General features: G+C 38.8%; 1 protein-coding gene across 1 annotated transcript; it reads right to left on the reverse strand.

Annotated features, from left to right (window-relative positions):
* Positions 1 to 30,710: 30,710 nt before the first annotated feature.
* On the reverse strand, positions 30,711 to 110,636 carry SHC3 (SHC adaptor protein 3). The gene is made up of 12 exons (XM_075211126.1): positions 109,365 to 110,636; positions 100,009 to 100,079; positions 64,570 to 64,633; positions 57,421 to 57,540; positions 51,692 to 51,745; positions 42,630 to 42,681; positions 42,421 to 42,547; positions 41,121 to 41,277; positions 36,857 to 36,953; positions 35,167 to 35,361; positions 33,653 to 33,939; positions 30,711 to 31,780 (listed from the first exon to the last, which is right to left on the reverse strand). The coding sequence occupies exons 1-12, from the start codon at positions 109,878 to 109,880 to the stop codon at positions 31,652 to 31,654; spliced, it is 1,869 nt and encodes a 622-aa protein (XP_075067227.1). The 5' UTR covers positions 109,881 to 110,636; the 3' UTR covers positions 30,711 to 31,651.
* Between the last annotated feature and the right edge of the window lie 33,543 nt (positions 110,637 to 144,179).

Here is a 144,179-nt window from a genome sequence, read left to right on the forward strand (position 1 = left end):
TTTGGTATCCTCTGACAGGTGGTTATCAGGCGATGGTTCGGTCATGGAGGATTTTATGTTTGAATGCTATCAGGAACGCCTTAGTAAAGCATCTATGTCATCTACAATAGCAGGTATCTCTTTTATGGCAAAGGTACGGGGGCTCATTGATCCTACGAAGTCATTCCTGGTTAGAAATGCATTGAAAGGTTGGTCTAGATTACACCCTATACCCAGGGACCACAGGCATCCTATAGATGCGTTTTTGTTGGCCCGGTTGATAGTAGTTTTGCCAGATATTATTGTTAATGTTTTTGAGGCTTCTCTTTTTAGCGCGGCGTTCTCCATGGCTTTTCAAGGGGGACTGAGAGTAGGGGAGTTGGTTGCGCAGTCCAAGAACCAATTAGGGTTGGCCATTTTAGCAAAAAATGTCATCTTAAATCCTGATACTGTTCAAATTAAGATTGCCCGATCTAAAACAGACCAGTTGGGTGTTGGGCATTGGTTAACGCTGGCAAGGCAGCAAGATGGTATCATTTGTCCGGTTCGGCTTTGCCACGTGTTAGCAGGAGCACGCCCGCAGCAAGCAGAAGTTTGGTTAGTTCACAGGGATAGTTCCCCGGTTACCAAGTTTCAATTTCATGCCATCAAGTGCAAAGATTTGGAGGTCCTGGGGTTACCCTCAGCTGAATTTGGTACTCACTCCTTTTGTATTGGCGCAGCAACAGCGGCAGTGGCAGGCGGGGCATCAATAGCAGCTATTCAGACTTTAGGGAGATGGAAATCCAGTAGTTATAAGCGATATATTAGGCCTGATGTTTAACCAATGTTGTTTTGCTTCCTTTTTACGCAGCTCTTCTTTTCTTCGCTTTCTCTTCTTGGGTGGTAGACCCAGGGGCTAGCTGCTGGCCGCTTTTTGTGGGTGCGTGAAGGGCTTTTTCCCACTGGGTTTTCACCTTCACCTGGGTCGCCGCCTTTTTACGCTCTATTTAATGTTGGAAGTAAAATCACCCCTTTGTCATGTCAGTTACTATTTGGATTTCTACATTGTGTTGGTAGTTATCAGTTTTCATTAAGTTTTAGGATTTTTATGTCATGCTAATATGTGTTTATGGTTTTTTGTGGTATTGACAAGTCGTTAATTTCTTTTAGGGGGGGATACCAGAAAAATCTCCGTTTGGTTTTTGGGACACTCCTATATCTACTGGGCGAGTAGACACGCTTTTGTTCGGAAGTGTCTGTGGTTTCCGGTTTATGCGGAAGTAATATGGATAGACCGGCGGGGTATGAGATGGACGGAGTTCATGTCGGTACTGTCAGGAGAGATTGCTGAACGTGGTGTCCCTGATATTCTTGTGGTCCACTTGGGTGGTAATGACGTCATTCAAATTAAATCTTTGGACCTTATTATAAAAATCCGTATGACATTTTGTCGATCTCTGTCAAATGGCCATCCATCAACCTGTGCTGGTCATATATTGTTCCCCGGAGAAGTTGGAGGTCTGATTTGCCCCCCATGACTATTGCATCGGTAGTCAGAAAAGTTAACCAGGTGGCCAATAAGATTTTCCGTGAGTCTGGGGGTTTTTCCATTTCCCATCCATTACTCAAGGCTGAATTTGTACATTTGTTTAGAGATGATGGGGTCCATTTGTCCGATGTTGGTATTATCTTTTTTATTGACCAGCTATTTTGGAAGCTCAGAGTTGTTTTTAGGGCTGTAGTTGGCGGGCCGCATTTATAGTCATCCCTGCGGCATGGGTGGGAGAGCAGTGCAGTCGGTAAGTTTGCATATGGTGCTTGGGTTATCTCGTCATAGGTCACTACTCCCCCTTTTGGATTGTGTTGTCATCACGTGTGTTGGGTCCAGTGAATGGGCCAGTATGTTGAATATTTTACTGCCGGTTATAAGGGGGGTGTAGTCTTGCCGTTGGACAGATATTTTGCACCGGCCAATAGATAAGGTATGATCCTGGGTTGGTAGTACAATGGTCTGACCTTTCCACCGTTATTGGTTTTGTGTTTGCTGACTGCCCTGCTCTCGTCCGCCTTTCAGCCCCTTTAGTTTAATATTAGCCATTTAATAAATAATATTTATTCCAACGTTAATCTGGTGTCCGTGTCTTTATTGATTTTGCTATGGTATTATGGTAAACACTAAGAACTTCCACACTGTGCATTTTAACACTTGCACCGTATATATTTCACATTCAAATATATTATTTGAGGAATCTCAGAACATGTTTCACTCTCTCTTTTATAACAATCTATTGCTTCACTTTCCCCATTTTACACTACCACAGAAACAGCATCCTGTTTACTTTTTAAAAATACACATTGGGAGGAAACATATTTGCACTTTCACTGTCAGTGTCAAACTTGAGACAAACTTCTCAACTTCCTAAAATCAAACTTTCATGCTAACTTCATACCTAGCTCACCCCAGCTCTCAAAAACTGTATTCATCTGACCTCTGGCATCTCATTCCTTACATGCATACCAACTCTCGCATTTTATACAAATAATCACACATTATTTATCCATTCTTCCTGCATCTTCTATTTCATTGTCATTCTATAACCATTCTTCGTGAAAAACACACCCATTCTCTCTTTCATCCAATCCCACCACTCAAGCACACTGTCTCTTTCCCCTCTTCCACCTTTTATAGGATTCAAAGAACTTTTTTATCTTCCCTGAGTACTGGGTTTGGGAAATACTATCATAGTATATTTAATTTCCATAGACCCTCCCATACATGCTCAGTATATTACACCCCATCCAGGGGCGCACGCAGGATTTTTAAGGGGGGGTTTCCATCCCGAAAAAAAAATATAGCGAGAGCTGCTGTGCATGCGCAGCATCTCCATTTCAGCAGCACTGCATAGTACAATACAGCACCGCCGCGGACGCTTTTTTGACAGCGCCGCGGCTGCTGTGTTGGGGCACTGTTTAGCCCCCGATCTTCGCGGAGGGGAGGGGTTTCTGGAGAACCAGAAATTACCCCTGCGTGCGCCCGTGCAATCCTTCACTTCCCATAATCGTGATCTAAATATGGCAGACTTATTTGCTTATAACTTACACACATTGGACCTGATTCATTAAGGAAAGTAAAGCAAAAAAAAAAATGAGTTACTTTGCACCTTGGTAAAACCATGTTGCATTGGAGGGGAAGGTAAATTTATAGGGACAAATTTATAGTTGGGTAATGCATGTCCTAGATCAACTATAAATGTCAGTGTAAAAATAAAGCTATCAAGTATTCGTGTGCTATATGAAAAGGAAGCCAGTATTTAGCTTATGTGCAAAATAATAAACTAATTTGCACCCCTTGCATTGTAACATGGTTTTGCCAAGGTTCAAAGTTACTCATGTTTTTGCTTTACTTTGCTTTATTTTCCTTAATAAATCAGTCCCATGATCTCTATCATGACAAATGCAGAACCCGAGTGGGATGGGATCAATTTTGTATCAGATTTAGATATTTCCTTACATTACATTATCTCATCTTTACGTGAAAAATCAACAATTATTTTTTTTATTTTTTTTAAATTCCAGGACATCAATCTTACACTCTTTTACATCCTTTGTCAAACACAAAATTCAACCAAAAATCACTAGCAGTATTCTTACAGGCAAAAAAAACTTCCATCCTTTCAAACAAATCCTTCTGCTCACCCTTTGCAGCCAGAGCATAGACGTTAAAAATGCTGACCCACTATAGCAGTGTTTCTCAACTCCAGTCCTCAGGACCCCTAACAGTGCATGCTTTCCAGGTGACAAGGGAAATAATTATACCACCTGTGGATCTCTTAGAATGTGTCAGTCAGTAATGAATACACCTCTGCTTAAGCAAGTAGATATGGAAAACCTGCACTGTTAGGGAGCCCAGAGGACTGGAGTTAAGAAACACTGCTCTATAGTTTACTATCACCATCTTTCTACCTCAGTTACTGTTTAGGACTCAATTCAAACAAGTATTCTTCACTAACAAACACATACCATCACTTTCATTCTTACAATATCCTGACAACATACACCCTCTTTGAACACACTCTTCCTTTTCTGTTGACACAGCAAACTACACCCTGCATGCAATGATATCCCTGTCTACTTTCCAATATCCTCTAAAATGGCCTCTATCCTGGCTTTTGATTTTTTTTTACCCCTCAATGGGCTATATATAAATTCCTCAATTGGTTCAATTGGTGGGAGACGGTCAGAGCTACTGTTAAATAGCGGGTCCCAGATGTTAATTTGGTGAACCCAGGCCCTACCAGAGGAGGGGGGAGGATTAGGAGGGAAATGTCCCTGGGCCTCCGACTGACAGGGGGCCTCAAAATTTTCTGACTTACTGTTTTTGTGTTTACATTTATTTTGTTTTTCTATATATTTATCCATTAGATAGTAGAAGGAGCAATGTAAAGCATATTGTTAACTGTATTGTACTGTTATACCATGTACTGTCTTGGTGTTGGCCCCCTGTACAGTGCTGAGGAACTCATATGGTGCCCTATAAATAAAGGATAACAACAATATTAATAATGTACCCAACAGCAAAGTGCTGTTATTCAAGGTACTCCTATCATACGAATGATATATATATTTTTTCCCCCGATATTCCCCTTATATATGTACATACCACTGAACCTTGTTCTATACTGAATTTGTAATGAAATACTACATTGCATCTGAGTGCTATATTATTGTGCTGTCTTTTTAACTATCAATCAGAATCATGTCGCATGAACACTTCACATCCATGAGATTTTCATTTCATTTAGACCCATTTTATAGCACATAAAAAATTAATTTAAATTAAAACAAATTTGCTTAAAACACTTATCCTTTCACACCAACGTGTGTGTGTGGTAGTGTTGCACTGCATTATTCAGATGGTAGCATGTTTCGTTATTGAGCTGTTGCCCAGCACACTAAATATTGTATGCCAATTACGTACTTGCTCACTGCTCCATGACAACACTGTCCACTGTTGTACTACAGCGCTTACTGGAGCCTCGCCTCAACCAGACAGAGGAGGTTTTCAGGATTATTTATTTTCCACTGAGTTGTGCATAGCCTTTAATTAACAAAAGAGGACATGTCTCACAGGTATCTTCTTTAACCCCTTCATGGCTAGGTAATTTACACCTTAATACCCGGAAACATTTTTGTGTTTTGTGCTGTGGTGGTTTCCCAGTAATAACTTTTTTATTTCAACATATGCTAATGTTATATTGTTATTCCTTTTTAGCAGCTATAGGTCTTTCATTTTCTAGCATATCGGTTTCATTATATTTTTAATGCATGGGCATTAGGAAATAATAAGGAAAATAGGAAAAAAAATCACGAAAAAAAAATACACTTGACTTATTTCCTTAAGGTTTCAGGGAATTTTAGGTTCAAGAACAATGGTATTGTAATAGTTTTAAACTTTTTTAACTTTTTGTCTTCTCAATGAGGGGAGACTTTGAAAACGCAATTGAAATCTCCCCTATTTTTAGCGCTAATAGATCCAATGCAAACATTGAAGGTTGCAAATAATAATTTTTAAATCATTTCATTTTATTATAGATCCATTTTGCATAGATGTATTAGTAATGCTTTGCATGAAAATTGTCCTACAGTGGGAAGTAACCTGCACCTATATAGCAAAGGGAGAATCATCCCCATGTCCTCTATAGCTAATGCCAGGGACTACACATATTGTAATACTAAATTATAATGTAATGTAATGCAGAGCTGAAAATAATCTGTGCTGCCATATAGTTCTCATCACTTAAAAGACATTTCCCAGGAGCCCTTCCCTCTTACATGAGAGTGGGGCAGATTATATTAGAATAAGTATAATGAAAAATAAATACACCTATATATTATGTTAACAGACTTACAGAAGAGGTCAGCATTTTTCTGGAACAGGGTTTTATTAAAGGGGCCAATACACTCAGAGAGGCAAGAAGAAATAAATGATCTCCATTAACCATTAGCAATATATTAAATAAAACTAGGACATTTTCAATGATATAATGCTACTTTAAAATGCACTCTTTTACATATGTTTGTTTCATATATTACAAAACATATTAAGTTGACCAACTCTTGCCAAAGTCTTCCCTATCTGGCCATTCCTTACACTTAACTAAACATGAATTCAATCAGAATCATTGTTCAGAAATGGATTTACATCTGCAAAGTAACCATTACCATAAAGTCATTACACATATTCCATATTTGTATTAAAGGTAATTGCAAGAAAGAAAGGATTTTTGAGAACAGTCACTCATCTTAGAGCAAATATTCTTGAAAAAGGGCAATGATACTATTAGTTAACCTAAAGAAATCTAATCTAAGGATAGTAGAGAATGTTTATTAAAATATATTTAAAGGGGACAAGGGCTGGCTGGGTTGGAGGGCAGGGGGGAATCTGCCTCCTGGGCGGTTCCTATAGTAGGCTACTTTGGGCTGGGTCACTGGACTACCTGCATTTTTTTCCTTTAAAATGTTGCTAATATTGTAGATACTTTTAGATAATCTGGTAACAGCAAGGCCACCTATAGTTTGGGACGCTTTTAAGGCTTTCCTAAGGGGGACATTAATTGCTGGCATAGCTGAAATTAAAAAGTCATCCAGACAAAAAGAACAGATATTAGAGAAAAAGTGTAAATCCTTAGAAGCACAATACATTGCGGACAAAACTGAGGTTGCAAGGGGAACATGGCAGTTGGCCCAGAGAGAGTGGGTAGAGTATGTATTTGAGAAATCCAAACGTAAATTTCTGTTTTCTAAGCATGTACGATATGCAGAGGACGATAGAAATGGTAGCTTCCTGGCTTATCTGACAAGGGCGGAGAGGGCAGATGCAGCAGTACCGGTTATCTGTGATGACAGTGGGGTTAAGAGGTATCTGATGCCTGATATTGTTGAGGTATTTCATAAATATTACACTAATACATATAAGTCACAGGTCAGATATGACATGGATACGTTACAGCGGTATTTGAATGGTATCTCCCTTCCTGTCCTCTCCGATGATAGTAGGGAGTTTTTGGACTCACCCTTTACTCTTGAAGAGATTGATATAGCTAATATGTCATTCCCTAATGGTAAAGCCCCTGGAGTAGATAGAATCCCAATTGAATTATATAAAAAACACCGGCCCTTTTTTGTGTCTAGGTTGTTGGATACATTCAGCGAGCTGGGTGAGACTGGCGCTCTTTCCCCTTCAATGGCAGAGGCAATAGTGGTGGTGCTACCTAAGTCATGGAAAGATTTGTTGTACCCTGAGTCCTACCGCCCGATTTCACTTTTGTCAAATGATGTTAAGATTCTAGCAAAATTACTGGCTTTGAGGTTAAGTAGAGTGGTGCTGGAATTAATTCATCCGGATCAGACGGGATTTATGCCGGGCAAGTCCACGTCTATCAATCTTAGAAGGCTGTATACTCTCCTGCAGGTGCGGTCACCCTCTTCTGAGAGCGAAGTTGTGGTGTCCTTGGACGCAGCCAAGGCGTTTGACTCGGTGGAGTGGCCATACCTGTGGGAGGTACTGTCCCGATTTGGAGTGGGCCCGGAATTTATAAAATGGGTTAAACTTTTGTATTCACATCCAGTGGCGTGGGTCTGTGTCAATGGGCATCTTTCTCAACAATTTCAATTAGAGCGGGGTAATAGACAGGGATGCCCGTTGTCTCCGGCCCTGTTTGCATTAGCAATAGAGCCGCTGGCCTGTAAGATCCGGCATGATAGAGAAATTGTGGGACTTAGATCAGAGCACAGAGAGGATAAGGTGGCATTATATGCAGATGATATGCTGCTGTTCCTTTCAGATCACGACACTTCCCTAAAACATTTGCTGCGGGTGGTTGATGGATTTGGTTTTTTTTCCGGCCTAAAAATTAATTGGGATAAATCTAGCGTGTTTCCTCTGGGATGGGAATGTCCCGTGACAATGCTAGAAGGCTTACAGTTAAAATGGGCATCGAAATTCAAATACTTGGGAATATGGATCTCTAATACCCCCGCTGAATATGTAGAACTTAATTTGCGGCCCCAGATCAAATACATTAAAGAAAAAACTCATGTATGGAAGAAGCTCCCACTTTCTGTCTCCGGTAGCATAAATTTAATTAAGATGATGGTGCAGCCAAAGTTTTCGTATATACTCCAGCAGTCACCTGTATATATTCCACCCTCCATTTTCCGATGCATTGATAGCTATTTGATTTCATTGGTTTGGGGAGGGGGAAGGGCTAAGGTCAAGCTCAGCTCGCTGTATAGATCCAGATCTGGTGGATTTGCACTTCCTAACTTGAAACTATATTATTTTGCCTCTCAGTTGGTCCACCTTAGGGCATGGGTTTCGGACTCCGATTACCATGAGCTACATTGGGTGTTGGTACACCAATTTAATTCTAATCACACTCCCTTACAGTCACTGCTGGCGGGGCGGCTTGGTATGCGGGCTCCTCCGCTCCTGATTCAGGCAGTTAAGATTTGGACAATCTGTAATAAAATAATGAAACAAACTGACATTGATCCATGTACTCCTATCTGGGGGGCAAAGAAATTTGAGAAGTTGAATACAGTGAAGAGGGCCAGGGAGTGGTCTCGGTTGGGTGTGGTGTCGGTAGGTCAACTTTATGACACAAATGTACTTAAATCCTTCGAACAGTTGGTTGGGGAATTCTCTGTACCCAGAACAATGTTTTATTCTTACCTTCAATTACGACACGCCCTAAACACAATTTAAAGGGGAGACATTGGTGTTTGGAGTGGATCCACTGAGGAAACAATTAGAGGCCTTGGGTTAAAGGTAATTGCAAGAAAGAAAGGATTTTTGAGAACAGTCACTCATCTTAGAGCAAATATTCTTGAAAAAGGGCAATGATACTATTAGTTAACCTAAAGAAATCTAATCTAAGGATAGTAGAGAATGTTTATTAAAATATATTTAAAGGGGACAAGGGCTGGCTGAGTTGGAGGGCAGGGGGGAATCTGCCTCCTGGGCGGTTCCTATAGTAGGCTACTTTGGGCTGGGTCATTGGACTACCTGCATTTTTTTCCTTTAAAATGTTGCTAATATTGTAGATACTTTTAGATAATCTGGTAACAGCAAGGCCACCTATAGTTTGGGACGCTTTTAAGGCTTTCCTAAGGGGGACATTAATTGCTGGCATAGCTGAAATTAAAAAGTCATCCAGACAAAAAGAACAGATATTAGAGAAAAAGTGTAAATCCTTAGAAGCACTGTATTTGTTGAAATTTTAATAATGTTTAATGTCTTTTCAATTTATAAATTGTGTCTTTCTTGCCTGTCTACTCCTCATTCAAACTATCCCTCTCAGAAATCTATCCCTTGTGCTCAATCCTGCTCCTTTCTCATATTCTTCATTCACTTTCACTCTCTCTTACAGTTTCTCTATCTCCCTTGTCCACTCTTCCTCTCCTGCCTTTCCCTACTGTCTCCTACTTTTCTTTCTTCCCCATCTGTTTCTCTTTCTGCCCTCCTTTAGCGTTCCACATTTCCCCCTTTTAGAAGCCCCCCTCTCTATGACAGCCCAACTTCAACTAATTCATCGGATGCTGTCCATTCTGTTTTCTGATTGGCTGGTGGCATGGGAGTGACAGAAAGTTTGCTTTAGTCATGTGCCCAGCAGGTACATGTGCAGAAAGGCCCAATACAAACCTCTAGCAATTGCTTCTCTGAACAGTCTCTCCAATATTGCCAGCATTATTGGAGTTTGTGTTTTAATTAGTTTCACCATGTGGATCGTGATCCCTACATCCTCCCCTCCACATTATCCAGTCTCCACTGGAGACTACTCATTGTAAAAATTAATGGAATATGTGTAAAATCATAAAAACATTATTATAAAAGAGAATACAAAGATTACACAAGTAACGATGTAGACCGATTTATCTAACAAATGTACGCAGTAAGTAGCGGAGCATACCTATGTATATAGCGTGTGTACCAATTCCCCCCATCCCTCATCTTTCAGTGAGGGATGGGGGGAAGGCTAGTTTGAACATATACAAGAAAACAAAATTAACCAATACATGGATCTCAGGAGCACTGACCACTAGTGTTGAAGCCACAATTCACGTAAAGATGTCAGCACAGATCTCCGCAATGAGCTCATACAAACTACAACTTCACATTAGAAACAAAATATTTTCAACATCACAGTTCTATAAAGTTCAAAGTCTCCTCCACCCTATTAATAATACAAATGGATTCATATTTTATCTATTGACAACCCTTTAATGAACACAGTAATATCACAATAATCGATATTAAAAATATTCAGAGGGAGTGAGTGATATCACCTCCCTCATTAAGTCCTATCAGTAAAAAAGTATTAAGAGTAAAACTCCAACATGTTTCCCGTTGGGCTAGTTGTGTTAATTGGTCTCCTCTCGTCTTATCTAGTTGGACATGTTGAATTGTTTTAAATGTAAGAAATATTAGATCATTGTGAAATTTAGAGAAATGTCTCGGAATATTGTGATTGTCTACATTATGAATAATGTTCCTCAAGTGCTCAAAGATATTCACTTTCATGGTCCTTCTTTGTCTTACCCACATATTTCATTCCCCACCCACATTCTACTAAATAAATAACATGTGATATTGCAATTCATAGTGCAGTTGATATTTCTATATTTAGTTGAAGCAGAATTCAAAAAGGTTCTATTATCGTTGTGTACAAAGTTGCACACTTTACCATGACCAAAGGGAAAAAAGTCTTTTGACAATGCTAGCCAATTATGTTGAGTAATACTCGTATCTTTAAAAAAAAACTATGGGATAGAAAAGCTTTTAATGTTTTAGGCCTTCTAAAGATGGTGAGTGATTTGAAATGTAAGTATGATGATAGCAATGGAGTTACCCATAATAGTGGCCAGAGGTTCTCTTGAATCTTACTGATTTTTTTGCCTGCTATATTAAAGGTAGCAATAAAGGGACATGTGATTTTATCTTTCACTTGATTCTTTTCATTCCTTTTATAATTCAGTAATTATAATCTATCCACATCCCTTACTTTCCTTAAACTAGTAAATAACTTTTTAGGATAAACGCGCTCCTCAAAACATTTGAAAAGTATGGCTGATTGTTCATAGAAGCGCTCAACCTTCTCACAATTTTGCCTCAGCCTCATAAATTGGGAAGTGGGAATATTATCTTTCCACTTATAATGACAACTAGAATGATCAATATAACTATTACTGTAAACCTTCTCAATGAAAGTATAAGTATTGATAATATCATTGGTCCTAAAATGTTCTGTATCCAGGACCAAATCAAGGAATTCAATTTTATCCCAGCTATTTTAGACGTAAATTGTAGCACATATTCATTTATATTGGTGTCTATAGTTCTGAAATTCTGTCTGTGTACCCTTCCAAATAATCAGTATAACATATTTTAAAAAGGACAATCTTGTCCATATACACCTGGTTTGCATATATAATATTACTGTCCCAATTGCCCATATAATGAGTGAAGTAACTTGGTGCGAAAGGACTGTCCATAGCAGTCCCCTGGTATGGTAGAACTGATTAAGGAAAGTGAAATAGTTATAATCTACAATAAATGTAGTTCATTCCACAATCAATTCTTATAAACCAATGTCTAAACAGGGTCATCATGCAAAAATAGTTTGACTACCCCTATTCCTTTAATATGAGAACTAGCCATATATAAAGACTGGATGTCTATCATGCAGCAGCAGTAACGCATATCCCACTGGACTTTCCTAATCATTTGTAAAACATGGGAACTGTATTTCATTCAAATATTCTTTAGCAACCATGTTATTTTCAGTTGCTAACATGGGGGAGATATATGGCATGAGATTATACAAATATGAGTAATAGCAGTGAAATGTTTTTGCTATGTCCTTAAAGCCCGTGTTGCCAGGGCCGTAACTAGGGCTGTGCGATAGGGGCGACCGCCCAGGGCTCAACGCTGAAGGAGGGCGCACTTTAGAAATATTTTAGGTTCATTTGGTTTAAAACTGGGGGCTAGGGGGGCAGCATTTGTCTTTCTCGCCCCGGGTGCTAGATTTCTAAGTTACGGCTGCGTGTTGCCCCTGTCATACTTTACGGTATGTATATTTGTCTGGGATCGCTGTTTATGTAAGGCCCTAGCAAGGAGCCTCCCTGGTTTATTCCCGCACCAGGAGAACTTACATTTACATTTTCTGAATGCAAATTTCGTTCTGTCATCTAGGAGTTTGTTTAAAGCTATTCTAGCAGCCTCAAGCTCTGCATAGGTATCCACAGAGAAGGAACTTTTGTGTCTGGTCTCCAATGAATTAGTCTTAGAGAGAAGGAAGTCCTTAAGAACTTCCTTTTGTTTTTTTGAGGAATGTACCCAGCTGTTTGCACTTTGATGCATTTATGAGCCTCCAAAAGTGTAATCTTAGAGGTCTCTCCATTACCATTTAAAGCTCCATATTCATTTAGAGATTCTGTTAGTTGAGATTTGCAATACTGGTCTTGTAATAATTGTTTGTTAAGTCTCCAGGTCAAACACCTGTGAGGAGGCTCGGCCAAAGCCAAAGTGAAGTGTATAGGAGTTTTGTGAGATCCCACAATTTGCCCTATTTGTGAATCCATGAGGATATCCAGTGTATATGATCAATAAAAAGTAATCAATTCTGGAATAACTAGAGTGTGGAGTAAAGTAATAGATGTAGACTCTTCCGTTATGATGTAAGAGATGTCATGAGTCAATCAACTGGTGCTCATGGAAAATATATCTCATTCTCCTGGCTTCTTGCAGAGGCAGTCTGTTTTCCGTACCCAATGTGTCAATTTCAGGATCCATAGGGTACTGCGATTTTTAAATAAAAATTGCTCCCCCCATTACTTGGGGAGGGGGATCCCTTCTGACCCTGATCTTTGAATATTTTTTTTACGACCAATGATATTATCAATACTAATACTTTCATTAATAAGGTTGAGAGTAATAGTTATATTGATTATTCCAGTTGTCATTATAATAAGTAGAAAGATAATATTTCCACTTTCCAAATTATGAGGATTAGGGGAAACTGTGAGAAGGTTAAGCGATTCAAGGAACAATAAGCAATACCTTTCAAACGTTTTGAGGACCGTGGTTATCCTGAAAAAGTATTATCCACTAGTTTAATAAAGTAAGGGAATTGGATGACAGATGAGAACCACTCACTGAATAATCTTCTAAAAGCGGTAGACACTTTTGGAAAGTCTCAAGATCAATTGCGATAAATCTAGTATTTTTCCTGTTCATGGCACCACCCCTGATGGGATGATCCCGCGACACTCCCTGCAGTGGATGCTGCATTATAAGTATCTGTGATTCTGGATCTCACCTATATAATCAGAATTCGTTTCTCTAAATGTTGATCCCATATTTTAAGCTCAAGTCCCAGTCATGGGGGAGTTTTCCTCTTACCATGTTGTGGAAGATCTATTCATAATGCTTGTGCAACCTAAATATCTTTACATATGCAACATTCCTCTGTACCTCTTCCCAGCAAAGTATGTCAATCTATCAATCAATATGTGTTGTACTTTATTTGGGTGGTAAAATGGCCATAATTAAATTGAGTACCTTTTGAAGTTCCAAAGCATCTGGCAGTTTGGCCCTTCCTATTCTCACAAATATAACGCTTTTGATCTTTCTGAATACTGTTGGCAAATGTCACAGCAGCACTGTGGATTCACTTCATACCAAAAAACAAGGCTGTTTTAGGATCCACTAAACTACCATATCAGTTCAGCTGTGGGACCCACAGAGCTCAATTGTCATTGCTGTTTCAACACCTGTTCAACTTCTCACTGAGCTCAATTGTGATTGCTGTTACCATCTCTGTTTGGATGCTGGACCCTCTGCACCCAACGGTCAGCATCCTCCTGGACCTCGTCATGTCAGAGCAGCAGAAACTCCTTACTCCATTAACCACACGGTGGCTTAGTAGTTAGCACTTCTGCCTCACAGTACTGAGGTCATGAGTTCGATTCCTGACCATGATCTTATCTGTGTGGAGTTTGTATGTTTTCCCTTTGAGGGGGTTTCCTCTGGGTGCTCCAGGTTTCTTCCCACATTCCAAAAACATACTAGTAGGTTATTTAGCTGCTATTACAATTGACAGTAGTCTGCCTGTGTGTTTATTTTAGGGAATTTAGACTGTATGCTCCAGTGGGGCAGGGACTGATGTGAGTGAGTTCTCTCTGTATAGCGCTGCAGAATTAGTGGCGTTTTATAAATTGCTGCTAATGCTGATGATTATTTACCCCAGCCAGGGGGAGGTAAGGAATCCTTCACCTCTTCTATTGCCCTGCACAATTTGGATCAATTGTTCCTTTCCACTTTCTCATTACCTACCCTAGCTAATACACATTCATTCACATCTCTCCATCATGCACCTACTCAATTTACAGCCTCTCCTATTCACTGTAACTATATTTCTCTCCAAACTACTCTTCTTTCTCCACCATCCTATTCCTCTCTCCCCAATTATTTCCCCCTCACTTCTTCCCTCCTCACAAGTCTGCATGCCTGAACTGTTTTGTCTTCTGTACCCACCACACTCACCAGCCTACATAAATAGAAATAAAGCTCACACCCACAAATTCTCCTCACAAGTCCTCTTCCTTACCCTGCTCCTTCTCATGGCTGGTGGTGACATCTCACCAAACCCTGGATCCTGTACAATCCCCATTCTCTACTTGCACTTCTTGCTCCATTCCAATCCTTTCCATACACCCCATATTTGCAATCCCACCAACCTAATCCACATATCTCCACTACCCTCTCTTCCCTTCTCCTGTGCACTATGGAATGTCAGAACTGCTTGTAACAAACTTACATCCATGATCTATTCATTTCTAAATCCCGCAACCTCCTTGTTATTACAAAAACTTGACTCACCTTCTCTGTCATTACAACCCCTGCAGCTCTCTCCTATGGGGGACTCTCCTTCAGCCACACTCCCAGACCCGGAAACAGACAAGGTGGTGGGTAGGCATTCTACGTTCTCCAAGTTACACCTTTCAAGTCATATCCTCTGAACCCTCCCTCTCATTCTCTTCCTTTGAAGTCCACACTATACATCTATTTTATCCTCTCAACCCTCATTTTGCTGTCATTTATCGCCCCCCCCGGGTCCAGTTTCCCGATTCCTTGACAATTTTGCAGCCTGGCTCACTTATTTCCTATCCTTTGACTTGCCTACTCTCATACTAGGTGATTTCAACATTCCCATTGATAATCCCACTGTCTCTTCTGCAACTAAACTTCTTTCACTTACTTCCTCCTTTGGTCTCTCCCAATGGACCTCATATCTCACCCACCGTGATGGTCACTCCCTTGACCTTGTCTTCTCCCGCTACTACTCCATCTCTAGTTTCTCCAATTTACCCTTCCACTCTTTGACCACAACCTCCTTTCTTTCAGCCTCACCTTATCTCATGCCCTCCCCTCTGCACCCAAATCCACATAATGAAACCTCTTAGACACTTTTTTTTACTAAAACAGCTATTTTCTCCAGTAAATGCATTGTCCTGTCCTAATCAGGCTGCCTCTTTCTATAACAAAACATTCACTTCAGCCCTAGACAATGCAGCTCCAGCTACTATATTATAGTCTCCGATGATCCAATACCCAACAATGGCACACCAAACAGACCCGCTACTTGCAAAAGGGCTCTCGCACTGCAGAGTGCCACTGGAGGAAACCTCATTCCTACACTGATTTCCTCCACTATAAATTCATCTTTTTATTTTACAGCACTGCCACTGCAATTTCAACTGCCAAAAAAAACATTCTTCAAATCTCTAATATCCACCCAGTCTTCTAACCCACGTTTATTGTACATCTCTTCGCTTAAGGCACTAATTCCCTTATTCGGACTCCAATATCACCTCTACACTGATGACACCAAAATCTATATCTCCTCCCCAACCTCTCTCCTTCTGTACTATCTCGTGTAACCAACTGCCTTTCTGCTCTCACCACTAGGATGTCTCAACGCTACCTGAAGCTCAACATGTCCAAAACAGAGCTTATTAACTTCCCTCCTGCCACAGTCACCACCTGCCTTCAAATCTCCCTCACTGTCAATAACACCACAATTATCCTCAGTCTCCCAAGCTCACTGTCTTGGTGTCACAATTTATTCTGCCCTCTGACTTATTCTTCACATTCAGACTCTCTCCCAGTCCTGTCGACTCCACCTTAAAAACATTGCCAGAATATGCCCTTTTCTTACTCAACATGCTACCAAAACTCTTATCCATTCTCTCATCATCTCCCATCTGGCATACCTGACACCCATATATCAATCCATCCTAAATGCTGCTACAATACTTATCTACCTCTCTTACCGCTCCCCATTTGCTGCACCACTTTGCAAATCCATACACTGGCTTCCTGTGTCCTCCAGAATCAAATTTAAATTACTCACCCTTACCTACAAAGCACTCAACAACACTACCCCTGCCTACATCTCAAATCTCATATCAAAATACTCTCCCTCCCTCCCTCTTGGATCTACCTCTGACCTACGCCTTGTCTCACCTCTGGTAACCACCTCTCACTCCCACCTACAAGACCTCTTCCATGCTGCTCCCCACTCATGGAATTTCCTACCATGCTCAATCAGATTTTCCCACAGCCTTCAAATTTTTAGAAGTTCTTTGAAAACCCATCTCTTTTTTAGAGGTGACCTTATCCCCGATAACACTATTCACATTAATGCACCCTCACAACTGTCCCAATCTCCACTCTGAGACACATTTGCTCCTCTTGTTTCAGCTGTGCCCTCTTCCACTTAGAATGTAAGCTCTCATACCCTTTGTTTTCATGTCTGCATTTATTTTGTCTACCTTGTATGTCCCTATTTTATGTATGTACTGTTTTCCCTACTGTATGGTGAGCGTAGCACTGTGGCACCTTAAAAATCTAGGATAATAATATTATCTGGCAGCACACTTAATTGACCGAATGAGGGCTCCAAGGAACTGTGCATTGGTGGAGTTCCTTGGAGAGCAGATGAGGATACTTCAGATACTTCTGGCAGGCAGGAATAGGTGGGAAGTAACCCCTATTATTAAGCAGGTGATCAAGGTATGGGGGGGGGCGGGGAGGGGTATTATCCTGATACACCCCTCTGGCATAATGGTAAACTCCATGAACTGCAGAGATTGCCTACAGCTAATATTTGGAGTGGGTATTGTGTATCTGCGTGGGTCATATCTATTGTAATGGTATTTTGAAATCATTCGACCAGCGGAGACAGGAATTTAGTTTCCCCAATTCTGCCTTCTATCATTACATGCAGCTGAGGCATGCTATTGATTCCCAATTTGGTGAATCCCCTCTGTAACTCGCTGTCTACGCAATTAAAAATATATTGTTTACAATGGGTAGAAGAAGAGTTGTTTCTATACTTTATTCTGAACTTAATTTTCATTTTGACCTTAATGGGCTGCTCTTTCTTAAATCCAAATGGGAGGTTTAAATAGGTCTGCTCTCTGATGAGTATTGGGCTCAGGTGCTTAAAAATCTTAGAGATACACATATTGCATTCTATTCTAATATACATTTATATGTACACCATAGGGTATACCACACTCCGGTTTCTCTATTTAAATTGGATGGCAGATGTGATACCAACTGCCCAAAATGTGGTTCCAGTGATTTGCATTTGGGCACATGTTGTGGGATTGTGTATCAGTGCAGCGATTCTAGACAGCAGTGTGGAAATGTGTGTGTGCCACTGTGTCTGGTGCCCATCTCCTTGACCCTAAGATATGTCTGTTTGGCAGCTCATTGGAAGACAACATGACCAATGTACTATATAAGTATATATTTATTCTTGTGATGCTAACGAAAGTCATCATAGTGCACACATGGCTTTGCTACTTACGCTCCTGATTTTCAGAAATGGAGAGTTCCCGTTAATGACACTATGGACCATGAACACTACATGTACCCAAGTAGGAACACTAAAATAAGTATCACCAGATTTGGTCCCTTTGGTATAACTCAAGGTACAGAATAGGTTCTGATGACCCGGAAGTTTGTCATTCTCCTAAGCTGTAATTAATGTGTGCCTCTTTTTGTGGACCCCTGGTTGGTCTAGATCTGCGCACTTTGCCAAAGCATGATTCCAATCCTCCAGCAACTTAGAATCATTATTCACAGACAAAGCCTTAAGGAGCCTTAAAAATGTCAGAATAATTTGATTGTCTAAGTACTTTTGCAGGTTTACCCATCAAGCCAATGCATCATCACAGACTTAAGTAAACTACCTAATCTATAGTGATTATTAAAAAGATATTTCTGTTCTCGATTAGCATTGGCATTGTTGGGTTTCTTTTCATAATTAATATACGTTTGTCTTATCCTAAATCTCTCTTTAAAGCAAGTAAAGCCATTCATGATAGCAGCCACGGACAGCAAAATCAATATCTGAAAAAAAAATTCAATATCTATTTCCCCTAAAATGACGCTTATAGCAGGTTATAATGATAACACAAGCAGCTAGCAGCTGTGGAACAGAAGTTGCTGGACTTTACCAAATATGTAATGGCCTATCTTTGAAAATAGATAATAAATATTGCACATTATTTTACTCATATAGATCCTTGACAAAGATCAGGTCCCTAGGGGTAGAAACGCGTTGGTCTACTTGAGGGGACATTAGCCAGACTCCTATCGGACCCTAGATGAAGACTCAGCAATCCTGAAGATTTCATGCTCCCAGGAATATGCCATCTTATACTGCTTTAACATGGCCTTTTTCCATATATTTCTGATTGGCGCAATCGGTATAATACTAATTGGACAATGTTTCAAATACTCTTTGAGTATATAATTTATATGTGAGTGCATATTAATTACTGCCATTTTAACTTTTAATAAAATAATATTACACTGGGATAATTGTCCTGCTTGTCCCATTTTTTTACCTCCTGGAATGTTTCTGAGAATTCTCAGGTCACTTACCCCACTGGAAGTCTCTTTTTCAGGTTGCCCATAGTTGGAATAGTTGTTGTTTGCTATAAAGCCATGATTTTCCACTAAGTGGTGAACAAATTACTCCAGCGTGGCAGCAGCCAGGTGTTGCCACCAATATATTCCAATATATAATGTTATCTAAGGGTGTGATATCCCATATCATACAAAGAAATATCCAATGGTTAAACCAATAAATTCACCAAGAAAAATTTAAAAGAATAGTATTTACATATTTGTATATGTTATTGTCCCTTCTATGTTAATTCTTATGTCCTTTATATGTCCACAAAACACCTCAGTCATTTGTAATATTCATACAAAGTGTTTCCCTTTGCGCCAACACACCGTTTGTCCTTTGTTATATCATACTAGAAATGTTTTCTCGGGTGGACTATTTGCTGATGGTAATTCCATTTACATTATTACTTACTTATTACTTATTATAAGGCTGTTATTATTAGTATATAATCAGGGGTTGAACTGAAAATTTAGAAGTGGCGGTATGGAAAATGTAAATGAATGGGATTTGATAGTTTTACAATGAAGGCACTAGGTAAAGTGGCGGTACGGTATACCATCGTATACCAGCCTATTTCAAGCACTATACATAATAATTGCTTTATAATAAGTTTGAAATAATAATCTTGCACTGCTATTATTACATTTAGAATTAACATTAGTTAGACCACACACATGAATCATAGTTACAAATATACATTTTAACAGCTTCTAGAACTGCTTAAACAAGTAAATTAAAAAGCAATAAGCTCCCTTCAATTTGCTATTCTCTACTTTTATGCTATGTAACCCTTATGATAACTGAATTTATTGAATATGTATATATTTTACATTTAGACCTTGTTTATGGGTAACTATTATGAATGGTAAAAGGGATGCAACTAGTAAACTCTAAAGACATTACTTTTTCATTTCTTTCTCTTGGTTCATTGGTTGTTTGAATGCGTAAAAGTTGTGAAAAAGTTTATAAAAGATTGTAACCATTCAATAAAAAAAATTTGACATAGAAGTATATTCTTTCAAAATGAACTAAAAAAGTAAACCAGTACAATATTTCAGATTTTCTCCCAGATGGGATTTACCATTAGCATATTTTATTAAAGATAATTATTTAACAGTGCCCATAGCGTTCATTTTCAAATTCAAATGCAATAAATACATTGGTACAGAAAGCATACAGGAAACCTAAAGAAACTATCTTTGATCTGACCAAGTGTTTTGTTCCAATATCCGCTCCACTAGATAAAATGTTGGACTGATTTCAAGTGATAACAGTAAAATGTTTTGTTGCATTAGAATATAAACAGGAAGCTCTCCAATAACAATATTAAAAAGAGCACAGGTTTCATCTGGATATTAAGACCCTAGGCCCATTTTTGCTATAATGTGTCTTTCCTTTTATTTGAAAGTTCATTTTACAATTAAGATCATCTGGACAATTTTATTACAAGAACCACCAGAATATAGCTATTACAGCCTGTCAAACAAATTGTACAACATACATTTTTCCTACTTCTTCATGTGCCCATTTGGAAAGAATACCAAAGACAACTTAACACGCATCATTTATTTGAAATTAATGTCACAATCAAAATCATTTGTCGGGTGGTCTTTTCAAATATATATATTATTTCAAAGCTATATTGACTTGAATGATAGATGATAAAAAGTTTGGTAACGCCATGACTGCCAAACCAATCAAATTGTTAACTTTTACAAAATTTGTTCAAATTTTTTAAGGCTGTTGTCTGCCTTACCAAATACATTGCTTTTAATTGTGTTGTTGATCCAAAGTTAAACTCCTAATACCTCACAAAGCAGGGGCCTTCTATACATTTACAATAAAGAACTCTTGTACTCAAGAAGAAAAACACTCCAAATTATGTATACTGAAAAATATATAGTAAATAATAATTATATATGAATGCAGTTGTCTGTTGTAAGATTGAAGAATAAACAAAGACTGCATTACAGGATTTATTGAACATATTTTTCACATTAATTTCACTTTTGTACTACAAATTCAAAGGAATACAATATTTACAACTCTAGAGCAGCAATAGATGAACCACTATATATAACTACTATATGAACCACTATCTATATACAAAGTAGTATATATAAAGTAGTATATATATATATATATATATATATATATATATATATATATAGAAACACACAGTGTCCGGAGTGGGCCGATATATGCTGGTATGATATACTGGCACTTCTTCTGGTCACATGCTCTATTCAATGCTTGTGGAGCATATGATCATAAGATTAATAGACACTGCTCCCTTATCTGTCCACAGTGTAGGAGAACCACTTACTTTTATCACACTTGTATGTGATGATCAGTGTGCTCTGGAGTGGTGGCCATTTTCTTGTAGTACATGTCTTTTTCCTGGTAGATAAATACATCAGTGAATCTAATAGTAATAAACTATGTCCAGGACTAATTGAAAGGTCAGAATTGCCTATTTGCTTCTTTATGCTGATAATTACAATATTATTTATGCTTGACTCTAATATTTAATTGATATGTTTATTTTCTTTTAATTCCAAAATATAGACCATGGACAGTGTTATCCGTTTTGCTGTTAGTTATGTGGTGTAGATTAAGCTAGCATGGAGTAAGATGATGTAGTGGGTGTAATGCCACTTATTCTTGATATCGACACAGATAGTTTGACAGCAGTTAAAATCACTATTTCATTCACATCAATTGTACTTACCAGCACCCCTAAATTTTCAAGTGTATGTGTATTGGAGATTGTGGATGAGTCTCCATAAAAAACAGCTTTATATAAAATGCCATGAAAACCTGCTGCATCTGAAATTGCTCTTATTCATAAAAGTGCCCAGTTCATTGAAGAAGAAGTAGGAACATAAGCAGGATGACAAAATACAACTCCCTGGCTTTTGACAAATGTTATATGTCTTATGTTCAAAAACCCTTTTATCGTAACATAAAAAGAATGTGAATACCATATGATTAACACAACTTGAATGAAAAAAGTTTTGGTTTCAAGCTGGACCACATCATGCTTCGAAGTACAATATACCAACATAACACACAAAGTCCCTAATCACCAAACAACCAAAAAGCATGTGGAACATGACTTCTGCAATTAAGTTTGTATTTACTAATAAATCAATTCAAATGTAAGCTTAGGAAAATATTTAATTGTTTTAAAGGGAAACCATCACCTTAATCAATAGCTAATTAACCCTGTGATATCGTCCAATGATATTTATATGGCTACGATTTTAAACTACCGAAACCACTGTCTGAAGTTTGGCCTGCGCCTTCTTATGTCTTTGAACAGTTTATCTGAAATCTTAGGACTTGCTTGGATTGAAATGTTCAGTGAAATATATGCCAAATCTAGTTTCCAGTACTGTGTGCAAAAACATATCTAAAAATGAATGGCAATGAGCCTGTAATCTCAGATAAGTGCTAAAATTGCTGCAAGCGATATTGTGAGCTGTGCAAAAGAGAAATGTTGGCAGATTCAATTTGAACTGTAACACAAAGGATAGCTACAGTTTTAAATAATATATGTTTCAAAACTAATATATGTGTTTTCATTTTATTACTGTGACCTTAAAAATACATTTTGCAGGGTGTCTGTGAAATCCAGTAGGTGGATTTTTATATTTTAGGCTTTTAAAATGCAGTCTCAGAGGTCTATTTATTAAGGTCTGCTGATAGGGCTGATAACCTATAGCCATTATTTATTATTCAAATATTGCTAAGGCAGCTGAACGATACTGAGATAAGAGCTAACTCTGCTTATCGGGTCGGGTCTCAGGGGATATGCGCATAAGCAGTGCACATGAAAGACATTGACCTTCAGTTCCACTAATTAAAAAAATAATAATAAAAAAATAATTGAAACAAAAAGAAATTAAATATTCAAGAAAAAAAAAAATATTGGCCATTCATTTAGTTAATTTTCTGGCATTACCGCTATGCTGAGATGTCGATAACAGAGGAAAGATTGCGGTGGTACTTTTACGACCATGATCCTTGTTAAATAGGCATCTCCATGCTTTGCATGTGGAATCTATCGCTTGTGATTCCAGACGAATCTTATCTGCAGACAGGGGCTACCTGTTAGTGAGGGAAGGACAGATTACATCAGAACGCTTTATGCAATGACTGTGGCATTTGTCATTGCAAAATAGCAGCACTATTCAATAGCTGTCTCTCATCTGTGACATCATCACCAAGCTATCTGTTTCCAATGGCTAGTGTTGGAATCAGAATCACAGGCCAGGCATTGCTTGACCTTCCAAAATAAAGCTTACTGGTACCATGTTGCATAGGCAAACATGTACATTTTGTGGCTAATATATGTAATATAAGCAACCTGATTGAGAGCAGAGTTAGCCTTTAATCACATCCCTATATCATTAAATTTCCTGCAGTGGCACAAAGCATGCCTCCTGATCCAGTTTACCCAAAACCATTTTCTCAAAAGTTAATGGAGACAAAACCCTCCCCAATATAACATGCACCTTGGAGGAGCCCCCATCCCAGTCACCTGAAGCCAAGAGCCAACTTACGCTACTTCTTGCTCAAATAAGCTCTATTAAAGAACTATAGTAAAGAGAATTGAATGGATTGGGTCATCCAGCAGCATGGTTCATGGCGCTAGCTCTCAGCTTTAGGTTACAGGGGTGGTTATGGGTGAGGGGCTACATCCATATTTTTTATATGGATAACATATGATATTAAGGAAGGGTTTACAGAAACCGTAGGTGAAGAATTCACAATTCTTCTGATTTATCCTTGCAAAAAGGTACAATATAACTGGATTCATTAATTTTTTTCAGCATATGATTATTGAAATAATATCACAATAAACTAGATTTAATTTCTTGTTGGGTCAATAGCATATTAATTGTTTAGACTTAGTAGCCCTTCATACAGTATGACTCATTTGACTATATTTATTACCAGTCATGCTTACATTTTTACAGGTGAAAATTGTATAATTGATTACTTTTATTACAAAGATCCTCACACAGTGCCACGTAATGATGGAAGACCTTGCTTGGAAACATATGAAAATACAGAATGTGCTAATGGCGTATACATTTAGGGGCTGATGTGAGCACCTCTGCCACCCTCCATTTTTCATGAGTTTAGCATGTAGTGAACTCAGGAGAAGGACATTCAGACAGTCATGTGAGTAAGAGCAAGTTGGCCTTTGAGGATCATTGAAGCTTAACAATTAAACTTTAATCATGTATATATGGTGCTTTTAGTGATATTACATTACTACTAAGACTATTATTGCATTTGGTATCCTTAGTTATTTAATAAAATATTATTTCCAAGATATCCTTCAAAGTCCTAAAAAGTAATATGAAGAATAGGATTGTAATTATAAATACATTCATAGTCTTTATAACATATTAATTACAATATCATATATGTTGATTACTTTACTTTTCAGGACACATATATTTTTACGCACTGATATTGATACATGATACAGAAGGTAGGCGACACATACAGAGCATGCAGTTCCAAGCTGGAAATATTAAAAGAAGACTAATATCTTAGTGTAAAAGGGATGGCAAAAATATGATATGTTTCAAAATTCTCCATTTGAACAATATTCACAAATAAATATTAAATAGTCAAATGAGTAAATCAGCCCAAGTTTTTTATCCAGTGGACTTAATAAATAAACCCGATTTTTTTCAATTTAACATGCCATACACAAATGACATTACATTTATTAAACCGCAAAAGACAAATACTTAAGAGGTAATGCCCAGTACAGAACATTGCATATCAATCTAACTTGTTAGGAAAGGTCTGCACTCATTGCTGGACTGCATTCATTGAAACCAGAATGACATTTTCTGCTGTACAGATTTCTGTTCAACCCTTGAAACATTCCAGTAAGTTTAATACAGCACATATTTTTTTTAGATCCAATATATTAGGCTCACTAAACCCCAAAATTTAACTTGCTTTAAACGCGATTGCACTTGATCAAACTGAAGTCATCTTTCTTTTCATTTTTCCAATTCTTATGGTAGACTGAACTTATGATACTAAATCACCTACAGAAGTCCATCTGATCTTACCTTAAACCAAATTTCCCTTGCAAAGAAAACATAAAGGACTACCATGATATTCCACAATAATTTGGTCTTTTTGGGCATGGTAATCCCAAAATCATAGAACAAATTGGTAAGATCTCATGCTCTAGCTGTGAAAATAGCAAAAAGGATAGACAGTAACAATAAAACCATTTTTGCACAAAATTAGACACCAATATAAAAGATTCTTTCCGATAGGTCAACCTTTCGGGTCCCTTTATTGAGATGTGCTATACATGTGTACATTCAAATCTTATTGTTATACACAAATGTTTCCTCCAAAAGATGCCATGTAAAAAACATAATCGCTACCGTGGTCATGACTCATAGTCAAGATACCAGAGATCGACAAAAACCAACATGAGGGATTTCACTTTTCCACTTCAGGGTGTGAAAATGGGAACCCATGTAAGGTACAAAAATCTGCCATTCTTTAACACTAACCACTCTTTATTATTTAATACTTATGATGAAAGGTTCACAGTTAAGGAATCCACCTCTGGGTTTGGCGAGATGGTTTGAGCGGTGACCTTTGTTTTCCACTAAGAAATTCTCTTTTGCCGTGTTGATGTGGACATTTGAGAGTTAGAAGAAATTGATAACATAAGGTTAGGTGAATATTTTCATGATATCAAGTCATATCAATTTGCATGAACCCAAGTAAGCAGATGACTGTCTTGTTGTTTGACTCTGTCGTTTCCCTTTAAAACGTTTTGATTTTTTGTGTCTTGCACCTAATCATTTTTTCAAAAAATATCTGTAGAACCCTATAATATTATAGGATTACATTATGCATTTTTTATTTTTTTTAAAACACAATGTGCATTGATGTCATTGGCTGATGTAAATCATGTGATTACAATGTTTATATTTTTTTCCTCACAGCTGTATCATTTATCACCATCTCCCGTGATGCTTGCGTTGGTCGTGGATGCATGTCACCATGTTGGTTTTTGCCATTTTCCTGTGCCGTGGTCGTGACTGTATTGTAATGCAGGAGAGTGGTGACACATTTTTGATGCATGCATCACATTACGTCTTTTGGCGGGAACATTTGTGTGTAAATAGGAGATTTGAATATACATATGTATGGCACTGCCTTGATAAAGGACCCTCCATTTGGCAGAAAGCATTGACTTATGGGATATCTGCCGTGTGCAATAAATGCAAGATAACAATCTTTTGTTTTGACGTCTGCTTTGAGCGAAAAATTGTTTAAATTATGTGGTTACGCCTTTCTATCCTTTTATACTAATTTGATTATTGATTAGTGTGGCCACTCTTTTAATTTTGCATTTTATAATTTCAAATTGGGTGCAGCAGCAGCTTTGGCTGAACTACATGTTCATTGCTGTCTACATGCTGGAAACTGTGGCTCATTACCAACTGGATTTTCAAGATGGCCAATCTTTGGTTCAGAAAGATCTGAGGCATTGATACCAACCTGTTCTCTGGCAATGCCATAAAAGGGTATTATTAGTGGTTGAAGTGGGCAGATATAGGACAGAATGTCATTCCTGTCATTTCCCCCCACTGCTCACCTAATGCACTTGCCGATCAATTGTCACAAACAACTTTGTCGCTGATATAGCTTAGTAATAGAGACACGCTGTAAGATAAACGTTAGTTTACCTGAAACTGTTCTGGGGAAAGGTTATTTGGGAACCTTGCAGCAAAGTAAAGGAATCCTGGAGTTTTCCTGTTTATTTCTTCTAGTTTACTCAATGCCATTCTCAACACCCATCTCATGACACAAACAGGTTGGCCATACAGTAAATATTGTACTACTTTAATGATAGAGTCAGATCTCTATTCCCTGTGTGTGTATGTATTTTTCCATTTTGGGAGAGATATGGGGCACAGACAGGGGTAGGCTGGGCTGGGTGGCAGAGGAAGCATATGCCTGGGCTAGATCACCTGCATTTGTTTTCCTTTAAAATGTCCCTTATAGGCTGCTCAGTCAAGTCTTGCCCTCCGGGCTAAAATTTGCCAGGTGGCCCCGGCCATCCAGTTACATTTTACATAACCCCACTTCTAAATTTCCACTTCGACCACTGTATTATTATATAATCAACATGTTTTAGAATTTTGTTTACAATCTTAATGTAAAATGGTCAACATTTGAACAATGCATAGCTGTATATTTTATTTAGTGTTTTAACCCAATATCCTGCATTTTTATTTATGATTAAGAGGTTTAACTAAATTAATCTGCAATTTTTTGTTCAACTATTACTTATTTTGCACAACATATGAAAATGTATTTGCCTGACAATTTGATGCTGAATACGTGTAACTCTATTTTATATTATGTATGTAATAAAATTATCTTAATCCACAACATGTCTACTTAGCTGTCCATAGAGTTTGGTGTAGTATCAGTTCATAATGGATAATCACTAGATCAAGCACTCCTAAATAATTTCATTGTTCCTCATAAATTTATTTATCTTAAAATAACTCATAATAGGTGTAGCTTGTTAAGGGCATTAACTTACAATGTTATCGACCACTAAGGTATTTGTTTTCACTAATCTATCTGAAGTAGACTGATTGATGATTGGTTGGTACAAGTGCACAAATTTGTATACTTCTGCCCTGGAAAAGTGTGGAGATGTGGCTTGACAGTGTTAGTAATACATGCTAAAATCACATTATACTATTTATACACAATATATAAGTATAATAAAGTGTCCTATACACAAGAGAGAATAGCGTCTTGACAGTTATTAAATGTGTGTCTCATTAGAATATAACATTTAATTAAATAAAATAGGAAATACAAAATGAATTTTACAAATTAATAATATAAATCTCAGTTGTTTCCCTAAAAGCAAATTGAAATCTTCTTTCCTGCAGTACTCCGAACAGAACAGATGGCCACGACTTGGTATAATATATTTGTGATGCTAATGATTTTCGTTCTATCAGCTAAAGGGGTCAATACCCAATCAGCCATTCAGAAATGGCTAGATAGTGTTACTAATGTTTATCATCATCATTGCCTGAATTTTGCACCAGCCCACAAGCAGCCACAAGGGATACGTCTCCTACAAGGAGACATTCACTTCTAATTGTGTCATCTTTTTGTGATCATGCCCTTACTGTACTTGACCTATTCTGGTACACACCTGAAAGTCTCTGCCTGTCCCTGTACCAACGCTCCGGGGCAAAGGAGAGTGATACGACATGATATGCAAAAATATATATACGCATCTATGCATATGCACTTTTGGTGCACATGCAGAGTACAGAAATGCATGTCTTGCCCCCAAAAAATTGGAGGTGATTTTTTTTACTATCAAATCACTCTCACTGAGACAATATATATGTTTTAAAAACAATATTTTGCACAATGCCACTTTTAATTATAGATCACCTTTAAGCAGTTCTAAATAACCTGGCGGAGCAATTAATAATTATGAAAGAGAACAATCAGATGCTACAATAAATTTGGTCTGACCAGAGGAAAGGGTATATATACCCTATTTATTGGTAGCGATTATTCTCACTTCAGCTTTCAGTAAAGCTTGAAGCATATATTTTTGTTGCAAAAAAAAATATATTATTTTGGTTCTGGCATCATCATTGGCACTAGGAGCACTTCAGCCACTATATCAAGCTGGCACATTGAGCACCAGGTTGCCAGATTATTTTGTGCCTGTTCACTGGTGTCTAGCATTATGCTTGATCCTGATGAATTTCTGTGTACCCGACCTTTGGATTGTTTCTGACCATGAGAATTGGCTCTTCCTAAAGAACCTTTGCCAGCATCTATGTCCTTAACCCTGTGTGTGCTGAACAAAGCTACCTTGCCTGCAATAACCATTAAGACTGGGACTGTGTTCTAACTAAATTTCTTGATATTATCCTAATTTCTTGGCTTACCAGACCTTTGGCTTCTGACCTGACCATGATTATTGATAACCAACCCCTGAGCATTAACAATAGTCTCTGTTTTCTGCATTATCCAGTATATCTCATTGAAGGGGGTGATCCTGCTATTTTGGTTCTAATTTCCAAACACTAACTACAATATAGACTGTCACAACTAATATAACTTTGACTACAGTTGCCACTGTCTGGAAGATATATTTTTGTTAGTGCATTACAGTTACCTTTAACCCTTGCACAGCCACCAGCCACTATAATCCATTTCCTAAAGCACTAGCTGCAGAGTCTATTTGCAGCATTAATTACAGGCATTAACTAATTATGTTTCTCCTCCCTTTTTTAAGGCAGAACAGAGAAAAGACAGTAGCTTCACTATAGTTCATTGATCTTTATAGATACATACCAGTGCAGTGCACATGCCCACCTTTCCAAGGAGGATGACTGTACCAGGACAAGGGAATGTATAATATGAAACATTGGGTTGCCAACATGCCAGTATATTGCCAACCAGTCCAGTAAAAATGTAACTGTTATTAGTAGAGAGATAGAAAGGATATAAAGGATGGCATTGTTTCAGAAATTATGGCAAACATAGAAACACATACTATTAGCGATATGCATTTTGAAAAGCAATCATTTTGTAACAAACCACCTGAAACATGGAAATACCATTATTTTTCCAGAAGAAACTTATCAAATATACTTAAATAATTAGAAAATTCCCAACCATATCACAAAACCAGCAATGGGATATACTTGGCCGCAAAGTTCTCCAGGACTGAATGTGTGTATGTGATCGGCTAACATCCTACCCTGGAACAACCTGCTCGGTCAGGTACATCTCACTGCTGTAAGGTCGGGATAAATGTTGCAAAGGAGCTTGGGATATCCTACTCCTATGAAAGAGTATTTTTGAAAACTGACACATTGGGTAAAGCAGTATCCCACAGAAACCAATCAGATTCTAGATGTCACTGTTTTAGTGCACTTTAGAAAATAAAAGAAAACATCTGATTGGCTGCTATGAATTACAGCATGCTCTCCCCTTACAACATCCCTTTAAAATGTAAATCACAACTATATTTATAATTGTATAGAAATATTTTTGATTTCACAGATGATAAAGTTTAAAGTGTAAATGGAAAAGGCTACTTATCTGACATAAATTATTATATTGTTCAATAATTCCTTATTTATGTCAGAGTGATATAAGTTATGATCTATTGTCCAAACACAGCAACTGCTCTACAGTTTGTTTTTTTTTGCATGTAAAACGCATGTACGATGTACAGTAGGCTTATTAAGCACATGAATATTGGATCACTGAATACACCCCACTGAAATTCACTTGTGATAAGCCCCAGTATTATTTTAGAACACAATGAAACAAAAATGTTGAGTGTCAGTATTCAAAATATGATATAATAGAACACTATTATGATGCCAAGCCAAGATCTCTTACAATTCAAGCGCTTTTATCTCATGCACCAACATTAGAACATGAAATATATTGTACAGGAAGAAATCAGTTGTATATTCTTCAGTACATAGTGCTACAATTCAAAGGCAGCCAATGCTACATACTAATAATGCATTATAAATATGAAAAAATATCTATATTTTACACTCATGTCATCATTGTAACACACATATAAAACTGTTTAGAAATGTGTACAAGAAGTTGTAGAAAAAAATACTGATTTAATAGGCAGGGACATAAATATGCCATCAAATATAATATATATTTTGTTACATAACGGCAGTACACCTGAAATACAATAAACTAGACACCACATTATCTCAAGTGATGCCTTAGAAGATACCAAGATTTTATACATCTTTTTTTTTTTCTTTTCTTTTTTTTAGATAAAATGCATTTTGAATAAGTTGGCACCACTGCACCAGCTCATTCAGTGCAAACTTAGTTTGAAATTTGTAGTACAATGGGATATCAATATCCCTCACTCTAGAACACGTATAGGCAACCTGTGGCTCACTATCTACAAAAATTAAGAGAGCCGTAGGTTGCCTAAGAGTGTTCTAGATGAACTCTCAAGTTATATTCAGAAACCTACAAAAAAAACAAATCACAGATTTTGTTATGCTAGACTATGTAACAGTACATATTGGATGGTGTGTTCAAGCAATCACAGCCACCAGCATAAATAAACTCATCTCTTGCTGGAGGGGTCTCAAAAGATTTTCAAGACCTTTCAGAACTAAACACTATTTGAGTAAACTCCACCTTCTCTTCGTATTGTGCTTATTAGATAAAACTGTGATCAGATAGTGCAGCATTATACTTATTAAATCAGAATGCTGCAATCAATGTCTAGCTACAGTAGAACATACCAGTCTTGTTCTATTCCCATAGTCTCCAAAAATATAAATATATTTATATCTATATATACATATTTCAGTGTATATATACACACATTGTATATTCACATTAAGGGATCAAACAATTTTATAAAAATCATGGTTCAAGAAGTGTCGATTATTGTACATGCTCAGCACATTGATTTGACCCATAAGATCTGTATTCCTATTGCACTGACTCCTGATACTCTAAATGCGTGGTCTCCGTTCAGACACATTGGCATGCTAGAAATGACAATAGTATCAAGACCTATACTCCACAGGCTGCTTCAGACATAGCTCACTTCCGGAGGACACAATGGGCAAATGGTTCTCCAGGTGGTGGTTGATGAGATGGTCGATGCTATCAAATACACGATCTTTGGTTCTAACCTATGAAAAGAGATTTGAAAAGCAAACACAGAAATATCGTTAACTTATACACATATGTCTTCATCTGGCATTTTGTATCAATCTGTTATTACTGCATCCTGTGTACTGCAAGAGAGCTTGGGTATTATTATTATTATTATTATTATTACTATTAGTAGCAGTAGTAGTAGTATCCTTTATTTCTTTAAATATATATATATATATATATATATATATATATGTGTGTGTGTGGGGAGTGATGTGGGAAGCGGAGTTCATTTTCGGACTGTTTTCTTTTATCACTGTAATTCGAGGCCCTTTTAAACGCTAGAGGCCCACTCATGAAGTGTATCAAACTGTCCATCGCTGATTTTTGGGCACATTAATAGTAATATTTTTATGTACAATAAGCACTTCAGATTTTTGAATAACAGTACTTATATTTGCTCTGTAGCTGACTGCTATCCACTTTCTGCTAAAAGAGGTTACAAGAAGTGAAAATATATTCTCTCCACGGTCAAAACTTTATCTCAAATATCTTCCATTCCTAAAGGTCTGAATTTTTTACATATGTATCAGGGGTTTGGGGTACTGAGGCCAGAGCACCTAGGATTCCCTTGGGGGCTCAGACCTGGCATTTTATGGCTGTGGCCCCGTCTGTCCTACCAATGGCTCTGTCGGAGCTGGAATATATACAGGGGAATGTGACTGCTTGAACCAATAGCTTCCTAATGGTCCATGTAGTACCTTTTGCCTAGGCTGCGGGCGCACCATGGGAAATACCTCTAAACGGCCTGGGTTATTAGTAGCTCTGTTACATAACCCAAATTGTATCTTAGATTTAGTGGTTCTTTAAATGTGAAATGGCCTAAAATATCGTTGCACTTGCAACTTTGAAATTGAACTGAAGACTATGGGCTAGATTTACTAAGCTGCGGGTTTGAAAAAGTGGGGATGTTGCCTATAGCAACCAATCAGATTCTAGCTTTCATTTATTTAGTACCTTCTACAAAATGACAGCTATAATCTGATTGGTTGCCATAGGCAACATCCCCACTTTTTCAAACCCGCAGCTTAGTAAATCTAGCCCTATATCCCCAGTTAATAATTGACTTCCTAAAATGGCATTCAAAAGCAAAGCATTACATAAAATATCCATTCTACAATACATTTATTTTTATTTTTTTTATTATTTTTTTAGAAACAAATTTGTTGAAGTTAAATATGTTAGAATAAACTTGTACCTAGGAATGTATAAGTACTAATTGCATGTAAATAATTTATAGGATCCTGATCCTTCAATGAATGAACAAAATAAAATTATAGAGGTATGGAGGGACATTTTATCAAATTTTCAGAAAGTTTACAAAATTAGAAAAAAATATGTAAATTGTGCTGTTCGATGACAATGGGACAAACATAGACATGACCACTGAGTGCTTCCTCCTACAGTCACTGCTACACAAAATAGAGAAAGACAGGATTCATGTTCTAGATGTATTTTAGTAGATTTTAGACATAGTGTTCCAATTTATTTAATCATATAGCAGTGAAGGTACTCAATATAAATGATTTAAATATTGATTATGATTGCTGCAATGGCAGCAAGGAAATACTTTAGTACCTAATTTTAAGGTCAGGGTTACAATTAGGGTTAGTATTAGAGTTAGGGCCTAACCCTAACCCTAATACTAACCCTAACCTTAAAATTAGATAATAAAGTATTTTGTTAGTGTCATTGTCACTTTAAATACATACAAATGCAAGTCGCTATGCTAAGTGACGTAAATAGAAAGTGACAGCATTCCCAGCATGCAGTATATAGCACAAGCAAGTCGTGTGTGTGTGTGTGTGTGTGTAATATAATATATAATATAGTGGACTGGTACTTACGGTTCCTTCAGGATCTACTAAAAGGAGATGTTTTGCCTGTCCATGGTGCATACCAGTTAGCACATATGAACCAGGATTATTGATGCTTTTTCTTACAAGGAAATCTCCATCCTTTTTTAGTAATTTCTCTGCTTCTTTCCTGCACATTTCTCCCACAAACCAGGCTTCTGATTTCAGTTCTTCATTTATGGTTAAGATTGCTGCCCTGGATAACAATGGACTAGAGCAATCAACAGAGGCATCTTTATGTAGAATCGGTTGGTTCTTCAGTGCATCTTCAAATGGTTCTGTAGGAAGTTTACAGTTAATTTGAACCAATGTACTACCAATGTAACCACATGTATATATGCATAAGATGAATGAAGTTAAGTAAAAAATGTCTGAAGTTTAAGACATACCAAGCAACATTCCCATCTATTCACAGAACAGTCTAGATTTCCACTGAGAGGAAAATGGGTGGAGCCATGGACTATGATTAGTTAAATGTTTATGTTTATAGAAATCATATCTGATGTTGCTTAAAATTCAGCCAGGTGGGTATCGGAAATAAGGGAGTACATTGCTCAATCACTGGGACTTAATGAACTTTGCAGATTATGTGGGTTGAGAAACAATTTAATTATGTTCTCAGCGAGCTCTAGAAGAAGATAAGGTAAACATAGAACCATTTCTGTCCAGATATTGTAGCACCAGAATGCTGCAGTAGAAGTATAGAGATGGGACATAAACACCCTGAGAGGGTGTTACTTTGGGAGGAGGCTGAGCAGGGATCCAGTTTCTGTTGGACTGATCTTTTCATCATCAGTTTAGCTGGTCAGCCAAGCCTTGAGACACAGGGCTAATCCCTGCTTCTAGAGAGAACTAAAGACATGGCATCTACCTACTGTATGCCATTGGGGACTGCTTGGCTGCTAAAATCCACTATACCTCCCTAATTCTGCGGAACTGTGATGCTGACATTATAGTGGCTATTGCTGGTGCTTCCAGTGCAAACTTTGGGGTAAACACAGTATATTGGAGCTGATGTTAATCTGTGAATTTTCAATAAAACCCACCATTATTTCATCTCTTTGATGTTGTGCCTGAGTAATTTGGTAACCCACTAGAAGTTAGCTACCCTGGAATCTTCACACCGTTGGCTGGCTGGGTCTTTTTACATTTCATGTACCCCAACATTCTAAGATGTTGGGGTACATGAAAGTTCAGGTACAGCACCTGAACTTAAGACACCAGCAGTCAAATGTAGTGAAAGTTAACAGTAGCGCGCACAGTATTGCATTGGTATAAAATTATAGCCCTATTAAATCATAGATCCCTGTCTTAAGTGCCCCAGGCTCCCCAGAGCCTTAATCCAGCATTTATAGCTTCAATTGCACTGTGGAGCAGATGTTTTGTGTATTGTAAATAGCCTCCTCAGTGTTATTAATTTGACATTATTAAAATGTTTGCAACAATTAATTATATAATTATTCACAGAAGACTGAGTTTAACTTTCAGAGTAAAAAAATACTTACTCATGTCAAAAAGATCTTTTCTAGGGCTGACATCTCTGCAGCTATCCACAGATCCACATAACATACCATCTAGACTCCTATGAAGCGCTAATAGTGTTTTCTTATTGATGTGCTGGGTATTGACATAGGTAGGTGCATTGCTTGTTTGATTTGCTGATGACTTTCCTTCTGGAACACTGTATATGTCTAAAGAAGCTATGAAAAAAGAGAGAGGTATTGCTAGGATTACACTTCAGTAGCTTGAAAGAAAATCTGGGGGTAAATGTATCAAGCTGAGAGTTTTCCAGCGGGTTTGAAAAATAAAGATGTTGCCTATAGCAACCAATCAGATTCTAGCTGACATTTTGTAGAATGCACTAAGTAAATGACAGCTAGAATCTGATTGGTTTTTCAAACCCGCTGGAAAACTCTCAGCTTGAAACATTTACCCCTGATGTGTCACACTTCTATGCATAATGCTAGAGACTGTTTTATTGTAAAGATCCTCTTTCTCAAGCCTAATAAATTAAGCAATATTTCAAATTGCTACTAAGCCTGAAGTGTATATTGCTTTATATGAAACATGTATGTGTTATAATCGAAAATATATATAAAATGATTCAGGAATTCAGAAAGAAAGATATTTGAAAAGACATCCCAACAATGAAAATAGCTTAAGAAGGGCATTTTATATTTGTTACAGAATATACCTTTCCGATACAGCTCCTCATAAAACACAGCCTACTATATGATACTACAAGCATTTTAAATCTAAGGCCAAAATAAAAAAAGAAAGAGTTTATCCATGCATAGCTAAACTTTTCCACCTGTAATATATCTGGCAGGAGTCATACATATATCATTTGACTATGTTTAGAATCTTGGATGGTAACTGTAACTGTACTTCATCTCCAGGAACAGGTAAATTATGGGTTAAAGTTAATTTAAGGGCCTGGATTTGTACTTAAATTTATGGTGGCGGGTTGGAGAGTTATGGAATATAAAGTTGGGGTGGGTTGGCAGAATAGGGGGCACTCTTGGGTTAATGTGTGGTGGACTTGGTGACACAGAAGCAAATTTTAGGTTAATGTAGGTGTGGTTCAGAAACACATGGTGGATAATGTGTGGGAGAGTTAGTCCTAGGATAACACTGGGGTTAAGTCAGGGTCACAGGAAATATGTTACAGCTAATCTTGAGTCGGCTGAGGGAATACGGAGGACATTTGGAGACTTGGGGGTAAATGTATCAAGCTGAGAGTTTTCCGGCGGGTTTGAAAAATCAGATTCTTGCTATCATTTATTTAGTACATTCTACAAAATGATAGCTAGAATCTGATTGGATGCTATAGGCAACATCTCCACTTTTCAAACCCACCTGAAAACTCTCAGCTTGATACATTTACCCCTTGGTTTTTGTGTATAGTTGGGGAATTAAAAGCTCTGCCTTAAACAACAAAAACATCATCACCATTCAGGCAATAACAATGCAACATCTATCACTGTCCTCAATATTAAATAGATAAACAGATCTGTCCAGGTTACAATGTGTATCTAACTGCTACTGTGTAAGGATCCTTTCACAATAATGACAAGAGACGTTCTTGAAGCTCAATAATTAGACATGCATGCTTTACAGTAACAGAAATATAAAATATAGGTGAATACAACTCTAAACCCACTATCAAGATAGTAGATTTGTAACATTTCTTACCTTGTCTTTTTATAACTTGCTGAAAGGTTTCATTAGACGTTTCAACCAGATGACGACCTTGGTAATATGTTTGTTCTATTCCAGCAGAGGTCATACACTAATTTATAAACAAAATAGTTCCTGTGAGTTTCTTGCATGTCTTCCATTAGCAAAAAAGGCTGTATATGTTTTGTTTTGTATTTTGTACCAAAGATTACAGATTACATTACAAACTGCTAACCGAGCGTATCGCTCACAATATAATGTTGGGCTAAAAACACCAATGAGCAATAACTGTCTCTCTTATCGAACAAATGGAACAATATACATTTAAGTTACAATATCTATAAAGCTAGTAAATTATATAATATGCAGTATCTCAAGCAGACTTTCATGCAGAATTTTAATAGAAAATTGAGTAATAAATGCAATACAATTTTACATTCCTAGATTTTACACTTTCTGGAAATTACACTTTTTTCCCAGTCCCTTCATTCCTTAATGTATTTCAGTAGGCCCTTCTACTGGCTATAGCTGTGTGCTGGGGGACTTTTCTCTGTGTTTGTTAACCCCACCCTTTCAAGCACCTGCTATGAACCTATAAATTGATTGAGCAACTTCCACTTCTGTATTTGTCTAAGAGGCATGTTGGTGTCAGTAGCTGAGGGGAGTGCTGGCGCTGTATTGCTATTTGGAGGCTTCTGGGGTACCTCTTGGTAACTTAGCTCTCAATTTAAAAACACATATGTATGGCCCAAATATATGGGACTCTCGCTGTTTAGAGTTAGGACCACCCTATTAGCAAAAGCGCCATGGAGTAGCGAGTGGCTTTAACATACATTTGCAAATGTGTGCAAGTGAGACTTTTACATTTTTGTTTACAGTAGAAATGGCAGCTCCTTTGCTGGCTATAGCCATGCGCTGGGGGACTTTTCTCTGTGTTTGTTCCTTTTAGGACAACCCCACCTTTTCAAGCACCTGCTATGAGCCTATAAATCCTATAAATTGATTGAGCAACTTCCACTTCTGGATACAGATACAGTATTTCTTAATTCATATTACTGTGCAGTACTTATTTTGTTGTGTGTTAATGCATTCATTATTCAGTTTAAATAATGGACTGGGTATGTTTGCTCAGATGAGGCCGATGCAAGGATTCCTTTTGACAGTTTTTTTCACAGTACAAATGACATTTTCATACAAAGACTATATTAAGGCTAATTTACAAATTGATTAAAGTAGCAATTCTATGAAACAATAAGGTGTGTTTTTTTTAACATACATTACTGTGGCAGTTTATAAGATGAAGGTTGAAATGTATGATTTTTCCTTGGTTTGTTTCTTCAGGCTGCTATTAACCATTTATAATCCTGTACATTGTCATAGACTATTATGGCAACTACAGTCACATGATGTAGTGAACAGTGATGCTTTGGAATGGCTGTATGACTATCTTTGACTGTTCTATATAATGTGATTTTCTCCCCTTGCTTCTCCCCCTTTGCCTTCACTTAACATGCTGAGAGCTGTGAGTCTGTGTCTGTGTAACAGGCAGCCATATTTTGTAACCTCTAGAGAGATTTTGAAATGGAGATAATGATTTGTAGAAGGACAGATATGGAGAATGAGCAGATACATGTTTATAAAGGTACTTAAGCCACTAGTTATACTACCGTTTGAATACTGGGTACAGTTTTGGGCACCTCCCTCTAATATAGACAAACTCAAGAGGGTTCTGAGATGAACAACCTCACTAACATAGGAAATGGAAGGAGAACATTGTAAGACAGGTTAGAAAAGCTTGTTTTGTTGACCATAGAAAGAGGAACACTAGAGGTGACCTAATTAATATGTATAAATGTATTCAATGTCAATACAAAGCTTTGTTTAATGAACTTTTCTATCAACCATACATAGGACAAGGGGTTATCAGTTGCGAATGGAAGAAAGATGATTTCACCATCAGCATAGGAAAAAGGTTCTCTACTGTAAGGGTGGTTATGCTGTTATATTATTTACCAAGTGAGGTGATGATGGCAAATTCGCAAACATAATTTAAAAATATATTGGATGCCTCACCTTATGATAAATTGAATTTGTAGCTATAATTATTAGAGGACATCATGGGGATTATTTATCCGATTGTCATTTTTGGGGTCGGAATTAACTTTATTCCTACTGTGAGGCTAAATTAGCAACTATTACACTGGGAGTTCCGCTTTTCCTTTCTTTGGATCAATGGGCAGCATGGTGGCTTAGTGGTTAGCATTTCTGCCTCACAGCACTGGGATCATGAGTTCAATTCCCGACCATGGCCTTATCTGTGTGGAGTTTGTATGTTCTCCCCATGTTTGTGGGGTTTCCTCCGGGTGCTCCGGTTTCCTCCCACAATCAAAAAACATACTAGTAGGTTAATTGGCTGCTATCAATACTGACCCTAGTCTGTCTGTGTATGTGTGTTATGGAATTTAGACTGTAAGCTCCAATGGGGCAGGGACTGATGTGAGTGAATTCTCTGTATATTGCTGCGGAACTAATGGCGCTATATAAATAGCTGATGATGAATGCAATGAGAATTTATGAACCAGTGTCTTTTTCAACCTTATTAACTATGTATCTGTGTAACGTGCCTGTATGTATTTCCACATATGAACCTTAACGTACATTTAAAAAATACAATCAACCATTAACGTCAATTGCAAATCACATTATCTCCTTTTTTCTTGTTTTGCTCTGTGTTTTACATGTTTTAGACATGATTTTACCTTTTTAGGATACTACAACACTTTTCTCTAGTCCATTGAAAAATATAAAATGACATTTTGACTCTAATTATAATCCTACCTGTTAATTATTTGTTCATGTTGGGGCTGTGTATTGAGCTATCAGCTGATAGTACTTAATTGATTAAAGTCACAGCTATACAGGGTGGGGTATAAAGATCTCCGATATTTCGAGGGGACACTGGACACTGAGGTGAGCTGTAGTGGGGGTAAAGAGGTGGGGTACATTTAATTCAGTAGGTTAGGCTCTGCCATTTTTAGTACCCATCATGAATTGGACTGGTGAACATCGGGGCTTTGTTGTTCAAGCATATTATGAAAACAACCGTTCTGTGATAACCACGCAGAGAGCGTTCCGTACACGCTTCGCGCTAGGTCGAAATGCATCTGTACCAGATCAGAAAACAATTTAGCTATGGATTTCTAATCTTTGGGAAACTGCATCCACACTGAAAAGAAAATCACCTGGCAGACCTAGGACCATTAGAATGCCAGAAAATGTGGAAGCAGTGAGAGCATCCATTCAGCAATCACTAGACGTTCTGCTCATAAGCATGCCATGGTACTGGGGATATCAAGTCGGAGTTTGAGGAGAATTTTATATGCCGATTTAAAATGACATCCTTACAAACATCAAACATAGTCATCGATCTCTTGAGGATTTGAAGGAAAGAATCAGACAGAAAATCAAAGCCATTTCACCTGATATGACCCGGAGAGTGATGGAGAAGTTCCGGGAACATCTTCAGCAATGTATTGCCAACGATGGCCACCATTTGTCTGATATGAATTTTAAAACCCATTAAAGCAAAACTGTTGTTTATGTACTTTTTAGAAATATATACAATATTTTTGTTCATTTTTTATACCCTTTCGAAATGTGGGAGATCTTTATGCCCCACCCTGTATTCGATGAAGTTGTGGCCGTCTATTCACATTACTTAAGTGACATTTCAAGTGTTACTACTGCAGGAAAAAAGATTCCTATTTAATTTTTAAAGGGGAAAACAACAGATGTATTTACTATTTTTATTTGACTACATTTTATATGGAACATGTGACTTTCACATTTATTAACATTGTCAAGACAATATTCTTTTGCATATGACACTTCATTATATTATTATATTGTATAGAAATAGGGTAACACAGTCAAGCTACATCTCCGGGTTATTTTTATGCCATTTCTATGCTATCATGAGGTGTATCATGGGGTGTATGTACTGACACGTATGCACGACGCAAATGGTACTATTTGTTAGCTGATCGATGGGCTTAATATATGCATGTAAACACACTTTACTGCCCTCTATATTCTGCAGATGCATCCACTTTTAAATGAACCCCATTATGTCTTGTGATAATTGTTTACTTTTAGAGGTTACTTGACTAGACAGTGGAAAATTATCCAGAAAGTTGTTTGGTAGCCAATCACAATTGTGTGCCGTGAAAAGGAACTTCCAATCACATCTCAAATTATTTAATGAGCATAAATTTTATACCTGAGTATTGTCTCCTTGATTTGGATGCTGAGTTTTTAATCTCTCGTCAATAATTCCTCCTGGAGGTGGAATTTTATTTGGAATACTGTTGTAATATTGAGGTTCTGTCACAGTGCCATCCTCTTCTGGCCATAAAGGGTCATCTAGACTTTGCATTCTTAAAAATAAACGCAGACAAGCTAAGAGGTTAGAATGTATGAATATCTCTGGACCATGGCAGCCTATATTATCTACTATCTAGCAGGTCCATCTGCTCATCTACTTGCAAGATGAACACATAACGACCATTCCATATGTGTGGATTACATTGCTTTATACAAGACCCCTTTTTTTTATTATTATTATTCATTTCACTAAATTGCAAGCAAATTTGACTGTTTAAATGAGTGCAGCATTTGGCTGCTGTCAAATAACCTTTGCATTTAATTCAAAAAAGAATAATCAGTTTTTGTAATCACTTTTGTTTATAAATTAAAAGTTTACTTGTTAATGTTGTTGCATTTATTTACCTGCACATTAAGGACACATTGGTTTGCAACATAACTTTGTTGTGCATGGTGAGTTAAACTAAAATAAAGAATCATAGTTATTCAATTTTCCAGTTATTTAGCAAAATGTTTATTTGAAGGTTCAAACAGTCAAGGTTCAAGCGTGGAAAGCCCCAAAATCAATGACCGAGTAAAACCTTAGAGATCATTTAAGTAGAAATATTAGTGTTAATTTGATTTAAAAACAGTAATTCACTAATTTATCCTAGTACCTTAAACATTCGCTAGGGTATGGGATAATGTAAATATTGTAAACTCAAAAGAAATCACTGTGGAGTTCTGTGACCTTATAAAAGCTTTTATATACTGTTGTCACAGTAGTCCACAGTCACCTCTAATATCAGTAACAATTTACATTAAGGAGAGTATTATTCCCTATAATGCACAGATATCCTAATGAACAGGGAAAGCATCAGATCTCACCAGTTATAAGCAGGAACTCTGTTGATGTTAGCGAAGTTATAACAAATAATTAATATCAGTGCTACTAGCATTAATATTGGTGTTCCCGTAATAGTCCCTTATATGTAAGTTAGTACCATGTATAAAGGAAAGTGTCAAATTTGATTTTGTCAGTGATCCAATAATTTACAAATAACACAATTTAAATGTGATAATTATAGTGTTTGATGCTCAATATGCCAACAGAATCACTGGATATAGAGCCAGTAGATCCCCCTATGTACCGGAAAGATGTCAGAGTCATGTAAAACATTAATATGTTATATAACACGAATGAGACAAAAACTTGCCTGTCAGGAAATGCTTGTAGCTTAGAAGGACACTGCAAATATTGTTTGAAGCGAAGTTCAAATGCCTGGCCTATCGTGCTGATGACATCTTGAGCAAGCCCATCATTGCATTCCAGTATATGACAAGCTGGGTACAGAAAATAGAGATTAATAGATATACACATATGTAGTATTATTTTACTTGCAAGACTGCTGTTATTGAGCCTTACCTCGACGATTAACTGGATCTTTTGCCACATACGCCACATAGTCTGTTGCATCCTGGTGGATAAATAAAGAAACAAAGTTAATCTTTTACCCAAATAAATGTTCATGTTTCATTTGTTAAACATAAAATTATCTTAATGGAAAAATCAAATGTAAGAAAGCATTACTGCACTTTATCCCAGTTTGTAGTATTAATGTCATCAGTAGAATGCTCAGGACTAATATTGTCTGGTGTTGTTGCCCCCGCCATCCACCTGACACTGAGACTGATTTCTCTGCAATTACATTTTCTCACCCTGAAGGGAGGTGTATACTTTCTCCTGCCACTGTCCGCTTTCACTACTTTGATGACCCAATTTCCAATTTCGTACTGCCTTTGACTGTTTTTGCGGTGCCACCCTTCTTCCCAATTACCAATGTGCTCTATTGTGCCACACTCCACTACGCCCCATTTCTAGAAAATATGTAGAAATAAATGTTTTCTACCATAAACCACCACAATACACTTCCTCCCCAAAACAGACATACAGATACATAGTATATAAATAGTAAATGTAATAAAAATAAGGTATGGCATTACAAACCACTGATGGGAATTTAAGAAAGCATTACAGGAAAAATAAGATAAGTTTAGGAAATAAAATGTAGCTTTCCGCTGCTTCAATTCTGATCACCAGAGGGCACGAGCTAGAAGGGCAAATCCAGACTGGCAGAAGCAGGGTGAGAGCTGGTGATCTTCATCCTCCAAAACACTATATCCCTCCCCACATAATTCACCATCTAAGACAATATTGTTTTGTAATGTGTAATGTCTAACTTTGTAAAGAACAGTACATGGCTTCTTTACATACCTTCTTCATTTATTGTCCTGGAGATACAATTTGTTATTAAGCTGCCACAATAAAAATCTAAACCTACTGCTCTGCCCAAATGCTCTCTATAAGGTCACATTTCCAAAATGATTATATGGCTTGCCAAATTAAACAGACTTGATGGTTCATTACTCAGGCCAAGCGAGTGGATCACATGGGGGTCTAATAGGGATGTTGGGAGATGACCACGCACACAAACAGATAGTGGTGATCTCCTGACCAAGTTTGTGGACATGTTCAAAACATACTATGCAAGTTTATCTAACCCCTTCCCCCATGGGGGCGAGCCAAAATAATGCCATTTGTGGTGAATCAAGTCATTGAGACCCCCCCATACCACCCCCTTCACTAGGAACTGGGCAAGGTACAGGAGGATAGCCTGCTTTCCTGGGAGTTCTGGAGAACTATCCAAAATTTGGCAAGTATGGCCCAAAAATACAATTAACTTCGATCAACTCAATGCCGGACATCACAGTCATAATGGTGCCAAAATAGCATCAACATTGGCTAATCGATGGCAATATCACTGATTTGTGCCCAGATTTTTTCTCTTTTCCTGACCATGAACTCAGCAAGCAAGCTCTTGGGCTAAGTTGATGGTCAGCATATATACCTCCAAGAATAGCCCTTGCATGCTAACTTTTCAAGGTCAGTTGCTTTGGTAAACATTAATCATTAAACATTATTGAAGACTTGAATATTATTTCTCAAGATAAACATAAAAATATGAAATTAGATTTTAGACCTTATGGAGATCAGGATGCTGGTACATCCCAAAGCTATGTTTATAAAACTAGATACTATAGACTGGGTTGAGAATATTTTATGATTTCAGGGAGGAGAAGAGAAATCTAGAACATCTCAAGAGTCTATCCTTGTAAAGAAGCCTGTATGACTATCTGCCAATTAATTTGGGAGCTAGACACACACAAGTTATTTTTTTTATCCCATTAGCATAAAAATAAAAGTGTCTATAAAAATAACCGTTGCTTCAATGTTTCCCACCTTTCCAAGTAAGCGTAGTGTTATGGTACTGTATGTCACCTAACTGTTGATCCAAGAAGTAATAGTCCCAGTGCCTCTATTGGGAAAGCGGAAGGGCATTTACTATTAAGATACAAAAAATAAAAAAATGACAAATTAACTGAAAGGAGTAAAACAATTTCTAATAACAAAACTGTTCAAGATTGAAACCACAGCTGACATAAAAGCAGTGGTAAACACCAGCAGGTGGATCTGCTCATTTGATCTAAAAGATGTCTACCTGCGCATATCGGTAAATATTTTACTTAAGAAGTCTTTGCTTTGTCATAAGAGCAGACCATTTCCAGCTTACAGCTTTGCAATTTGGCCTTTCATCTTCTCCACAATTGTTCACCAAGGTTTTAGTGATTCTGAGCCCATAAATTCACAAACAAAAAATATTAACCTCTCAACTCCTCAAATATATTTTAATTGCGACAAACAAATGTGACTTACGGCTTGCTTCCACAGAATGAACATTTTAATTTCTTAGAAAACATGGTTAGATTTTCAGTTTCAATAAAAGTCAGCTTCAGCCATCTAGGCAATTGCTTTTCATTGTGGCACTGTTCAATACAATAGTAGATCAAGTGTCTCTACTCAAGGAAAACATATCGTACGTGAGAGAGAATGAGCCTTTGATATTAGAGCTTCCAGAGATGCAGCTATAGATTTTGTGTCATTGCAAGAAAAGCTAGAAAACTATTGTACCAATTGTAAAATGCTTTAGGTGGAATCTCAGGATCCACAATAGAAGTTCCTTTCCCAATGGGATCATTCTTCTCGCAACTGGAAACAGAGGATTGTATTATCACTCTCTATAGGAGAACTGGTTTTGAATGGATGATATGTCAAGTGGATTTAAAATAAGAGTTGTCCCTTACAAGAATCCATCTGAGAAGATCATTTCACAAGTCCTTGCAACACAGGATGGGGAGAACTTTCATAAACTATACTATTCAGTGCCAATGGAACAATCAAGAGATCATTGATGCAGTTCTCTATTCATGTGGAGGAAGCTCAGATCAAAATTGTACAGATAACAAAGTAATAGCATAAGTTCTTCAGAAAGTTTCAGAAACCCTAAATTTGTCAGCAGTAACTGTGGTGTATACCCAGGTTGTCACAATGGAACATTAGTCTTCTGGAGTGTGAGCAGTTAAACATACACAAATGTGAACTGAATCATTTCGATTTCAGATGTCTAGTTCAGAAGTGGATGATGCCAAGTGTGAATTTAATGGAACCACCCAAAATTTGAAAGGTGAGAAAAAAAAATCAGTGATTTAATATATGGAGGAAATGGAAAGAATGACTCAACTCATAAATGGAACTTCCAGTATGCTGCATCTTTCCTCCAATTCAGGTTTCCTCACAGCCTGGATAGGCTCGCTGGCTGTGGTTTCTATTGTTGAAGCAGATAGTGATAGGCAAGGAGTGGACACTGCTATTGCAGCAGAATCTTCTGGTACAAGGATCAATAGAACACCATAATCTTCAAGTAATGAATTTAGAGCAGTAAGACTGGGTGGAGCATATTATTGTACCAATGTATTTCAAAGGATATAGCCCATACTCTTTTAAGAGTGAAAAAAGATTACTAAGTTTCTTTAACTGGGCAAGAGATAAAAAGGTGAAAGTTCGGTCTCCTTCAGTCTTGGTCATTCTTTATTTTCCACTAGTCACTCTACAAATGCATTTTAAATGAAGGGCTCTGAAGAGTCAAGTTTTATCCCTTCCATCACTGAAAGGGATAAATATCCATTAGTCATAGGATTGCTAACAACAGTATCTAAAATAAAACCCAAATATAAGTCTTCTATTCTTATACATTTGGTTGGCTTGTTGGTTGGTTGCTCTTTAAGTAATCTTTTGAGCATTAATTGGAACTAGAAATTCGAGAGTTATCTGTGAAGATGATTTTGCTAGTGGTGCTAAAGATGATTTTGCTAGTGGTGTAAGTGAAGATCAAGCTCTGTCAGCTGTACCTCCTTATGGTGGAGAATAATGCTCCACCATAATAAAGTGGTTCTGAACAGAACACTGCATCGCTGCACCCCATAGCAAAATGTGCAGCTCCAGTCTCCTTGGCTCCCACACTGCTCCAGAAGAGCAGGGTTTACCTCTGAACATGCAACGTAGCAGTTGAAATGCCTTTAGTGGGGTACTTATGCCAATGGTTCTGAGAAAAGTGCAAAATTCATTAAGTATTTCTGCCATTTCATGTAAATGAAGAAATTATCTTGCCAATATTCTATACTGACCTAATTTTAGAACAAGAGAGATCTTGGAATTGTTTGGATCTTTAAAGATGTCTTTCACAGTATATCAAAACAATAGAGTCCTTCAAGTAGGGGATTGGAAAATTCCTTGTCATGCATATGGAATACTAAAACTATTTCTAAAGCATATTGTTCTCAAGACAAACATTTACCTGCAGGGATTAAGGCACACTCTGTGAAGAGAGTGGTTAGTTCATGGACAGCTTATTTTTTTTTTATAGACAATTCCATTTGTAAGGCATTAGTCTGGCATTCTTTTATAATTCTTTCCTCACTCACAGGTATCTTGACGTGAGAGCAAAGAATGAAGTTCAATCTGGGGCTAGAGTACAACAGGCTATCCATAATGCTAAACAGATGTTGACTGTATTCATATAATGTCCATCCACCTTAGTCGTTGTTCTAACTACTAGACCAAGATGTTTTATATTCAACAGGATGACAAAGAAAATGTTCTGCAGAACTTCCCATCATCATTTTTTCCTGACCATCGCCACCACTCTGTTGGTTGTCATTTAGATGAGATTTGAGAATACTGATAGAGTTAGATTGAAGTATGACTATAGAAGGAGGTATTTAAACATTTCTGAAAGAGAAGAGCTTCTGTGCTAATGCGTGGAGAAGATAAAACCTGTAATATTTAATGCTGATCCAAATGCGGAGCAATTAAAAATTAAAGAAAATTCTGCACAGCATTTCGTTTATTGCCTAAAATTTTGACCACACACTACAAAATAGTACAGTAGATTAAAAAAAGCAAAGAACATATTTTACGTGTGTTTGTGCAACATACCATCAAATAAATGGACAATAAATTTGACTGCTTAGCATTACAACTGCACTTGAAACATTTATCACTGGTCATTCAATTATTTTTCCTGGATCACTAAAATATGTCCCCATGAAAGTCCAGGTAACTTTCTATTAAACTTAATGGGACTTTTCACTTCTTTAGCATTATATATTAACATAGTTGATGAGGTTGAAAAAAGACACCAGTCCATCAAGTTCAACCTATTTTGGATCTCCTGCGATCCTGCACTTATATTTGAAATTAATCCAGAGTAAGCAACCGCCAATCTGTTTCAATTTTGAAAATCCCCCCAGACTCAATATTGCAGTCCTATTTTTACCCTATATCCACTACTATCCTTCATTTTAAATTACCGGTCGTATCTCTGGATACACCTTTCCGCTAAAAATTTGTCTAACCCTTTCTTAAACATATCTATTGAATCTGCCATCACAACCTTCCCTGGCAATGAATTCCATATCTTGACTGCCCTTACGTAAAGAACCCCTTCCTTTGCTGGTTGTGAAATTTCCTCTCCTCTAACCTTAGGGGATGACCACGTGTCCTGTGTATGGTCCTTGGGGTAAAAAGGTCCCATGAAAGCTCTCTGTATTGACCCCTAATGTATTTGTACATAGTAATCATATCTCCCCTTAGACGCCTCTTTTCTAAAGTAAACATGCCTAAACTGGCTAACCTTTCCTCATAACTTAATGACTCCATACCCTTTATCAATTTTGTCGCCCTTCTCTGAACCCTTTCTAGTTCCAAATTATCTTTTTTATAGAGTGGTGCCCAAAACTGTACTGCATATTCAAGATGAGGTCTTACCAACGATTTATACAGTGGCAAAATTACACTATCTTCCCTGCATCTATGCCCCTTTTTATGCATGCCAATACTTTGTTTGCCCTTGCAGCTGCTGCTTGACATTGAGCACTATTGCTAAGTCTACTGTCTACGAGCACTCCCAAATCCTTTTCCATTATAGATTCTCCTAAATTAATTCCATTTAATTTATAGATTGCGTTTCTTGTTTTTGATCCCTGAATGCATAACCTTACATTTATCTTTATTAAACCTCATATTCCATTTGGCCGCCCAATCCTCCAGTTTATTTAAGTCCCTCTGTAGAGAAGCTACATCTTGCTCTGATTTTTTTGCCTTACAGAGTTTAGTGTCATCTGCAAAAATAGAAACTTTACTCTCTAAACCATCAACAAGGTCATTAATAAATATATTAAAAAGGAGTGGTCCCAGCACGGAACCTTGAGGTACTCCACTTAAGACTTTTGACCGATTAGAAAATGTTCCATTTATCACAACTCTCTGTTCCCTATTCTCTAACCAGTTTTCGATCCAAGTACAAATTTTGATTCCTAGACCCAGTTCCCTTATTTTGTAAACCAACCTCTTGTGTGGCACTGTATCAAAGGCCTTTGCAAAATCTAAGTAGACCACATCTACTGTCCTGCCCTGGTCTAAGTTCCCACTAACTTCCTCGTAGAAACTAATTAGATTAGTTTGACATGACCTATCCCTCACAAATCCATGTTGATTCCCACTAATAATTTTATTGCGTACCAAGTAATCCTGAATGCTGTCCCTTAAAATACCTTCCAGTAGTTTCCCCACTATTGATGTCAGTCTTACAGGTCTATAATTCTCTGGTTGTGATCTCGTCCCCTTTTTAAACAACGGCACCACATCTGCTATTCGCCAATCCCTTGGTACTGAGCCTGATGAGATTGAATCTCTAAAAATTAAGAATAGCGGTGTAGCTATTTCCGAGTTTAACTCCATAAGGACCCTTGGGTGTATGCCATCTGGACCTGGAGCTTTATTTATCTTAATATTCTTCAGTCGCCTTTGGACTTCTTCCTCTGACAACCAAGTATTAATTAATGGCATGGTTTCATTTCCATTTTTATGTATTAGTCCTGCCATTTGTTCCTCTCTGGTAAGTACTGAAGAAAAGAACGTGTTTAATATCTCTGCTTTTTCCTTAGTATCATTTATCAATTCACCCATCTCACTTCTTAGGGGTCCTATATTATCTTTTTTAATCCTTTTGCCATTTATATACTTAAAAAACTTTTTGGGGTTTGTCTTACTTTCTTTTGCAACGTGCCTTTCATTTTCTAATTTAGCCAATCTAATTTCCTTTTTGCATGTTTTATTACATTCCTTGTACCTATGGAAGGACTCCTCTGACCCTTCAGACTTAAACAATTTAAATGCACGCTTCTTCCTTTGCATTTCTTCCCTTAACTTTTTATTTAGTCACATTGGTTTAGACTTAATTCTTTTACATTTATTTCCCATAGGAATGAATTTATACGTGTATGCTTCCAACAACATTTTAAAGACAGCCCACATTTCTTCCGTATTTTTTCCTTCAAAGGCTTTGTCCCAGTCTATGCTCTTTATAGACTCCTTTAGCATATTAAAATTTGCCTTTTTAAAGTTTAAAGTCCTAGTTGATCCCTTATACTGTTGTTTCTGGAAACTAATTTCAAATGAGACCATATTATGATCACTGTTTCCCAAGTGCTCCTTTACTTGAATATTTGATATTACGTCTACATTGTTGGTTATTACTAGGTCCAGTATAGTCCGGTTTCTAGTTGGTTCCTCTACTATTTGGGACATGTAATGGTCTTTTAGCGTGCTCAGAAACCTATTTCCCCTAGCTGTACCGCAGGTCTCAGTACTCCAATCAATGTCCGGATAATTAAAATCCCCCATAATTAAAATTTGACCTAGTTGTGTAGCCTTTTCAATTTGCTGTAGATGTTGGGCTTCCTCAATCGTACTAATATCTGGCGGTTTATAGCATATCCCTATCAGCAACTTCTCTGAACTTTTTCCTCCGCTGGATATTTCCACCCACAATGCCTCTATATTATCACCAATATTTTCGTATATAACTTCCTGAATACTTGGTTTTAATTCTGGCTTAATATAAAGACATACTCCTCCACCCCTTTTATTTACCCTATCCCTCCTGAAGAGAGAATAGCCTTCCAAGTTGACTGCCCAGTCATGTGTATCATCCCACCAGGTCTCAGTAATACCTATAATATCATACTGCTCATTCATTGCTACTAGTTCTAACTCCCCTATTTTACCTGTCAGGCTTCTTGCATTTGCAAGCATACACTTAAGACTATTGCCTCCCTTAGGTATTTCATTTTGCTTTAAAAAGGGCCGCTCCTTATCGGCTATGCTTCCCTTTCCCCCCTCTCCACCCCCTTGACTCTTGTTAAATTCCTCCTTACTACTCTCAATGTCTATCCCATAAATACTTGCTTGCCCCTCCCCCCCGGAGCCTAGTTTAAAATCTCCTCCAACCTTCTAACCATCCTCTCCCCTAGCACTGCAGCCCCCTCCTCATTCAGGTGCAATCCATCACGACAATAAAGATGGCAACTGACCGAGAAATCAGCCCAGTGCTCTAAGAATCCAAAATCCTCCTTCCTACACCAATCTTTTAGCCACGCATTAACCTCCCTAATCTCCCGCTGCCTCCCTGGACTAGCGCGTGGCACAGGTAGTATTTACGAAAATACTACCTTGGATGTCCTTGTCTTAAGTTTGCGACCTATGTCCCTGAAATCATTCTTTAGGCACCCCTTCTTCCTCTAACTCGGTCATTGGTGCCAACATGCACCAAAACCGCTGGGTCATTCCCAGCCCCTCCCAACAATCTGTCCACCCGATCCGCAATATGCCGAGCCCGAGCACCCGGGAGACAACACACTGTTCGGCATGCATGGTCCCGGTAACAGATGGCCCTATCTACCTTCCTAATAATTGAATCCCCTACCACCACAATCTGCCTGGGTCCCTGAGTAACTTTGGTCCCCTCTGTGCTGGAGAGACCATTCCCCTGGTTGCTAGATATTATACTCCAGAATACAGTACATCAGTACATCTGTATACACAATATAGGCATAGCTGTGGTTGCTATGATAACTTTGAACATATTAATACAGTAAATTAACTGAAAAAGTCAGTAACAGAGAAAGTGACATATGATATACATTTCAAATAAATTTGTAAATTAAATTGGTAAATCACTAAGTACTTACCGGGTCACCACCAGATGCAAAGGAAATGGACTGCATGTGATGGTTTGCTATGATCTGAATTTGGATTAAAGAAAGTAAAAACACACAATTAATGTCATTTAATTGTTTAATGCCGATCTGTCCTCAGACACCTGAAATAGTGAATGTTATTTATGAAGCACTCTCAATGCACTGCGCAAAATGCTTTTGCTTTAATACCGGTGCACCAAGAAGAAAATCAATTTGCACGCCTACTCTCTGCTCTCGGAAGACAAACTACAAGTGCACCTAAGTGTGCATAGAGACAGAAAAATCTGAAACAGTGCACTGTAGAAAAGTGTCAACATTACAAAAAAAGTAAAACCTTCTACTGCTTTAGAACCACTGCTTTAATTAAATAAATGTTTCTGTTTCTCTCATAAAATTCCACTTGGTGTAGAATCATTATGGATTAAATGAAACATTAGTGAGGGGACATCAGGGCTCTTTGTATTACATGTGGCACCATTGTGTGTTTAAAGCACCTAGAAATGTACTTCTTTGCCATATAACAATTCATTTAGTCAGTCATTGCATCCTCTGCTCCTTCTCAATAGCTGCATCTTGATCCGCAAACCTTAGTGCTCTGGCAAAAATCTCTGTGATTTTGCGCAGGTTAATAAATGACTAGCACTGCGTGTTTTCCAGATAGCCTCTGAAGAGCATGTATATTATTTAGTGACAGTCTCGCCCTATAGATAATTTCTATCTGCTACTTTTTATGGATCCTATCAATATGAAAGGAGAGCTGGAAGACGTGCTGTGGCGATCAGTTAGGACAGATTTGAGAGCTACTGGCTTAACAGAAACAGAAAAGATTATTTAGACTTATATGATTTATATTTTGCAGCATCATAAACCAGGTGCAAGCTTTGGATTTGATGATAAAAAGGGTTGTATCTTTGCTCTGGACACTTCTAGGTGCTAGATTTAAAGTTCAATGTATCTTACGGTACATACAAATCAAAATACAAACATGGAAGCCCTAGTGTCCCAAACAATCTTTGCTAAAATGTAAGCAGGGTATCTTTATGTTCAACTCTAAACCAGGCGTGACATATTCATAATTAAAAATGTGGCGTTTTGCACCATCAAAACTCTTTTTTTCATAATCTAGAGATAAAGGAAATGTAATTGGCACTTAATCAAAATGTAAGAAATTTTAACAAAGATGAATTTGTGATATTCAAAAAAATATATATGGCAACAGGCAAAGGAGGATGCTAAAGACTCGGTTGTGGTAAATTAAGTGTTCCAAGATTTTTATAATTTGTTACACAGGTACAAAACACTATTCCAGCACAGCACTGGTTTTTTTGACAAAAAGTAGGTAGTTCATAGAGTATATGAGGTCACTAGTGACTTTAGATTAGAAATGGGCAACTACATATAGTGGACAAAAAAAAGGAAATACCAGTATAAACCACCTAATAGGATGCTGTGCACCATGGGATGTTTCCATGGTGACACTGAATCTACCAATGACTGGATTCATGCAGGAAAGATGCAGCACCGTTCTTCCACAAGAAAGTCACTCAACTAATATCTAGGTGATAATGGTAGGAACAGTGTCACTGAAATTGTTCCAGAATATCCAATAAAGGCTTTATTGGGTTCAGATTTGGTGTCTAAGAAGGCCGTGACATATGATAACATTACATATTCTCTGTGGATTGGGGCATTGTCATCCTGAAGGACACCAGTCCTGTATGCAGAGAAATGCTGCAACTTTGGGTGTTTATTCAGTACTATTGAGTATTGACCTTGCCTTCTAAGGGAATGACGCATTTAAATGATACCTGGAAAATGTGTCCAACATTACAGAACCCCCAGAACCCATCACTGTTGTACACAAGCATTCAGGGCTGTAGATTTTTTAGCTTGGCGCCACACGTGCTCACCACCTTTTGTCGAGAACACGGCGAAGGATAATTCATCTGACCAAATCACTTTCCTACACTGCTCAGTAGTTCATTGCTCTCTACACCACTTAACTCGCATTATTAGATGTGATGAGTAGGTTATGCACTGCAACCATAATAAGATATCATGCATAATGTAGTTCTCATCTGACTGTTAAACTGCCTGCTCCCACATGTTGTTAAACTTTGCAGTCAATTGATCTTCAGTTGCTTGCCTGTTTTGCCTTGCACTTGAATTAATGTACAGATATCACAGTCATGGAGTATGCTGGAGTATGCTCTTCCACCCACTGTTGGCCTTTGATATTGTTTTTCACTTTGAGTTCCATGTTGACATAAGCTTAGACACAGTAGTTCAAGAAATATTAGCAAGATGAGCTTTCTTGGTCACTGTAACCAAAGCATGCCAACAATTAGCCCCCTTTCAAAGTCCCTGAAATGCTAGTCAATAATGCTAGTCAATAATACAGACAACCATGGCTGTCCAGTATTTTTATGCATGAGGCTGACCATGATGAGATGTTATATGCTTAATATTTACTTAAATCACAACTGTATTGAAAGCCCTTGCTTTCAAAATGTTTGGTTTCCCACATTTACCCTCATGATTCCATTTTTTGCCCATTACCTGTACAATGGGCAAGTAATTTTAACTCCATTACTTCATCGTATGATCACTATATGACCAGTGCTCCAGCTAACTGTGTTAATATTGTATTACCACTGTCCATAACAGGAATAAAAACCCAACATAGGGAACTGCAAATGTTTGATATCCTGGATGCACTGTAAAACAATGCCAGCGGCAAGCACAGGATTTTCATACGTGGGATGTGTATTATAAAATCATTATAAGGGGTCTATTTATAATTATGTGTAAAGCCTAAACTCTGGTGAACAAAAAAGTTTTTGCCAGAGAAAGGCTCATTCAATCCAAACCAAGTTAAAAAATGTGTGGTTTTCTATAGGAGTGTTTTGCTATTACAGCTAATATGGTGTATATATATTCTAATTCCAAGCTTCTGTATATGATGTAACTAGCTGCAATTATGAAGCAGTCCTTAAAATAATTCTAGTTGATATTCACATATAACATATGGGGGATTATGAAAATGATTTATATTCAAATCTCTGTCCCTTTGTAATACACATGGTTGGATTTATATGGTGTGTGAAGTGGGAGCTCCTGTTTGGTGCATCTGAATGTGAAGGAATTACTAGTAACAACAATAATTACTTATATGAAGTTGGGTTAACTAGGTGTTCATAACTTTCACATCATTATCCCTTTCATGCATTTAAGTCCAGAGTTTCCAAAAAGAGATTTGTATTGTCAGAAAATGAGTGAATTGGAATAATGAACTCCCAATCAGTGCTGAGTGACTGTATGGTTTCTTTGGAGTTTTATAGTTATATAAAAATAGATTTGTATAATAGTTTGTGTATTTTTCAAAAATAACTGATTGAATTTTTATTTTGATATTTTGTATGTTTAAAGAGATTCATATCTGCTTCTAATTATGGAGTGGGAGATTCCTTTGTTTCCTCTTTCTAATAATAAATTGTCTCGTATAGGGGTATACAAAGTTATCACAATGAAGTAGATATTATATAAAATTAAATCTATATGTGTTTTAATGTAGAATTAGCTTATTTTGATTGTGATTGTTTCAGTTATCCAATAATTAATGAATTAGGACCTCATTTAGAGTCGGACGCAAAGTCCTTTTTAGGCACATCCAACAAAAAAACACTACCATGCATGTGCAGAAAGCACCAAAACCGCCTGCATCTTGGACACTTGTTCCTAAAACAGACTTTGCGTCCAACTCTAAATGAGGCCCTTAGTGTTTAAATCCCAAGATGTTTAAATATAGGGGCTTTGTGCTCAATAAACATCTATAAAGAATTCACCTTGGTAATGAAACATGTTGGATGATTGAAGAGAGAGATTTATGGACTGTGAATCTTTACTATATATCGATTTTAAAGGCTTTATTACCATAGCTGCACCAGACTGCAAAGAGATTAGTGGGTGGCCACCTACTTTTATTCTTTATGAGATCATACAGACAGTGCACCACACTGTTTTCAACAGATCATTAACTTTGCCCCTACCACATAGCCAATAGTGTTTTTCTTATTATGTAGCATATTACCACTGTATTGGGCTGTTGGATCATGCTGTTATAGATCCAGACCCCCTGTGATATTCTTGAACCACTGTCTGTTCCTAAATATAGATCATATTTTAGATTTTATGTGGTCAGATGATATGTTATATTTATAGCAGTAAGGTAATGGTTTCTCAACCTGTATATAAGAAGTATCGGTTGCCCCCACTTCCCCCATTGTCTAGGGTAGACCATGAACAAACCTAGAATGATGACCATTTTTAAAGTACCCACCCTGACAACAATGTCCAGTTCAGACTTATCAGTCTGTACAATCAGACTGATCCTTTGGATGCTAGTGTTCCGGAGTACCACGGGATATAGGTATACTCCTATACTCTATGAGCATCATTGTTTCTCAGTGACATGGGGTATAAAGCATATTCCATTATCCCACAGCCTGTGTATCTCCTATGCTTTCCTCCTCCGCTTCTGTTTTCCTGAAATCAGTATCCCTCTCTCTTCTGTATCTCTCTGACACCACTGTCCAAGGTACTGAAATACTATAAGCCATTTAAAGAAAATGATGAGAACACTTAGCGCCGCTGCAAAAGTTATCTCTGGAGTGAAATGTTTTCACCACAGCTGTCATGGCAAGACAAGTTTCAGAAATAGAGACGAAACTACAATTTTTATTGCTGTTTGTTACAGTGTTTAATTGTTTAAATAGTGTGGGCATCCAATTTAATACTAGATGAAAGCCGCATAAGTAGCTGATATTAAGATTAAGTTTTACCATCTGTAATTGTTTAAATCTGATCACATGTGCAGTTATTCTGTACATTTACTCAATTTGGGTGTGTATGTGTCTGTGTGGCACCAAAATAAGAGCAAAGCCTAAAAATTTCTAAATGAAATCCAGCCAACAGAATACAACTATCTGCTTATGTGTGTAGTCATTTGCACTGTTTTTCACAGACACCTCCACACTACAATAAAACAAATAGCAACCAATCAGATATTTTATTTTGTTGTCTAGCTTGCACTTGATTTATTAAAGCTAGTTACTGATTGGTTGAGACGGATTAGTCCTCGCTTGCACAGTGAGTGCTATAATAGATTTTGAGGTCGTTGAAGAGTTTATTCATACAGAGTTATAATTTAAACCAAAAAGATGGACACTTCTGAAAGAGACAGCGGTTATGTAGGCCAATAACAGGAACGGCCAAAAGGCAGGCAAGTTGTGTGCTATTGTATTTGAATGCACCAGCAACATCTCAATGAAGGAAATAATTCAGCACATGTATTTGTTGTAAGCATAACTAAAGCATACTACTAACCTTTTGGATCTTTCAAATCGGGACACAGTCCAAAAGGGGGCGAAATCAAAATGGCCATGATGGGGACATGGCTGTGTCACAATGGGGTGTGCCTACCATTTCTGAAGTGCATGGCCAGCCCTAGCCCCCTTCCCCTAATATAAAGACAGGTAAGCTGTGCACGCTGACTCACCGTCACTTTACAAAACATTGTATGCTGCAGGGTAGAACAGGAAAGCCCATGTGCCAGTCATATACAGATCAGGTCACAGGGTAGTTTCATGTATCCTCATCATCATATTCCATAGGTTCAACATAAAATGAGTGAGTAGTAAAACATGGTAACATGATCATACCTGTTTTGAATCTGGCGTCATCATGTTCAGGCTGGTTGTAGATATGTTCAGCGTTATACACATTCCTGCAAACTGGAGGTTGCTCTTTCCCAGAATGCTGGAGAGGATTTTATTTGCTGGCTGTACAATCAGGAACAAGATAAACTGAGCATAATGCAATGTATCATATGAAGTAATGTTAGCCATGCTGCAAAACATGGATTTATATTATCACAGTTCTAATAGTCATTATAGATGTTAGAAACACAATACAGAAGGCTAGCAGAGAAACAGCTTTGGAGGATTGTATCTGGTCCAAAGCACAGCAAGGAATGAAGCGTGTAAACAGCAGTCCTAAGGACCGGCTGATTGTGAAGAAATCCTCGGTTGTGATACTCTAACCTGGGTAGGGTTTGTAATAAGGTATAAAGAAATGATCTATTGGACCTATTGTAATAACTTTTGTTTCCATCTGTTAGCATTCCTCAGCTGGGTCCATTCTGTTTCTGTTCTTTGTTTCATTTTATATGTTTCTTTTATATAACAATGTACTGTAATCCCCTGTCACTGTGTGTGAGCATGGGTGTAAATGACCATGGGGTTCCCATACATGCAGGTTTTTCAACAAAGTCTCTTTACAGGTGTTGGGACACAGGTGTGGTAACTTAGGGTGCACTGCAAACAAATGTCTCAATGATTTGGCCACCAGACCATCTTTTTAATAATAAACTCTTTTATTTAAACTGCCATCTACCTCCAGCACAATTCTTGTTTGCAATGGAATAAACAAAATATATAACACATTTCTCACACCAGCACAGTTCTTAATTGATTGCATCGCATACATTTCCCCACTAACTCCTCCTGCACACACTCTTAAATATGTCTCCAGATGTTATTAAGACAGTTCACATTTGAAACTAATAGTTGCCTATCACTTGTAGGTTACATCTCCTCATTCCTCTTGCTCAAGTACTTCAGCACTAGCAATATAGTTGTTTTGCATCAATATCACAGTACATTATATACAGGTCATCCTGGTTATTGTGGTTCACTCATCCACTTGCAGATTGCATGGTTGCCTCTCTGGTGTCCTCTCTGCTCCTCTGGGTCACATCCACAACTGCTGGCTTTTTAGCACTCCCCTGGCCATGCATGAGGACTCTATATATAATAATGGCCTGAAGTCAGAATTACTTGGCTCCACACTGTTAGAAGCAGTGACCTCCCTTCTCTATTGGGGTGTCCCTCTTTTTTTCTCACTGGCTCAAGTTTTATGTGGGGACTCCTTCCCCTTTCAACTATGTGTCCATGCTGTCTGCATGTAGCGACCCCCCCTAATATGGGGTATCGCCCTTTATTCAGTGCTTAATTAAACTTGCCCCATATGGAAACCGCCACGCACCCACTCCCGGTCAATACTGGGGAATTCTGGGACCTCCTCCTGCTGCCACATCCTTTGACCAGTCACAGGATAGCCAAAGTCTTTTAGAGACTCAGGTCTCCACGTGACACCTCGCAGTGGCACTGATGCAACTTTGTAACTTCAAGGACTCATCCCCTAAGTGAGGCCCGAGTCTTGATACCTAGCTTGACTCCCGGCGACCTGGGACTTAGTATATGTGGGGGCTAGCGTATGTACAGTGGAGCCCAGTATGGTATTTCAGTTCCATTGTAATTATTCTAATTCTCAAGAACTATTCCCTTCACATTTCCAGAATGTGGGACTCCAGGGGGTAAATGTATCAAGCTGAGAGTTTTCCAGTAGGTTTGAAAAACCAATCAGATTCTAGCTATCATTTAGTGCATTCTACAAAATGATAGCTAGAATCTGATTGGTTGCTATAGGCAACATCTCCACTTTCAAACCCACCGGAAAACTCTCAGCTTGATACATTTACCCCAGGACTCCAGACTGAATGGACACGTATTGTCCCACCTCACCCATTGGACGCCACAGCAGTTATATGGGCTGCAATGGCAGTTGCTACACCCCTGGCTGCATCCACTGTACACAAACACCAGGTAAACTTTCATTCATCGCAAAGATCTCACATGAGTGTCTAAATTTAAGGTTGAAAATGTCATTTTTCAAGCTAAAATTTAAATATTTTGGTCATTGAAAAGCCAATAATTCTACTTGATGTGTACCCTTGGAACTTAAATCAATCTGACTTAATTAAGGAGTATTTTTCTTATTGTGATATCCAGTAATTAGCTTACACTTATCTGTGAAAACAATAAATCCTAGAATTGGGGACTGATATGAGTAAGAACAGTGTGATTTTATAATGCCATTATTGTCTGTGAAGGAAAGAGCAGCATTCTAATATGATGATATAGAATTTCAGATAGCGCAATATGAAAATGATTGGGGGATGCTGTTCCACTGTCAAGCCAAAGTCATTGCTCTGTTAAGTTGACAGCAGAATGGCTTTGGTGTGGAAGGAGAACAGTGTTCTCTAATCACTTTATGTAATATATCATCACTTTAGAATCCTGTGGTTTCTTGGTCATTGAACTGCAGTGTTCTAAAATCTCGGTTTGACCTTTCCCGATGGCAGCAATCTAAGTCAGGCAGGATGCTGTCTTGTGTTCATAAACATTAAAAATGCTACACTGGGTAACATTTGTGAAGATAAAAAAGGTGGTATGATGACTGATAGAAACCAATAAGATGTACTTTTTCTAGTAGTGCTTAGAACATGAAAAGAAATGCCTCTTTGGTTTTACAAATACACAATGTTTAGGAAAAGAAGTGAAAATAACAAAATCTTACAATACCCTGGTAGCATAGTGTAGAAGCACTAATACTTTGTGGAAGCACCTATTGCTTTTATTGTAGCAGTGAATCTTTTTAAATAAGTCTCTCAACTTTGCACATCTGGACTTTGACATTGAATCACACTCTTCCACTTTAAAAATGTCAAATTGTGAGGGGATCTCCTGTGCACAGCAATCTTTAGGTCATTCCACAGATTTTCAATAGGGGCTCTGACTAGGCCATTCCAAGACTTTGATCTTCCGTTTTAGAAACGATTCCTTGGTTGACTTGGATGTGTGCTTTTGATCGTTATTATGTTGGAAAGTGAAATTCCTCTTCATCTTCAGCTTTCTGATAGAGGCCAGCAGGTTTCATGCCAAAATATATAAATATTTGGAGCTATTCTTAATCATTACTAGAGCCCCTGTCCCATGCTTCACGGTATGCACGGTGTTCTTTGGGTGATGATCTGTGTTGTCTTTGTGCCAAACATATCTTTTAGAACTAAGGCAAAAAAGTTCAGCCTTGGTTTTACCAGTACAGAAAACATTTACACACATGGATTTGGGTGATTGAATATTTTGGGTTTTTGCAAAATTCAGACTTGCTTGGATGGATTTTTTTTTTGTGAGTAATGGCTTCCATCTTCCCAACCTACTTTATAGCCCAGACATATACAGAATACAGGAGATTGCTGTCACATGTAGGAAGTAACCAGTCCCTGACAAAATTTTCTGATGCTCCTTTAATGTTGCCGTGGGCCTGGTAGGCTCCTTTAGTTATACCCTTGTCCTGTCATCAACTTTGTTTGTCCTGTTCTTGACCCAGTCGTCACATTTCCTCCACTTATTGTCTTCACAGCGTTCCATGGTACATGTAATGCTTTTGAAATTACTTAATACCCTTCTCCCCATAGATGTTTTGAAAACTGCTTATGGACCATGGATATCCCAGTAGGATGCAACCATGAAAACTGCAAGGAAATCCTAAAGGAACAGCTGATTTGGGGTTAATCACAATCATTTTCATGGCTGACAGGTGTATGCTAATGACCTTTGAATATGATTTTGAATGTGATTTGTTAACTGTAAACACAGCTACAACCCCATTATGAAAGGGTATGCACACTTATGCAACCATGGTATTGTAGGTTTTTTGAGTACAATTCTTTTTCCTAAAAAATGTCTATTTGTTTTTCACTTAAATTGTTTGTGTGCAAGGCCGCATTGAGGGTTGAAAAAGGTCTGTCGTGATTTATGTTGTCTTCAGGCTTTACATCACAAACTCCTTCCATTTTAATAAGGGTGTGTAGACATTTAACCCATGGTATGGCCTGACTGATAGATTAAAGGTCCTGTACACAAAGCTAATCTCATGCATTTTGTTACACAATTTACAAATAAAAAATATATATATAAAAACAGCTTCTTAGACTCATCTGAATGATTCAGTAATCTGCTATTTTTACCTGCATCTTCACACAGAAGTAAGAATGTGATATTATCACACCACCAGCAAATATATTCTCATCACCTCACATTTGCATAGTATGAGTCATGCATCTCAGTTTAAATCATGCCAGGCTTCATCAGCTTTGCGAGTAACACAAGCCTTACCAGATGGCCTTCGTTCTATACATCGTTCCAGATAGTTCTATGCCAAAAATATTTTAATATCACTACCTGTGTGTAAAGGAAAATTGCATATTTGCACAGTTTGCACTGCAGCATATGCTGACACTTTCCACTCACAGAGGTATTTGTAAATATTCCTGTCCTTCATTTCTGTGCTTATACAATCCATTACGTTTTTCCCGAGCTGTTATCCTTGCATGACATACTAAAAGATTGACATTTACCTGTAGCCAGCTCAATAGATTAAACACCCATTATAATAAAGTATTACTTACTCAAAAATCAACGGTATCCATGTACTATCTATAAAATGGAGCAAATGTATCTTGGTTAAAAATATTATGCCACCCTTAGAAACCCCTCACATTTGCTCTCATTTTTAAGTTGTACTAGAAAAAAAAATGTAATCTAATTTTTGAGAAATGTGGGCATCCTCTTTATAAACATTAATATATCCATGTGTTTGTAATAAAGTTACCACCACAGCATTACAGCCAGTAGGACACTCCACTGGGAAACTCTGGTAAGCCAGAAGCATTAGTCAGGAGTCCTCAACCTTTTTACTCATATAAGAAAAGCAGTGGCTCAATAACACTGATTCATCATCCAAAACCCCAGTGATAGTGGGCTGATCCATACTATATGCCAGTGTTGGCTAACTTGTGACACTCCAGGTGTTGTGAAACTACAAGTCCCAGCATGCTTTGCTAATATATAGCAGCTTATTGCTGGAAGGGTATGCTGGGACTTGTAGTTTCACAACACCTGGAGTGTCACAGGTTAGCCAACACTGCTATATGCCATCACGTAAAGACAGAGTAGGGCAGAGAGTGGCACATATTAACTTTATTATTATTAGCTTTCATTTATAAAGCACCAGCATACACCACAGTGCTTTACAATTTGGAATAAGGGCTGTAATAAAATAAAACTGTGTATTATCAAACAGACAAAGAGCTATCAGGGCCACAGGATGCAATCTTAAGGGTGAAAGATTGTATATTCTTCCAGGAAGATTGGAAAGGGAAAAGGTGAATAGTGAGGCTGTATGATCCAGTCACACTGCTATGCTGGCTTGGGGGGGTTGGGCACCATTTGACGATGGCGGTAATATCGACATCAGTTAAACCTGCAAAAAAATTCGATCTCAAGAATGCCTAAAAAAAGAAAATAATGACTTACAATAAAAATAACAGTGTAAATAGCCAATATCCTTACGCTACATACCAATTGCTGTAAATTCCAGCAGTTTAATTTGACGTCACTGTCATTATTTTCTTTTTTTAGGCATTCTTGAAATCTGAATTTTTTTGTAGGTTTAATTGATGTCGGTATAGTGGTAGTCATTAATATGACTACCACCGGTTTGGGGTTAGAGGGATTTTGGAGAAAAATTAGTCTAGTCTTAGCATTCAAAATATATTGCAGACCAGTCACAAAGGAGTTGCTATAGTCAATTTGGAGATTGTGAGTGCATGAATTAAGGTTTTGCAGTGTCTTGTATGAGATATGTACATGTTCTGGAGATGTTTCTAAGGTGAATGTAACTCTTTGTTTCCCACGTCAAGTGGACGTGGGAAACAAAGAAAAGTTCTGAGTAAAGAATGACAGGGTAAGGTTTATTGTTGCCAACAGGAATAGAGACTTCATAGTGAAGTGGGCAGGATGGTAGCGAATCGCATTATTTTGGCCCTGCCCCACAACAAAAAAACATTTTCAACGCGGGGGCAAAATGACACGATTGACCGTGTCACGCCCCATCCCACCATACGCCCTGCCTGAGATCTCCTGGACTTTAATAATTAAAGTTGGCAAGTATGCTCTAGGGACTTAAGCCACGTGTCAGCCCTGCGTCTTCATGTTATAGAGGGACCAGCCAAGCATGGAATAGCGTGGTGCAAGTTACCGCTATTGTAGAGGGACCATACGTTCGATGTCCCCCTGCTTTAGTGGTAATCAGCCCAGACTATAGTACCAGTGTTGGTTACAATTTTGGGTGGGGGTGGTATATAGGATTTTTAATTTATTAATTATTTTATTACAGTAAAGATATGCCAGTCATCATCATTATTATCAAGTCATCATTAAGTTAATGATGACTGGCATATCTTTATTCCGATTGCATCTATATGCTCTGAATGTATTTTGATGCAGCTACATCTTGATTCTCTATAAGAAGATGCAATTCAAAACGCAAATGTTGAGTCTGCAATTTTGCAGTCGTACGTTTAAATCTACATTCAGGCTGCAAAGTTGTTGTCATCTCTATATCAGGCCCTATTTATTTATTTATTAGAAGCAGGAGAATCTACAAGATTCACAAGAGAATTCAGCTGGTCTCCCCTATTTCCAGCAATATTGGTTGGCTGTGCATGGCTATAAAGGCTCTAATCTAAATCATGACTATCTCCAAATATTCAGAGTCGCCACTTGAAATATGAAAATTAGAATATCTTATCCAGAAAAACAAAATCCTCTTCTCATGCGCAGTATCAGCTGTATTACTATGAATATCCTGCACTTAGACAGTGCAAGTTTTGCTCCTATTGAAAAACAACTCCATATTGTCATACTGATCTATGCACATGTTAATTAAAACAGGCACAACAGTACAAAGGACTTGTATTTTTCTAAATCTCTAAATGACCACAAGGGTCAACTTTCTGACCTGCTCCCTCTCGCACAGCATAGTATAATGTCCTTAACATGCTTAATAAATTCAAAATATTGCCCAACAAATTTGTAAATCAAAAGACTACTAGATAAAAATACCTTTCTTTTCTTGAAGACCCCTTTGGTGCCAGGGACAGCTTCACACACCCGGCTGAAAGCTTCTCTGCAATAAAACACAAATGCGTTGTCTTGACAAAGATGTTTTTTTTTAGATAACAGACTACTAATATTACACTTACATATTAAATGTTAAATTTGTTTAGAAGAACAAAGTATGCACAATGACGAGAGAATAGGCGCGTGTTCCTGCATAACACTGACATATATTCTAATATAATTTCAATCTAACACTTAAAAATAGAGAAAGAGAATAATATAAAACACAACACAAACATATACTTGTATATACCAATAGTACAGAGAACTCACTCGCATCAGTCCCTGCCCAAATAGAACTAACAGTCTAAATTCCCTAACACACACACAGACAGACTAGGGACAATTTTTGACAGCAGCCAATTAACCTACTAGTAGGTTTTTTGGATTGTGGAAGAAAACCGAAATGCCCGGAAGAAACACACGCAAGCACAGGGAGAACATAAAAACTCCACACAGATAAGGCCATGGTTGGGAATTGAACTCATGACCCCAGTGCTATGAGGCAGAAGTGCTAACCACTAAGCCACCATGCTGCCCAAATACTATGTATTTTTGAACAGATCAATCCAACAATCAATAGTGAGGGGTGGTTAACCACATAATTGTGTTGCTCGCACAGGTATTTACAATTCCTCAGTGTGTTTCGCCGACCACATCTTCATACTAAATCCAACAATTAAGGCTTATCCACTCGTGATTTTTCTCTCTTGACATACAACACAGAACTGCTGCAGACATATGGGGCAGCATAGAGAATTATTTATCCCTGCTGTAGTGTTTTAATGCCTACAAACATACACTTTCTCATTTATGCCAAAAGGTTCCCATTTTTGTTTTATTTTCTCCAAACATTCTTCTTCTGTATCACCCAGTATTTGATTTCAAATGAGCATTAATGTGTTTTTATTTTTTCCATTCAAAGAAATGGTTTTCCCCTTGGTATTGTATATATACTACTCCTGTTCAGTCTAGAGGTCTTATGAACACTAACATTATACAATATAATGGATACCAAAAAATCCTTAGCTGTTATTCTGGAGTTCTTTGTATCCTGTATACAGTATATAATACTGTATTTCTTGATCTAGTAGGGGTTTTTAATGGAGCACACTCCTGAGAAGTAGAACACTGGTAAGAATTTCTCCATCTGATTATAATCAGGGGAGAAAGCCTGCAGCAATGGGTTTTTAGCCCTTTCCTATCAAATGAGCATTAATAATCCTTTACTGTGGCCCCTGGAAATCTCTTTTGATAATGGGTTATGATTCACTAATGAAAATCTGTCCTGTAAAGTGCAGAGTATCTTGGCAACAAAGGGAAGGGCCCATTAAACTCACATCTGATTGTTGTCTCTTTAAAGTGACTTAAATCCCCTTTAATAGTTCTCATATTTCTACCAAAAAAAGAAAGTGAAAGCTGAATAAAGGTTTAAAAATAAAATGTCTGTATAATAGATACTACATATATTATTAGGATTTGAGTAGAACAGATCACAGTTTGGATTAGATCATTCTATTTGGTTCACAGGTCTTCTTTCGTCACTACAATAATATTTGGGAACAACTTCTAGTACAAGTGAGTTGCTTGGTGATACACAGGTTAAAGCAATTTATATTAAAATCACCAGTGCAGATAAGGAAAATATACAACCAAAGTCAGACTTGTTACACATGAGTTGTATACCGGACTGACCTGTAAAGTTAACAGACTTTCCACTGTAGGCCGTAAACCTAAGTTGGTCCAAGTAGCATGTTTAACACAAGAAAACTTAGGCACTATGGGGGTGTTTTGGAGTTAGGCGCATAAGATGCCTATCCGTGTATAAGCAAATATGTATCTGTACACTTTGGTTTACACATCTGTATTTTGAGTTACACACATTTTATGATATGTGCAACCTTAAACCTTAAATCTAGTGTGTGAATACTTTCAGAACAAATATATGGTATTCATCATAATCAAAGTAGGCACAGAAATTACATTTGGTAAAGAACACTTTTCAGAGATAAGTAATTCAAAATAAGTTGCATCTTAAAGGAGCTTATCTTATCTTATATGTGAACACCCTTATGTACCACATCAGCACATGAACGCCCCTGATCCGAAGCTCAAGGATCTGCAAGTGTCAGATAAATACCTCTCAAAATACCTTTCAGTTTGTGTGCATGGGAATTGTGACAGATTAAATACGAAGAGAAAAACTATGCTGGACAAATGGACTTCCGTTCAACTCTCAATGAACTCCCACAAAATGATGTCTCTCTGATGTCTTAAAACCACTTATCACATAACTCTATATTATTGTATTGCCCCTCCATACACTATAGAGTACAAAAGAATATTAACAGAATATTCATTTCAAGTCTAGTATGGAATTTAATTAAGTTTAAGTTATTTTCTACATAGGGGCCCTTTAAAAAGATATTAACAATTTAAAATATATCCAAGAAGCACACATAAGAACACATGATTATAGTAAATGTAGAGTATTCATAGCAAAATAAAGGTACCTAACTCCAAGAAAGTAAGATCTATTAAAATCTATGAAATTAAAATGGGTCAAAATGAGAATGTATGGTTTCAAGAAGCTGGGACATACAGTACACTCCTATGCAGATTTACAGTCACATCACCAGCAAACTGATCACTATGTTGTGTATAATATGTTGATGTTTGATACCATTTATATATAGCTCTTTGAAATATATCAGAGCTGCAATAAATGTATTGCTATAATATTATTAGTTATATTTGGATGATGAGTTAAGGAAAGCTACAAGTACAATGTATGTCATTGTTTTAAAATATGAGTATACAAAGACAAGATAGTATTTTAGTAGTATATATCTACATAACCCACAACACTATGCTACTTTGAATACATCATTATCTGAAATACTACACCAGTCATCAATCTTCATAATCCCGTTTTCACACCTTCTTCATCTTGGAAATATCCACTACATGTGCCCATAAACAAAGTGTTTTGAAAAAATAAACCACTTCTTGCTTAATATTTAATCTCATTCCATCCAGTTCCCTTTTCATTTAAGGTTTTAGAAACAACTGGACAATAATCAAAACATGTTTTGTCATGCTCCACTGTACATTATGTTGAATGTTTTGTCACAATACATTTGAGTTGATGAGAGAGGAAGTATTGCTGATATTGTCAAGGACAAATGAGAATCCAGCCTGACAATCCCACTCTGTACAATTATCAGAAATATTTTCCTCTCTTATGGGCTAATGGAGTGAATGAGGCTAACAAGCGTTCTGAAGAACATCACTCTGTAAATGGCTAGTAAAAGAGATAAAAGGATCATAACACACTTCACATCTGATATCACAGCAAAGAGCTATTTGTAATAAAGCAGCATAATACATGCAATAAACATCAGTGACAACAGAACTAAGACAAAATCATGTTTTGATTACTTTCCAAATGTTTTATCAAAACTTATTGGGGGAGATTCAATAAGCCGCGAGTTGACTTTCACCCATAATGTAAAAAAATGTGAAATGTGATAAACATTTTGAGCAAGAAGTGATTTGAAATAATTTATTTGAAATACTAATACTATCATAACACTCTGATTATCAACAAGGGCAAATGGAATTGATGAATGGGGAGTACGCAACATATAGTACAGTGATGTACTGAAAGTAGCCTGTTGATGTATTTTTTGTAGATACCTACTGAAGTACTGTGTGGGGGCAAATGACAAGCCATAAATTATAGTCCTATATAAAAGCGAACAAAGGTGGTCAAAGACTAAAACACGCTGTTTTGTATTGGTTTTAAGGAATTGAGGCGACCAAATTGGACAAGATCCAGCCATTTGGCCAAGTGTCAGATAGGAAGTATCCATTCCGGCCTGTTAGTGCATTTGGAAGGTGACACCACACAAGCTGATAACAAATTTATCCTCATGTCCAATGATGATCCGATCAATTTGGATTGGACTATTATAAGGCATAAAGGTAATTTTGAGACCACATACACTGTGATATAGGGTGGGCATAGTTCAATATGTGTCATAGATGCTGACGTCACAGTAGACATTACATCACTGAGGAGGGGATAAAGCTTACATTCCTGTCCAAATACAGCCACAAAGCCCAGCAGATTCAATGATATTCTGCACTCTCAGAAGTAAGAAGGGGTACTTATGCTGCACCTTAATTTGATAATCTTTAATCATTTCAGAAATATTATTTGTCTTAGTAATGGATAAATGAAAAGATTAAGTAAAATAGGCATAGCCCTGCAGACAGATGGAAGATAAATATCAATAACATTCCAAAGTGGTGTCAAGAACAACAATGTGATTAATATCAGAAAAATTATTCAGGTGTTGAATACTTAGAAAAGTCATGCAAGTGAAAATTGGAATAAAGAAGGACAGCAATGAGGAAATAGAAAGATATGAACAAGGGAGTTACGTTTTTAATAAAGCAGGTTTTAATAGGATTCCATTGAAAACCTAAAAAATAACAGTTTCCAGAATGGAAAAGATTGTCACCTTGACGATGAGAAAAGAGACAAGGGTGTTTAGCATAATGAAAATAACCCAATAGGTCACGTTTTAGATGCATTTTACTTAGACTAAGTGAGGCTGTTCTCTGCCCCGTTTTTTGTGCCATTTTCTTTAAAAAAAAAAAAATGTAGTCCAAGCTTGTTCTTTGTTTTCTCTCACGCTGCCACACCATAGTCCATAAACACTGTCCTAAAAATGAAAGTTAACAAAAAATAATTAAGAAACAGTACATAAACACAAATGCAAAAATGATAAGCATCAATGAGTCATTGTTGACAAACATCAATAAATGAGCTGTAGGCAGAAATTGTTCATGTAAGAAATCTTTCCTTTTCCATATTTTTTCAGTATCTTTAACATTACTAGAGGCATATCTAGTGGTATAACTAGCAATAGTCCTGAAAAGTTCCCAGAGTCTAGAATCTTCACCCAATATAGGTCCTGGTTTAACTTTTTTTTTTTAAAAAATCTCTATTTTCACACGATGTACAAAAACAATGTTGTAGAAAATATTCAGTAAAACGAAAAAAGAAAAACAGTATTACAGAAACATTAGTTCCACAATATTACTTGTAAAATGAGTTAAACACATCAAAGTGGGTTTAATCTTGTAAGGGAAAAAAGGCTAGGAAAAAATTTTGGAAGAAAGGGAAAAGGAGAAGTGTTGATGGGGGGAGAACGGGGGGGCCAAGAGTTCTCAGTTACCTGTTAACCGGGATAGGGGGTTTATGTAGTCTATACCATGGGGTACATGTCTCGTGGAATTTTGGGAGTGAGTCTTTAAGGAATGCTGTGATATATTTCATGGATGAAATGTGCCATAATCTGTTTATCAGTTCGGGTCTGGTAGGGGGAAGAGTTTTATTCCAAGCTCGAGCTATTAATAGTATACAAGTTTGACAAATTTGACTAGACGGCCAGATGGCCTGTTAATTTGCTTATGGAGGGAACAGTTGTTGAGTAAAAATATTGCGGGGTCCCTGGGAAAAAGAAACAACTGTGAGTTGGCGAAGAAGGGTCAGTGCAATATTCCATAGTGATTGGATAATGTGGCAGTCCCACCAAATGTGCATATGAGTACCCTGTCCACCACAGCCTTGCCAGCACCTGTCTGATGTGGTTGGGAAAATGCGATGGAGCTTGGTTGGGACCAAGTACCATCTTAAGTATACTTTATAAGCTGTTTCCCTGACACTCGCATTGATGGATAGCTTAGCTACTTGCTTTCGAATTGCCGACCATCTCTCGCTGTCCAGAACCAGCCCAAGGTCTTTCTCCCATGCCTCCTAGTGTGGGTCCAGGGGGGGCAAGTCCAGCTTGAGATGGAAACAATATAGGATTGATATATTTCCTCTACATCCCACTGCGTAAATGCAGTTGCGCTCTAAGGGCAATCATTGTCTGAGTTTTTTAGTATCTGTTTGTGAGTAAATAAAACTACGGATTTGTAGATATTACATTCTACATTGCTTGGGGGGGACTGGGGATGTTTCCATATTGGGGTTAGTGGAGAGGGATAAGGGGCCAATTTGAAGAGATTATTCACAAAGTCCCATATAGAAAGAGTGAATCGGATTATGGGGCATTCATATGCTGAGGTAGGTCTGTTACTCCCGGACAGCGATGGAAGGTGCACTGGGGCCTCCGGGATCATGGCGCTCTCAATATCCACCCATTTTTTCAAGCCTAGATTAGTATGCCAAGAAATCATGTGATGTAGTTGGGTGAATACACCACATAGCAATAATTAGAAAGAAAAGGTAGACCAAGTCCTCCTTCGTCCGCAGGCTTCACTAGGGTGGCGCGTCTGAGGTAGGGCCTCTTGCCTTCCCATATAAATTTGTTACATGCTGTCTGTAGTGCCGCCAGAGTGGAGGGAGGAACCTGGACCGGTAAAGTCTGAAATAAATACAGCAGGCGTGGTAGAATGTTCATCTTTACTGCATTAATCCACCCAGTCCAAAAAATATATAGGGACTGCCATTTGTTTAGATCTTGACCAATACGGTCAATCAGGGAGGAGTAATTAAATCGATACAGGTTGGAATCATGTCTTGCCATGCCTAGGTAGAGATTTACCTGAGGGCACCATTGAAATTTGAATGACTCCTCCAGACATGCTCTACATTTGGCTGATATAAAGAACGCCATGGCCTGGGATTTGGTGTTGTTGATCTTATATCTGGACAAACGTCCATAGCAAGTTAGTTCAGAGAGAAGACTGGGGAGAGATATGCAGGGGTTGGACAGGGCCAAAAGTATATAATCCGCAAACAATTTGTTGTAATAAAAACATTGTTCTTCTTTAACAGATTTATACATAGCAGTCCTCAAGACAAAACATATTCCCCAACTGCACAGTTCTAAGTGAACTATCGTGAACATACAAACTATGTATGGTGCTCCGGCTTTCTTCTACAGTCCAAAAACATACTGGTAGGTTAATTGGCAGCTGGCAGAAATGGGCGTGTGTGTGTGTGTGTGTGTGTGTGTGTGCTTGCATTCATATGCTTGTGGGGACATTGATCTGTTTACACACCAACACTGAGGGGACCTGAGTCGTAGTGGGGATACAATTTGAGGTCCCCACAAAGCTTCTCAAGGCTAATCAATGCAGGGGAGTTTGCTGATATGCTCAGCATAAAAATCTGGTATGTCCCCACAAATCACATTTGTCGGGTGCATGTGAGGATTTCTCCCCTCCTTGTACACCAAGCGGGTAAAGACACAGTCGAATACGTCTGCTGCTGAAGGTAAAGCGGGGACAGTGAAGCATGACAGAGGTAACTCCAACTATAGCCCAGAGAGCAATGGAGACGAGTATGCCCCTGACACTTCGGAGGAGATCGGTTCAGACACCAGCGGTGATGCCTCGTTGCCCACCAGTGCAGCAGAGTGCAGGTACCCAGAAATGAGTTCTATGTACGACTATTCTCGACTTTCTGCTAGCCTAGTTAAACACAGAGGGTCAGAGAGACAACACGGTGTCTGTCTAAACGCTATGCAGAAACAGTGATGACTCTAGTGTGTATAACAAAAAGCTGCCTGTACTGTGAGAAGCCCCTCTTAAAAATTGCCCAGCACATGGAGCATGTTCACCGCAATGAGACTGAAGTTCCCCAAGCACTCGAAAGAATGGAGCATGCAATTGGCACATCCTCGCAATAGGGGCAACTTTGCACACAATGCTAAGGCAATGAGGGCAGGCCATTGCGTTCTGGTCCCGTGCAAACTTCCAAACAAGGAGATGGATGTTGAAGGCTTCATGCACTGTGTAGCCTGCCAGGGCTTGTTTGCAAGGAAATACCTGTGGTGACACATGAGATGTAAGCTAAACCGAAGAGGCAAGAAGCTCACACCTGGCAAGAACAGTCCGGTCACTGTGCACCTTTGCTCAGCCTGTTCCATTTGACATCAGTGATGGCTTTTGGAAGCTCTTGAGTGATATGAACCAGGATGAAGTCTTACTCGCAGTCAAAAATTATAGATGCAACTCATCCTGGGTCAAATATAAATTATCCTCCTCTATCTCACCTCTGACTCCTCTCTGGAACAACCCACACTTCCCTCCTGGCAATTCTACACAGCAATTTAAACATTAGATGAAGGCAGGAATATGGGTGGTCTCGGACCTGGCAGTCAATCAAACTTGGGCTTCTATGTCGGAGCTTCACGACAGTTTTGAACCGTTTTGCCCGCTTTTATTTTAGAACTTCCAGGTCCGACACTACGCCATGTCTTTGCCTCCCCAGGATGTTCTCCAGACCCTTACTTCCTTTGAGTATGTGTCTACATTCCCCTCTTGCTAACGGGATGATCTCCCGGATCTATAATTGGCTCATAGAATCTACTTTTGATACCCCAGGCCAACATGAGCGGGAATGGGAAAATGACCTGGGACCTCCTCCAGATGATTCATGCTGGGAAGAGATCAGGGAGGGAATTGCCAAGAGCTCGATCTCTACATTAATTAAGGAAAAAGCCTATAAAGTGTACTATATTTGGTACTATACTCCTGACAAGCTGTCTCAAATGTTCCCCACGGTCACTCCGAGTTGCTGGTGGGAATGTGGCCAGAGAGGTACAATGCTACATATATGGTGGACCTGTCCTCGTATAGTTCCTTTCTGGAATATGGTTCTTACACTTATAAACTCTGTGACAGAACAACAGATAAATAAAGACCCCTGGTCATCCCTTCTCTCTCACCCTATACCTGATGAGAGCATGCCTTCTAACAAGCTTATCTCCCATATCTTGGCAGCTGCTAAATCCCTAATAGCAAAGCATTGGAAAGACCCTAGGGCTCCCTCTATGCAGGAATTACGATCCTACATATGGCATGTCGCAAGCATGGAGAGTATAACGTTCTACCTTCATGATAAATCATATAATTTCGATAAGGTGTGGGCCCTGTGGTACTCAATAGAAAGCCACAGCTGTCTATCCAGTACGGCTCCCCCTCCTGCAGTTGGAATATAGCTATTGGGCCGCCTCTGGGTCCCCTAGGTTGGATACCGTGCGCTGCTGGTGAGTAACGTATGTCTGTTATTTTTCGCCAATTTAAATGCGTGGTTTAGCTTTTCCTAGTAGTGTTCCATATTTACTTATTAGCAATATTGTTAATAGTATTTGTGCCTTTCTACCTCCCATCCCTCCACCCTCTTCCCCCCCCCCTTGCCCCCCCCATGCCCCACCACTATAAATGTATAAAACACAGAGGAGACACCTCATATATTAATACTTTTATGTTCAATTTGTTGACTGTATTTTTCCTGTTGTTTCCTCTTTAAATAAAGAGTTTTTTTAAAAACAAATGATAGATGCATCATGCAGATGGGGCAGCATCTGTTCAACCGGGTGAGATCAGATATTGGCCGGCACGAGTACATCCATCAGAAGTTTAGAGAAATGGGCTGGCTACTGCTACAGGCCAGAAGAACTACCCCTTTGGAAAGGATGTAAGACTTTACTGTTCCATCAAACTTTCTGCACGTAGTAGACGCTGTGAAGCTGGTAGCTGGCTATGACAAGGAGACAGGTACATTTAAGACTCACTCGCTGGCACTAAAGATCGGGCACGGCCTGCAAAAGATAGCGAGCATTGTGGAGTGCCGAGTCATGATGGAGGGTTGCACTGCTGCGGTTGAAAACACACAAAATTTCAGGAAGCTATATGAGGCGAGATGGAACAAGTTGATCTCATCGGCTGCCTTGAAAACTCTTAAGGAGTCCAAGTGGAACATGCCTCAGCTCTTAACTTTCACGGAAGTTGTGAAAAAGATGCACTTGTACCTCGATGAGAAGCAGCAAGCCTACGGAAGTAGGCTATCCACTGAGCCAACGGTTAAACACTGGGCAGTCACCCTGGCAAAGGTGATCTTGTTCAATCGAAGAAGGGAAGGGGAAGTTTCAAAAATGTTGCTGACTATCTTCTCCTAAACAGATACCCCAGATCTCCATGAATATGTGTCCCCAGTGTTTTCCAAGGTTGAGAGGAAGCTCTGAAGGCACTTTATTCACATTGAAATCTGAGGAAAACGAGGGAGAAAAGTCCCCATCCTGCTGACACCAGCCATGCAAGCTGCAATGGAACTTCTCACAGAAAATCGTGACAAATGTGGAGTGGATAGCCAAAATGTCTACATGTTCGCCAGACCAGCTGCCTTGTCACAATTCAGAGGCTCCGATTGCATATGAGTGTTTGCCCGAGAGTGTGGGGCTAAGCATCCCCACACGCTGTCTTCCACAAAGCCTCGAAAACACATTGCCACTCTCTCGAATGTCCTCACCCTAAGCAACACAGAACTGGATCAGTTGTCAGACTTTCTTGGGCACGACATCAAGGTGCACCGGCAGTATTACCGCACCCCAGAAGGTACCCTCCAACTCACCAAGATCAGCAAACTGTTAATGGCTCTTGAGAGTGGCAGACTGGCCGAATTCAAAGGCAAGAATTTGGATGAGATGCACATTGACCCGGACGGTAAGTGGAAAATCTGGTGTCTGATGTATGCTTTTGACTTTTACCTTGGTCATTTACATATCTGTTTCTTTTCAGAACTGATCCAGCTACAGAGCAAAATGTCTGATGATGAACAATCCCCCGTGACAAAGGGACAAGTGGCCAAGCATTTAGTCAACACTTCCATGACAGAAGAGAGGTGGTGTTTGGACGTGGCAACACGGGACCAGTGCCCAGCCATGGCTTCCACAGGTAGGTGTAGCACACAGCTTTGCTAGGCATGAGAACTTTGCCATAATGGACGACTCTACTTCCTTTCAGGTTGAAAAGAAGTGCGGAGGAAATTCTGGGACAGAGAGGAGGTCCAGGCTGTGGAGAAACACCTGATGAGGTTTATACAGACATGCCGGGTGCCCGGAAAGCGAGACTGTGTTGCGTGCCTCATGGCTGAACCATTCATACTCAAAGATCAGAACTGGTTGGGGGTGAAACAGCTTTAAAGAGGGATCAAACTTGTTGAAATGATGCAAAGTGATTGAACAGGACTGTAGCCTCTATGGCTAGGTGTCAGTGTAAGTGGGCATGCGGATGTCCTGAGACGGCCAGAATACACAAAACTTTCCCTACCATTGTTATTATTTGTTAATTTATGTAAACGGGAATGCGAATGTCCTCAGACAGTCAAAACACATGACACTTTTCCCATCTTGCAGTCCATGTCAGTACTTTATGCAAAGTCAAAGTGTAAATCTCATGTGGTAACAAACCGCTCCTACACATACCCCTATGATTGTTCTGTTGAGAGGGCATTAGGATAGGAGTGTCCCTACCCGCCATGTTCCAGACATGGGTCCTCACGATGCAATAAAAACAAGTGTGTGTGGGTGTGTATGTGGGTGTGTGGTTGCCTGGTAGAGAGTTTATGCTGTAAGCCTCTATACAGCATTATATGATGGCGCTATATAAATAAACAATAATAAAACCCTGTTAAGTGCCCATACTGGTGCACTTGTACTTTCCTGGTATGATTACATCTTCAGCAAATTCATCCTGCTTGCTTAAGTGTTTTTCTGACCTCCGCTTCTAAATCCAATGTACTTCAAAGCTAAATCCCTATCTCTGCCTCTCTCATTTTCATTTCCTTTGATGTCATGATTGATTCAGTTTATGATCAGAGAGAGACTCAGTCAAGTCTCTAAACACAAGACAATAGCAAACTGATCTCTTCCTCTTTTTCAATTAGCAATTGAATGACAAAGGCAACTACTGAACAACAAGTAATGACTACTGTGTTGTACATATCTACTACAGATGTCTTGGAACACATATAGAAATTTAAACAGCGTACTAATAAAAATGAACCCTGGAAAGTCTACTATTAAGAATTGTTTTACTTTAGCATAGTTTTGTGGAGGCTCTACTCTATGCAGGCAACATTTTGCTCCTGAATAATTCAGGAAAAGTTGAAATTGACATTTAGAAAACCGAAGCAAACGTATGTACAAGTCCATTCAGCTTCCATCACTTTTCATACTCATCAGCACCATAGCACATTTAACATGCTTTGAGAATGTGCATTACATTTTTAAAATAGTACCTGTGCGTACAAGGCATTTGTTGTTCATTTTTACTTCTGGCTTGCAGTGGGACCTGTTAGTGTGGTCTCCCAATGATTGCAAACCTGGAACCATTGGGATCAGCTTCCAACCACATGTGCTAACATTCCTGAGAATTATCTAATACATTTTGATCAGATCATTATCAGATATTCTCATTTTAGGGCTGTGATGCCAAGCCAATTGATAACTACTAAAGCATAAGGGACCTTTAGGCTTTTCTAAATTTGGTGCTTGTCCTATGTTCATGATACGATAAGCTGTAGCCTCATTAAGCTGTATGGTGAAAACTGCATTACCATAATTTGGAATACAGATTACTCTATGGGTAATACATGAAAAGTCATATATGAAGCACCCAATGACCACTGTGCAGTGCAAAACCAGGTTTGAACCCACCATGTGCCTCGCTTTGCACCAGTGCAAATAGATTTCTACCGAGGCCCTTGGATTTGCAAAGCAGGATGGCTGTGTTAGAATATTTGCAGGGAAGGAGACGTTTGCACAGGCAGAGGGAAAGCGTTAGGCAGAGTGAGGACCTTCCTTGCAAAGTACAGAGTAGATTATCAGTGCACTTTATATGGAGCAGTGCTGATACACTATTTCCTTTGGCGAATGAGATTATTAAATTAAATAAAGGGGTAGACCATGGGACCTGTTTTGGCTCCAAGCTGCAATTTAATAAAATAAAATTGCCACAAGTAATGAAAAATGTCCTAATGTCCCCTCAATGGTAATTTAAGCCCTAAATTAGGCTAAAATTAGCAGTACTTTAAAAGAAAAACAGAAAGTTTATATTTATGAAAGGAATAACTACTACCCTAACAGCTCCAAAAACAAACAAAAAACTGTGGAATTAACTATATTTGTTACAATGGCATAAAATACCTTTCCAAATCTACATTGTTTTTACTTAGCAGGTCCTATCAATACACGTGTATTATTGAGTCACATTTTGTGTTTGAGGTCATTTCACGTATCTGAAAAGGTGCTCTTTGTAAATGATATAACTAGACAATTGATAAAGCAAATGCACTACATAAATGCATAAAACACATAATAAAATTGTAAAATCTCAATGAAAGTGACACCCACCTGTTTTTTCTTTGTCATCTCCCTCATTTACTTGCTTTTATTAAAGTCATACATGATTCTGCAAAATCAATAAAGAGAAACCATCTAGAGATTAATGCTAAATACACTGCAGGAGAATATAATAGTAAACATTCAATATACACGTGCAGTATGAAAACACAGTTTCCATGCAGTGTACATTATGTCAAGTGTTGCATATGATATTTGCTCAAGGAAATACATCTGTGATGTCAAGAAAAGGACAGAGGACAAAGACTGCATGCATATTGTGACATTAATTACCTTTCCTCGTCTTCACACACAGCTACGTTTTTATTGACCCTTAAGAAATTTGACTTCGCTGCAGGTATTCTGTATATCTATTGATCTTGATGTGGGAACTTCAGTCGTTTTAATGCTTTGCTTGTTCTGCTTTGCATAGAATCCACATTTTGAAGATACAATGTCACCATAGTTAGGAACCTTTCTAAATACAGAATAAGTGACATTTACATTTCTCTGCGTAGCTGCTCCAGTAGCTTGGAGGAATTCATCAATGATGCATATATTTTTCATAAGCAGTTTCATAAAGGTTGTCCAAATTGGAATTCATGTTCGATATAACCAGGTAGTCATATTTAAACTGTTCCAGCTTCAGCAATTTGTAGTTTTTGAACTATAAATTCCAGCGTCCTGCCAGTGAGAGGCATGATAGGTATTGTAGGAGCTATAGTTAGTCTGGATGTGCTTTTTACCACCTATGGCTTATGCTGGCCAAACATGTCGCTAAGTCGGAGTACAGAGTGACTGGCCAACTGGCCAAATGACTTGGAGATGTCTGCACACACAGTCTGACAGCAGCCATATACCGAATATATTTTTCCAATGATCCAATCAATTTAGTTGAAATCATCTAGGCAATTATTTGATTGGTGCACATTTTTATGATATTGGGTCTATTGCCCAAATATTTCATTACCATTTGTAAATATGACCTTTAAGAGAAATTTTTTTATTATAATGATTAAGATTTATTCACCAGTTTATGTGTTTTTTTTACATTCAATGAATGGATGTATGGGGTATTTTTTATGTGTTTTATTTGTGTTCTTACCACTTTAAATTTAACATGCTATTACGACTGCTTTAGCTTGACTAAATGATCCTATTTGCATTTGCTTAATTATGGCAAATGCCTTTGAGCATAGCTGCTGTTTCTGATTTATTTCCAGACATTAGAAGATATCAAAGCCAGACATCCTTCGTCTTGCAACCAGATATCAAAGGTTAGAAGTAAAGCTCCAGATCGTAGTGAAACAATAAACTTGCAATAATAGTCAATCGGACAGTCAATAACATGTCAATAAAAGTATTGTCCCTGCAAATACTATATTAAATGTGTCATGCCATTATCTGTTGATGCCCAGACCAGAGTTATTGGCAGTATATATGGTACACAATTCTTTTCCCATCTATGACTATTTAGCATGTAGCTCACTTTATATTTGTCCTTTATAGCAAAAATATGTACATACTGAAAAAGACAGAAAGAGAGAGAGAGAAAGGAAAGAAGACTTCCATTGCTTACACCTATTAATATCATACTTATACGGTATATACAAAATCGTTTAAGGAGGGAATATTAATTATAAGTTGTCTGTTAATGAAATAATCAAGGTAAAAAGCAAGAACAATGGACACTACAGCAGCCTATACAATCATGAGATCTACTGTACACCAGCACATAGCTTGTTCTTACCATAGAAAAAAGTCTGATTATCTGCCAGAGTGGACAAATGCTTCTTTTGACACATATGTGATAGATTTGTCAATTGGTTGCTTAAAGTTGCCATATGTAAGGCACATCATGACTGGACTATAAAGTGTGCACGCACAAATACCTCTTTGGTTATTAATCACAGGATAACCAGTTTAAGGCCAGTTGAAAGCGATGAAATAAATAGTACACTATCGGAGTACATCAGATTGTACTGTAAAAGATCACTTATCAAATTCCAAATGAATAATCCACTGAGATATGTTATTTATTATATACCACACTGAGGTCAATTACTCAATATTGCTCTCCATACATTTCATTATTTTATTTGGGTTTGTTTTTTATTTTTGCTTTATTCATTGACAGTGTCTTACTTTAGTGATACTTCTGGCTACATGACATACTGCAGCCTTATGATCGCAAATGCCAATTTTTTTTGTTACTTTGGATCTTATAGCATAATCATTTTTCATGACAAGATCATTTGTTTTTAACATTCTCCAATGTTTAGCATTGTTTTTATTTATGTACATTGGCATAATAAAATACACAGTATTTTGATCTATGTGTGATGTTTTGTGGTTGTGTCCTTATAAGTGGTTTATATGTATATATATAATTTTACTAATACTACATATGAACACAAACAGAACTGTCAATATAAGAAGCATCATTATTTTTTTTTTAAACTAAATACATTCAATGTTTTAATGTAATTAAATGTTGTTATTTCTATAATAAAAATGCATTCACAGCCTTTTTGTCACGATCTGCCTGCAGCATACTGCTTTGCATGGCAGCTCCTAACCTGGACTATCAGACTTTACTATTTTGTGTTCATTTTGTGTCTTAGCAGCAGTACCTCTGCTCATCAGAGGTGCTGCTATTGTGCCTGTTGTGCTCCTAGTACCTTAGGAGTTAACACTGTTCACTAATTATTCTATGCACCTGGGTGTGTCTCATTCCCCTTATATATACCTGTCACTCCCAGCACACATTGCTGGTTATTGATGTCATATCCTGTGGTTACTCCCTGTGATTCTTCCTCCTGCATTGTTCCTGTGATTCTACTGCATTAGGATCTCATCATTCATTCTGCTGATCTGTTTCATATGTGAACCTGGGACTTACCTGTGCATTTCCCTGTATATGCTGCCTGGAATCTTCCCTCACCTTCCATTTACCTGCAACTGCTGAATATCTGGTATTTCTGCAAACTTATGATTTCATCACCTGCTTATATTTGGCAGCAATAAACATTGTTTGTTTCTTCACCTATTCATGGCTCTTTAGCTATATTTCTACGTTGTATCGTGACAGTATAACCAGCCCAAAAAACAGCTTAGGAGTCAGGTGAAAGTTTTTTATTCTGGGACCTTTTTGTTCTGCAAATTCATTTTTCGTTTACTTTTGGACCATGTCTGCTTTACCAGCTTTTGAATTGCCACAGCTACAGGCTTTACAAATGGACATAATCCTGTTACGCTCCCAGCTGGCTAAATTTTCCATTTTGCTTATGGACCCACTCAGGAGACTGTCAGATTCTGTCTCTCCTAATTCAGAAGCTGCTGATCTGTCTCAATCCACCTTCTCTGCTGATGAACCTCTGCAAATAGCACCTCTTAAAAGTGCTTCTACACATTTGCTGTTTTCTAAGAACTATGGGGTAACCAATTCCCAGTTCACAGGTGGTCCACGCCCCCATCTGACCGAAGAGGAGCGACAACGCAGAATAACAAACAAGTTGTGTCTCTACTGTGCCAGCAATGCACATTTCTTGCTGGACTGTCCTATCCGTAGACCACGTCAGCTTACGGAACCATCTCCTGTTGTTTCCTCTCTGCATTCCAAATCTGTTTATGCTCCACCATTCCTGTTCTCTGGGAAGAGACCCAATCTGCCAGCTCTAGCCGCCTGTCCTGAGGCGCCAACTCCCTCTGTCTCCTGTTGCGAGGTGCCAGCCTCTGTCTCCTGTTGCGAGGTGCCAGCCTCTGTCTCCTGTTGCGAGGTGCCAGCCTCTGTCTCCTGTGCCGAGGTGCCAGCCTCTGTCTCCTGTGCCGAGGTGCCAGCCTCTGTCTCCTGTGCCGAGGTGCCAGCCTCTGTCTCCTGTGCCGAGGTGCCAGCCTCTGTCTCCTGTGCCGAGGTGCCATCATCTGCCTCTTGTCCCGAGTTTCCTGCCACTGTGTCCGGTCCCGAGTCTCCTGCCACTGTGTCCGGTCCCGAGTCTCCTGCCACTGCGTCCGGTCCCGAGTCTTCAGCCGCTGCCTCCGGTCCCGAGTCTTCGGCCGCTGCCTCCGGTCCCGAGTCTTCGGCCGCTGCCTCCGGTCCCGAGTCTTCGGCCGCTGCCTCCGGTCCCGAGTCTTCGGCCGCTGCCTCCGGTCCCGAGTCTTCGGCCGCTGCCTCCGGTCCCGAGTCTTCGGCCGCTGCCTCCGGTCCCGAGTCTTCGGCCGCTGCCTCCGGTCCCGAGTCTTCGGCCGCTGCCTCCGGTCCCGAGTCTTCGGCCGCTGCCTCCGGTCCCGAGTCTTCGGCCGCTGCCTCCAGTCCCGAGTCTTCGGCCGCTGCCTCCAGTCCCGAGTCTTCGGCCGCTGCCTCCAGTCCCGAGTCTTCGGCCGCTGCCTCCAGTCCCGAGTCTTCGGCCGCTGCCTCCAGTCCCGAGTCTTCGGCCGCTCCCTCTGTTCCTGAGCTACAGCCTGCTCCAGAGGGGGCGCTGCCCTTAAAGACTTCTCCAGAGGGGGCGCTGCCCTTAAAGACTTCTCCAGAGGGGGCGCTGCCCTTAAAGACTTCTCCAGAGGGGGCGCTGCCCTTAAAGACTTCTCCAGAGGGGGCGCTGCCCTTAAAGACTTCTCCAGAGGGGGCGCTGCCCTTAAAGACTTCTCCAGAGGGGGCGCTGCCCTTAAAGATTTCTCCAGAGGGGGCGCTGCCCTTAAAGACTTCTCCAGAGGGGGCGCTGCCCTTAAAGACTTCTCCAGAGGGGGCGCTGCCCTTAAAGACTTCTCCAGAGGGGGCGCTGCCCTTAAAGACTTCTCCAGAGGGGGCGCTGCCCTTACAGTCCTCTCCACAGGGGGTGCTGCCCTTAATGTCTTCTCCAGAGGGGGCGCTGCCCTTAATGTCTTCTCCAGAGGGGGCGCTGCCCTTAGTCTTCTCCAGAGGGGGCGCTGCCCTTAGTCTTCTCCAGAGGGGGCGCTGCCCTTAGTCTTCTCCAGAGGGGGCGCTGCCCTTACAGTCTGCTCCAGAGGGGGTCCTGTCCCTCCAGTCTGCTCCAGAAGAGTTGCCTGTCCATGCGGTTCAGCCCGAGTTGCCTGTCCATGCGGTTTAGCCCGAGTTGCCTGTCCATGCGGTTTAGCCCGAGTTGCCTGTCCATGCGGTTCAGCCCGAGTTGCCTGTCCATGCGGTTCAGCCCGAGTTGCCTGTCCATGCGGTTCAGCCCGAGTTGCCTGTCCATGCGGTTCAGCCCGAGTTGCCTGTCCATGCGGTTCAGCCCGAGTTGCCTGTCCATGCGGTTCAGCCCGAGTTGCCTGTCCATGCGGTTCAGCCCGAGTTGCCTGTCCATGCGGTTCAGCCCGAGTTGCCTGTCCATGCGGTTCAGCCCGAGTTGCCTGTCCATGCGGTTCAGCCCGAGTTGCCTGTCCATGCGGTTCAGCCCGAGTTACCACTTGGTGCCGTCTGCTCTGAGGCTTCTCACAGCGCTGTCTGCTCTGAGGCTTCTCACAGCGCTGTCTGCTCTGAGGCTTCTCACAGCGCTGTCTGCTCTGAGGCTTCTCACAGCGCTGTCTGCTCTGAGGCTTCTCACAGCGCTGTCTGCTCTGAGGCTTCTCACAGCGCTGTCTGCTCTGAGGCTTCTCACAGCGCTGTCTGCTCTGAGGCTTCTCACAGCGCTGTCTGCTCTGAGGCTTCTCACAGCGCTGTCTGCTCTGAGGCTTCTCACAGCGCTGTCTGCTCTGAGGCTTCTCACAGCGCTGTCTGCTCTGAGGCTTCTCACAGCGCTGTCTGCTCCGAGGCTTCTCACAGCTCTGTCCCCTATGAGTCTGCCGCCCAGTCCGGGCCTGCCGCCAAGTCTGTCGCCCAGTCCGGGCCTGCCGCCAAGTCTGCCGCCCAGTCCGGGCCTGCCGCCAAGTCTGCCGCCCAGTCCGGGCCTGCCCCCAGGTCTGCCGCCCAGTCCGGGCCTGCCCCCAGGCCTGCCGCCCAGTCCGGGCCTGCCCCCAGGCCTGCCGCCCAGTCCGGGCCTGCCCCCAGGCCTGCCGCCCAGTCCGGGCCTGCCGCCCAGTCCGGGTCTGCTGCCAAGTCGTCTGCCAAGTCAGAACCATCTGTTGCTGAGGGTGCTAAGTCTGAGCCGTTGCCTTTCTTTGAGGGGCACATTTCCCAACTTTGTTCCCTTGTGAAATTTGCTGCCTCTTATATGCCCTCCATACCAGAGCTTGTTAACAACCCTAAGGGACGGGTACTGTTCCTTATTTCGTATTTTAAAGGAGAAGCTTTGGAATGGGCAAATCCATTTATTGAAACCCTAGATCCCATCCTATTTGACTTACAATGGTTTGTTGAGGAAGTAATCAAAAAGTTTTCTCCAACCCCTGCAGTGCCATCCTGTGGGTCACCTGTGCTTTCAGCAACACTACCCTGCACTACAGTCCGAGAACTACCCTTGTGCTCCACCCAGTTGGCGCAGGTTCCAACTCTAAGGAAGTCCCGTAAGAGAGGAGGACGTAAAAAAAGAGGTGGTTCTGCAGTGCTTGAACTGGCAGCTGGCATGGCCTCCTTTGCCCTTTTACCCATGGACGAGGACTTTTCTGCCGGGCCCCCAATTCTGGACTATGATTCCGATGAACTCAGACATTTCTGGTAATTGGGCATCTGGAATCCGCCCTTAAGGGAGGGGGTACTGTCACGATCTGCCTGCAGCATACTGCTTTGCATGGCAGCTCCTAACCTGGACTATCAGACTTTACTATTTTGTGTTCATTTTGTGTCTTAGCAGCAGTACCTCTGCTCATCAGAGGTGCTGCTATTGTGCCTGTTGTGCTCCTAGTACCTTAGGAGTTAACACTGTTCACTAATTATTCTATGCACCTGGGTGTGTCTCATTCCCCTTATATATACCTGTCACTCCCAGCACACATTGCTGGTTATTGAGGTCATATCCTGTGGTTACTCCCTGTGATTCTTCCTCCTGCATTGTTCCTGTGATTCTACTGCATTAGGATCTCATCATTCATTCTGCTGATCTGTTTCATATGTGAACCTGGGACTTACCTGTGCATTTCCCTGTATATGCTGCCTGGAATCTTCCCTCACCTTCCATTTACCTGCAACTGCTGAATATCTGGTATTTCTGCAAACTTATGATTTCATCACCTGCTTATATTTGCCAGCAATAAACATTGTTTGTTTCTTCACCTATTCATGGCTCTTTAGCTGTATTTCTACGTTGTATCGTGACACTTTTCTCTGGCATGTTGAAAGTACCTCTGATACCATAACTGTGTTACTATGGATTTTGATGTTAATAAAGAAGTTTAGTCTTTGAGTAAAAGTCTCCATTGAGCAATGTACTAACCAAGATGATAACATAAAAGAACATCATAGTAAACAACAAATGTAAGCAAATCCATTCAATTGTTGTAAACTTTATATTAACCTTATACAGCATATTAAACATTTATGTTTCATTTCAACTCTTTTAATTAATGACATTCAGTGTACCTAGCTCTTAGGGGCAGATTTAACTTGGCGCGGGGTGACGCAATGTCTCTCCGGAACAGTCCATGGAGACACATCGAGTTTTTACAGAAATCTCCACTCATTTTCCCTCACGTCCCATAGAGGTGCGCAGAAAAATGAGTAGTGATTTCTTACTATAATACGCGCATCTGAACATTGAGGCAATGTTCAGCGGCACCTTGCACTAAATTGATTCTGCCCCTTTATGTCACATAGATACAATATAATTAACTGTATACAACTGTTTTAATTTTCTTTGGTGTCTTTCTTTTTGGTTTGGAAATTTTAAAAAGTATAATATGCAATAAGTATAAAAAACTATTATTTTGTATGATCAAGGATAATTTGACATCTTGGGAGCTTCTGTCTTCTTTGGATGACCTTATATCACTCTGTAACAGAGTGGACATCCAATTCATGGGGCGGACACAGCGACAGGTACAATCTTGTCGTTCCAGCATCAGACTGGCTCCTCGCTTCCCAGTGCCAGTTCTCCCATCGAGGGAACCCATGCAATCGGGTCATTCACGGCTCTCTCCAAGGGACTCTCTACTTGTATTGTGCTGAGCTGGGCAAAGCTAAGTTGGTTCCAAAGAGGCCATGCTAGGCTCTTCTATTTACTCTCACCAATGCCAGCTTTACCTTTGTGACTACAGTCATCTTGCACCATCCCAAAAGTAAAATATGGTTATTTTTTCTGCCTTTTTGAATTCAGATGCAAATTTATCAAAATTATATACATACGAAATTCGCACTTCCTCCTCCGACACTGGAGCATCATCATCACTTATTTATATAGTGCCACTAATTCCTTTCTTTGACAATCATGGGATTTTAACAAGGTTGCTGATGGCACTATTTTGTATTGAACCATGCATTAGCACTTCAAGTGGGTTCTTTGCACAAAAAAGCCATCGCCTTCTTTGTCATTCCTAAGGCCGTTAACCCAGTAATGTTGGGTTTCCCCTGGTTACACTCTCCGATACTTGACTAGAATACTGCTAAATTAATGTTCTGTGGTCCTAGTTGTCACCTTCAGTGCCTTCAGAAAGTTGGCCTTCATTTCTGACAACCTTTGTCCCCCATGAATTTAGAGCATTTTCTACATCCTTTGCTGACATCTTTAGTAAGCAGAAGTGAGTATGAATTGTCTCCTCGATAAGAATGATTGAGCTATTGATTTTCTCCCATATAGAATTCCTCCTCATGGATGCATCAATCCACTTTCTTTGCTGGAAACATAATCTATGTCAGACTATATTTGTGAGAATCTGGACCGGAAATTTTGTTCGAAAATCTTCTTCACCAGCATGGTCAGGATTCTCCTTCTGTGTTGATTACCGTGGGTTGAATGCTAGCACGATTAAAAATAGGTATCTTTTACCCCTTTATTTCTGATTTATTTAATCAGATCTTGCTAACCCCTATGGGGCATACAACCTTATCTGCATCAGCCAGGGTGCTGGGTAGAAGAAGGCTTTGAACACTTGGGAAGGTGATTATGAATACTTGGTAATGCCTTGTGGTTTAAGCAATGCACCTGCTGTTTTCCACAATTTTTCATGATATTGCCTATCAATCTGTCATTGTGTATTAGACAACATTCTTATCTTTTCTCAGGACATCAAGACTCACAAGGAGTATGTAGAATAGGTTCTTATATGTCTCAGGTCCCACTGATTGTTCAGTAAGCTAAAAAAAAGTATGTCTTTGAATAACGTTGACTAACTTTTCTGGAATACATTGCGACAGGTTCAGTCTTCAGATGGATTTTGACAAGATAAAAGCTAATAGAGACTGGTCTCAATTTTTTTGAAACAGGCTTTCTCTTCGGCTCCTATTTTTAAAGAGTTTGACCCTTCTTCTTTGATGTAGACTCTTCATTCTTTGGGGTAGGGGCTGTATTATCTCAACTTGGAAGTTCCATCATTGCGGTTTCTACTATTGTAAGCTCCTACCTGGAGAGAGGCACTGTGGCATTGGTGTCAAGGAACTTCTTGCCATCAAACTGGCCCTAGAAGAATGGAGACACTCTCTTGAGAACGCAATCGTCCCGGTGACAATCTAAATCAATCATAAAAATCTGCTATATCTGCTAACTTCCCAATGTTTAAATCCTCTGACCGAGGACTAAAAAAGCAAGACAGATGCTGTCTCTTAGTCTTTTGACTATGCTGACATTGAATTTTCTATGGAAGACAAACTCATTTAGGGTGGTTGTTGTCCACCCATAATAGTGGGTGGGAAGGTACTGTCAAATGCTGGCAGCACAGTCCATAACGTCACTCACTAGAAATGGCACCTGGCAATCCTACCTGTCTTTTGATGCTACATTTGTTCTGTTTTGACACTACATTTGTTCTGCTTCTTCCTGTTTATAGTTTATGGTCAGCTGGTCACTGGCATTGTAGGGTAGGAGACTCAAACAGTTTAGGCTATTTAAACATGACTCTGAGCACTGTTCAGTGCCAGAGTATCAGGTCTCCATCTCCAGCGTCCACCTTGCTGTCTCCATTTATTACTTTACTTCTGTTAGTATCTGCTCCTGGTTCAGACTTTCATTTGAAATTCCGTCCTCAACTCCACCAGTCTGTCATGCCAAAGGGCAGCACAGAGAACCGCCACATATGGAATAACGGCAGTGAAACCCAAACCTCTTTGTGGTGGTTCCTGAGGAAGACTTAGGTGCTAATTAAAATCCGTACCTCTGTCCTGCCAGCAACAATCTTGGCCGAGATAAGGAATCCATTATTTTCCGTTTGGGCCGTGACAGCACCTGATCGGATTGCAATGTAAAACATGCAGTATATATTTTTCATATGTGTACTTTCTGTCATACTATCAGGATCATCCCCATATTTGTTGCAAACACTTTTGCATCACAAGAATTGCAGACAAAAGTATTTGCACTTTATAAACAACTTGAAATTTCAAATTAAATTTTTATCAACATATGAAAAGAAAATATTTAGAATGGTAAAATAGTTATAACATTATAAACTGTATACTTCACTTAGTTAATCCCTTCAGCTTCATAGTAAATCCAAGCCAAACAGTTTCACAAAAACATATAAATGTGATCTCTATAGCACAATTAGCTGTTTTTACAATCTTAATAGCCTGGGGTGAATAAAATAAGTGATGTTAAAAAAATGGTCAGCTTTGAGTTTATTCATATTTTACATGTGTGTTTAGTGTAAAAATATCAGTTTTCCTATGTAAGAGAAAAGACATTCAAAAAGACATTGTTAAATATTTTGGGAGGTTTTAGTAGCCAAGCTTTGTGACAAAAAAAATCAGTTTGCGCCACATCATCGCCGTGATACATTAAAATGAAGTTGCATAAACATATGAAAAGAAAATATTCATGAGACAATGGTGGCTCATTCCTCCTTTATTAAACTGCATCTTCCCCTTGGTAAATGGCTTCAGCTGTTTAGTAAGCCTGTAATTCTCCATGGTAACAGGCATTCCTGTACTGATAGCAGTGCCGTGGAAAATGCTATGGCACACAGAAATAAACCACCAGATTTATCCGTACATCTGAAAAGACCACAACTCAGTGTAGTACAGGTATGGAGCTATAAGAACATGTTTATAGAAAATCTTCCAAGTAAATATTTGCGGTATGATACATAGAGAGGTGAAGGTTAATATTAAAATTAGTTTATTGTGTGTATTCTTGGTGTGTTTAGTGCAGGGGTAGGCAACCTGCGGCTCTCCAGGTGTTGTGAAACTACAAGTCCCAGCAAGCTTTGCCAGTAGATAACCAGCAGATAGGTGGCAAGGCATGCTGGGATTTGTAGTTTCACAGCACCTTGAGAGCCGCAGGTTGCTTACCCCTGGTTTAGTGGATAAATACACTTCAAAAAGTAGATTCTACTAAACATATTGGAGCTGATTTAGAGCATAGTTGCCCTACTCTCCCGGAACATCCGGGAGACTCCCGAATTTTTGGGAGTTCTCCCGGACTTCCGAGAGAGCAGGCAAAAATCCTGGATCCAGCTGTCGCCGTTGTTTTAGATGGTGGGGGCGGGGCTAAATGCTGCATCATAGCCCCACCCCCTGCTGCGATTGGCTAAAATTACCTAAGATTGACAGGGGCGGAGCCTGACGGAGCACCACACGACCCCCTCCCGGACAGCTGCCTTCAAAAGTAGGTAAGTATGATTTAGAGTTCCTAATCCAGCTCTAAAGTGTACAAATAGAGCTGTATGTATCTGTGACAGTGAGCTTAGGTTTAGGAGCTCCAGCATTGTCTGTCCTCCTGTGGAGTAATCTTGTGTAGTTTGTTTGCTTGCTGTCGGTAACAGACACAGCTATGCAGCATTGGGAGTGTAGACCATCCTCTGCCACTACAAACTCCATTTTGTGCTACCTTCTCTGCAGCTCTTAGCTCTGTACAGCCTATACAAGATTCCAACACAAGTCAATACAAACAGGCAGCTTGGTGAAATGTCACAGGCAAGAGACAGATACCATTCATTGATGCTATTGGATGCACTTGTTCAATGGAACAATGGAGCTCTAGCTGCTTCGTTGCACAAATAGTTTTGCAGGCTGCCCTTCCATCTAAAACGTAATTTTAAAAAGAAAACATATAAATCCAGAAACTTACTATTGGGATTTAGATATGCCTTACAAAATGTACTTTGGGGTTACAAACCTAAAACAAAGACGCCTTTCATGAACAAATATTAGCTGTATGACAGATATTATTTTTAACACACTCTGGTAAATATCATCATGACCATTTATTTATATAGCGCCACTGATTCCGCAGCGCTGTACAGAGAACTCATTCACATCAGTCCCTGCCCCATTGGAGCTTGCAGTCTAAGTTCCCTAACACACACACACAGACAGACACAGACTAGGGTCAATTTTGATAGCAGCCAATTAACCCACCAGTATGTTTTTGGAGTGTGGGAGGAAACCGGAGCACCCGGAGGAAACCCACACAAACACGGGGAGAATATACAAACTCCACACAGATAAGGCTGTGAGTACTGAGGCAGAACAGTGCATTGTCAGGCCACATACCAAAATTTGGTAGGGGCACAGTAATACTGTGCACCGCTCAGAAAAGGCCTCCGCAGAATGCGGAGCAGGGCAGGTGCCTTAACGTGGAGTAGGATTCATGTGATTGCATTCAATGAGTTCAACATGTCCTTGGGTTACTTTCTGCTGCTGGAGTTAACAATATTTTCTTTACTTTGTGATATATCTTGCTCCATTCACACATATAGCCTGGGTACAAAGGTTAAGAACCCCAGAAATAGCCCATGTGGCTTTGAACTCAGCTGTTCACAACTATAGGTTTTCTACCCAAAAAAATTATACGTGTTGCTTAAAATATGACTGTCATTGTATTACATAAGCTGATGTGTGGATGGAGAAAACTAATACAGCTTGCATGTTTCACATCGCTCCATCTGATGCTTTTGTAAGCAGATGGTGACTGAGATGACTAACACCAGCAGTCATATTTGCAGTACTGTATACATTTAAATCAGTTTATATTATTATAAGATATTTGTACTGATACTGTCAGCTTTCTACTTAACATCCATCTGACTTTCAAACTATTTTTGACACATAGCTCATATCTATAAACTAAATGATTTCATTAAAAAAAACATTGTTTCTTTTTTCAACTAAAGAGCAGATTCATGTGTCTATGCTGATGCTTTACCCATTAATCAGCTTGACCAATCTGCTGGAGTTGCATGCTCATTGCTCTGTAACCACAGCCAATCAAATTGCAGTATGTGGTGTTCAGAAAAGTAATGTCTGCTGGTTCATTGGCATCACCATGTATACCAAGAGATGGAGATGTGTTTTTAACAAAAAGTACCTCTATATCAGACTCAAAAATTGAATCTCGGTCTATTCTACTCTTGTGTAAAACCAATGTATAATGTAAATTAATAAACTAATATTAAATCATATATTTTTGGGGCACATACCTATCATCCTTTGTCATATTATCAGAAAAATAATGTGTTTAAAGAACCGCTAAATCCAAAAATAAAAATGTTAAACTGACATTCCACGGCAGTTCTCCTAAAAAGTATTACCTTTATACTCCATTACACACAGCTGTAACTACTCCCAAAGACAAGACCCTAATGGCTTCTTATGCGGGTCAGAAACCTTTAAGCTACTTTGACAACAGAGGCCCTACCCCTATATACTAAATGCAGAATTCTGCAGTGCACATCAAAATGGGGATGAGGCACAAGAGTTTTAAAACATTTTTTTTGTTGTATTTTGAGTTCTAATTGCTGATTGGAGGTGTAGGTATATTTATCCTGCCTTGAGCCATAAACCATGTGAAAATGGCTTTTCCCGCTTGGTTTAGGCATTTTTAAGTTAATTAGATATCTAACAAAAGGCTAGGCTAAGTTTTGCATAAAACCGCAGTCCACATGATTTTCAATGGGGACTGTAGTCTGGGGCAAGTTAACAAGCTCCACAAAGCTTTGGTGCATATGCACAGTATGAAAATGGACTTACGTTGAACATTAAATGAGGCCCTATATATATATAAAGCTGTACCTTTCAGTTAGAGTTACATTAACCATTTCTCTTCTTGAGAAAAATGTGTTAACCCAAAAAATCGTTTAAACATGAAACACAATCAGTTTAAAACATACTTACCCACTTTTGAACACTCCCTAAGGGGAGGTCAGGAGACTAGTTCAGAAGGGGATGTGGTGAAGCCGAAATTCACAGCATTGCATAGCAGGGGCATGATGACGTGAATAATGTCACTAAGCCCCACCTCCACCAAGACCCGGGACAGTGCCTAAACTTCGAAGAGGCCTCCCTGAACTTTATGCTCAATATACTACTCCCCCCGCCAAATAAACCATTAAACATATTTACACATAAGCATAAGTATTCAAAGGCCATGCTGGTTAGTCATCTATTCATCCCCACATTTAAAATTTATGTTAGTTTTCATTTTATTTAATTTGTTGCACATAACGAATAGGGGAAATTAAGAAACATAATGTTTTTTTTTATTTATGACAACAGAACTTAATGCCAATGTAAAGTTTAGTTCAAGTGAGGGAGAAATGATGCCGAAACTGATGTATATCAAAATCTTTAACATTTTCTTGGCCCTGCTGGTAAAAAAAAACACAAAAAAAACAAATTTCCAGTAATCAAAGGTTAAATAAAAGATAATATCTTACTGGCTCCCTATGTTTTGATTGAAATTGCATATTCTTGCTTAGTCTACTAAATACAAATTTACTTAGAGCCTTCTCAATCAGGAATCTACCAAGCAATGCTCAATCTAGGGCAGGCTTGGTTAACCTGTGGCACTCCAGGGGGTAAATGTATGAATCTCCGGATTCTTCATCTCCGGCGTGTTCAGCCTCTTCAGCGATTAAATTTAAAGCGGCGCTGCATTGTAAAGGGAAACTTCCCTTTACAATGCAGCGCCGCTTTAAAGTTTCCCTTTACAATGCAGCGTCGCTTTAAATTTAAGCGCTGAAGAGGCTGAACACGCCGGAGATGAAGAATCCGGAGATTCATACATTTACCCCCAGGTGTTGTAAAACTACAAGCCTCAGCATGCTTTGCCAATATATAGCAGATTATTGATGGAAGGGTATGCTGGGACTTGTAGTTTCACAACACCTGGAGTGCCACAGGTTAGCCAAGCCTGTTCTAGGGTGTAAGCAGTGTGCATTTTCTTGGCCCCCAAATGCATAACCTTACATTTATTCACATTTAACCTCATCTTCAATGTTGGATCTTCCAGAATGCATAGGTCCCACATTAATTTGTGACATTTACGAACACAGTAGGCTTAATTTACAAAATGTAAAACAGTCCAAGTGTGGCACAAAAAACTTTTTGGCGGTGTTGTACCACTCGATTTGCACAAACAGGCCTAGATTTCCGCCAAAGCGGAACAAGATGGCTGTGTTTACGGAGGACAAAGGGGTGGAGTTAGGCATAGTGTGAGTATGTCATGCAAAGTACAGAATTGATGCGGAATAGTGCAAGAAAGGAATGGCAGCATTATCATATGGTTGGTTTTCCTCCCAATGGGTATTTTGTGTTATGTCTGACAGTTATTTTCAAAGTAATGAGCAGAATACTTTAAAATATTGTGTATTATATTCTTTTAAGGATGTTCCAAAAGTTTGAGAAGATCCAGAAAAATTAGTGAAGGTCATCTGTGAAGTGCAGAACAGCCGCAGTGCATCACAAAATATTCTTTTGTAGTGTCATGTGCCTCAATTTATGCCCATGTGCCTAGATTTCCACCAACCATAAATGACTACAAAGTAAGTTTTCACTGGTTCTGACTGAGCTGGTGGAAATCAAGGAATCGTTGCATTTTGCACCTTTCATTTGCACTTCAACGAAGTAGGACATTTTCTCCAATGTAAAACAATTTTCAAATGCAGTCTAATAAAGACATTAGCGTGTACCAATGACAGTCCTGAGGTCCTCTCACTCCCATCATTGTTTTAAGCTATAAATGAGCTAAACAAAGCAGTATTTCAGGAAAAGAACAAAAACCATTTTATTTTATGTAAGGAATTATTCTGTGAGGTTTTACTTTTGCACAGTGAGCTTCATCATATTTTTTCCCTCCATCCATCTAGGATCATTTCTAGTTGTAGGAGGCATTCCCCGAGAGTAAAGATTAGGGGCTAGATTTACTAAGCTGCGGGTTTGAAAAAGTGGGGATGTTGCCTATAGCAACCAATCAGATTCTAGCTTTCATTTACTTAGTACCTTCTACAAAATGACAGCTAGAATCTGATTGGTTGCTATAGGCAACAGCCCCACTTATTCAAACCCGCAGCTTAGTAAATCTAGCCCTAGGAGTCACCATGGTGTGCTTTGGACAGTCCATCTAAGAGCACCAGTGCAAATCTAATGTATTTTCCATAATAAGGTCCAGAGATTTTTTTAAACCATGTTAATGTTAATTAAACATTAGTCCTAATATAGGACAGCTTTAGTACTGTATTGCTTTGGTACAGGTACAGAATGAACCATTGATAACTAATCTCTGTACTGCATACACAGGCCTTTTAATTAATAAGCCCCCTTCTCCAGCGATAAGGATGATATTGGCGCAATTTTAAAAAATACTCAGTCGGCTCTAACTGGCCTGGACCGGTAAGAGTTAAACAAACTCTAAGACAATCCGTGTGGTTATGCACATGTGTGTGCCATCAGAAAACTTAAGTCAGAAATTAAGAAACATAATGTTTTTTTTTATTTATGACAACAGAACTTAATGCCAATGTAAAGTTTAGTTCAAGTGAGGGAGAAATGATGCCGAAACTGATGTATATCAAAATCTTTAACATTTTCTTGGCCCTGCTGGTAAAAAAAAACACAAAAAAAACAAATTTCCAGTAATCAAAGGTTAAATAAAAGATAATATCTTACTGGCTCCCTATGTTTTGATTGAAATTGCATATTCTTGCTTAGTCTACTAAATACAAATTTACTTAGAGCCTTCTCAATCAGGAATCTACCAAGCAATGCTCAATCTAGGGCAGGCTTGGTTAACCTGTGGCAGAAAGGTCATGGCCTGTCAAAAAAGGGAGTTGACTAATGGGATTGGGCATTGCATGGGTGGTTTGGGCAGATTGTTTTTTGCCTAATTTTTGTTTTCCAAATGGAAATGTTGTGAGCTGTAACTAAATTGTAAAGTGCAGCTAACCTTAAATAAATACACTAAGATGTAAGTACCTAGCTGTGAAGGAGCTCCGGCGTCTGTGCACGTCGCCACGCAATGATGTCATTGCATGGGGTAGAACTTACGACATGGCATAAGATATAACCATAATGTCTGCTTGTTGCTGACTGCATCATGTGCACGCTTGCTGGTGTGTACACATTGTCGACTATACTCTGCGCATGCGGCAGCTGGCACAATATGAGCTGCAGATAGCGACACATCTGCACATGAGTGATTAATCACTCCTGGCAACATGCTGTGAAGATTATTCACCACCATCTAAGTACAGATGCAGGCTGGAAGAATGAGGCTATATGAGCCCAGAGCCATCTCCATTCAGCTCCCTCTGCCGATGCCCTACAGAAATCACTTAGCTGCCTCCAGGACGCTTTTACAATGTTTCCCTGTGGACTATGAATACTACAGGTACTTTTAACTCTGCCATATCCATAACATATATAATATATAATAATGTCTAACCATAACTCTGCAATACTTTTTGAACCAGTGGTGGAAGAGGAAATTTAGAAGTGGTGGTATGAAAAATGTAATGGGAATGTACATGAATGGACTTAGATCATTTTACAATGAAGGCAGTGGGAGATGTGGTGGCATACTCCCGTATACATCCCCACTTAAACCACTGGTTTGTTTGTATTTGAAAATTTGTTTATTGAGTTTTTTAGGGATACAAAATATAAAAGGGAAGGAAGGAAAGGGTGTACATAGTCCAATTGGAACCAATAGTAATCTGATAATAAATATATTTGTATATAAATATCATGTAAGCATTATTCACAAATAAACATACATATAAATCCTAAACAATATAATTAAGAGGAGATATGAGGTCCTTTGGGTGAGGGTCCTAAGAGCTGAGGAGTAAAAGTAGGTAATTGAAGGAAATGAGAAAGGAGGGAGGAGGGCAGGGGACTTTTAGTAGAGGATAGTAGGGGGATGGAAACTGGAAAGTGTATGAAAGCGTTAGGAATGTGGCTTATTCTATAGGTCTGTTGTGAAATAGGAGGTCCAGGCATTCCAGGTGGAGGAGAATTGGAGGGGACGGTTATGAATAATACTGGTGATATGTTCCATTTTATGTGTTTGCCAGATTTTCGGAATGAGTGTTTGAATAGTGGGTGGGTCTGTCTTCTTCCAATTAAGGGTGATTAGGCATCTCGCCACTACAAGAATGTGTCCAATCAACTTTTGTGTGTGTTTCGGGGTATCAGGGACTGTGCATGGGAGAAGGTAATAGAAAATATTGTCAGGGAGTCGGATGTGATTAATTTTTTCAATCAGATGACGTACCGCCTTCCAAAAATGTACTATTTTGGGGCAAGTCCACCAAATGTGGGCCAGGGTACCTTCTCCTCCACATCCTCTCCAGCATGAGATAGAATCATTAGGGTAGATGGTTCCTGAGTCTTATGGGTACTAGGTACCATCTGAACAGGAGTTTGTATGAGTTTTCTTTTAGTTGTGCACAAATGGAAATTTTAACTACAGCTTCACGGACTTGGGTCCAATCCTCCAAGCCAAGAAACTCTCCCATATCCCCCTTCCATCTTAGCTCATGTCTCTCTTTAGTAGGTTGACTATGCTTAATAAAGAGTCAATAGAATGTTTAAATTAAGCCTCTGGAGGGGGACCTACCAAAACAAAAGGATTCGAGTACGAAAGGGAGATGAGTGTTTTTCCATTTTATTTTGTCGTGATAAACATGGCGAATCTGTAGATATTGGTAAAAAGCTGATGTTGGTATCTCAAAGTGATCTTGGAGAGTAGAGAACCTTAAGAAAAGGTTTTTAATGTTATGAGATTTCCATTCCTTAAACTTATTGGGGTCCAGTCCAGGAGTAAATTCTGGGTTGTTTCGAAAGAGGGGTCATGCAAGATGGGTCAGATATCAGATCAAGAGTTTGAGTACAAAGGTTCCATGTTGATAGCGTGAAACGTAGTGTTGGAGGGAGTAGGGAAGATGGGGGTCGGTGAGAGTGAGTTAATATCGCCTGTGTGAGGTGAGCGGCTAGATAATATTTATGGAGACAGGGAAGGCCTAGGCCTCTGTCTCTTAAATGTCTGTATAGAACTTTTAGGTGGACTCTATGGGGCATATTCAATTAGGTTTCCGGTTCGCGGTAACGCGTCAGAACGGGTCACGAAGTCAATCAACGGTACCGCAATAATGTGGATTTTCGTGCGCACCCCATAGGGCTGTGTAGGAAACTCCGCATTATTGAGGTACCGCGGACCGGAAACCTAATTGAATATGCCCCTAGGTCTCTTGGATGCCCAAACAATTTTAGTAATATTGCTTTGTAGATCTTTGAGAACCGTGGTGGGAAGTCTAATTGGGAGGCTTTGGAAAAAGTAGAGGAGTCTGGGGAGCAGGTTAATTTTTACTGCTGCTATTCTACCAATCCAAAGAATATTTTAAGAAACACCATGAACGTAAATCTTTTTTGAAGGCATCTATCAATGGGGGAAATTTTGCTTGGTACAGTCGGTCATAGTGTTTAGTAAGATAAATTCCAAGGTATTTAAATTTTTTAAAAGTTAATCAATGGTTTTAACCTTAAATCTGCAATGCAAAACTGTCTATGTTTACATTAACCCTACCTAATCTGTATTGTAGGCTGTCCTGAAATCTATCTCGCAGTCTTCCTACTCTTTCTCTCTCTCTCTACTTCACTCCTTCTTGCTTACAGACCTAACTCTAACTATACACTCCTCACTCAAGCTTCCTATATAATTACACACACTTATGCACGCTTGTACAAGCTCTTTCTCTCTTTTTCTCAAACACATACGCAACCATGTTCACACATACTCACATTCCTCTCCACTCATACACACTCATTCGTGCTTGTTTTCTCTTCCTTTCTCAACACATACATATATACACACATATACAGAGAGAAAAAACTGATATCACACATACGCAAACACACATTATTATGTATCTTTATACATGCACATCCATACACATAGATACATACACTCTACTGCCCCCTATATTTCCAATCTCCTCCCCATCCACACTCCCGCCCGGGCCCTGCGTTCGGCCAATGACCTCTCCTCCACTCTAATCACATCATCCCACTCCAGAATTCAAGACTTCTCCCGAGCTGCCCCCCTGCACTGGAATGACCTCCCATGCTCCATCTGTTTGTCCCCTAACTTGTGCTCCTTCAAACGGGCACTCAAAACTCATCTCTTCCTCAAAGCCTACCACCCTTCCCCTTAACCCTCTTTCCATGCTCACTCTCATCTCCTGGCTCCTCCTCTGAAGAGGGTGTGCTTGCTCCCCTCCTCTGACTCCCTTTGTGCTGGTCGTCTGTTTGCCCTCCCTTTAGGATGTAAGCTCTTAAGAGCAGGGCCCTTCTCCCTCCTGTCTCTCTACCGTCTCTTCTGCTCCAACTTCAATATTTTTGCTTTCCCTGGAGCATCTGAAGTCTTGGTATTACTCATTTATTGTTCTGTACTGTTATTCCCTGTACTGTCCATTGTTTGTACTGTGTTCGGCGCTGCGGAAACCCTGTGGCGCCTTATAAATAAATAATAATAATAAATAATAATAATACACTAAAGTTTCCCTGTAGTTAAATGTATACACACAAAGGATTGATAAAATACGCAGGTAACTTAGTAACATAATGGGGAAACACTTTACTGGGATTTAAATTATACTCACTTCTGAGAACGGGAGAAAAATCAGGGCATATTCCCAATATTTCATAGTTTGTGTTTAGGATAATTATTATATTATACCTTATTAACAGGTAACTTCCTTTTATATAGACGTATCCTTATATTATCTTTTATACTAATAGGGCTTTACCATATAGATTTTTTTCAAATCAGACAAGGGGTCTACTTATGACCCCAGCGTGGTAACTATCAAAAAGTATTGCTGTAAATCGCAGAGATACATAAAAAAGTTCCACTGCATTTTACCATGTGGAGGCTGCTATGAGAGCCCCAGCGAAGACCCCCCTTCTCCACAAAGTCTTTTTTCTGGTCATTGGCATGCAGTTATTGCTTCACCGGTGAAAAAGACAGGTAATGCCATCCTGAAACGCTGTTTGCTGCGAAAAGCTTAGGAATAAGAGACGCATAGGCAAATAAACATAGATACTGTAAGATAATTCATTTAGCCTCTATAAAGGTTTTAGCCTTTTAATCAAGCCTAAAACCATGTGGAAACAGAATTTTCGACCTAAGGTCGCACATGTGCCGTAAAGATTCCGGGTCAGGAGTAGCACAGAGTCATCACCAGGACAACCTCTTATCGGATGCGCTGTCCCGGCATGACTTTTTCATAAAAATGTCTGAAACATCCTTGCTTATACAAAATATATTGTCTATATACAGTTCTAGAATCTATATCCAGAAAAAGAAAGAGTGTATATTAGTTCAGAACTTAATTGCACAATCTGTATTTGAATCAGTTATACGACCAGACAACACTGAAATTAATATAGCGCGGTGTGAAAATAATTACATGTGACTATATCACAGAAAAGAAAACCGGTATTAATTTCACATCTTTGCCCTTTTGTACAATTTGATAATGTCTTTGTAATTTTACTTAATAATCTCACTGAATAAAAGAGCCAGTGATCTGTAAATCAGACACTGTTACAATGCCTCGATTCCCCCTTCTTTACATTCTATTGTAGTAACTGGGTAATAAATAGCTTGCTACCAATTTTTATAATGTACAAATATGACAGTTTTCAGTGTTGAAAGATTTATTTTTCTGACATATTAGGACATTTTTTTTAAAATGGCATTTCTATTAAAGACAAAACCCGATGAGCTTTGTCAATAAAATGGCCAAGAATCGGCGGTTTGTCGGAACTGCTGCATAGTAAATATACCCCAAAGCAATCTTTTTTAACCTATACAAAAATTGTTAACATTAGAAGAAGAAAAAATAAATATATTACCTTGTTATTTGAGTTCTTGTGTTGAAATCTAGAGATCTCATGGACCGCAAAACTTCAATGCATCCCAAATACTGTAAGAAAATGACAGAACTAAGTAAGAATGACAAATAGTAAGCTCTTCTAAAACCCTGGAAACGCAGGCCTAATCTGGTGAAAAGATTATTACTATTAACTATTATATTTAGGCAAGTCAGTCATAGATCTCTTAGTTTTGTGATGCAGGAAAGCAGGTATTTAAAGATGTCTACTTTCATCAAAGGGATGATACGTATAGCCAATTAGACAGGTTTAGTAAAAGAACTGTACTCGTAGTACCCGGAAATGTGCAAAACATCACTGCTAATTGAATTCCCCCTTAATTTATTTTATAGTATCCCCTTTTCACAAACTAGGAGAATTGTGGGGTGAGGTCTGATGGGTTGTGAAAATTATAGACATGAACCATTCTGCAAGTTTGCGTTAGTGGCAGCAGGAATTGCTTGCTCCGAAGAGGTCACATTAAACACCATCTACAAATCTCAATGAAACAATACAAACTAATCAACAATATGCTTTTAAATGAATACTAACTTCAAGACATTTCTTATTTTGGATGTTGCCAGTAAGTAAGGGATCTATTGCATCATTAAATCATCAACTGCACAATTTATCAAGCTCGGCTCCCTGGCGACACCTGCTGGCATCCGTAAGAAGGCATCCGTAACAAGGATCTTACCGCTAGCCAGGCCGCTAGGCAGGCTTTCAGTTCCAAAGCCCGGACTTGGGCTACTAGTTTTAGATTCAATAAAAAAAAAAAGTTTGAAACAAGAAACAGCACCGCCGCGGACGCTTCTTAGACAGCGCCGCGGCTGCTGTATAGGACAGCGCTGGCGAAACGGAACATTTATTTTTTCAATTATTATAACAATGCTGTTTTCTTTAGACCTTTAATAAACAGCACCATACAGTTGAGAGCTCTCAGTCAGATGACGTAAAGATTGCCAGATTAAAAAAACTAGTAGATACATTTCTTTGACCTGGTACATGGAGTTTTAAACAACTGCTATCATCTTTTTACTTCAGTTCTCTTTAAAAACACAGGTAGCTGTCTTCCTAGAGTGTCAAGTGGCTGAGATATAAGCTCTTTTAGGTCCTGTAACAGGCATGCCTACCGTAGCCTAATACCTCCAATTGCCACATACAAACTGTGAGTCGAAAGCATGACAATTCCCTATCAGGCATAGAGACCTTGCCTGAAGACAAGAGAAAAGGCAGGATTGTGTAGGAGGAAATAACCATAGAGGTCCCACTTAAAGGATCTGATGTTGACATCTTGGTGCCAAATACCACAGGGCACCTTCAGAGGTCTTGTGGAGTCCATGCCCCGACGGCTGGAGGGAGACCTACACAATATTAGGCAAATGCACAATATCGTTTGGGCCAACGCATACTGTATGTTCTTATTCTGTATAAACAACCTCACAGTACCAGTCTTGTTTATTATGTTGTATGCAATTATCAACATCTCTATAGTATTTTAAATATATTATATAATTACGTAAATTTCACATGCTGTTGTTTGATGCTTTCACCTGAAGCTAAATCTTCAGTGCAAAACCAAGTGAGGTTTCTGAGCTGTGTGAGGTGTTTCATTTTCCTGCCAATTGGCTGAAAAATTGATTTTTTCATCATCATCATCATCATCACCATTTATTTATTTAGCGCCACTAATTCCGCTAGAAACTAGGAAATCAAAGTATACTTTTTTCTTTGCGATAAGTTTTTCTAAAAGATTATGGTGCTCATGTTACATTGAACACAAATTGCATTCTTGGAATATAATACACTTTTTTTGCATCTGAGCATGTGCATAATTTAGCATCCAGTGCTTTGTGCACTTGCCCAGAAGTAAAAAAGCATGTTATATTGTCAAGAATGCAATTTGCGTTCAACTTAATATAAGCCCATATGAGTCTACTCTTTGAAGGTCACTTACCAAGTTCAAATGCGGCTTTGGTCTCACTCTATGCCTTGATTTGCGCAAATGTACCTATTTCTCTGCTAGAGCACATAGTAACTCAAATTAGCAGAGCATTGCAGAAACTAGATTTAATTTTGAAGAGCAAGATTATTGTAATTAGATAAAGGGGAGAATACATATTTTCAGGACCATTTCTTAACATGCATAAAGACAACATTTTTGTACCAGCATCAGCCAGATGGCAGAGATTGAGTCTCATCCTATACATTTATTGAGATAAAACATTTTCTATACACAAAAAATAAATAACTAATTAAACAGTAGCACACCTTCCCACTCTCCAGATCCTTACCAAGCCCAGCTTGGACATTGATCCAGGGAAATTATCCAACATGCTGAATAGACAACTATCACACTGGGGGTTTTGTTTTCCCTTACTCTGGATTGACCCAATTCGAATTTAGGAAAGCTGAACTTGATGGACTTGTGTCTTCTTAACTATGAAATTATGTATAAACAACTGGATGTTATTTAAATTATAAATCTGTCTGCTTGATGTATAAGTTACAATCTATTAAAAGTAAATAATGTACAATCAGCATCATCAGCTATTTATATAGCGCCACTAATTCCGCAGCACTGTACAGAGAACTCTCTCACATCAGTCCCTGTCTCATTAGAGCTTACAGTCTAAATTCCCTAACACACACTCACACACTCATACACACACACACACACACACACACACACACACACACACACTCATACACACACACACACACACACACACACACAGGCTGAGAGAGATTAAGGTCAATTTAATAATAGCCAAATAATCTACTAGTATGTTTTTGGAGTGTGGGAGGAAACCAGAGCACCTAAAAGAAACCCACGCAAACACAAGGAGAACATACAAACTGCACACACATCAAGCCATGGTTTGGGTATGAAACTAATAAGCCCAGTGCTGAGGCAGAAGTGCTAATCACTAAGCCACCGGAATTGTATGGCTGGTTCTAAGGGAGTCATGTTTTCAAGGTTAAGGAATCACTGGCAAATATTTTTTCAGACATGTGAGTAGATTAACTAAAGTCAGTAAAAAAAAAATAATATTTAAATAAAGATGCTTCTCCCCTGGATACAAGGGAGCCACCATTAAAATTACTAGTAGGAATGAGTGGATAAGCGTTGCCCTAAAAGAAGTTGCAGTGGCAAGAAAAAGTATGTGAACCCTTTGGAATTACATGGATTTTTGCATAAATCGGTCATAAAATGTGATCTGATATTCATCTAAGTCCAGGTAATTCCAAAGGGTTCATATTCTTTTTCTTGCCATAATATATCTCAGTTCCATTTTAACCATAGAAGAGACCGCTAGTTTTAAACTGGGGATTTTCGAGTGAAGTAGGTAAATCCTAAATTTTAATTTATGCCAAAGTATGCCAAAAAAGGCTGAATTTTCAGACATGGTTTTGATAGGCGAGATAACTCATGCCGCATGCAGTTTGAGCTATGTTGCCTGTCAGAACGTCAAAAAATAAGGAAGGTTTTAAAAAGATGTCCCGTCCCTCAATGTACTAAAAGACTAGGGATATCCAGCGTTGGGCCAGGTTCTCTATGGTTGGGGAGGGAATACGAATAGTCCCATGTACCTAGACAGGGTCAGCCCAAAGCGCAATACCACTGGTCCTCTCCTGGTACACCTGGGCAGTGGGCAACAGAGTAAAATTGTTAAAATATAGTGCCCCCTCTTGTGTCAGTACAAGGTTCAGAAATACTACACCATTATATAAATAAATAATATGTATTGCCCTGTTACATTAATAAATAATAAAGCTTCCCCTCATAGATATATTATTACTAAATAGTGCCCAAGTAGATTTTTAAATAATTTTAACACCCTCTTGTATATATAAATAATCATTGCAGTGGGTAGTCTATTGACATGGCTCCCAGTACCAGGATCACTGTCATTACGTTTCACATTGATCACAGTAAAATTTTGCTTGTTTCAACAAACACATTTTTAGGAAATGGAAACATTTGTCTTGTTCTGCTCTGTTCACAAAAATGTATACATTTGGAAGTTCTATTCTTCTGAGGATTCAGTAATTTGATATTTGCGCTAAGTTTACAAATGTCCTAAAGCAAACCTGAAACAAAATCAGCAAGACTCATTTACTAACTTGGCATTTAGGAGCAGAATTTGCAGCAGCCAACCAGACACTTGAGTTTCATAGTCTATCTTGTACTAAACAAATACAACTCTAAATGCTGATTGGTCGCTGTTGTTTGCTGTCAATATTGCATCTCAATACAATATTAATGAATGATCCCTAGTGTTCTCAATAAATATGTCATTTGCATTTCGGAAATATTTATCAAGATTTAAAGGGAAAAAGCCAGTAGTAGAGAAAATTATTATATATTATAAATAGTTAGTGGTATCCTGCAGATACCATTCTAGTTATTGCCGTTTGGCCATGTTGTATTTCCTCACATGTACAAGAGCAATTGTGTTATTGTAAGCTATGACAAGGAGAAAGGACTAGCACCGAGCACCCCTATCTGCTTCTGAAGAAAATTGTTAAACCATAAAAAAACCATTCATTAAGGTATTTCATTAGAAAACAGGGGCAAGTTGATTTAATAATAAACAAAAATGAAAAATGAAAATGAAAACCTATATTAGTATTAATTGCTAAATAGCATACCAATAATATTAAATTGGGTATTTTTCTGGACACCTGTTATCTGTGCAGTATTATTACTAAGCATATGTGTATGCACATCCCTACAAAGTAATACAATCTAGAGAGGCACTGAAAAGGTTAATTTGCCAAAGATGGTAGACATCAAGCAATGCTCCATAAATTATTATTTGCTTTTGCTATGTATATTTGTATTTAAAATAAAGTTGCTGCTTTATTACCACCAGGATTCCTATGTATTTATCACAACAATGTAGAGGCATCATTCAGTGTAATTCTATCATTTTACCCCAAATGAGTCCAAATACAACTAATGGTATCTGAAATGTCTACCAAGCAAGAGACATTAAATTCCATAATGACACTTTCTATTGATAAACCACAGATTAGAAAATGTGATCCAGCCATTGTCTGGCGTGAAGTTGTTAATGAACGTGTTGAGAGAGAACTGTGTTTGACCTTGTGTATTTGTGTTCAAACACATTTTTGTGTATGTGCAAGCATGTAATTGTGTGTCTCTCTGTGTGAGTTTGTCTATATCTGTATGTGAAGAGTGTATGCTGCTTTAAATGTGTTGTTTTACCCAGAAGAAGGCAAAACAAAGTCTCACTTGGGGGGTTTGCTGTCTTCCTATGGAGGGAGACAATTAAAAGTATAAAATAATGAACTTTATAGACCTGTGTTTTTTCAGTCTTACTCACTACATGCATATGATCATGTACAGCGCTGCGGAATTAGTGGCGCTATACAAATAAATAAATTATGATGATGATGATGATGATGCTCGTCAGCATGGAAGCATGTATTACAGTGTTTCTGTGTGTGCTACACCTATCAGTGACTTAACACTCAACAAATTATGGAAAAAGAATTAGGACAGAAAATTGGTCATGTCACAGACCCACCCAGCCACTCCTCCATTTCCCTGAGACCAACCCCCAAATTAGTAAGCCCTGTTGGACTTTCTAGGCGCTGCAAAATGGGGGTTGACTATGCTGTGGATAATGCAAATAATCCCACCCCAAGTCTACATCTCTTTATTTGCATTTCCATATTTGTTCCATAGGTTCCCCTATTCAGTAACTACTTTGGCAATTACATACATCTGATACAACATTGAAATCAATAAGACTCTAGCATGTTTTATTTAAGCACTGGGCTTCTCCTGTTGTGTGCACTGGATGTGTGGTCATATTCCTATGGATCAATCAAAAGAGAGTCCAGTATACAACTAAACACTGAGACTTTCAAAATTTCAACAGTGTAAAGGAAAAAGCCCTACTGTGTTCTGTCTTCTAACCATTGTTGTATGTAAAACACATATATTGCCTCTGGTTGTAATGAAAGGAACACTTGTTCATATAATTATACTTATCAAAAGTAAAGACTGATCTAATGACAGCTGCTGAAGTCATTACCCTTTTAATGCACCTGCAGCACACATATTATAAGGACTGGCATTCATTTGCAATCCACATGCACTTGCAAAAATGTTTACTAATAAAATGGTACTGATAATTGGTGTCCATCAAAATGGTTAGTAGTAATGGTACAATCTATTTAATAATTGATACATGTATGAAATATAATTTTAATTATTATTTTTATTTACAGTCTATCTTATTTACTACTCAAATGGCATACAATGAATGAAGGTTATATCCTACTGGAGTAATCTGTAGCATTTGTGTTGGTACTATGCTTTTCTACTTGATGGATATTTATTTTGTCTTTTTTGTTTGCTTAGAGCCTCGTAAAACTATGTGTTCATTGATAACAGGCGAGTCTATTGTGTATAAAACAAATATTTACCATCATTTTACTGTATTTTGTACACAAATGCCCTTCAAGTAACATAATAATTAATGTTATATCTCAGGCATAAAGCATACATGTGTAATTTCCAAGTGTGAGGTAATCTAACTGAAACAAAAAAATACATCTATGCATTTGCAGCCTTGGCACAGCCAAGGACCCATAGATTCCATACATTGAAACAGTTCTGTTTTATGTGGCATTGTCCCATTGTTCACCAAAGGCAAAAGTGCTATGGTTTATGGACCGGGGTACAACCAAGGTGGACTAGTGTTGTGGATGAGTTGACAGGAGGTCTGGTCAGGGTGGATCATGTGTATGGATGATATTTTAATTGGACGTGTTGATTTCAATGACCAGATTTACTAAGCTGCGGGTTTGAAAAAGTGGGGATGTTGCCTATAGCAACCAATCAGATTCTAGCGGTCATTTTGTAGAAAGTACTAAATAAATGAAAGCTAGAATCTGATTGGTTGCTATAGGCAACCTCCCCACTTTTTCAAACCCGCAGCTTAGTAAATCTACCCCCAGAACATAAATACATGCTGTCATTATTTAGCTACACAGAGAAGCATCAGAAATGTTTTAGAGTGGTGGAATAGGTACATATTATTCTAGGTGACTGAGTGAAGACATAGCCACACAAATATATCTGTCCAACAACTTTTAATTATAGGCAGGGCAGTTGAAAGACCCAACTAATAATTGTGGAAATCCCAATTATTTGTAGCAGTACAATGGAACACCCACTTTGGATCACATAAGATGTATCCTATAGAACACTTGAATCGCCCGAACTGGTAGGTAAGCCCCAGGACACTGATTTATAGGGAAAAGCATTATATTTGTCACTTCACAAGCAGAAGGTCCAGGTAGCTCATAAGTGTCCTTCAATTTATCCAGTAAATGCAGCAGAAATGGTTTCCCTTCCACACAGAAGTAAGGCCACAGCTAATCATCTATCTGGTAAAATGCCCAGATAATGCACCTCCGTCCCTGAACAACATGGCTGTTGTAGTAATCCCTCTGGCATATGGCTTGGATTCTATCACTTCCTCTTAAATTGCCTCCGCTAACAATTGTGTGCACAGTCTTTAGGCAATACTGCAGATCTAACCAGATGATGGGCTTTAATGTGAAAGAGAAAATACACCCAACTTCATCCAATGTTACTTAACACCAATGATGGTGGGTGCCTTTTTTCATCTGGTACAGATCTAAGAATAGGGATAACCCCTTCCTAAAATATATTTTTGTTAACTAATACATCATCATCTATTTATACATATACTTTCTTTGTTTGAAACAAACCCCCCCTTTCAGAAAAAACCTACAAAGCAGAAATGTTATGAAATGCAATGGTCATAACCAACAAGCATTTTTTTTTTCCAATTAAAACGTAGTCCTTACATAAATATACATATGCTCTCCCTGATATAGAGAAAATGTTTCTTGCAACTTATGACAACTTTATAAAATAGAAACAAGTTTCACCATGGAATGCCAGGCTTTCACAACGTCCAAGAATCATTAATCACTCTTATCAAAATCACTAACTTGATTTTAATCAAACACTATTGAATTAAATCCAATAATTTGTAATCCTAACCTATGTGTTTGTTGCCAGTGAAAGCTGGGGAGTGATAACAAAAAATATTATTTTACTGAGAGGAGAATAACTGCTTCAAAAAATGAACTTCCAGCAAATGGAAAAAAAATAGTGAAGGCATTTATACACAAATAGAATAAACGTAGATCGCTTCTGAGAATAAACCATTAAGAAATGTAATGGGCAGAATAGATGATCCAAATGGCCTTTAACATTCAACATTTATGTCAACATATATGTTTATCTGAGTGTCAGATGTATAGATCAAAAATGACATGTTTTAATTGCCACTCACAGATACACTATTACAATGTAGGGGGAAACAGATGATGGAAAGGTGAAGGGTTATTAATTATCCTATATTACATTATGTCTGTCTATCTAGCTATCTATCTATCTATCTATATATGTATCTTTTTATCAACAAATATTGCCATATCTGTTTTTTCATTATTTTCTGGAAAGAAACATGGGGAGACTGCAATACTGATAGAGCATCATACCTTCAAACTGCAATTTTTAGAAGTACACTTGTGTATAAAACACAGATGTAACAGTGTTTATCACAGTATCAAGTATATAAAAAAGGTTATAGAAGTAACAATAGTATCCCTTGTATTATTCAACATTATTGCCGTTTAAAGTGTAGACATACATGCAACAGTTCTTTGTCATTTTATGTGAATTACATTGACATTGTGTATTTGTGAAGTGTGCCAAAAACAACAACTGAATGGATACATAAAATTGTGTCATAAATGTCCATTTGAAAACAAAATTGAAGGTATTACATTTAACACTGGACCCTTAAAACAGGATCCAGTGTCCCTATATCAGGTTGGAAATCGCACAATGACGTAGAGACGGGTTTACAAGGTTTAATGCCGCGGAGACACTCATACCCTACAGAATGCCTACAGTACGATTTTCCTCACGTTATTTAAATAGCTATTCCAATTAGAATGAAACGGATTAGCATCCTATCATCATTACATTCATACATTTACCCTGTCTGTGTGTTGCACTCAGACAAATAAACCCATCAGATCATTTTTAAAATCTAAACACCGATCATCTAAGCCGATATCACTACAAAATTACACTATGGATTTGTAGTCAATCTGCAGCCACTATATGACATCACATAACTTTGTGCTGACAGGTAGAACAATAAAATACTTTTCTACATACAAACTGTTCATTGATTTACAAAGAGAAAAAAGCAAACAAAAAAACAGAGCTGGGTAGAAAGCTGACCAACCTTGACAATGTACGTCACTCCGGGTCCCTGGATCTTCTCACTGGAGTGCAGCCATCCTCTAGAAGGTTTATTGACGAAGCTGCTACTTTGATTCCAGTCTTCACCTCCCAAATGCATTTCTTCCGAGCGTGTTTTTTTCCCTGTGCTCATCTTGCACACGTCCTGCTGAGAACACGGAGGGGTAGACACAAGGTTACATGTGTTGTCTGATGCTCCTGCTGCTGAACTAAGAGCAGGAGAGCTGCCCTGTAACTTGGAACCAGCAAGCTCCTTGACTGCAGTGGAAAGGTTCCTGATACCCAACAGGCTGCCGGTGCTGGAGAGTTTCATGTGAGACACCTTGTGAATAAATGTACAAAGAGAGGTGGGTCCATCTTCTTGGTCCTTCTGTAAGTCTGTGGTCGGAATTGGAGCTGGGGTAGAGACTTTACTGTTCATGGACAGGTTGTGCAAAAGCTCATCGACCGGTGTCACAGATTCATTTTTGAAGCGGTTATACTTGGTACGTTGAAGCATGCCCTTCTATCTAGCGTCTGTCATACACTGTGGCAAAACTGATGCCAGTCTAAAAGCCACCTTTGCTAACATTGCCAGAGGTTCATAGAGGTACATGGAAACCTGAATGCAGTAATAAAACAACTGTGTAACAAAATTGTAAAAGAATAACATAAAAATCTGAAATGCTGATTTTGTTCTTCCCCCCAGCTAGAATAAGAAAATGTATCTACTTCCTATAGATATGGGCTGAGAATGAAGACAGGAGCAGGCAGTTCTATATGACATTCCACTTCTGGTTAGAGCTGCCAACTCGCTCACAGCAAAAGCATGACTCACACAAATGAGGAGACCCTTTTCAACAAAAGGCTCAGTGAACACTGCAAATCACTTCCTGTAGCACAAAAAACATCCACCCACTTACAGCACGCTAGAACCAATCAATTCTCAAATTTCCTCTCCCTAACTTTGCAAACGGATCATTTCTTGAAGTTATGTCAATGTGCACCCTCTCTCTATAGGTGATGTAACCCTGCAGTACCTATATCAGGTTACCTATGATATATACCTATCATATATGTGCATTAAAATACATTAACAATGCCCATCAATATGGTAAACTCATCATATGGAGAAGTAGACTGGTCCAGCCACATGATCGGCCTGTGTGTGGTTTGAGAGAGTTTACACTCATAATACTTTTCCAGTGTCCTTACAAATTATGCTAGAATTTAGAATAGCAATAGTTTTTCTATAAGCTGTTATCTAACTGTTAAAGGACATAAAATTAATTTACTTACTTCATGTTAATATTCAAGTATATAAAATACAACTCTTCCATTGATATGACATATGTAACATTACACATTTTATAATGTTCAGCACGTTAAAGGAAACCATGGACATACAACTGAGTTAATGTTAATATGTAAGGTAGGTAAAAGCTATGCAAAACATCGGACATCAGATCGTGCTACTGAATCCGACTTCTGACGCCAGAAATGACACCAAACAATAGGGATGTAAAATTAAATAAGTGATCTGCAAAGTCTCCCACTGCAGCACATTTCATCAAGACCACACTAGTATCACCCACCCCTCGTACTCAAAGACTGCAGCACAGAAAGTACAAAAAGCTCTAAATAAACTTTCCCATTAAGATATTTAATTAGTCTAATTTATGACACATCAAATTAGTCAGCACCTCTGCTCCCTGGGGTGATGAATAATGGAAATGTCCTATTTAATGTAAGAACGAGTTTCTAGTGAAGTACAGAATAGCCTTTCATTAAGCACAAGGCACAACCCGCTGCAGTATTCTCAGAGCATACATCTTACCCCTTCTGTCTGCTAGCATAGCAACAACGATACTCACATCATGGATTGTTTCAGCTGTTACCTAACACAAAGAAAGACTTAACATTGCCAAACGCCTCTCTTCATTAGATACAAATAAAAATTGCAAAATGTGAATGAAACTCTATTTATGTGAATGAAAGGGCTGGCTCGCATATCAATAATTCTGTGAATGAAGCAGGGCCATGCAGCCTCTGCCTGGCAATCCCTTGGGTGCTAACCATTCCAGCCAATGAGAAGCAGCCCGGATGACTCATTCAACAAAGGCTTGCTAAATAGTGGAAGAGTCCATTTTGATCACAGGCAGAATTCTTTATACGGCAAAATCTAACCTAATTAAGCAGCTCCTAGAAAAACAAATATATCTTCATAACGTGAGAGAGAAACAGATGTTAAAGACAAAAAAATGCACGTTGCTAGTTGTTTGAGTAAAATACCTATCTCAGCCGAATATTTAAGTATACCTGTTTCATTCATGAATGTACTCATTCTGTCTAATATGCCTATTCCAGAACATTAAATTGACATATTGAGCAACAGAGTTCTATATGATCTTCTCTGGGTAATGGATTGTTCAGTATATATTCTGGAGACTTAACCCCTTCCTAACAACATAATGCAGTAGTTCTGATTTTAAAAGCTACATATATTTTATAGAAAAAGAATGAACATATGTAATGTTCACTAGACTGATCAGAAATTCTAAATATGTTTACACATCAAGCCAATGTACTGGATGACTATTTATTCGGTAGATAATATGTAATTAATATGATTTGGTAGTATACCACTGCCTTTTGAATTGTACCTGTCATCTAGACGCTTAGCTCTACTGACAGATAATATTACACTTAAACCTGGTAATAGATAGTACACTTGTGTATTGTCTAGAACTGCTGTTAGCGAATAATACTGTATAATAAAGAATATAAAGAGGTGTGGGGTGATCTTAATATAAGACAATATGTTTTCAGAGACATTTCAAATTATAGGAGAGACAGTAAAACATAACGTTAAACCAAGGCCTAAATAAATTAAGTTTTCCCAAAAAACTTGTTAATCACGTGTTCATAGTATATAAAAGAACCACAAATTTCTGCAGTACTTTACAAAACATCTACTAGATCTTCCTATTATGAAGGAAAAACACAGCTGCATAATAAATGACTGGTTTTCACTGCAAGTCTGGTACGTGATATTCTACCAAAAGGTTGATAAAAAAAATTGACGTGTACACAGGTCATATTATTTTGCAGTGTAGGTGAAAGCTCTACCAGCTTTTATATAGGCAAGGCACAGATGAATCTCGGATTCTGTAGACATCGGACCTCTCAGTTCCACAAAGAACACCCAATTGTAAAAATCAATCATAAAGCAAATCAAGAATATATAATCTAATTTAATGCAGTTAAATATGTTTGTGAATCACAATAAAAAGAACCCAGTTTTATTATAATCTACCTGTTTTTAATGCATTGAAACCCATTGAAAACGGATAGAAAAATTGATTGTGTGTCTGAAAGCTGATACATTTTAATTAACACAAAAATTGGTTAGCAAAATGGTTATCTGGCCCTTTGTGTAATGCAGAAAAACTATTCGGGTCGAATTTAGTATATTAAGTAATGTATTAACAAGCTTTTAAAACTACAATGCATTTTTTTGTGTTTCATTTGCAATGCAGAAAACTGTTGAAAAGAAAACGTTGCTTTAAACCTGTTCACTTTGCTTTCTATGGTGCTATGTCATTAGCTATATATTGTAATTCTATTTACTGTGAGTTCTTGCAGCACAGGAGGGGTTTGCAAAGCAAGAACATTAGCACAAACAGCAACCTTTCAGACTACCTGACTTTCCAAGGGAACAATTCATATAGCTGCAAACAGGATGATATACTGTGAGAACCCTCCCTTAGCAACAAGGGTTGCCATGGAAACGCACACGAGAACAAGAATATGTTGGAATTTTTCAATGAAATTATTAGGATTTGATGGGAATAAAGAAAAACAAATAATGGTTAATTATTTATCGAAACATCGTGGGTGTATTAAAAGTTAGATGACGATATACAGAATGGTCTTTGCCACAAATGTATCCAGGCAATTTTTAAACTGAGTTAATTTCCATGCGGATTAGCAAACAAATGTTTGATATAAGCTTTTGCTAAAGAAAAATGTCTGTTGATGTGCAGGATGCCATGAACATGACAGTATAAGCTACAAAAAGAATTCAATGTCAGTAAATTGCATGGTAACTACAAAGAGAAGCTCAATAACGTCAGTACTGAATCAGATAAAATGAGTATTGTTATAAATGAGTATGTGTCTTGCTATGTATATGTCATGTATATGCTTCCATGTTGCTATACATTGTAAATATTAGTATTAAAAACTTGGTTGGCAGAGTTGTCACAGACATAGATTTATATTACATGTTGATATTATAGAATTGAATGTGCAAGGAATAACAGGTCTCTCATTCCAGTGAGTGTTGAGAGCTTCCATTCATTATCCTGGAATCACAAGAACACATATATCCTTTAATTATTCAAATATTTTAAGTTGACAAAATATTTATTTAAAATACAATAATGCAAGTTCATATTATTTTTAAATTGTTTTGCGTTATCTCACCAAATTCCTGAGTGGTCACTTACCTGTGTAACATCCTGAGCACTTTTTTTGAGTGGTGCTGTGTCAATAAGAATTCCACTTTCAGTGAGTGGGCACTCCTCCAGTGCTCAGGCTCGCAGTCCCTCCCGTCATCTTGACCTTAGATTGACTTACCTCTGGAGATCCTGACCTGTGAACTTGTCACCTTATACTATACAGAAAATTATTGCTAGAATCAGATTGCTTTATAGGGGCAACACCTCAACTTTTCCGAAGCTTTATTAAATCTATCCCCCTGTCTTTTTGTTTTCCTGGCATGTGAAGCTGTGCCCACTTTCCAATAGGCCTCCCTCCATTTCAGGACTATTGAAAGGTCCTCCAAGGGAATTTCAGGCTTTAGAGTAAGAATAACATGAATTATTTGACATGGTATGAATGGATCCATTTATTTAAAACAGGTTTCAAGGATTCACTGGATTTCCATTTCCAAAGGTACGTTTCCACCCATGGAAATCATATATTCATTGTTTGACGAGCTCAAAAAAAATAGAGTAGAGGCATTTTAATGAGTGTCTGCAAAAATCAACTGTGTCCAGCCTATACTTTCTAAGAGGGCTCATGTGGCCACTCCCCTCATACTCCATACCACCATGGTCCATAGGCAGTGGAAATGTGAGGAGCACAGTGTTTGACAATGGGATCCTAGTAAAGAGGTTGAACAAGGGAGAGGGAGCAATCTCTCTCCCAACTACCCTGCGTTCTCCTGCTGCCAGAGACAACATTTCCAAATTGCTGAAAAAAGTGCTCATATCATTAATGTATTCCATTCCATTTTAAAATTCTATACATATATAGATATACAGAAACAGGTCTGAAGATGGCAGATATGGGCTGGAGCAGCCTGTACACTTGCTGTACTATTGACCTTGATTTTAAAAGTGTGAATTGATAATATTGAACACTTAAAAAGGCAGAAAAAAAATATCCTGTTCAAAATTCAAAGTTACTTCTAATTATGTGTCTAATATGTTTCAAGATATTATAAGGTTCTTGGCAAAGTCCAAAACCTTTACAGTTTTATCGTTTATCGTTTATCGTTTGTAATTTTGGGGCGCTTATAAATTGTCTACTAGTAAAAAAAATGAACATTTCTATCTTTGGATGGAATGCCTAGAAAATCAATATATATATAAATTATTTTGATAGAAACCCTGCACCTCTGGCACATTCTCATCATTTGATCACACACATGAAGTATTTACCATCTTCTCCTCTCAATTTAATGCTGTACCAACTATCATCATCATCAACATTTATTTATATAGCGCCAGCAAATTCCATAGCGCTTTACAATTCCATTCAACCCTCTCCCCTCACAAATCAAAAGATCAGTGTCTCCTGCATGGTCTGATTATTTAATAGGCTGAGTAGGCTGCAGCCTAAGTTGCAAGGTTTTCGATAAGGGGAAGGCAAACTTGTGACAGGGAGGGCTATAAACTGAAATTAATTATAAAATAAAAGAGAACATTTGTTCTCCAAAGTAAAAAGTAAAGATGAGAGAAATATGTAGTAAGGTTTTAATATGGACATATTCCCATGGTAAAGGCTGAAGACAATGTGTTATCCTTGAGCAGGTGCTTGAGCATAAGCGAGTAGGAGAGGCAAGGATGTCGAGATGCTCAGACATGACAGCCCACTCTACCTTCACATACTCACCTTCGGTACTGCTCATCCATGCATAAGTTCTTCTGCTATGCAGTTATGATTTTATTGAAATACGATTGCTCTGACCATTTAAAATTCCTAGAGAAGCTGAGTTTTGTAAACATGAGAACATAAACCTTGGCAGGGCGGGGGGGAATTTGCTAATTAAGGACAAGTTTGTTCACCACATATTAGCCTAACATGGAAGGCGAGGGGGCGCTATGAGTGTATTAGTCTAGTGTAGTTTGAACCATTAATCAGGCCCTAGTCTCCCGTGCTCATCCCAGCCTTAACATCAGTAATCTCTCTCCACTGGTTTTTTCCATCATGATTACTCCTATTCTGATTCTATCTCATGCCTTTCTTTCCTCTACAACCAATTGAGCCCTCTTCAGTCAGGCTTTCATTCCCACCACTCCACAAGAATGCACTGACTAAGATTTCATCACATATAATGCTAAAGGCCACTAACAACTTCTAATTCTCCTTGACCTCTCTACTGCATTTAACACTGTTGACAAATCAATTCTGCATTCCCTAGGTCTACAGGACATTGCCCTATCCTGGTTTTCATCCTACCTATAAAACTGCTCCTTTAGTACTTTTTTCTCCTCCACCTCCTGTCCACGTCCTCCATCACTTGAAGTACCACAAGATTCAGTCCTAGGCTCTCTGCTCTTATTTATCTATCACATCTCTTGGAAAACTAATAAGCTCCTTTGATTTTCAGTATCACCTGTATGTGGGTATCACATAAATTTATCCACCATCGCTGGATCTTTCATCATCTGTGTTGGCTTGGTTTACTGAATGTTTGTTAATACGTAGACTTGTTTTACTACTGTATTTGTTGCCAATTGTAAAGTACCGTGGAGTATACTGTAGCTATTTAAATAAATGTTAATAAAAAATAATAGCAAAAATATCACAGAGTAATGTTGTTTAAGCGATTGGATATTGCATAGACGTAAAGAAGGAGATCAAAATTCATTAATTTCTCCTGTCACTATTCAATGCTCCCTTTTTCACAGGCAGTCCAAAGGTATGTCTGCATCCTGAGTTGTCTCAAATGGATGGGCTGTGTAACAAAATTTTAGGAAAGACTTCAAAAGCTAAACATGTAGAGCTTAGAGGAGAGAAGGACAGAGGTGATATGATAGAAACATTCAAATCTATCAAGAGTATTAATAGAGTTCAGGAAGGATATATTTCTAATAAATAAACAGATATCTCGAAAATAGGACATTGAAATCGGAGACATGAAGACTGAGAGACACTGTAAACAAAAACTTTTTTTAATAGAAGAGTGATAGATCCATGGGAGCTGATGCAGTTGGTCCCAAAATGGGTGAAATGTACTCTAAAAAAGCTGGATGTAAAAACATACCACTTTGTCCATATTAAGATCCATGCACTCGGTTCACGCCAGGCGCATGTCACAGTCACTTACATCCCTATTTCGGCCATGTTTTCATACACTTTTATTATATGCAACAAATGCATTACCTATTATGCATCAATAAAACCTCTCTAATACAGTTGAACAACTTCCCATCTTGTGTATGAAGAAAACAGATATATTACTTTTGCATAAAAAGAAGCACATAAAAGAATAAAATATAGCAGAGCATCAAAGAAAGCACCAATCAGTGTCAGCCAGGGCCGGACTGGCCATCTGGCCCTTCTGGCAAATGCCAGAAGGGCCGATGGCTAGATGGGCCGATTTAGCATCCACAGGCTCGCTCGAGCAGCACCACCTTTCGGTGCTCTGCTCGGCAGGCAGAGTTTCATTAATTTCTTCCTAAGCGTCCGCTTGTCAGGGCAGAGGAGAGCCTGAAAGGTACAACATAACGGAGACTCTGACCCCTACTGCGCATGCGCAAACAATAAACGGGACTCTGACCCCTACTGCGCATGCGCAAACATAAACGTGGTCTGGAACGTATGCTAACAGTAGCGTCTTCCCTGGCAGGAGAGGTAGGGAAAACTCACTTTGGGCACATAACACCAGCCAATGGAGAACATCAGAGTCTACAGAAATGTAAGTTTAACCACTTGAGTTAGAGACTTGAACCAAGTTTTAGTATTGTGGCTATGGAGGACTTTCATTTGAATTACCACATATATTGTTTATTATACATAGTTATTTGACTTGCTCGATCATGCTATATATGAAATTGGACTAGAGTTATTCTGGACAAATTTTGGATCCAAACTGGTTATACATTCTTATGGATATGGACTGTGGTGGATTTATGATCACTTTGTGATAAAATCAGCATGTTTCAGCAGTACTAACAAAGCTATGTGTTCTGACCAGAACTACTATTATTGCAATTGTTTTTTTGAGTATTATGCTGATATTTTATTTAATATTTGATATTATGACATTGGAAGTTTATGATTAATTTTCCAAATTGCTGTTTTAGATTTTATTCCTGATTTATATAAAATTGTTTATCACTTATTGACATTTACATTTACTGACACTGCGGCTTGGGATTATCTAATGGTTTATATCTAGTGTTTTTTTGGAGTTTTCTGGAATTCTTTCCCTACATCTCTATACTGACAAGAGCAGGTGAATTAAAGTGTGAGAAGCAGAGCTAACTTTCCCCAGACAAAGAGTGCAAAGAATTTCTTATGCTCAAGACGGGTAGAAGCGTATCTGGCCCTCTTGCCAAAATAGCTAATATTAGCTGCTATGTGAAGGCCATGAGCACCCAAGGCCAGCATTAAGGACATGCATATCTGGCAATGGAAGAGTAGCAACTGGACCTACTGCCAACATTAGCTTTCCATGTCTCTCCAAGTATGGGTTTTGTGTCTCTACTTCAGAGAAGTTTGAAGAGGATTCTGTAGGGGAACCATTGTAAGGCTTGGCAGAGAGGGGAGGGAGTTGTGGAGCAGCAAAAGAGGTAGAAAAGTCTAGCTGTAACATTAAGTATAGATCGAAGAGCGAGATGGGAGCGGGGAAGGCCAGTAAGGAAAAGGTTGCAGTAGTCAAGACGAGAAATAATCAGTGAGTGGATTGGTGGCATCCTGGGGGAGGAAGGGTCTGATTAGGGATATGCTATAAAAAGCCTTTTAGATTTGGATATACAGGTAGGGGATCTATTATTAAGAAACCCATTCTCCAGAAAGAATATAAAGTCAATAACTGCTGCTGTCCATTGATAACCGAATAAACACAGACATCATCATGTATATCCTCATACAGGTTCTCCAAAGGGGCTGGGTACGTATTAACGAACCTGAAAACTCCAACAGGCTTTAGTCCTTTAAGTCCTTTTTAATACGACTGAATGCACAGGAAAAGGTAATGACCCCCTGCTGTGTATTCAAGCTAAAAATATGTGTTGGTTTGGATGCATGGGTTTTCCTTTCTTCAGAAGAGTGACAGAAACAAATTTCCTCCATAATCTCATAATAAATCAATACATGACCAAATGCATTTACTCTCCTATCGCCAAATACCGAAACTTAACCTTTTCTGGCGCTGTGCGACGGTTGCTAACTGGCGCCACAGTACCCATATATCAAATATATACATTTAAATTAATAAACATTCACTTTAATAAATTTTTACATCCCCTAGCGCTGGGGTATTAATCCTCCTGTCGATGGAGCACATTCCAAGATGGACACGGCCACAGAGGCCCTTTAAAAACAATGTGCAATTGTCTCAATGCCACACCAGCATGCAACAATATCGTGCATGGAGCTCACAGCAGGTGGGCCTGTGTGCTTTAAATGCCAGAGCTGATTTTTAGTCCCAGTCCGGCCCTGGTGTCAGCAGTGAAATCACAAAGCAGTTCACTAGCTTGTCATAATCATCATCCCTTGTCCATACCCAAATAATACAGGCATATATGCGTAAATTTTATCGGTTTGCAGGCTCTAGGCACAGCCTGGCTTAAGTGACAGAATCACATGAATCTCCATAGGCACATATGAATGCATCCACTTTCAGGGCATGCACAGAACGAATATACTCTACGCAAAATGGCATAGTACTCACTCTGCATCAGCCCCATGGAGTCTCCCATCAGTTGTAGCGGAAATCAAACAGTAAAAGAATACAAGAATGCATTGGACAAACATATTGCTATTATTACATAGAAAAAAATTATAAAATACAAAAATAAGATAGTCCAAAAATATCACCACCCCCCCCCCCCCCTACACACCTCCCTCTAAAAAAAAGTATAGACTAGATAGACCTGTATGTTCTTTATTTATTGTTAAATTATATGTTTCTTTGTATGTTTTGTAAAATGTAAACATGAAGCACTTAATATACAAATCCAACTCACAAACACAGCTGCAGGAAAAAGACTGAATCACTTAAATTACATCTTAAGACCTGTAAAAATATATAAGGCAAACATGGAAATTACATCATCCTGTACATCACAAGATAGATTGGTATTAAGGAAAATATGTCGCATCACTTTGCTGCATGTCTGTCATTTTCAAATAACAGCAAACACAATAGTGTTTTGTGCTCTGTTATGTTTGGCATCTTGTAAACAGAGGGGATGAGTGTGTTGGATCTGTGAGTTAGCTATATGGAAATGAGGCACAGTCATGCTAGGGTTAAACTGCTGAGTCGTGACTGCTTGTAGCAGTCAAATTCTCTCCAAGGATAAATAATTAAAGCTTCAGGAAGAATAAGCACACAGGAAGCAGCAGAGATTGGATGTACGTAGGTGTTAAGGGCATTCATTTTTATCCAATCGCTGAATAAAGAGTGCAATATTCATGCAATCTTGTTCATTCAGTAATACGTGACCTGCACTACAATGGGAGTCTGCAGCATTCAGTTCTGCATTACAGACAAGAAAGCTTTTCATACAGTACAGTAGCTGTATCAGTACTGGACATTCCTAAAGAAAATACAGTGCAAACGGAGGTTACACCTTTATCCCCAATGAATGTTGCCAAATGAACTATTACTATTTGCACAAGTGTTAACATATGCGTGTTGATGGCAATAAATATGTGTGCATATATATGTATAATATATATATATATATATATATATATATATATATATATATATATATACACACACATATATATATATATATATATATATATATATATATATATATATATATATATATATATATATACATATATATATATATATATATACATATATACGGTATACATAAAAAATATGTGACTTCATACCTGAAAACATAAAGAATTCTAAAATTTTAGTTATACACAGGTTTTAAATAATGTCTCTCCGTACTCAAATGCCCCTGCCCTAGCACATTGAAAAGAATATTTGTATTATATTTTACAACAGAAGTGATTTTCAGGAGGATAATGTTTTCATACTGTGACCTACTAACAAAATGTCCAAAAGGCCATTCATAATCAAGTTTCATTATCAAGTATTTATTAAGCACCCCAGTACCTTTAGTATCAAACGAATACCCCTGGTTTAAGGCATTGAAGATACAGTACATGTCATAAATCCTGTTAAAAGATTATGTATACATTTGAAAGTTAACAGCGGCTTCCATCCAGTCTCATGCATTTAGCTGCATTGACCACACAGTGACTGCAGCTTGAACAGATAGGTCATTGATCTAAATGGGAACTGCACTGTCTGTTCCCATTGACAATTCTTCCATGTGCTGGCCAGACCTGAACGCTGATTCCAGTGTGGTTTTCTGGCCAGCACATGAAAATTTCAGTGGGTATGTAGTGTGAGGTACCTACAGAGAACTCTATAATATCATTTGATCAAGCTGCGGTCTCAATGTATTAAAGGCCAATGCATGAGACTGGACAGGTGCAGTTAAATTTCAAATAGGTCTAGTCAACACACACTCATAAAACTGCTTTGTCTAAAGTACATGTTATTAACTAAAATAATTGTAGCCCCTTTTGTTTAGCGTTTCAAAGCACCAGTTAGCTATCATCCTGTGGCATCTACTAATGTATAAAATAAGTTTACCAGTGTATCTAATCTTGGTAATTTACCTCAATGCAGCTATATGGCACAGTGGTTAGCATTGCTGCCTCACAGTGCTGGGGAAATAGGTACCATTCTTACCAGAGAAGTAACTTTGTTGCATTTGCATGTTTGCACTGTGTTTGTGACGATTTTCCTTCAAGTGCTCCAGTTTCCCCCACAGTCCAAAAATATACTGTTAGGTTAATATCTGTATTGTAGATAATTTAGACAATAAAGTACACAGTGGCAGGGAATGATGAGAATGGTTAAACATTCTGGACCTCATTTAGAGTCGGACGCAAAGTCCGCCTAAGATGTGTAGGAGAGGGAGTGTGCCGCAGCTTGGTAGAGTATTACAAGTGGCAAGCAACCCCAGTTGCATCCCACTCTTAATACCCTATCGAGCTGCGAGCAGTTCCTGCAGCTAGCTAACGCTTGTACCACCTAATTCCTGCTGCACAGCTTTAGCCCTGTTTTGACGTATGTTGCGTCTGCGCCTCCCTGCGACTAGGATGTATTTACATGGTCACGCCTTCACAAATACGTGTTCCTCCCATTCTCTAGTAGTAAGTCGCAAGCTGTCGCAAGTGTTAATTGCGTCCAAGTTGCAGGCGGATTTGATGCTTTCTACACATGCGTGGTAGTGTTTTTTTGTTGGATGCGCCTAAAACGGACTTTGAGTCCGACTATAAATGAGGTCCTCTCTGTAAAGCAATGCATGATATGTTGGGGCTATATAAAGACAGGTAATAATAATAATAATAATAATAATAATTGCTCTATGCAGTGGCATCAGTAAGGTTACTGATCGGAAATCTTATGTGCAAAATAAAAAAATCCTCCCACCAGGATGAACATAACATTAGTTATTGGTAAATCTTTTACGTAAAGCAGGATGCTTTTTATAATAACAGACCTTTAGCAGGGCTAAAATACAGATGGGGTAGAGTGTATTGTGCTGATCAGTGCATCATGACTGAAGATTAACTTAGATTGCGTTTTTTTACGTCTCAGTTTGCGCACAAAAACACTAGTTTCAGAACTGCTTTGTGCGCTTGTACAGAAGTAAAAAAAACTGTATTATACAACAAAACTGTCAACTCAACATGAGCCCCTAGATGTAATATGTGTGGAATTTGATAATAGGTCTATGAGTAGTTTTGATGTGACTTGAATGAGGCATTCAAATTAATTTAAAAAAATCCAAACAAACTGAATCTAGTAATACATGGTTCTTTTTGATCGGTTCTCATTTAACAACTGCTACCAGTTTACAACTAAATTTGAGGTTGTTAGAGATACTTTTTTAGTTATGGGAGACTTGTTTAGATGTTTCATACATACCATTACCATATTTGTACTTGTAAATGCAATAAAGACATCTCCCCTTAGGAATTCACTCAAGCTGTAAAAGATCTTAAAAAAATTGACAGAGTTCCGTTGACCTTGCGGAAGTGAAATATTTGGATGAAGTCGGCTAAATTACTAAATATTGGTTTACCGTGCGATTGCGACCAGTTCGCCACGTGTAATCATGCAATCGCACAGATTGATATCACACACACTTACATTCACATTTTCACTTGTAAATAGTACACATTTTCTAAAATTTCCAATTCACAATGGATCATTTTATAAATGAATTAAAGGTTATTTGTACAGATAATATTATAGTAAAAGTATTTATGGTTCAGGTCATATGAAATGTAAAGAGTTTGGTCTCATATTAAAGCATATTTAATCAGCATTAACCCGGTTTTGACAGAGTAGCTACCGCATCTAGCAATCGCACGTTATGAGCAATATGAAATTAATACTCAAAAGCACTCTTCTTGTGGGTCAGTTTAAACCAGTTCTTTGGCGGGAAGACACGTAGGCAGCAGTTGGAGTGAGCGGGTCCCTCCTTTGGGAAAAGATCAAATGAACTGACTTATGACCAGCAGTCTACTGGAACATCGTTAACCCTGGGCCAATTAACACCTCTCTTAGGGGTATATTTACTAAACTGCGGGTTTGAAAAAGTGAAGATGTGGCCTATAGCGACCAATCAGATTCTAGTTATCACGTATTTAGTACATTCTACAAAATGACAGCTAGAATCTGATTGGTTCTATAGCCAACATCTCCACTTTTTCAAACCCAGTTTAGTAAATATACCCCTTAGTGTTATCTGTGTATGTTTTGTGATATCATCAGTGTTTTTTTCTAAACTTAACATAAAAGCAGCCTCTGATTTAGGAACAGCCTCACTCTTTGCCAACAGACATCAGCATTGACGGACTGGTTCTAGATCCAGGGGCTGCACAGCATATGTATCGGTTGTACTTTGTATTATCATTGTGTTCTGCTTGGTTTTGCTATTAAATCTCTTTTGCGCTTTGGAACCACATTAATCGCATCAGACAATATTTATTGATATCCACAATACGAACAATTCAGCCTGCTATAAAGTTTCAACACTTCCTAGCTCCTGTACTGGTAGATTTATTTCATTTCTCAGGGAGCTAAATTTGATGGAGCCACCATTGTTGCAGACCAAGTACATCCCTTCATGGCAACAGTATTCCCTGATGGCAGTGGCCTCTTTCAGCAGCATAATGCTCCCTGTCACACTGCAAAAATTGTTCAGGAATGGTTTGAGGAACATGACAAAGTGTTCAGGTGTTGATTTGGCCTCCAAATTTCCCAGATCTCAATCTGATTGAGCTTCTGTGGGATGTGCTGAAAAAACAATTCAGAACCATGGAGGCCCCACCTTGCAATTTACACTACTTTAAGAATCTGTTTTAATGTCTTGTCTCCAGATACCACAACACATCCTCAGAGGTCTTGGGGGGGGGGGGGGGGGGGGGGGTGGGCGCATGCCTTGACATTAGGAAATCCTGAGATATTATTAAAACTGTAAAGCACATAATAAATTGTACAGCCCAAAATTGCATTGGAGCATGCAGTTCAAGGCTCCATACCATTCATCACCTGCTCATAAAGATTAGACATCGGAATCACCATGTGATCTGAGAAGGATTCCAGCGCCATACTTGCTTGTAATAGCCTCACTCTACCGAACCTCCACAGTACATGCTGCTGCTCATCTTATTTTCTTCCCATGAGGCTTCATTTGTCCTGTGAGCAAGCAACCATACCAATTCCCAATCATTGCCATTTCCCCACACCCTCAGTAGTAGAAAGGTCTTGGCCATTTTTATAGGCATCATACTTCAATGGCATGTACTTTGAGCAATCTTGTCTATTAGAAGGACATCTACATGTCTGACTTTTTCTGGCAACTTGACTTGCAGTTTGCAAACCACAGTTTAATACATTGCAGCATATGTATTCCATCCAAGTGTAAAAATCGGGATGATGGTTTCAGATCTGACGGTTTGAAATAGTGTGGCTGGATGTGCTGTTTGGCTTTTTAGTAAATTGCACTGCTTACAAACCAGAAATAAAACAACAAAAAATATGTGGTTTGGAGAAACCACACTTTACTGTAGATGAGGAATATAAATCTGTAATTATTATTGACCTTTATTGATATAGCATGAAATAGATTACACAAAATTTTACAGAGAATGTTTAATTATTCACAATAGTCCCTGAGTTACTGGTGCTTACAGACTAAATTCTTTACCACACACTAGGGTAGATTTCGCCAATATGCCTACCAGTATGCTTTTAGACTGTTGGAGGAAACCGGAGCACCCGGTGAAAACTCATGCCAATACTGAGAGAACAGGCAAACTCCACACAGGATGTATGTCTGGCCTTTATTTGTGCTGTGTGAGGACGTCTCTATAATGTCAGAGCATAATTTTCTCATGGCGTTCTGAATGCCAACCAAATATGTCTATGCTGCACTATTTTCCTATCGATTTTCTCCTTCAATCTGTTTGGAATGGACCTCAAGAAAATGCTTGTGGTAATGAGTCTTAAATGTTTTGTATAAGCACAAGGCCACATTTACACAGTGTCTCCATTTGTGGGTGCTCAGGAGCATGAAAAATGCATACAAATATAATTTTTCACACTCATGTCCTTGTGCATCCAACAAAAAACATATGTGTAGAAGTGCTCAACTATGAATAAACCCAAAATATAAAAAAGCGAGAAATTGCATTGAAAGAAGACTTAATTTTGTATTACATAAAACCATTCTGTGCTACTGAATTGAGAAAAGAGATCAGATACTAATTTTACAATTATGCATTAAGGCAGCAACAGCGAGCATAATTATCACAGAACAAACACACCCCTGGGGCTCTTAAAAGAAACAAAAAAGTAGTGGAACGCCCTAAACCTCCAGGGAGGTAATTATCTACTGATAGATAATCACTGGAATTACCTGATTTTCAGATTCTATTACAGGATAAGAAAATATGATGTTTTTCCATTTTTACCTTTAGAAATTGGCAGATGAACACTGTGTTTTATCTTATTCTATAAAGCAGAGATGTAATTTTAACACATTAAATATTTTTTATGTTTTTTTAAGCCAGAAACACCTTAAGGCTTTGTACACATGGATAATAATTTTAAGCATTTAACATGCATTGTTAAAGTCTATCAGAAGCGCTTTCATGCTGATAGTCCAAAAATAATGTAAATAAATAGACTTCTACATATACTTTGGGACAAGCATTCACTTTGCATCAACTTCAACATTGCTTGTAGCATTCAGAAGCTTTAACACTTGGTAAAATACAATGCAGTTTAATGGGAACATTCAATTACGTGTATAGCAAACTATGGTAAAGGAAAGTGTTGAATCTATATCAGATTGTTCACCTGTAAGTGTCAGTCTATCAGTTATGAGCTCATCAGCTGGAGAGAATTAAATACACTGCATGGTTTGAGTGTAAAATAAACTCTGCTTTATTAGTAACAAGTACCTATCTATATAGCAAAAACCACGTATTACAGAAAACTACGCCCCAAAAGGTTTTAACCACTCATGCTCCCTTTACACAAATGTTAATACATTCTCTCATTATCACACAGGAAAACTCCCATGGGGGGGGGGTTGGCTTATCTCCTGTCTGCTATGTCCAAGGTTATAAGCATATTCTTGCAAATAATGAACTACTCCTACAAAACAGGTGCATCTGTCTTTAAGCTATAACAGAACAAAAATGGCTATAAGGCAAAAAGATGGCGTCAACTTAGCAAAATCACATTTCTCAAAAGCTTGGGGATGCATTAATTCATAAGCATGGATAAATGACAAGGTTTCATCTATGCTTTAACTAGCATTGCTTTTTAATGCCATATACACAAGTTCTGAAGGAAATACCAGCATCGTTTGTTTTTGTTTTTTTAACGCACCATAGTCTGTATAAAACTGATATGGAAAACATTTTGTCTGGCCTATCTATCCTTACCTTTTTCATTTGCTGTGTCACAGTGGTCCAATCTTTCCTAGGCTGTTGGATCATTCATAATGATCCTAAGTAAACCAGCAAATCTACATCTGAATGACTGAAAAAAAATTAGATTTGGAACGTCAAAGTCCAGACCTCAACGCCATTGAGATGCTGCGGTGGGACCTTCAGAGAGCTGTCGATATATAACTGTCTTCAAACATCAATGAACTAAATGAGTGTTGTAAGGAAGGATGGACCAAAAGCCCTCATATATGATGTAAAGATGCTGGTGGACTCATACAGAAAAAAATAATACAAGTTATTGCTTCTAAAAGTGGTCCTACAAGCTCCTGTATTATTTATTTATTTCTAAAGTATTTTACCACAAAAATACTTTGGGAATCACCTGTCTTGGACACATGATATATTGTAACCGTATTATAGACATTATAATAACAAACATGTTTATAAAGCCGAATAGCAGAAGTTTTGAAAGATCTGACAGATGGCAGATTTAAGTAACTCAAGTGGAATGTTTAAAAAATGGGATCTGTTCAGGTACTTGGGTTCAGAAATTATATGAAAGAGAAGCTGGCAAAGTGAACTCTATGTATAGATTCTAGGCACAGCCAGTCTAGATCTATAAAGAGTTATAAAGAATATCATGCTTTCTAAGGTGAATTTTATGGGCTGTATCTTAAACTTTATATTCCTATATTCTATAATTGGCATTTGCATCTGTTGTACAATTTGTTTTCTGGGCATAGGGAGCAGGATATTTTCTGTACAGCAAAATACTTCTAGCAATGGGACAGGGGCTGTGGCCACAGCACAATGAGGGAGGGACATGTTGTAATTGGCATGGCCACACCCCTAGATGGCTGCCTAGCGCTGTAAGTTTATGCAAAGAGTCAATATTTGCATTGTTGACCCTCCTTTTTGAAGACCTTGGCAATTCACCCTGGCATGCTGTCAATCAACTTCTGGGCCACATACTGACTGGTGGCCGCCCATTCTTGCCTAATCAATACTTGGAATTTGTCAGAATTTGTGGGTTTTGTACACCCACCTCTTGAGGATTAACCACAAGTTCTCAATGGGATTAAGGTCTGGGTAGTTTCCTTGCCATGGACCCCAAATTTCGATGTTTTGATCCCCGAGACAGATAGTTATCATTTTTGACTTATGGCAAGGTGCTCCAACATGGTGGAAACGGCATTGTTTTTCATCAAACTGTTCTTGGATGGTTGGGAGAAGTTGCTTTGGCAGATGTTTTGGTACCATTCTTTATTCATGGCTGTGTTCTTTGGCAAAACTGTGAGTGAGCCCACTCCCTTGGCTGAGAAACAACCCCACAGCTGAATGGTCTCGCCTTTCCTTCTCCGTACAAGCGTTTTTCCAGATGCCCCAAACAATCTGAAAGGGTATTCATCAGAGAAAATGACTTTACCCCAGTCCTCAGCAGTCCAATCCCTGTACCTTTTGCAGAATATTAGTCTGTCTCTGATGTTTTTCCTGGAGACAAGTAGCTTATTTGCTGGCATTCTTGTTTTCAGGACATCCTCTAAAAATCTTCGCCTCACTGTGCGTGCAGATGCACTCACACCTGCCTACTGCTATTCCTGAGCAAGCTCTGCATTGGCGCTTGCTGGACGTTCCTGGGTGCCCTAAAGCCTTCTTCACAATGATTGAACCTCTCTCCTTGAAGTTCTTGATGATCCAATAAATGGTTGATTTAGGTGCAATCTTACTAGCAGCAATATCCTTGACTGTGAAGCCCTTTCTGTGCAAAGCAATGATGACTGCACATGTTTCCTTGCAGCTAACCATGGTTAACAGAGGAAGAACAATGATTTGAAGCACCACCTTCCTTTTAAAGCTTCCAGTCTGTTATTCTAACTCAATCAGCATGACAGAGTGATGTCCAGCCTTTTCCTCATCAACACTCTCACCTGTGTTAACGAGAGAATCACTGATCTGATGTCAGCTGGTCCTTTTGTGGCAGGGCTGAAATGCAGTGGAAATGTTGTTTTGGGGATAATGTTCATTGTCATGGCAAAGAGGGACTTTGAAATTAATTGCAATTCATCTGATCACTCTTAATGACATTCTGGAGTATATGCAAATTGCCATCATAAAAACGGAGGCAGCAGACTTTGTGAAAAGTAACATTTGAGTAATTCTCAAAACTTTTGGCCATGACTGTAGTATTTGCCCTGAATGCCAAAAGAAATGTTTGCATTTGCACCCCTTGCAGTGCAACACGGTTTGCTCTGCTGCAAATTCTGAACATGGCAAAATTTGTTCCTAACTATAAATAAACCCTGCAGTATGTCAGTGTCAAAAGCTTTTGTAATATCTATGAATAATGCACCCCTCAATTGTCCATGTTCCATTCCACACTGAATTTCATTACAGATTTGTAATAGAGTAGTTACAATGAAATGATTTGATGGAAGGTTGGATTAACAGGATAAGAACATTTTTGGTTAGAAGCTGCCGATTTGGGTATGAACACATTTTTCCAAACTCTACCCATTTTCCATGTCTTTGGAATTTGATCAGATTACAAAATAGAGTTTAGTAAGGAGGCAATAGGCTTAGCAATGACATGGGCAATAAGAGATAGGAGCTTTGAGGCCCACATTGGTTGTATAGTTTGAGCACTATAAGCTTGTACTCAACCTCTTCATGTACTCATGGCATCTGCATTCTGGCTTGAAAATAAGGAAATAGCACACCCCGCAAAGTATTAATTGAAAGCGCAGGAAATAGCAGTATTGTTAGACAGCATTATGTCATTCTTATTGATACTGATGGGTACTTAATATACGAAGAGCTCTAGTAAATTATTAGTGACCTTCCAGAATTCTGCATGACTTGAAGTGTTTTGATGAAAATTGTCAGAGTAGTATTGGGCTTCTGCTACCTCTGTTTGCTTAGTGCATGTATTTCACATTTTCCTGTAATCATGGAGATCTTTAGTAGAGTCTACTACAAAGCATGTCTGAAGTGGTATAAGTCAATAAGATCCAAAGGTAATGCCCATGCTCACTGGCTATGTTTAATGGAGTGAGGGTTTTGCAAAGTTTCAGTAACTGTGATTTTAAATTCTGGAATGCAGTAGCAGGGTCTGTTATTAAATTGATTCTAAAACAAGCAGACAGTTAGGTCATCAAGAAAATTTTCAAGGCTACCACGTTTGAATAATCTTGTGTACTAGACTTTATTTGATTTTAGAATTTGATTTTAGAAGTTTGGTTTTATGTACACAACATACTAATGTGTGATCACTAAAAACTTCAGGCAGAATCAGTGGTCGAAGTGGGCTGGTACACGGTGGTATGCCATACCGCCACTTCCTCTACTGCTTTCATTGTAAAACTATCATATTCCAATCACTTTCATTTTCCATACACCCACTTCTAAATCTTCACTTCGACCACCGGGTAGTAAACCAGAACAGTGGATTCAGCTAGGGCAAGATGATAGGATCCATTATATGAATAAATTATAGAAGGATTTAAGATTACTCCTTAATGGCTGGCAAATTAGTTGGTTTAGATTTAAGATTTCAATTGGGCACCGTATTTTCTATTTTTGTGGTCAATTGAACTTAAAGTCCCTAATAATGTGAAAGTACATATTCTCATTTAACTTCTGTTTGTTCAACTGACGGAACATGTGTCCATCTCTTTAATTCTGTATTATATTAACAATAAAAACTAGATTTTTCCTATACATCTCTGTATTTCTGTATTTAGTTTTCTAAAATGCAATGGCATAGTAGGAATATATATATATATATATATATATATATATATATATATATATATATATATATATACATATATATATATATATATATATATATATATATATATATATATAAAGTTGCAGACAAGATAGATTTTAACAAAGTTGAACCGTTTGTGCCAATGAGTATTGTTTTTAATATTTTGTTATCCCAAGAGGACGTTCAACTCTATGTTAAAACTACACAACCAGACAGAAAAAAGTATTAATTATGTGCCTGCAATAATGGTTATAAAAATAATGCATAGAGATGAATACATTTAAATTCTTCATCTAGCAAGAAGAGAACCTTCTCAAAACATAAATAGAGAAATCCTTAGTCTGGCATACACTGCTCCAATAAACACTATCCTTCTCTAAAGTTTAATCTAATCTTATACCGTACAGCTGTGAATGATCTATACATAAAGTATTCTCTATGACCAACAAAAGGGGCAATTCCTAATGATTTTATATCGTAATAGTATGTATCTCCTTGTAATATTGTAATCAAATAATTTAACTCCCAACCTCAGTTCAATTAAACGGAACAAATAGTATTGTTAACAATCCCCATGGATTTTGAAAATAACCAAGAGACATATTATAGATCTCTAATTTGTAACTGGATCCTACCTTTTATAAACCAAGCTAATTTATAATCCCTTTATTATCAAACAGATATGATCTTAAAATACCTCCCAAGATTATTCCTCATAACGATCGGGGCAATCGCCCCCCCTAACAGGGACTTGCTGCCGACAGCTGCACACTGCAGGTCCGTTCGGCAGTGACAATGTGCTGTCCGGCTGCTCTGATTGTTTTAAACACAATCAGAGCAGCCAGGCAGCACACTGTCACTGCCGAGCGGACCTTCACATACTGTGCAGCCGCCGGCAGCCTTAGAAATCAGAAAGGGGGTGGGGCCTAAATCACCCCCACTAAAATCGCCCTGGGTAGAGCAATTGCCTAGATCCGCCCCTGGTGCTTGGTCATGAAAGGTCTCCAGTTCTGTACAATTTTCTCTAATTCTTGGGAACTAATATACACAATAGTGTGGATGCTCTTATTAGATGCTAGTGCTGCTCCTATTGAAGTAGATTAAATCGATAGAAAACAAGCAGCGCAAAAAGGATCTCAGGATAAATATGATAGATGTGATGCTGGATTACCTTCTAATTATATTAAAAAGTGAAACATGGAGCTGACAAATGTTTAAGCCACTTTTGCACAGTGTTAGCGCGACGGAGCTCACAGAGAGGGATCCGGATTTTAACCCTATTTTAAAATTCTATCTTCCCCTGTCGGGTTCTTCTCCCATGCGGCCGGTCTTCTCTCTTACACGCATACTTCTTCTGATGCTGGTGTTCCTTGGAGTCTTCTTCCCGGCATACAAGTGTTTCAAGTGACCCACAGCTGGAACGCAGATTTCACCGATACACTTCTGGTACTTGGCCTGAAGGTGTGTGCTTATAATCTCCTAATGGTCTCCTATTGTAAGCCACATCGCATGCAAAACCATGGGCATGAAAAATACAAAACCTATCACAGAGTTCAAATCGAATACAAATGGAAGGACTTTTAGAGTAAAAAATAGAATTACATGTAACTCTGAAGGTATTATTTATATGTTGGAATGTACATGTGGCTAACAATATATAGGAATGACAGAGAGGAAACTTAAAGTACGTTGCCGAACATGTGTACAATATTAAAATATGTTTAATAACACATAGCGTTTCCGAGCATTTTGCCAAAATTCATAATAAAGACCCGAGTTACCTTAAATTTACAGGAATAGATAATTTATTACTGAATTCTAGAGGGGAGGAAACTATGTAGAACAAATAACAAAAGCAGAAGCACAATTGATCTACAATATGAAAACAATCTCCCCATATGGAATGAATATTGATTTTGATTTAGACCCTTTTATATAGAAATGATTGCAGAGTGTGGGGTTTTATCCGAGGGCCCCCCTTACTTATATGGAGACCTATACCACTTAACCTGCGGCGTCCCAACATTGCCGCTTTAAATTAAAAAGTGATACAGGTCGCGATGACGTGAAAATCTACTGACGGACACCTGACTAGTCGGAACAACTTCCAGTCACCGTCCTGCTGCGATCAGAGCTCTACAGTGTCGGTTTGGAGGTGAGTCTGCTTATATTACAATCGTTTTTTCCCACATTCGGAATTTAAGTGTAGTACTCCTCGGTGTCGGAATGGTGGTAATCGTGAAAACGATTACCACCGATTTCTTCATGGTTAAAGTAAATTATTTGTGGTCTGTATTCCCCATAATGTTGTTTGGTTTTTATTAAAAGGAAACAGTTAATGCACCATGAGTGCTTTTTTCTGATTGTATATGGAGTTGACAAAAAAAATCTTGAGAAACCCACAATATGGTCTAAGAAGATATATTATAGTGGATGTTCAACGCTGATTTACAACTAGCATTTAGGAAGTGCATTCACAAAGGGACGTGGAGTGTGAAGATTTGTCTTTCAAATAGAATCGATTCATTACTTCTGACACTTAATGGGCAGAACTTTTAAGAATTAAATTTTGTAGTGTTTTTTAAAAGACTGTGTTGCACTATGGTATTTTTTTTTGTCATATACGCTTTTTGGGAGGAACTATTGAGGAAGAGTCACACTACGGACTTTAGGATTTTTTGCATTTATACAATGTTGTGCATTGTATAAATGCAAAAAATCCTAAAGCTTACACATAGGATTGGAAAGACTATGTTCTCTCATGGCACCTCAACACAGGCCTGAAAAAATGGGTGGACATTGAAAATGTTTTGTCACCATTCGCCCCCGTGCATCACCTAACATGGCATCCCAGATCCAGTAGACCTGCTGCGGCATACTCTTACCCCTCCATATCTTTTACACTAAATACTTGGGACCTGGCCAACAAAAGATATAGTCTGGCACCTTACCCGTCTCCCTTGACACCTATCTAGACTCAACCACTTTTTCAGCCAGGTAGGTCAGAAGCGACAGCCGGCTGGTGGAGAAGGCATAAAATGGAGCGCTTCCTACATATTGTGGAGGAAACCACTCCTGCCTCATATGAAGAAATTCAGAATAAATGCCATCCGCCCCCATCGGTACATTTCCAATATATACAAATTCGGAACTTTATACAGTCACAAGCCAGATCCACCCGATTACGTAATATCTCCCCATTTGAGCAGCATTGTATATATTCCGCGAGTCGCAGAAGCAATATTTCAATTATGTACCGCATGCTTATAGCCCCTCTAGACCAAATTCCTGAACCTCACGAGGAGGCTTGGCAACATGATCTGGGGATAACGTTGGACAGCGAGGAGTGGTCTACTATCCGAACGAGAACTGCAAAGGTCTCCATAAATGCAGGTATACAAGAAAATTGCTATAAAATTCATTTGCGATGGTACCTAGATCCAGAAAAACTGTATCGTATGTACCCATCTGTTTCTGATCGTTGCTGGCGCCTATGTGGAGCAAAGGGAAGTTTTTTGCACATTTGGTGGGAATGCCCGGTCATCCAAACTTTTTGGAATCTTACTTTGGCTATAACACGTAAGGTAACCGGTATCAGAGTTACCAAGGTAGCGGCTCAGGTGTTGCTAAATCAACCCATTCCTGACATAAGCAGGACCAAAACTGTTTAATTGCTCTTATCTATCAGGCTTCCAAGTTACTTATTGCGAGAGCATGGAAGCAACCTTCCGCTCCTTCTAAAACAGAGCTGCTTAATTGTATTTGTTTTATCTCCTCTATGGAACATAGCTCCGCCCTACTGAATAACTCTGTTCCCAAATTTCGGGAAGTTTTGACACCGTGGTTCAACTGGCATCAATCTCCTGTTCAGGGAAATATTTGATTAAAAAACCTAACCCTACACCCTCTTCCCCTTCCTCTAATAACCAACAAAAAAAAACCAAAAAAAACACTGCTATACCATAAATGTTTTTGAGTCTTAACAATTAATAGAATACCCTCTTTTTTCTTTACTTTCTTTTTCTTTATGTCTATATTTCATAAACGTTATTTTGACTCTTTGGGGGGTATTCAATTGTTAGCGAGACGGGTGAAAATCCCGCTTTTGAAAAATATTACCGTTAATACGGTAATTACTCGCTGAATTTCAGCTCGCAGCTCCCTGAGATGCGAGCTGAAATCCAGCGAGTAAATTATTATTATTATTATCCTTTATTTGTTAGGCGCCACAAGAGTTCCGCAGCGCCGTACAATGCAGACAATAGACAGTACAGGGTAAAACATTATTGAGCAGTAAACAAAAATACCAACAGTTCTGAAGCTCCAAGCAGGCTAATGCAGAAAGGACGGAGTAGAAGAGTAGGTAAGGACACAGGAGGGAAGAGGGCCCTACTCAAATGAGCTTACATCCTAAGGGAGGGTGAACAAAACTCAGGTACAAGAGGGGCCAGTTGATGTAAAGGAGGGAGGGGAGAGCGGGTTAGGTGGAGGGATGGTAGGCTTTAAGGAACAGGTGGGTTTTTAGTGCCCGTTTGAAGGAGCTTAGAGTGGGAGAGAGACGGACGGAGCGAGGGAGGTCATTCCAGTGAAGGGGGGCTGCCCGGGAGAAGTCTTGGATTCTGGAGTGGGAAGAGGTAATCAGAGAGGAGGAGAGGCGACGGACATTGGCCGAGCGCAAGGAGCGGGCAGGAGTGTGAATGGAGAGGAGGTTGGAGATGTAGGGGGCAGTAGACTGAGAGAGTGCCTTGTATGTGGTGGTCAGGAGTTTAAAGATGATTCTGTAGGGGATGGGGAGCCAGTGTAGGGCAAGGCAGAGAGGGGAAGCGGAGGAGGAGCGGCGAGAGAGGAAGATGAGTCTGGCAGCCGCGTTCAGAATAGAGCGGAGGGGGGCGAGGTGGGAGAGGGGTAGGCCGGTGAGGAGGTTTCAGTAGTCGAGGCGTGAGAAAATGAGAGCGTGGATGATAGTTTTGGTGGCATCCTGAGAGAGAAAAGGCCGGATGCGGGCAATGTTGCGAAATTGAAAGCGACAGGCTTGGGCCAGGGATTGAATGTGGGGGGTAAAGGAGAGAGAGGAGTCGAAGGTAATGCCCAGGCAGCAAAGTTGGGTGACAGAGGAGATGGAGGTGTTGTTGACAGTGATAGAGAGGCCATGGTGGAAGGGGAGCCTGGCAGGAGGAAAGACAATTATTTCAGTTTTAGAGATGTTAATTTTAAGAAAACGCGAGGACATCCAGGAGGAGATGGCCGAGAGGCAGTCGGATACACGAGAGAGAAGGGAGGGAGAGAGATCGGGCGAGGAGATGTAGAGTTGGATGTCGTCAGCGTAAAGGTGATACTGAAGACCGAAGGAGGAGATGAGAGCACCAAGGGATGAGGTATAGAGCGAAAATAGAAGAGGGCCGAGAACAGAAATTACCGTATTAACGGTATTTACGCGCAAATTACCGTATTAACAGTAATATTTTTTGAGCGCTGGATTTTCACCCGTCTCGCTAAGAATTGAATACCCCTCTTTGCATTAACAGCCATTTGTTATTGGCTCGACTGAAAATATGTTCACTCATCTGTCTATGCGGTTTCAAAATAATTACAAAAATAAAAAAAGAACTTAATAAGATTGAGGCCTCCAAATATATGTGCCCAAGTTGTGGTATTTGACAACCTGCGTTTCACTTGTGATGAAGAAATAGCAAGACTATCTGCAACATGGAGATGGACAGCAAGTACCTCACCAGAAGTTATAGAAACAGACAATATACCTGCACAGCAAGTAAAACATACAATATTGTAAATGCGTGAAATATTTATGTACATTTAGCTGACAATTAATTTTACAATCAAACATGACAAAATTTATGGGGAATGGACAGCAATGCATATCTTCTTAATGGATTGGCGGCCACAAGTTAACCCGTGCATGATACTCATGCATTCTAGTCAAATCAAGCTACTTAAGGTCTTAAAAAGGTTCTTGTCATGCATTTGGGCCTAGCCCAGGCCTCCTCAGGTGAAGAGCGTTACGTCCTTTTTAATGTGTGTTCATGAGGTAAAATTACCTCACGAAAATGAGTTTGAGCCCTCAACTCGTAAATTTAGCCTTTACTACCCCTCCCACGGGGGGAAGGGGGGATGATGGAAGTTAACTGACTTCACTATTCTAATTTTTTTGTCAAATAATGTCAGTATACCAAATTTCAGGTCAATTGGATGAGCCCTTTCTGAGAAAATAGTTTTTTCCACACACACACACACACTAACACACGCCGCTAGGCTTTTACTTTTATATATTAGATAATGCTAAGAATTTAGTAGGTCAGTGTATAACTCTGCCCAGCAGGTGGCGCTGCAGCTTTTTTTTTTTCACACACAGACTAACACACGCCGCTAGGCTTTTATATTATAGATATATATCTATATAATTTTAAGGAGGGTGTACGACTGTGACTTTGTCTCTATAGCTCTTTGCTTCACTAAAATGTGCCACTGTCTACCCCAGCAGACAACTTTCACTACCTAAGCTCATCACAATATAGTACAGAATGCAAGTTTTATGAAGCACTTAGACGACCAAACACCCATTTATCACTTATCTGAAAGACTGTTTACTGTTACCATAACAACTGAGTAATTAAAGCATTTTCACTGTCTAATTCTGCTCAGCAGGAGGCTACAAGAGTATAGCTGTTAGCCATCAAATAGCACTAACAATGGGAAACCTTAAAATGACTGTAAATGACAATATTGAAGTCTACTTGACCATGTTTGAGAGAATAACAGAGCAAGAGGGCTGGCCAAAAAAACAGTGAGCAGGCATTTTCAAACTTTTTCTTTGAAGTTAAGTCATACAGTTGCTTTGGACTATGACAAAGTCATAGCTAAAATTTTGACCTGTTTGGGAGAACTATCCGTGCACAACTTGTGTACCACTCGGTGTACCGAGTGAACAAGCCTCCCTGTTTTCAAAAGCATATCACCATCCACCTGACCAAGAAGAGGCTACAACTGAAGATCCTGACAAGACCAGGGATAATAAAAAACTTATTATGTACAGGTATCCAAGATCCCTACCTTGTGTGAATGGGTAAGCCATTGGGCCCCCCAAAAAAGCTTACCAGCTGTTGGAGATAGTGGAGAGGTATACAGGGTTGGACTGGCCCGCCGGGGGACTGGACTATCCCCCGGTAGGTCCCATCCCTGAATCGCTCCCCTCTTCGTTGGTGGGGAGAGCAAGAAACTTAAAAAAAAAAAAACCTCACGTGACCGCAGCGATAGGGGAGCATGGCAGAGAGAAGGGGGAGCATGGCAGTGAGAAGAGGGTGCATGGCACAGAAGGGGAAGCATGACACAGAGAAGGGGGAGCATGGCAGAGTGAAGGGGGAGCATGGCAGAGAGAAGGGGGAGCATGGCAGAGAGAAGGGGGGGCATGGCACAGAAGGAGGAGCATGGCAGAGTGAAGGAGGAGCATGGCAGAGTGAAGGGGGAGCATGGCAGAGTGAAAGGGGAGCATGGCAGAGAGAAGGGGGAGCATGGCAGAGAGAAGGGGGAGCATGGCAGAGTGAAGGGGGAGCACAGACAGCATGGCAGAGTGTGAAGGGGGAGCACAGACAGCATGGCAGAGTGTGAAGGGGGGCCAGGAGAAGGGGGGAGCAAATGCAGCAAGGCACAGGGTGATGAAGGAGGGCCAGGAGAAGGGGGGGAGCAAAAGCAGCATGGCACAGGGTTATGAAGGGGGGCCAGGAGAAGGGGGGAGGAAAAGCACCATGGAGGGCGCAGTGTGATCATAAGGAGGCACAGCATGGGTGATAAAGGAGCACAGTAATGTGCGTGTGATGGCACAGGGGCTTGTGGGAATGTAAAGTGTGTGTGGTAGGTGGTGGCTAAATAATGGGTGCTATTTTCTTTGTAGGGTGAAGATGGGGCAATTACATTTTATAGTGGGGACTATTAATTTAAGATGGGGTGGTTTGGGGGCTATTAATTCAATGCAGGGCTGAGTTTGAGGAGCATGAGGTATATTTATTAAATGTGAATATGAATTATTTAATGGCAGTGAAGGTTGCAGAAAATAGGTATATTTATTATACGTAAATATAATTTATTGCAGGGGCTGTCTGGAGGGAGGAAAATAGGTTTATTAAATGGGAATACTATTACTTTTATGTTGGGGCTGGAGGAAGGCCTAAGTATTAATTGTGAGTCCTATTGATTTAACGCTGGGGCTGGTTGGAATTTTCTAAATGTACCCATTATTTTTTCCAAATAGGGCCCTCAACATTCCAGGATCCAGACAAGCCGCAACTAAAGAAACCAGTAGCCACAGGTGGTAAAAGTGACAAGAACAGGTAGGACAGTCTGTCAAATGTTCTGAGTCTAGTGCAGGCTTGGCTAACCAGTGGCACTCCAGGTTTTGTGAAACTACAAGTCCCAGCATACCCTTCCAGCAACAGGATGATATATATTGGCAAAGCATGCTGAGGCTTGTAGTTTCACAACACCTGGAGTGCCACAGGTTAGCCAAGCCCAGTCTAGTTCTCTGTACAGCTCTGCGGAATCAGTGGCGCTATATAAATAAATGGTGATGATGATGAAATATATACCTAATTGTTTAAAAATCTCTAGAACCAGGGATAATAAACCATTAACAGAACTGTTGATGGTGTACCAGTAGTGTGTCTTTTGAAACTCTATATTTTTCAAAGTATGACTAGGGAGAGAAAGGATATAGGGATCAACAGTGATATGTCTCTTATTGAAGAAGGGGATTTTGATGTAAGTGATCATCATGATCATCAACATTTATTTATATAGCACCAGAAAATTCCATAGCGCTTTACAATTGGGAGAAAACACAGTAATAAAATAATACTGGGTAATACTGGGTAATAAAGACAAACAGAGATGTAAGAGGGCTCTGTTTCCAAGCTTACAATCTATGGGACAATGGATGTTTGATACATGAGGTTAAGTGCTACTTATTGCATACTGGTCCAGCCAGAATACAAAGGTGTCCTTTGGATGTCCTCTCGCCAACTCAAACTTAATCTTTCCAAAACAGAGTTAATAATATTCCCACCCACCAACAAGAGCATACCTGACATTTCTATCTCTGTTGATAACATGACCATAAATCCCACCCCACAAGCTCGCTGCCTAGGTGGAATCCTGGACTCACACCTATCCTTTGTTCCCTACATTGACTCTATTTCTAAATCCTGCTACATACATCTAAAGAACATTTCCAGAATTCGCACATATCTCACGCAAGACACTGCAAAAACCTTAATTCATGCACTCATCATCTCCCGCATTAACTATTGCAATTCCCTCCTTACTGGTCTTCCCAAAAACAGACTCAAACCTCTACAATCTATTTTTCACGCTGCGGCAAGACTGATTTTCCTTGCAAATCGTTCTTCCTCTGTTGAATCACTTTGTATGTCTCTACACTGGCTGTTTTGTACCGAATCCAATATAAAATACTTTTACTAACCTACAAGGCCATCAACATAGCTGCACCAACATACATCTCCTCTCTTGTCTCAAAATATCTCCCAACTCTTTTTCTCGGGCTGCACCCACTCTATGGAATTCTCTCCCTCGCACAGTAAGACTCTCCTCTGGTCTACAAGCTTTCAAGCGTTCTCTGAAAACCTACCTCTTCAGACAAGCTTATAATATTCCTCAGCCACCCTCTTAACCTCGCTACCTTTAGCCTGTTTCACACAAGACAACTACCCCCTGACCAACATTGTTGTGTGACGGGTTCATTTAGCTTATGAGTCACTTTTACCTTTGCAGTCTGGCTGGGCCAAAATGCAAAATGTAGACTTAACCTCATGTGTCAATCTCCCATTGTCCCATAGATTGTAAACTTGCGAGCAGGGCCTTTTCACCTTTTTGTCTGTTTTACCCAGTTTGTTTATTAGTTTATTATGTTTGTCCCCAATTGTAAAGCGCTACGGAATATGTTGGCGCTATATAAATAAATGATGATGATGAAAGGTAAAACATACTTAATATGCTATATGATCCATTCACATAGCAATGTTGGTTAGGGAGTCAGAGGGTTGTTCTCTAGTGTGAACTGTGCAAAGGGTGGTAATAGGGTAACCTAGTGAAGTTAAGAGGGTGGTTGAGGAATAGTCTAAGACTGCCTAAAGAGGTAGGTTTTCAGAGAGCACTTGAAGGTTTGAAGACTAGAGGAAAGTCTTATTGTGCGAGGGACGGAATTCTACAAAGTGGGTGCAGCCCGAAAAAAGCACTGTAGCTGGGAATAGGAGCAGAGTGCCTCAGCAAAGAAAGAACAATTTGCAATCTAGCTGCTGCATGCAAAATAGGTTGTAGGGGGTGAGTGTCTGGTTTGGGGAGGACCAGAAAGGAGGCAATTGAAGTAATCAATGCAGCATATGATGAGTGCATGAATTAAAGTTTTTGTAGTGTGAGATGTATGTGTATTCTGGAAATGTTATTAAGATGTATTCAACATGATTTAAATATAGAGTCGATGTAGGGAACAACGGATAGTTCTGACTCAAGGATCACATCTAGTCAGCGAGCTTGTGGGGTGGTATTAATAGTCATGTTGTCAACAGAAATCAAAATGTCAGGTAGATAACTTCTGTTGGTGAGTGGGAATATTATTAACTCTATTTTAGAAAGATTGATTTTGAGTTGGCGAGAGACTATCCAAGATGAAATAGCAGAAAGACAGTCAGTAAAACGGGACAACACAGATGGAGAGAGATCAGGAGAAGATAGATAAATTTGGGTATCATCCATATAGAGATGATACTGAAATCCAAAGGTGCTTATTAATTTTCCAAAAAGTGTTATACCTAGAGAAAAGCAGAGAGCCTAGTACTGAGCCTTGTGGTACTCCAACTGATAAGGGAAGCAGAGCATAGGTGGATACAGAGAAATTAACACTAAGGGCTAGATTTACTAAGCTGCGGGTTTGAAAAAGTGTGGATGTTGCCTATAGCAACCAATCAGATTCTAGCTGTCATTTTGTAGAAGGTACTAAATAAATGAAAGCTAGAATCTGATTGGTTGCTATAGGCAATATCTCCACTTTTTCAAACCCGCAGCTTAGTAAATCTAGCCCTAAAAGAGCAATTAGTTAGGTAGGATGAGAATTAGGATAGGACAGTGTCTTAAAGACTTAGGGATTGTAGCATTTGCATGAGCAGAGAGTGGCCAACAGTGTCAAATGCAGCAGAGAGATAGAGGAGAACTAGAAGAGATTAATGGCCTTTAGTTTTAGCAGTGACCAAATCATTGACAACCTTAGTTAATGCAGCCTCTGTGGAGTGTTGAGAATGAAAGCATGACTAAAGATGATCCAAGAGATTGTTTGCAGAAAGAAAGCCTGTGAAACAAGCGTAGGCAAATCTATGCCATTGTGTAGGCTGGCTTCAGTATGTAGGTTGAAACACAGTCATGAACTGAAACAGAAACAGTTGTGTAACAGGCTTAAAACTGGATGAGGAACATCCAAACTCTGCTGGAAAGGTTAGGTTGTAGAAGACAGTTTCATGTCACAGAAGAATTTGAGCAAGCCTACATCCACAGAAGATCTGTGGTTAGTTATCCAAGTTGTTTGATTCAACCTTCCTGCCGAGTTCCTTAAAAAACTGTGTGCAAGTATACCTAAAAGAATTGATGCTGTATTGAAGGCAAAGGGTGGTCACAACAAATATTGATTTGATTTAGATTTCTCTTCTGTTCATTCACTTTGTATTTTGTTAATTGTTAAAAATAAACCATTAACACTTCTATGTTTGAAAGCACTCTTACTTTGCAGATTTTTTCCACACCTGCCTAAAAGTTTTGCACAGTACTGTATATGCCGACACATAATGATTTATAAACTGTTTGCTTTATAGCGCCAGACAACATTTTCTTTTTGTAAGCAAGAAAAAGAATAGAGCCTCCCGAGGGTTTGTATTAGGCTGCTGTTGCATACAGTACCAATGGGTATAGGTTGAATGCCTATCCCTTGGATAGTGTTGCACAAGAATAGCAGTTATCCAAGCTGCTAGAAGATAGACAAAATATACAAAGAATGTATTTCTTGTCACCACATATATGTAAATCAGTAAAATTCAAATTAGATCCAACAATTATTTAATAAAAAATCATATATTCTCAATAGTATGCACATATAAATATATCATTATAGACCACAGATGGCACTTTTCATTGGCCCGAAACAGTGGTCTATTCTTAAAGACTCAGTGAACATTGTAGAAATATTAAAAATAAGGTTGAAACTCATAGTGTATCCAATCACTATGCAAAAAAACATAATGCAGATCCATCAAGTCTAAAATTTCTAGGAATAAAAGGGATTACTAAATCTTAAAGAGGAGGGAATTTTGTGACCAAAATTTCAAGTGAGGAAACAAAATGGATTTTTGATATTTCTACTCTGGTCCCGAAAAGGTTAAATTTAGATTTTGACTTACGGAGCTTCTTGGACAAATAGGATTGACAATCTATCATTATACTGTTAATGAGTGCATCACATTTAGAAAGTTTATTAGTGAAGAAAGTAATATATTGAATAGTATAATTTGTAATCTTAAGGTTCCATCTCTTAGATATTAAGGTGAGGAGACATAATAGCCCCAATATATAGATGAACTAGTGTGTACTATAGAATGCACCAGTGAGCAATTCAACTCTGTTTTGGAATAGATGTGACTATATCAAGCATATATTTTTGCAATAGTCTACGATATCATAAAATATAATGCAATACTAGTCATTCGCTGTGGAACGCAAAATATAGCGTGCGTTCCATACGCTGCAGCCAAAAACTGGAAGTTCGGCTTTTGAAACGCAGGGTGTATTCCAATTTGCAGGAAGTGCATCGGACATATACAGTCCAGCAGTACGCTGTCACAGAGACAGACGGGACACAACACATCAAGTCCCTAACTGCTTGGGACAACCCTGCACTACAGAAAGATCATAACCAGGACATTACAAGAGACATCAATATTCATGTGAGTACTCACATAATTTGTGCACACTACAAGAGGATCCAACTTTGGAGACAGTGCGAGGATATTTAATAATGCACACCACCAGGGCTGCCAAGAGGAATTCAGGGCCCGGGTACAACAAATTCATGAGGCCCCCCCTCATAGTCAAGTAAGCCCCCAAAAAAGTTAGGCGGCGCAAATTTTTTTTAGTGTGAAGTCATACATTCAGGGGCGTGGCAATGCAGGGCCCTTCCTGCAAACAGCCCCAGCAGTACCTATTTCTTGCAGCCATCACTGCCATTAAATAATTCATAGTCACATTTAATAAATAGACCTCATTCTCCCTAAACTCACCCCAACATTCAATAGCCCCCAAACCACCCCATCTTAAATTAATAGTCCCCACCATCACCCTACAAACAAAATAGCACCCATTAATTAGCCACCACCTACCTCACACTCACAATATTGCAACAAGCCCCCTGTGCCATCACACACACAATACTGTGCCCCTTCTTCACAA

The sequence above is a fragment of the Mixophyes fleayi genome, chromosome 1 (assembly GCF_038048845.1).
Source record: "Mixophyes fleayi isolate aMixFle1 chromosome 1, aMixFle1.hap1, whole genome shotgun sequence".
NCBI classification, from domain to species: Eukaryota; Metazoa; Chordata; class Amphibia; order Anura; family Limnodynastidae; genus Mixophyes; species Mixophyes fleayi.

Excerpts from the sequence above, each read along its gene's own strand:
- SHC3 (XM_075211126.1), bottom strand. The coding sequence starts at position 109,880 with ATGCTTCAACGTACCAAGTATAACCGCTTCAAAAATGAATCTGTGACA. Across the intron at positions 57,541-64,569 it reads GGGTCTTCAAGAAAAGAAAG|CCAGCAAATAAAATCCTCTC; the intron begins GTATTTTTATCT and ends CTGATTGTACAG. Across the intron at positions 42,548-42,629 it reads AGATCCAGTTAATCGTCGAG|CTTGTCATATACTGGAATGC; the intron begins GTAAGGCTCAAT and ends TTCTGTACCCAG.